Genomic DNA, 144179 nt, shown 5'->3' on the forward strand with positions numbered 1-144179 from the left:
GGAAGATTCGAGAGTTGAAAGTAATTCAATTTCAATTCTTCTAGTGAAGTTGGCAAATTCTATTTGTTAATCAACCAGAGATTGTGAATCCATTGAAAAAACCATTGCTGCATGACTGCTCATTACATCCGTGCGCATCAGAGCAAGCAGAACCCCATTCATCTGCATGTCACATGTAAATCTGTTATCGATATCCATATCATTAGTAAGTAAGTATCTCAACCACACTGTGTACAATTGCAATCAAACAACAAAATCCCAAAAATGAGCACGATTATGAAACAACATATCGCAGAAAAAAAAAATCTCGTTGTTAAGAGGTAAGAACTATACCCAAACCAGGCCCATGAAACATATCCGAATATCAATCAATCGCTGTTCAACCGAAGGAGACATGTTTGCTCCTCATTAACAATTTGCCTTCACTGTTTTCACACATACACATATCTTACCTGCACCTTATTGGAGTAAATCAATGTTGTGATAAGCTGAAAAATATTAAAACATTATAAAACGATAACTAATGATGACATTGTTTATAAAGCATTCCCTTACGTTCGATTATAAATAATAAGCTTATAACAAGTGATGATAAAACCAACATATTCAAATTATATATTTAGCGTTAAGACTACAGAAGTTGCAAAAGCCAACAGATTAAATCTATTTACTATTATTAATACAAAAAAATGTCATAGTACGAGCTGAACCAGAAGAAATGCTAGCTTGTAAGATTAAACCACAAAAATAAAACCAAATGTAGACAAACATATCTTGCCCTTCACAAAACTGACAGCATCAAAACGGTGGTCAATGTTTTTTCAGTCTGTATGTATGTGTTCGAAAGTTTATTCTCAGAAGAAAACTCAACAATGTTTCACAAAGTCTTTGCCGAAGTCAACATGGCTGGGCTGCCAACAGAACGTTTCAGATTTTTCGGTGTTAACTCTTGATGTGCAATTGCCAATCGTACAATTCTAGACATTTCAAGTAAACATATCAATATCGAAACCGTCATCTTGTGAAGCCTATAAAGAAGTATGGAACTACCAAATTTGATTGAATATCATTGTATTACATTTTTATTAAACTTTACATATTCAATTTTTCTCGAAATTAACTGAAATACGACAGAGCATACCTAAAAAGAAACAATCAAAACCCACAAAAGCAAATTCAAACTAAAAACAAATAGAATTATAAATAGCACCCGAATAGAACAAACCACCCACAGTAATAAACTAAAAATGCAAACGCGAGAATCCATTTTCAAACACTCTGAAACAAAATCACACACACACATATTGAAGCAAAGATTCCACACAGCACTGGAAAAATAAAGTTATATTTGTATTTTTGCAAAAGAAAGACAGGCAAAGATCAAGAAACGGCTAGACACATCTAGCTAAAACCATCATCACGTGTGTGATATTAAAGTTGCTTCGGTGTTGTAGTCACAATGTGTTGGCGAACAGGCAAATATAGAGCAAAAACTTACACATCCTAAAAACTATCAACCACAAACTCAAGAAAGAAAAGCAAACCCAAGAGCTGGCAGTGGTTCTCGGAATCGATCGATAATCAATCTAAAACATCTCTTAGCAACCCTGTTATAGAAGCAAGAAGAAAAAACAACCAACTAGAAGTAGACTAGAATGAACAGAGACAGAGATATATTAAAAAATGAAAATCCCGATTGCAGTGTGAGCGAAGAAACGGAAAGTCGCGCAGTGGGTATGACGATGTGTGGAAAACACACCAGATAAGCAAAAAAATAAAATTGAAGCCGGAAGGTGAAAAACAAACAGCGAGAGTGGTTTTTATTTCGTTACGCCTATCACGATCCTACCAGCGGCACGCGAGCACCGGTTGCTTCATGTCTGAGTCTGGTGTAAACGTCATGACGCAACCGAATGTGCTTGTGAAGGTAAGTGTGGTGAAATTGGTGCCATCAATGAGGCGCACGGCGCCCGAATTTATACAACTAGCATAATGGATTCACCACTTGGTCAATTCAAACAAATTAACTCCACAGCTGTTAATCAACTAAAGGTTACTTTTTTCTGGAGACAATATGATAAAATATCATGATGGCTCCCCAACATTGAAGAAAATAATCGTCTTCAAATTTCAAAAGCAATTACGAACAAGTGTCGATTACTATAGAAATTTTCTCTTCCCACAAATCTGGATCAATGAGATAGCATGATCCATAGGAAAACGGAACCACATTATGGATCAGAGCGCTGTAAAAGCAATTTATCCCAATTATAAGCCTACATTTTGGCGTTTCTTCTGGAATCGCCTTATCTTTGATTCATAACTTTCTCCACAGTTATGGATAGCACACATATATGAATCAGGAGATTATTTATCAACCGTATTCCCAGAAGCGTTGATTCATAACTGTGGGGCATTGAAAACCATACCACAGTTATGAATCAAAGATAAGACGATTCCGAAACAAACGCCAAAACGTATGCTTTCACTAGCACACCATTCGTTTTACCTCGCAGATAATATTGTTTTGATCCACAATATGAGTCGATTTGATCCATAATATGATGATCCACATCTGTGGGGTGGACATTGTTTGAAATTTCTATTGAAATCGATACTTATTGGTGAATAACTGCGAGTTTTGAGGTGTATTCTCAAAACAACTATATTCTTCAGTGCCAGGAAGGTAATTCTCCTCTGCAAAGCGTCACCATGTTTTTTAATCACATTTTGTTCTAAAAATTGACCCTTAGTTGATCCATAACCCGTAGGTTTTGATTTCGGACATGATTTAAGTAAGCAACGACATTTTCAATATAACCGAACGTTTTTTACATGGTTGATCAATGTTACCCCATATCATTATTTAAACATACTTAAATCTTTTGAAACGCAAAATACAGTATATAGCCATATACGGTGGGTACCAGTACCGTAAAACGGGGTAACTTTGATAGTTTTTTCGAAGAAAACTTGAATATTTTTGCATGCTGTTTCAAATATTTACAATTTATATTTTTAAAACAAGTACTGGCATCCTAGCTATCGATTACAGTCGATAAATTGGCAAAAGATTAATTTTGAATGGATATATAATTTTTCATATAATTGAAAGTTGGTTTTCTGTTTTGGGGTAACTTTGATAATGGAGTATGATTCGAACAAAATTGAATGAATAACGAACATTTGTAGGGCATTGCATACCTCTAGGCGTATAACGTTATATGGAAATTTCTGACTTAGATTACAAAAATGGTCCCAGTTTGTGAATATGCTTTTCGCTAAGAGATTTGAGACCGTATTCAAGTTCTATGATAACTAGGCTGTTAAAGATAAGTGGCCGACTATTCAAAACTACATCAAATAGTGATCGTAGAACAGATTGTTTGTAAGCGTTTTTAAAACGCTAAAATTGTGTAATTTTTTTAAATTCGTATAAAAAGCCTAAAATGTTCTTGATTCAAATGAAAACCGCTCTTACATGAAGTGTCATACTAATATTCTTAAGTTTTGCATTCGTTTTGCTTAACTGATTAACATAAATTATGATATTTCATTTAGTATGCGTTTTACGGTACTTGTTTTTAAAATATAATACTTGTGACATTTGAATTTTCAAATGAAAAATTTAAGAAATATCCCAAAAACTGATCAATGTTACCCCGGATTACGGTACCAAAGCAATTTGGCCAAATGTCCTTTTGACCTAATGTACTTTAGACCAAATGTAATTCGACGAAATGTCCTAGAGCCCTTTCCTACATTAAATGCACCGTGATGCCAGATTAATAAATGGCAAATCATTCGTACCGTAATTTCGGGTGAAATTGATCATTTTTCACGGTTTTTCTAGTCTGTTTTCTATAATGTTAAGAATGCCCAACTAAATGCAGGAAAACAAGTACGAAGGTGAGCCTTATCGACTCATGTACCGTAAAACGGGGTAACTTTGATAATGCGGGTAACTTTGATAGTGCGAGACCCCCAACATAGTAAACGAAATATCGAAGTTTCTGTCAATCAGTTGAGGAAAACGAATGCAAAAGTAAAGAGTATTGGTATGACACTTCATGTCAAAGCTATTTTCGTTGAAATCAAGTGCATTTGAGGATTTTTATGCAAATATTAAAAATTTGTAAGATTTTAGCATTTTTGCAACGCTTACAAACAATCTGTTCTACGACCACTATTTGATAAAGTCATAATGAGTTCGTCACTTATCCATGACAGCCTAGTTATAGTAGAACATGAATACGGTCTCAAATCTCTTAGCGAAAACCAGTTTTACAAACTGGGACCATTTTTGTAATCTAAGTCAGAAATTTCCATATAGCGTTAAGCGCCTAGTGGTATGCAATGCCCTATAAATGTTCCGTGATTCATTCAATCTTGTTCGATTTATACTCCATTATCAAAGTTACCCCAAAACAGAAAACCGACTTTCGACTATATGAAAAATTATAAATCCATTCAGAACAAATCTTTTGGCAATCTATCAAGTGCAATCGATAGCTAGGATGTCAGTACTTGTTTTAAAAATATGAAATATAATTCTTTGATACAGAATGCATAAATATTGAAGTTTTCTTCGAAAAAACTATCAAAGTTACCCCGTTTTACGGTACTGAAATTTTCTAACAAATGTAATTTTAGTGTTAACAAACACCTCTAAAAAAATCAGAGGATCTCATTTGGGGGTGAAATTGATCACTTGTCAATGCCATTATTGTTAGTTTCCAAAACAACTCTATATGATAAATTTGAGCTCCCTGAATCCGAATATGCTTGTAAAATTCTTAACAATGCAATATTTGTATAAATAACGAGTACCGTAAAACGGGGTAACTTTGATAATGCGGGTAACTTTGATAGTGCGAGACCCACAACATACTAAACGAAATAACAAAGTTTCTGTCAATCAGTTAAGCAAAACGAATACAAAACTAAAGAGTATTAGAATGACACTTCACGTCAAAGCTATTTTCGTTGGAATCAAGTACATTTGAGGCTTTATATGCAAATATTAAAAAATTATGAGACTTTAGCATTTTTTAAAAGCTCACAAACAATCTGTTCTACGATCACTATTTGATGAAGCCATATTGAGTTCGTCACTCATCCTTGACAGCCTAGGTGTAGTAGAACATGAATTCGGTCTCAAGTCTCTTAGCGAATACCACTTTTACAAACTGGAACTATTTTTGCAATCGAAGTCAGAAATTTTCATATAGCGTTAAACGCCTAGAGGTATGCAATGACCTATAAATGTTCCGTAATTCACTCAATTTTGTTCGACTATCAAAGTTACCCCAAAACAGAAAACCGACTTTCGATTATATGAAAAATTATAAATCCATTCAGGATAAATCCTTTGGCAATCTATAAACTGCAATCGATAGCTAGGATACCAGTACTTGTTTTAAAAATATAAATTATAATTCTTTGAATCGGCATGCATAAATATTCAAGTTTTCTTCGAAAAAACTATCAAAGTTACCCCGTTTTACGGTACCGTAAAACGGGGTACCGTAATTTCGGGTGAAATTGATCATTTTTCATGGTTTTTCTTGTCCGTTTTCTAAAATGTTGACAATGCCAAACAATTAAATGCAGGAAAACAAGTACGATATAGTTGATAGTTTTTTCGAAGAAAACTTGAATATTTATGCATGCTGTTTCAAAGAATTTTAATTCATATTTTTAAAACAAGTACTGGTATCATAACTAGCGATGCCAGTTGATAGATTTCCAAAAGATTTATTCTTAATGGCTTTATAATTTTTCATATGATCGAAAGTCGGTTTTCTGTTTTGGGGTAACTTTGATAATGAAGCATCACTCGAACAAAATTGAATGAATTACAGAACAATTGTAGGGCGTTGCATATCTTGAGGCGTTTAACGCTATATGGAAATTTCTGACTTAGATTACAAAAATGGTCCCAGTTTGTAAAAATAGTACCGTAAAATCGGGTGATCAGACGGGTGAAATTGATCATCGTATTACACGATTTTATTTATTCGTAATGGGACTCAAATATCAATGTAAGCTGCAGTAAATGAACGTTGCTTGTCGTAACTATTGTAATATTGTGTGTTGTGAAGTTTTTTGCGTTAAAGAATGTTTATTACTATGAAAATAACGTAAAATTTCAAAATCATGCACGGTGCAGAATTGACAAACACCTATGAACTTCTATTTATAAGCAAGGATTTGAACATGGTATAAACCTGAAAGTTTGTGAGGATGCTTGAGATATATCCCCAAACCAGATTTCATCACCAAAACTCGTACCAATTAGCTCATATGGTTGAAATAATTGAATTTCTGTTAGATATCATTGAATTCCTTAGGAAATTGCATACATTTAGGCGTTTACCGCGTAATTCTTGAAATTTAACTATTCGTTATTTATATAAATATTGAATTGTTAAGAATTTTACAAGCATATTCGGATTCAGGGAGCTCAAATTTATCATATAAAGATGTTTTGGAAACTAACAATAATGGCATTGACAAGTGATCAATTTCACCCCGAAATGAGATCCTCTGATTTTTTATTTTAGAGGTATTTGTTAACACTAAAATGACATTTGTTAGAAAATTTCGGTACATAGTTCGATGAGGCTCGCCTTCGTACTTGTTTTCCTGCATTTAGTTGTTTGGCATTGTTAACATTATAGAAAACAGACTAGATAAACCGTGAAAAATGATCAATTTCACCCGAAATTACGGTATTAGTTTTGAGACCGAATTGGAGTTCTACTATAACTAGGCTATCAAGTATAAGTGACGAATTCATTATGACTTCATCAAATAGTGATCGTAGAACAGATTGTTTGAGAGCATTTCAAAATTGCTAAAATCTTATAAATATTCCATGTTTGCATATAAACCCTCAAATGTACTTGATTCCAACGGAAATAGCTTTAACATGAAGTGTCAGACTAATACTCTTTACTTTTACATTCGTTTTGCTTGACAGATTAACAGGAACTTTGTTATTTCGTCTAGTATGTTGAGAGTCTCGCATTATCAAAGTTACCCCGTTTTACGGTAGTTAAACTTCAAGAATTACGCGGAAAACGCCTAAATGTATGCAATTTTTTAAGGAATTCAATGATATCTAACAGAATTTTAATTATTTCAACCATATTAGCTAATTGGTACGAGTTTTGGTGATGAAATCTGGTTTGGGGATATATCTCAAGCATCCTCACAAACTCTCAGGTTTATACCATATTCAAATCCTTGCTTATAAATAGAAGTTCATAGGTGTTTGTCAATGCTGCACCGTGCATGATTTTGAAATTTTACGTTATTTTCATAGTAATAAACATTCTTTAACGCAAAAAACTTCACAACACACAATTCGACAATAGTTACGACAATCAACGTTCATTTACTGCAGCTTACATTGATATTTGTGCTCCATTACGAATAAATAAAATCGTGTGATACGATGATCAATTTCACCCTTCTGATCAATTACACCCGATTTTACGGTATACAATTTTCGGTGCTTTCAATTTTTATAACTCGTTTATTAGCTACTAGGAAGTTGTGTTCTAACGAAATGTTTACTGTTTCATGCCCTAAATTATCAGATAGGGAGAGTATTTTTAGTACGTCTTTAACCTTCCAGTCGTCGCGCGGTGAGCCACCGTCAGAATCACCGTGCTGCTGTTATGAACGAAAAGCGAGATTTTTCAAGCAGTGTTGTACAAAATACAACAGCGCGACGACTGAAGTGTTAAAGTACCTTTTTATTGTACCATTTGTTAAAATAGTTCGTTTTGTTATGTGAATTTTGCGTGAAATTTTGTGCCTTTTTGAGAAATATTTCAGCAAGAAATTGCTCAAAGGGGAAAACAAAAATTTTAAGTTAGAAAACAAAATGAATAAATAGAGTTTCTAAAGTTTTTTCTTAAATTAGTCTTAATGAATGGGGCTTGGGATTCGCTTACTTGTTTCAATGCTCACAAATCGAGAGCCCATATTTTAAATGTCAATAACGGCAGCGGTTACGTCCCTACGATCATCGGGGAAGGGAAAGAATCTTAGTTAGAAACATTTGTTACTAGAGATCGAAGAATCTTCGGTCATGCCAAACAAATGTTCGTTGCTCACCCCCGCAGGAGCAAGCGACGCGAACAAAACATCAAATATTACTAACGATCCATCCATGACACTTTCCTACTTCACTACGCGAGCGATGCACGACAGGTTTGATCCTGATCCCATCACTCGCCCCCGCAGATGCAAGTAACAAAGTCAAAGGATCTAACACTACTCCGAATGAGCCCCTCGAATGCGGGCGAATGAAAAAAAAACAATCGCTGATATTTCAGTAAAATAATATAGAACAAATTATCTCGTAAAGTCAGATAAGATTCATCATCCAATGTGGTTATGATTGAAAACTCGAATGGTGCAATGATTGTTTACAAACTTTTGATTGAATAATAACTGATAGTCGCTGTAAATAAGATCGGTACATCTGGGAGAGTCAGTTTCCGGAGGCAAACAGTTGTTATAAACCTAAGTGATAGTTTGTATTGGGATCAGTTAATTCGTAGATCTTCATTCGAAAGGATCGCCTTCTAATACGTTCAGGATGAGTACAATATATTTAGTGTTGCTGTTTATTACGACAATATTTGGATATCCTGGTAAAATAATTTTCAAATGTATTGAAATATTTCTTCCATGAGGGTGGAAGTACAGTCCCCAGCTTCAAAGGATATCGTCGTCAATTATCACCGTATATATGCCTCACCTGTATTGTTCACCCACAGCTGCCGATGAAACGGAATCCTCAACCGTCAAACACTCCTTACCAAAGCCTGGAGTATGCGGAACCAATCTTGCTGATCGAATTCTTGGCGGAAACAAAACTGCCCTCAACGCCTATCCGTGGACTGCTTTGCTGGTGACCGAGCCTCGAACCGGTGGATCAGAATCCTTTGGTTGTGGTGGCTCATTGATTTCCGATTGGTTTGTTCTGACAGCTGGCCACTGTTTCCGAGAACTACCGGATTGGGCTCACGTGTAAGTTGGATTCAGATGTCAAACTTTTGCCCCACCTTACGCTAGTTAGCTTGGTAGCTTGAATTTAATTTTAAATTTTCAGCGTACGTGTTAGGTTAGGCGAATGGGATTTGGAAAGTGATCCGGATTGCAATGATGAAAACATCTGCAATGATAAGCATCTGGACGTGAATGTAGGAAGTTATGTGGTGCATGAAGATTATGATTCAAAAAATTTACATAACGATGTTGCGCTGATAAAGCTGGCAAAGGTGGTTTCTTTCACTGAGTATATTTCCCCGGTGTGTCTACCTTTGGCTGAGAATCTTCGAAATCAATCGGAACGGGGTAAAATATTCACCGTGATTGGATGGGGTACTACAGAGCGTGGACAAGAAGCCCCGGGTGTGTATGGAAGCCGGTACAAACTAGAAGTTGAAGTACCAGGCGTGGATTTGGGGACCTGCCGTGAATCGTATCCACAGCTGTTGGATTCTGAGATGTGTGCTGGAGGTGAGACAGGCAAAGATTCGTGTCAAGGCGATTCTGGCGGATGTCTGGTGGCACCGGAAACCGACGGTTATTGGTATCAGTACGGCGTTGTCAGCTGGGGCTATGGATGTGGCAGTGAAGGATTACCAGGAGTGTATGCTCGGGTGATAAGTTTTATGGACTGGATTGAAGAAAACATGAAATGATTGTTTAATAAAGTTGTAATAAATTAGTTTAATTATTCAATTATGTAATTAGTTTTATTTACCAATCAACGCCCTTAAACCAAATAATGACGAAAATTATCACAAAAAAGATTTCCGAATTACACCTTTGGTCGAGTTCTAAGACAGTTTCAGACCTGATTTTAATTCCTGGTGGATCTTAAATATCTAATTCTTTGGATAGGGTTGCCCTCTATGCATATTTTAAATTTAACAACTTTAAATCAATATCCCATACACCTAATATAGCCAGGGTAGTAGGAGTACCTGACCACTCTCATAAGTTGGCTATGTGATTGAACAATTTAGGAACCGAAGCCAAATCTCTGGCCGAAACTGTTTCGGGTGGCCTATATTGACCAACGAGATTTTCAAAGCGTAAAAGGGTTTCAATTCAGTTCCGATATAGTTCACACATAATATGGATTAAAAGCTTGCTTGAACTTTTTTTCAGTATAAATAGGGCTTCGCATAGAAATTTTAAAGACATTTTCTTTCAGGCTGACCAAAACCGATGCTTATATTCTATATTTTGAAAGAACTGCTTATGACTTCAGGAAGGCAAAATTCCAAATTAAAATGTTAGCTGCTTCATCATTTATAATTATAAGAAAGGTGAAACTCCAAATAAACGCTCTACGTTAAGGTGCAATTAACATTACTCTACCCTTTTTTATGTGTTAGTGAAATCTTGAGATAAATATATATGTATTGGTAACGTTGAAACACTTTCACACACATACAAAGTTTAGGAATAGTTTTCAATGGTATGGGAAGTATTGTAATCAATCGTGCTATAGATTTGCATTGAATTTAAACAATAAATTTTAATTTCACAGTCGTTTTTTCAGCATGCTCACATAGATATACCTTCAACCGATGTTTATGGAAAAATGAAATCACAGATAAATAGACATAACTTATTATAAATTTAAAACATAGTACCGCGAAAATTTATTCCCAATACTAGTTATGATGTTTTTCGTCATCCGTACACTTGGTTGCGGTAGTGTGGCGATACGAGCGGCACTAGTGAGCAGAGGGCCAACTATCAAATATTAGAATTGAGCGCTATTTTGCTGTACGATAAAATTAACTCGAGTGGTATGTCTGCTTGTCTGTGATTGAATATAATTAAGGTGCAAGTGGCGCTAAAGGTAGAACTGAAAATGCAGTTTTCTGCTTTTAAAACATTAAATTGATGAAAATAAGCACACATGGCCTTTTTATTTGGCAAATAAAAGAGCTCTGTGTAGCCGCGGACCCTAACCACTCGGCTAAAGAAGGCCCTCACTTTCCACAGTACTGCATATGAAACTCACAGCCACTAGAGGTCTCCTGTAATTTTCAACGAGATATTTTTCAATTATGAGATGGCCAAGGATGAGCTTCATTTAAAAATTGGTTCTTAAGTTGAGTTAGTTCTTTTTGAGGACTATTGCGATCTTTCTATACAACGGGGACTTGCTGTTTAACGACTGCGACAAAATTTGAAATTTCTCAAAGTATCTTTAAGTTAAATACCAGGTGAAATCGTTCAAAATAATACTAGGTTTTACGTGGTATATTTTTTTATCCAGCTGGAGTTTAATTTTTCTATTAATGGCAACTCCAATGTGACGGTGTTCAGATATCAAAATGATTTTGACATACGAATGCTTATAAATTGGATTTTACCCAACCTGCGAACATCCTACCATCGAGTCATCCCATATAGCGAAGCCACAACAATCGAATTCCCAATGTAACAGTTTGGACCATGTGATTCGTTATCAAAATCGATGTATTATAGTTTAATGATTCACGAGACACACACACTCTTAAAGCGACCTAGTAAATAAATTTGATTTGATCTTAAAAGTTACTGTATTTACTGTAGTATGTACACTATTTACATTTCTAAATTATTTACATTTCCATTTCTTAACATTACGCTTACATTATGGACATTATTTACACTATTCACATTAATAAAAAAATTACACTACCTGCACTACTGATGTAGATCACTAGAGATATTATTTACACTATTTACATTATCACAAATATTTACACTACTCACTACAAATCTTATTTCCATTAAATATTTTATTTACCTGCTGCTTTTATTATTGTTCTCATTTACTCTATTTGAAGCGTGTAAGTTTTTTTTCTTCTTTTTTTACTCAAGTGGCTTTTCTGCCTTTGCCAGTGCGCCATAATACATGTATTTTAGCATTTGATAAAAGTATCAGATTCAACAACTTTCCTTGACAAACACTTATCAAAAAACTCAACGATTTTTTGACGTTGGATAACGTCTTACGGCAACATACTGGGGTACAATTTCGAAAAACGAAAAATCGCTCGCGTCACGAAAAGTGGTTAGATTTTGACTGTTAATAACTTACTAACGTCCGCATAAATTTTCAAGATTCTTGCATCAATCGATTGCAAATTTTTCTACGAATCTACTCAAATAATGAAAACTATTGATTTTCATGACTAAACTATTGAAAAATTGGTAAATATCGAGGCATGTCTTATTTTTCATAGAAAAGCACATTTTTCTTGCTGTTATAAGGTTTTGACGTTTTGAAGTTTACATGTGCCGTAATTTCGGGTGAAATTGATCATTTTTCATGGTTTTGACGTTGGATAACGTCTTACGGCAACATACTGGGGTACAATTTCGAAAAACGAAAAATCGCTCGCGTCACGAAAAGTGGTTAGATTTTAACTCTTAATAACTTACTAAAGCCCGCATAGATTTTCAAGATTCTTGCACCAATCGATTGGAAATCTTTCTACGAATCTACTCGAAAAATGAAAATTATTGATTTCCATGACTAAACTATTGAAAAATTGGTAAATATTGAGGCATGTCTTATTTTCAATAGAAAAGCACATTTTTCTTGCTTTTATAAGGTTTTGACGTTTTGAAGATTACATGTACCGCAATTCGAAATTGATCATTTTTCATAATTTTTCTTGTCTGTTGCAATAATGTTGGAAATGCCAAACAACTGAATGCAGGAAAACAAGTACGACGGTCAGCCTCCTGGCTCATGTGCCAAAATTTTCTAACAAATGTGTTTTTAGTGCTAATAATCATCCCTAAATAATGTCACTTGTCAATGCGATTATTGTTATTTTTTAAAACGACTCTACATAATAAATATGAGCTCCCTGAATCCGAATATGCTTGCGAAATTCTTAACAATGCAGTTTTTAAAGAAATAATGAATAGTTAATTTCATTTTTGAAAACGCCTAAATGTAGGCAATTTTTTAAGGAAATCCCTGAAATCCAACATAAATTTAATTATTTCAACTGTATGAACTAATTGGTACGAGTTAAGAAGATGGTATTGGGATCGGGGATATATTTTAAGCATCCTTACAAACTTTACTTACTTTGAATAATGCCGTTGTTGTCATCGCTATCTATTTATAAATGCATGCTAGAGCGATCAGAGTATCAACTTGTCAAACAAAGAGCTAAAACTATTCAGCAACACCCTTGTTGATTATTTGATTTGGTAAGAAATTGTCGATCGAATCGAAATTCGCACACAGAGAAGACTGCAAAAATGCTACCGCCGCCCGACCCTAGTAAGGGGAACCTAGAACCAGTGCTTGCCATTTCTCTCCGTTAAAAACTAATCAACCAAAATTATAATTGATTAATAAATTAATTAATTAATCAATTAATAGTAATAGATGAAATGTCTCTGGTTGTAACTCTTTTACGTCGAATGCATTGTTGTGGCCCTAAAGAGGGCTGTTATGTTCGAAATTGTGCTAAACTTCAATTTAAGAGCGTTCTCCACGGATACGATGAGTCAGCTGGATTTCCTTTGGCATGATGCTGACACGCTAGGCGTGAATCGCGCACAGGTTGGTATCCTCAAACAAACCGATCAGTTAGGCCACTCGCTTCCTGCAGGATCATCACGGCCGAGCTCTGGAATCGCTGATTTGCCTCTACATTTCCCCGGATACCACAACGAAGCCGAAGAAGTTCTTAATGGTGCGGAATTTCTTCCACGGTGTGCCAGAAACCGTTATTAACAGAAAAAAATGTCCATGAATTCGGCACCTACCATTCGAAAGATATAGTATTCAAGCATCTTCTCCGTGAATTTGAAAATATTCTAACGAGGGAATCGAAAGTTATAGTGATTTGAAGGTTTTAAGCTATTTTGCATGGGATATTCACATGCTTATAAATATTCCTCAACGGTGCATCATTATTAACTTGTAAACAAGCCAAGTAACCATCAACTTTGCATTAAGCATTCAAAACATGTGATATCCAAGCATCTTCCCTGTAAATTTGAAATCATAACGTCGAGAAAATCTGAAGTTACAGTGATTTGTATATTTACCATTATTTCTATGAAGTCTAAATTAAAGCTTTTTTTATGGCTTTTTTATATTAGTGCACAGAATTTACAAATAAAACTGTCTACATGACTGACACTCGGCATTCAAAAGATGATTATTCAAGCCTCTTCGCAGCTAGTCTGAGAATACTTTATCTAGAGACAACACTACTAAAGTACTTTGAAGTTTTGGACCTATAATAAAGTAAATTTTGAGTATTGAATTACCACGTTCAATGTTTTTACCACTAGTAATTGCAACAAAATCTTATCAATTTGTTGATCAATGTGATTTCATAGCGTGATTGACCATTTATTGATGCTTCTCCGTTATTACAAGAGCAACTATACATGCACAAGGAACCAACGGATGTTACTTAGGATTAGTCGCAGCACTCTCAGTGTGTAAGTAATGGAATTCTCATTCCTTGTACTAAGCAATACCGCGTCCTGCTGCGTCCGAATACATGTCAATTGGGGTTATGGAATAAGTATTTACGTGATACTATCTTTGAGGAAGCCGTTGGAATCCTCTGCACTTCCACGAGAAGTAAATGGGAGTTTGGAAAACTGGAAGTGGTTATATTACAGATACGTCATGGTAAACAAAACGCTTAATTACAATAGTCCTAGGGATCATCACATCATTTTCACTGGTTATATCCTGTTATACCTCTCTTAAAACATAATGAAGTCATCAATATAATGAATAAAATAACATAAATAGTAATCCTTTTATATGCACAAAACATGACTGAATCAATGTATAAGCGATACCTTCGATGACGAACTATTCAAAGATTTCGCATGATGCAAATCATGTAGCATCAATCCAAAAAGTAATCTATCAGTATCTAAAGGAAAAGTCGACGCTTATAGTATCCAATAATTCTAGGAACTTAACAAAATATAAGGCTTGTTGCTTTTACATAATTGGCAAAACAAGAAACAAAGGTAATTTCTACAATAAACTCCTACTAACTATTAATTGAACAAACACATATATAAACGTATCCCCTCCGCTGTCATGAACAAGATGTGAACCATCATATTTAACTTATTCAATACACTAGCATAAAATGATCTCACTAGTTGATAATCCAACCTCGACTGAGCAACATGGTGCCACTTTCAAATTGTTCAGGTTCGCCAATATGCTTATTTGGGCCACAACGAAACACTGCCCCGCAAAACGCGCAGAAATGAAACAAAATTTACAAAAACGAACCCATTTGCTTATGATTTAACGAAACACTGCATTTCTTCACTGTAAGATATAAGTTGAATGCATATCTGTTAAGATAATATGTGTCGAAATTATTAAATGCGTGTTGCGAACACTATTTTGGACGATTGAAAAAAAATATTAATGACTCCAAAACTTCAAAGTACTCTAGTTATGTTGTTTTTTGATAAAATAATCTCAAACTAACTTCGAAGATAATTGACTACTATATTTTTTGAATGCCGATGGTCAGTCCTATAGACATTTTATTTTGCAACTTACGGACACTTTCATAACAAAGGCATATAAATCAGCCCTAATTTAAACTTCACATAAATAATCAGAAAATACAAATCACTGTAACTTCAGATTTCCTTGACGAAATGATTTCAAATTTACAGAAAAGCTGCTTCGATATCACATGTTTTGAATGCTTAATGCAAAGCTGATGATAATTTGGCTGGTTTACAAGATAATAATGATGCACCGTTGGGAAATATTTATAAACATGTGAATTTCCCTTCAAAAATAGCTCAAAACTTTCAAATCACTATAACTTTCGATTCCCTCGTTAGAATATTTTCAAATTCACGGAGAAGATGCTTGAATACTATATCTTTCGAATGGTAGGTGCCGAATTCATGGACATTTTTTTCTGTTAATAACGGTTTCTGGCACACCGTGTCTTCGAGTATCAAAAGGAGATCATGCCAATCATCGTGACTGGCAAATTTAACATCGATTTGAGCAAAGAGGAAAACATGGAGCTCACGGGCTTCATGGAGCAGTACCTCAACCTCAAACTGGCTTCGGAATCCATAAAGCAACCAATATTAGTGGATCATGCGTGGATCTAATGTTCGACCGGAATATTTGTTTGGGGAGCACAAGTTACCGCTTCTTCCATCGACCGATTCTGTCAGTGTTGAAGTGTTAACCGAACCAACCAAATAATAACTCACAATGTCCATAATAGGTCAGAATTGACATGCAACAAATAGTATGAACATTGATCGGATTCATATTAGTAGAAATCTTTCATAAGTTCGTGACGGTCGCAAGCCAGGAAATAGAAGAAGCTAACGTTATCCAACGTCAACTTGGCGGTTGTATCTGGGAAACAACCTCTTACTTTTTCTTGTCTGTTTTCAATCATGTTGAAAATGCCAAGCAACTGAATACAAGTACGACGATCAGCCTCTTTGGATCATGTGCCAAAATTTTATAACCGATGTGGTTTTAGTGCTAAAAATCATCCCTTAAATAGAAAATCGGGGAATTCCATTTCGGGGAGAAATTGATCACTTATCAATGCGATTATTGTTATTTTTTGAAACGACTCTACATAATGAATATGAGCTCCCTGAATTCGAATATGCTTGCAAAATGCTTAATAATGCAATATGTAAAGAAATAATGAATAGGGGTCATGCACAAATTACGTCACGCTCCAAGGGGGGGGGGGGAGTGTGTCGAGCCAAGCGTGACAAGCCTTACAAAATTTTCGAAGGATCCATACAAAAAGTGTGACAAAGGGGGGGGGAGGTGGTCGAAAAAGTTGATATTTAGCGTGACATAATTTGTGTACCATCCCATAGTTAATTTCAAGAATTGTGATAAAAACGCCTAGATGTAGGCAATTTTTTAAGGAAAAACCTGTTATCTAACAGAAATTTAATTATTTCATCCGTATGAGCTAATTGGTACCGTAATCCGGGGTATCATTGATCAGCGGGGTAACATTGATCGGAATGACTCATCTCGTAAAAAGTTCGTATCATCCTATATTGATGGAACATTTCCAAATCACGAATGGTGCTTCTCTTTCTTATATTCATAAGCTAATGTAAGTGGGGATTTTTGCGAAAATTCCGTTTACATTATCCGTAAATTTGTCAACTTTTCGAAACAATGATTTCAATGGGTAAGGATGACACTACCGAAGATTCATATCTCACATAAGTTCTGCAAACGATATGAGCAAGGAAAATGCAATTCTTACTAAAAATGGCATCGCTGAAAACGATTCCGTTGTCAAAACTTTCATAAATATGCTCAATTGAGCAACATTAACGAATTACTGTAAAGAATATAGAATTCCCTTTTGAAATTGCCTACCTTTAGGCGTATTCTGTGGTTCGAGTTGTTTTTAATTTTAAAATAACTCAAAAAGTAAATGACTTGTAAGCGTTTGGCTTCCATATTCGGTTGCGGGGGCCATGATTCAAGTAAATAACGATATTTTCAATATTACCGAACGTTATTTACATAGGTGATCAATGTTACCCCATATCAGCTAAATCAAAAAATCATTTAAAACATTTTTTTAAACATACTTAAATCTTTCAAAAAACAAAATGCAGTATATAGTCACGAGCTATGGGTGGCAGTACTTATTTTAAAAATATAAAACTTCCAACATTTGCATTTTCAAACAAAATATTTAAGAAATATTCAAAAAAATGATCAATGTTACCCCGGATTACGGTACCAGTTTAGAAGATGAAATCGGGCTCGGGGATATATTTTAAGCATCCTTACAAACTTTACTTACTTTGAATAATTTCGTTGTCGTCGTCGCTACCTACATGCAAATGCATGCTAGAGCGATCAGAGTATCAATATGTCAAACAAAGAGCTAAAACTAATCAACAACAGCTAACTAGAAAACTAATCAACCAAAATTATAATTGATAAATGAATAAACTAATTAATCAAATAATAGTTATAGATGAAGTGTCTCTGGTTGTAACTCTTTTACATCGAATGACCCGTTTTGTTTGAAATTGTGCTGCAATTCAATTTAATCGCGTTCTCCACGGATACGACGAGTCAGTTGGATGTCCTTCGGTAAGATGCTGACACGCTTGGCGTGGATCGCGCACAGGTTGGTAATCTTAAACAAACCGATCAGATAGGCCATTCGCTTCCTGCAGGACCATGACGGCCGAGCTCTGGAATCGCAGATTTGTCACTACATTTCCCCGGATACCACTACGAAGCAGAAAAAGTTCTTCATGGTGCGGAACTTCTTCGAGTATCAAAAGGAACTTTAACATCGATTTGAGCAAAGAGGAGAACATAGACCTCGCGGACTTCATGGAAACCTCAAACTGGATTCATAAACTACTAAAGCAACCAATCTTAGTGGATCATGCGTGGACCTAACGTTCGACCGGAATATTTGTTTGAGAAGCAAGAGTTACCACTCATGCTTATTCTTCCATCGACCGAGTCTATCGGTGTTGAAGTGTTAACCGAACCAAACTTACACCACAGATTTTCTGTGCTAACACACAATGTCCACTAGACTGGCCCACCTTAGTATGGGAGAAAAATAAAGTTGTATAATTCCACGGGGCACCCCCCAGGATTATTCTTTAGGGTTAGAGGAAGACTTCCTGAAAGTTTCAGCTCATTTGGTCGTTCCATGAGCTGGCGCAATTGAATTGAAGTTAATATGGGATTTTCAGCTCCAACATATAGGAAACAGCACATCATCTTCTGTTTGAGTCAGGAAAATTGTTGATCACGTTCAATTGAACCCAGAATGTCAAAAACACTACTTGATACTATAGCAAACAATATTGTAGAAGGTTGTATGATGATTAAAATTGATAAAGTTGGTGTTTTAACTATCTGAAGTAGATTTGCAATATTGCTTGGTATTCCTTCAACTTAGCTGGGTGGTAGCCACTAAGCGCATCATAGCCACCTATGACGCTGGGCGAGCTGCGGCACAAGATGCATGCACATGTGTGATTGTACGGGAGTGCTGATCTAAGCCTAACTTTCAACAACTGAAAGCTTAATGAAAATGAGCTTAAATCCAGATACAACCTTCGGCAACTATGTTCATTAGCGTATCAACTAGTGAATTTGTCATTCTGGGCTCAATTGAACGCGATCAACTAGTGTACGAGGCGAAACAGTGACATAGGGTCAATTTTCAATATATTTGAGACGAATATTCCATACAAACTTTGAATTGAATGCGCCAGCTGGGGGAGCAACCAAATGAGTTGAAATTTTGAGAGAGCTTTTTTCTTACCCTAAGGCACATATCTAGGGGATGCCCCGTTGAATTTAACAACTTTTTTGTTTGAGGGCCAGTCTAATGTCCACAATAGCCAATAGGTCAGAATTGACATGCAACAAATAATATGAAAATTGATTGGATTTTTATCAGTAGAAATCTTTCATAAGTTTCTGGCAGTCTCAAGCCAGGAAATCGATGAAGCTAACGTTATCCAACGTCAACTTGGCGGTTGTATCTCAGAAGCAACCTCTTACTTTTTCTCTACTTTTTCAATAAAATACGATTCGTCTTTAATAACCTCCTTCATGAAAAAGTCACGTGGATTGTTTGTGTTAACAAACACGACCAAGACTTTTTGAAATTTGCAAACATGCAATGCTGTTTGTGCCTCACATAGGGTTCTTCTATCCAGTACCACATCATTTTCTGTCATTTTGCATCCAATTGCTGCCTTAGCATTTTTGGCATGTTCCCATATCAATCCTTGCACCGCCTTCTTCTTTAGTAACAGCATTTCTCCAGTGGATTCCGAAACGGCTGTAAAATAATCATAAGTGAAAATTAACAGTATAAAAAGAGGTAACACACTGTTCAACAGGGCTTGGCAACCTCCCGCTCCGAGGGTGATACGGCCCTGGGAGCCACTCCCCCCACTCTCGGTTGATAAAGCTGCTCCACCGATGGCATCCGGCACTCTGCTCGACCTGTATTACCCGCTCCAGACCGCTAGGGGAACGGTCGGCAGGATCATCGGAGAGATGCTACTAAATCCCACGCTGCGAGAGTTAATTAGGGAGTGTCTGCAGAATCTCAGGAAGCTTGGAGAACTGAATAAGCCGCAAACTCCAAAATTACTCCTCCTTCTTGGTGACCAGAACAAAATACCGCGCCAAATCTCCCTTCTCCTCGCCGATGGACTCGTGTCAGAGTATCTGTCCTGCTTCTGCTATCCGCTGGATGATTCGTCGCTTGAAAACGGTAATCGCCCATCAACTGCTCCAAGTTCACCGACCCCACTGGATTTTCGCCGACCAGAATTAACCTGGAAAGGAAAAAGAAAACAAAAGCTGTAATTTTCCAACAAATAATACCAAACACAGTTTTCCGGGGCATTTTGCCCACTTTTCCCCTACGTGGCGGATACCTTCCGGGTGCCCGGAATAGGAACTTCAAATTTCACGAAAGAAGCCCCAAACGGGGCATTTTGGCCCTTTTTCCCCCGCGTGGCGGACCCGTCTCCAGGGTGCCAGGGTGAGGGCTAAAAACCGGCCACTGTTTCACCATCGTTGCTAACTGAAGAAGGACTTTTGTCCCTTTCTCCCCCGCGTGGCGGACCCGTTACCAGGGTGCCAGGGGTGGGAGCTCCGAACTGGACACAAACCCACTGATACAAGTACAAAAAGATCAGCGTACGACAAAGTCATCTCCCCCGCGTGGTGGACCAACCACCAGGTACCAGGGGTGGGAGCAACGATTCCCTTCCATCAGCTGAAAAATCACTATAGTCGTTTGGAATTCTATCTCCCCCGCGTGGTGGACCGAATACCAGGTACCAGGGGTGGGAGCAACAATGTCATCACGTACAAAATTAGGATCCTGCCTTTACTTTTCCCCTGCGTGGCGGACCCGTCCCCAGGGTGCCAAGGGTGGGACCCCACATAAAGCATTTTGGCCCATTCTCCCCACAAAATCCGACCCAACAACAACCGTCGCAAGTTTGGGGGAAACCCCACTCACTCACCAACACGATTCCACAAACGGGTCCCACGGGCGGAATATTAATCTGGGAACTCCCACGGCCACTATTCCTTTCCAACGACGATCCCGATTTGGAATTTTCCTCCCGCACTTTCTTTGGCATAACCTCATCGCTCTCCCCCTGTGTGGCAGACCCAATCCGGTTGCCAGGGGAGAAAAAATCGTCGCAATCACCAGCTTTCAAAAATCTCCCGGAACGACCGGCTCTCTGCATAGTGGCAGAACTGGTAAAATTCCTAAATGGCACTGGAAAACTTACCATCAAGCAAGGAAAAGCCTCTCCGCCTGCACAATTAACATTTCCTGCTGGCCACGCAGATAATCCATCGAAGAATTTTCTCCCACTGGCAGCATGAAAAAATCTGACGTCTATGGGAGGATATACGTCACCACAAACGTCAAACAGATCAAGGTGAAAGGTAGACACTAATGGTTTGACAGCTAACCCTCGCGCGGCCGATATGAAACTTTTCAAGGCATGGTAAAAACACACCACTCAGCAGCTGCGTTACCAACTAATTTTTTCAAACACGTTTAAAAGAAAACTAGCTTAACAAATGCAATGAACCCATTGGTAATATGCCGTAGAATCAAATAATTTTAGTCTAACGTAATTATGTTTTTCTCGTTATTTTAATTCTGTTTATTAACTAATAAATAAATTTTGTATGGAAGCAATGGCGCGACCCCATGGTTGGGCGCGAAAAGTGGTGCCCCTCTGGACCACTTTAATAAGGAGGAAGCCCATCTGGCCCTCCAAATTGACGAAAGTGTAGAACTAGCCCTCGTGCGTTAAAATACACTCAAATAAAGATTTAAAAAAAAAAAAAAAAAAAAAGGTAACACACTGGCTGATTCTGCTAGAGCTTTTGAATCATTACAACGTATTGCAGTGCCAGTTGGTTTTTGGTTACGTTTATTACTATGCAAAACAAATAAATTATGTCAAGTTTTCGAGCATTGGCTACATTTTACTATAATTAACTAGCTCAATTACCAATGAATTAAATATGTTATATAAGATTTTTGTGACGGTTCATTCTAAATTACAATGAATTTTCTGAAATGTTGCCAAATCCAACAGACACTGTACGATTTATTTAACACAACTATTTTTACAGTGGTTTGATTTTCTGTTCTTCTTTATCATAAATATATAGTTCTTACCATCTGGAATGCAACAGAGAAAACTGTGGCAGTTGTCAATGAAAATGCGGCTGCCGCTCATTTCGTATCCATGATCTGCTTTCAAATAATCGGTCACTGGTCCAATTATAGATCTATTTTGCTTTATATAATTCCACGTGCTTGTGGTCAATAAAATATTATCACATTTCAGGGACAATGTTTTGGGTGTCGAAAATAAAATATCTGCAACAAAAGCTGTTAGTATACGTCCTTTTGCAAACTCCTCCAATTCGGGAATTGACAGATTTTGGTTGAGTAGACATAAAGATTCGTCGGTGAGCTACGGTGAACGAAAGATGATAAAATTTAAAGAGATAGTATATAATTATGCATGGATTGATACCTGATATTTTTGCATCATGTTGATACCCATTTCTTCATATTCCAGAACTCTTTCAGCTGCTTCGATGGCTTGGGCACCATACTCTCGTTCCGTTTCATTTTGTCTACCGGACTTTCTTGTATACTCTGGACGACGTTTTGATTTAATGGTGGCTTCTCTTAGGTTTTCTTTCTCGTTTATCATGCGGTTGAGCAGTTTTCCAGGTTTGCACCCAGCAAATTGCATCAAACCATCATATTGCCATTCGTACCCATCGTTATGTTGCAAAACTGTGATCAAAACTCGTCTTTGGTAGGAGCCACGGCTCATTATGTTTAATCTTTTACCAACGTTGAACTTGCATAGTTTGCTGAACACATTTTCTGCCCTGAAACGTTGTAATATTATCAATATACATTTATAAAATTTTAGTGTTCGACATCAACGTGAAAAAATGTATCCACTTGTTTGTTTAATATAATTGTAAAACAAAATCAGAACAAAAAACTAGATCATTTTGAATTAATTGGAGTGGTTTACTTAGTTCAATATAAAAAATATTTTTCTGTGTATTTTCATAAAAACATGTTTTACTTACAAATTACTGCTTTGGCCGCCACAGAATCTACAACCTTCTGAATCTTTGAAAAAACATCGTATTTGTTAAGCATAGGGATGTAGTTTTCATCGTCTTGTGTTTGCTTAGTACAAAAATAATCACGGCATTTGTCATGGTTGCCGAAAACATGCGAGGGTACATTTCTAATATCAAATCGTAATCCCTCTACGTCTTTTCCATCAGTCTCATCTGCACAATGCTGGATTGCACAACGAATACCGAATGTGATCCTATCTATTTTTTTTGAGACAATGTCGTTCACTTCCATTTAATCTGAAAAGCAAATAAACAAGCATTGAAGCATATTATTGCTTGTCAACTTTGTGTTATATTAAAAAAAGAAGTTTTACCTCTCGGAGCTTTTTCCCGCAATTTTTTATTACATGATTGCAGCATAGTTGGTGTTGAATACTAGCCCCATACTTAATCGCATTTTTTAGTTTTGCCACTGTTGTAGAATCTCCGTCTGTGGTTATCGTCGTCAACCAAAATCCCTCGTCCATCAGCTTCTTAAAACCGTCTATCATAATATTAGACTCCATTCCACCAGATGATCCTGTGTAGTTTTTAAAGCAACGATGTTGTGGAGGTTCTTCTTTATTCAAACGTACCGCACGGCTGCAAACTGAACAACGTTTGTTTCTGCATCCAACGAATAAAATCTTTTTTGACCTCTCTCCGACAATTACACCACAGCCAGAAGCCGAGCTGAACCGTTTCCCATAACTTCTAGTACTCCAACTACCGTCTAACGCAACACTTAATTTAACCGGAGCTTGCTTGTTATTCGAAGTTGTATCAGGATTTTGCTCAGCATACGTAGCTAGTTTTTCCTCCTGGATGCATCGGTCGAGTGATTTTTTCAATGATGCCTCCAAAATGGTATCCATGCTCATTTCGTCTTTTATAAATGTTGGAAAAGGCATAAACGGAATGTTACAAAGTGTCAATAGTTCTTTCGTAGAATTGTATGTGCCACCGGAGCATAGAGTTGCCCAAACCATACTCCGTCTTAGTTGTGGTTAATCTGTTGGTTCTTCTGTTCGCACTTTGTACATGGCTTCACAAGAATCACACCTGAATATCATCACCGAAACCATCGACCTGTACTTTTCCTCCAACATGCATAAAAGCCCAGAACATGTAGAAGAATGCGAACGTTGAGCTTGCATCATACACTTGCTCACATAAGTCCAATCAACGATTCTTCTTCCGTCCACGATGTACCATTCAGAAGTTATTTCTTTGCTGTATTGATGAGTATCGATCATATTCTGTTGGCTCAGACGTGGTTTTTTTGGATTCATGTCAACTGAATCAATTACCGAGTTTACGTTGCAGGATTGATTGTTCGAATTATCTAGCTCATGTCGTGAAACAAATTCTTCAGCTACAGATTCAACCATAACCAATTCAGCATTTATCTCTGCTCCAGATGAACCATCAATATAGCCAATAGTTGATTCAAGCGTAGGCGATTCGTCGTGATTACTTGTCTGGATGTAATAATCAAATTAATTCAACGATAAAAACTCAAAACTTTTTACATACCAAACTTTGAAGAGAAGCACAACATCCTTCTGTGCAAAATGAATTATTATGCATGCCTATTGATTGGTCATAATTGTCATCGAGCCCTGAATATATTTGATTGAGTAAATAAAATTAAATTGAAAGAAAGCTTCAATGTAAAATTTGTAATACCCAACCCAAGATTTTCAAAAAGAAAACTCCAAATTTTTTGCAACGTTTCACTTAAACTTGTACAATGCAAAAAAAATGAGCTTTGAATAAGAGGCGCTCAAATAGCCATGGATCTGAATATAACGAATAGACTTATCATGATATACTTACAACAGTTTTTTGTTATTTGTTAAAATTAAACACATTGCGTTTCTATGATAATCGATTTGTATTTTCTTCTTTTTAAAAGGTTTTTGGGTGCAAAAATATTCAATACACACACTTACGTTCATCATAAAATTCCACGTGAATATTCACGTAAATTCACGTGAAATTTTATGATCGAAACTCTCTAAATTATCATGATGCAGCCTTAGTAATATGTTTAACATAGTAATTCATTGTATAGAATTATTGGTTAGAATTCTGCACAAAAATGTTGCAAATCTATTTTAAAAGAAAATTATATGATCGCTCGAAATTTGTCAAGATTTATGAACCATAATTTTTTGAAAAGAAATCGTTAGTAAGCATACTGTTTATATGGCCAGTGGTCAATTTGAAGAAAATACTCAAAATTGCTGTTAAATTTCAGTAAAATTATTACTTTTCAAGAATTTATTTTAGACATTGCTTCTTCTTTCTGGCATTACGTCCCCACTGGGACAAAGCCTGCTTCTCAGCTTAGTGTTCTTATGAGCACTTCCACAGTTATTAACTGAGAGTTTACTGTGCCAATGACCATTTTTGCATGCGTATATCGTGTGGCAGGTACGAAGATACTCTATGCCCTGGGAAGTCGAGAAAATTTCCAACCGAAAAGATCCTCGACCGGTGGGATTCGAACCCACGACCCTCAGCTTGGTCTTGCTGAACAGCTGCGCGTTTACCGCTACGGCTATCTGGGACATTGCTGGTTCATTTATTTTTGGAGGAATTTTGAACACATTTGTGCAATAATTCAAATTAAATTTTCAGTTAACCTTTTAAATGTTATTCAAAATTAAATAAAGTGAATTCCTGCGGTTTCTTTTTTGTGTTAAGACTTTTTCCTCATCTACCTGATTTCATTGTTATCTTAATCTAGTCCTTTAGTGCTGAACATATCATATAGTAAAAAGTTACAGATGAAAGTTAACCAAAACACTGTTAAGTATAGAAATTGCAAACTGTATAACACCAACTTGCATTGAGCAATAAATAAATAAAAAAATAAATGTTATTTATTAGTCATATTTTGTTGACTAAAAACGCGAGGCAACTGCAGAATATGTATTTTGAAGCTCTTGATCAACTTTTTGAATTATCAAGAATTGGTCAAAGATTATCGCCTTGAATCATACATTATTTCAATAATATTTGTCAGAGTATATATAAGCTCTGAAAATGAAAAAGTTGCTTGTAAAAAATCACTTGTTTAAAATATTCAAGTGCTATGTTTGATTTTTCTTTGAAAAATTTCTAATTTTTGGTGCTCCTTTTTCAGCCTTTTTTATGGAAAATATTTGATTTTCGAATGATGATTTTAGATTTTTTATTGTTTTTTGCGATTTTTTCTTATGATGTTATAATCTTACAACTTTTCAGCTTCTCCTTGTTTGAAAAGAATAAAATAATTTGTAAATAATTTTTAGTATCTAGTATCAATATTAAGTATATAAATTAATAAAAACATAACAACATACCTTCATCATTTTCAACTCTGGCTTCTTCCTGTCCACACTGCGTAAACACTAGTTCTTCAGCTACCTCGGTCGTTTTGTCATCATCACTACAGATATTAGAACCAGAAAATTCTATATTTCCAATCCACTGCGCGTCATCAATGTTTCCGAGTGATAAGTCCTGTAGCTCACTACACGTTGAGGCATTGAAAGTTTCCCACACATTTGTTGGATTGAAAGATATGTTCATCACTTCATATTCGCAGCACTGATCTTCGCCACTATCGGTTTCACAGTCACTTATCGCGTTCCACTCGATACCGATCTCGGTTTCGTTGGAGCATTCTGAATCTGATTCAGAATGAACAGATAAATCATCAAGGATTTCATCAAAATCCTCGCCGCTCGCTGACTCCAGATCTGAATCGCATCTGAAGGCAATTTCGCATGGAGGATGTGCATTCTTACGCTTCACTGCTTCGCGCCTAATTGCTGCCTTTTTTGCTTTTGATAAAAACGGCATTTTGCTCTATTTAAACTTATTCAACCGCGACAGCACTTCACAACACAACAGTCATGTACAAGCTGATCACATTTTCGATACACTTGTTTTCATCTGCCAGCTGATCGGCAGTGGTGCCAAAAGTCAACTGATTAAAGTGGCACTATACCTTTTTAAAAATAAACCTTCATTTTTTATCAAAAGTTAAACATTGCAATGCATGATTTGCTATTGCAAATACAATAGCTTTAAATTTTAATGAAGAATTCATGTGATATCCGCATTTATATTCAAGTTTCAGTGTGCATACCGCAAAATAATACTAGCAACCAAATGGATCAGCTGTTTCGAAACGGAAAACCACCACCGCTGCATCCATGCTACCTAAACCAGGCCGGTAGCTTTGATTGTGTTGTTTCTCTCTATCCTTCCGGATGTTGTGTATCAGCCAGAATGACATCATATCTTCCGAACCATGAGAAGAAAAGAGATAACTAATCTGGCATGGTATGCCTAAGGCTTTGAGCATTGCACTACAGGAGAGTAGTAGTGAGTAACCGGGCGGGGTGCGAATGTCGATTTGTGTTTATGATTTCGGGTTCGAAGCAGTTTTTGCGATTTTTTTGAAATCGTCGCGAGTTTTCTGGTGTTTTTGAGGAAAATAAATCGTTGCGTGAGATCTTTGTGTGGCGCAAATGACGATTAATAGAGTCAGTGAAGCAGAAATCAAGAAAAAAGAATGCTCGCTAAATTACTATTGAAGTGTTTGTGATGTGTCATAAGGAGGTGTGCGTTTGCGAAACCTAAGAAAATTTGTCAAGGCGTATGAAAATTTCCAGTTTCTACTCTTATTCTAGTGAAAATCTAACAAAATTTAAGCTGTATGGCAAGGTAAGTGACTTGTTATTTTGATGACGATGCTGAAATTTCCACTTGCAATTGAAAATCTCTTAAAAAAACCCAAATTTCCGCAGTGGTTTCTGGCCACTAATACAACCATAATCTTGATTATTTCTATGCCTCAATTTTTCAAATTTATTTCCACCTTAAAAGAAGGAAGCATCTTTGGCTTTATAGGTCGCACTTCATGACCCTACACTTCAGCACTATTAGCAACTACAATTATTAGTTCATAATTCGGCCAAAAGATGGGATACCAATGGAGAGTGACAAACGAGAAGTTTGAAATTTGTTCCCGTCTAACATTACAAAAACCACAATGATAAATTCACTAGAAATCTTGGAATAAATTTCTGAAGTTACTGCCGCTGGAATGTTTCGGAGAAGTATCTGCAAAATTTGTGGAAGAATTCTAACGAAGTATGTGACATTTCTGGGAAAGTTCTAGAAAAGCCAAACATTACATATACTTTGCAATTGAATTAAATGGAAAATATAATTTAAAGTTTTGCGAAAAAGTTACACGTCTTTTGGGTGAGAATCGAACTCACGACTCTCTGATCTCTAGTTAGGGCGCGTTACCCTTACGGCACAAGAGGACTCATGGACGCAGAACGCAGCCGTAAACCACGATTTATAATTAATTAAAAACAAGTATGTCTCGAGCAACGGACTCATGTTCCGTAACCGGTCGTTTGAGAACGTCGCGACCCATTGGAAGACCACACAATAGAAATCTACGCCGTCGGTGACGAGTGATGTGTGGTACATTCACTACCTATAAAATAATGCGCTCTCGGGTTATATAGCCATTCCATGAAAAACCGATCTAGTGAGTCACCGAATTCCGTAAAAATTTGCTATTTTGTTCCTTATCCAAAATAAGGGTACACGTGTTTTTGGGTTTTTTGATTAAAGTGACCGTTTCCGAAATAGGGTGACCAGAAAAATCACGATTTTACTTAATTTTTATTTAAAAAAAATCTTTTGAACCCTTCGACCGATTTTTAACCTTTTTGGACGAAATGAAAGCTATAGATTTTAACTTTTCAGAAAAAATATGAAACTTCACAAAAAATATATTTTTACATGAAAAAAAAAACAATAATTTCCGTTTTTTCGTGTTTTGAAGGCCTAGGGACCAAAGGGGCTATTGCTGTTCTAATTTTTTCTTGAAAGTTCAGAAAATTTTACGTTTACTGTCAAATTTTCAGCGATGTATATTTTTTAGTTTTTAAGATATATATTTTTGAAAATTAAAAATCAGTCATTTTTCATCGGCCTACACTGTACGTCTCAGCGCATTAGATTTTTTATTTTTCAAAAAATCATAACTTTCGAACAGCTAAACTTTCAATCTTTGTTTATGTAATAAAAACAAATTCACTACAACTTTTTCATAAAATATTTTTTCTATCAAATTTACAGTTTAGGAATTATATATTTTCAGATAAATTGCTCGTGAAACCTCATAGGCTACTTTCGAAAGTTATTCTTTATCAAGATGATCGAATTTTCTATGGGAAATACTTATTCTACCATACTGAAAACATGTGTAAAATTTGTTGCAAATCAGAGTTGGTCCTGTTCTGTGACTGACCGATTTGACATGGAACTCGTCAATACCAAAATTTTTATTTCACGTAAAATTTCATTCGGCCATCTTGTCTCACATTGCATGATATTTGAAAAGCCCTAAAAGTAACAATTTAAGGATTTATTAACATTTTAAATAACCCAGTGTCCATGAGAAGACGCATTGTCGGTGGATTTGATTAGCTTTGCACAAAGTTGGAGAGCAAACACAGGAACATTTGCCAACAAAAATCGCTATTTCAACTTTGTTTATGCATTTATTCTAAAGCGAAATCATTATTGGAACACTTCACTTGAGCAGTGTTGCCAGCTATTAAACAATTTGTCCTTAATTAAAAGTGGAAGAAAATTGGTAATGTTTTCTTTTCTACAAAGCATTAGATTTTGCGGTACAGATTCTGCTGTGAATTTGGGATTTGAATTTTCCTTGATTTATTTTGAAAAGTGTTGCCAGTGCTGCAGAGCAGAGTACGGAAATCCTATTGTTTTAGATGTTTTAAACAGTAAAGCTACATTGGCACACCAATATGGATATAGGAGCTCGCAATAGGCAGCGCGCGCGAACGGTATGTTTAAAATTGATCTGCCACGTTTATATCGTCAACGCAAATTATTAGATTCGGTCGGTGCAGTTAAAAAAAAAACAAAAAGTGTTTAGCGGAAAAGTCATTTTTTTCTACACGCATTCTTTTGGGCAGTGCTTCGTTAAAGCCCAAGTAGAAGGTGAAGATGCATCCTGAGGTCCGGAATTTTCAGGAGCGTGGTTCTGGAGGGCCGGACAGCGGATCGGACAGGGGGTTGGGTAACTCACTGGTGGTGATCAATCGAACAAGTATTTATCTTGAGCCGCTGTCTGGTTCTCTAGAATTGTGCTCTTGAGGGTTTGAGTTTTTCATCTTCACCAGAAAAATCTTTTTTTTTGCGTCGTCGTCGATTGTTTTTCTCGTTTTAGTTTGCACGCGTTCTGTGTATCATCGAGTTTAGGTTTTCGCGGCGCCGCCGGAGTGATATTTTGGATTCATGAAATGAGCATGCTGATTAACACTTCAGTCGTCGCGCTGTTGTATTTTATACAACACTGTTGAAAAAACCTCGCTTTTCATTCACAACATTAGCGTGGTGATTTTTACGGTAGCAAACCGCGCGACGACTGGAAGGTTGAAGTAGTTTACAGCTTCCTACAGCAATAAACTAAGGATGATCAATTTGGTGAGCCCGTTTAATGCTTTCATTTTAAGTGTACAATATATTATGAATCGTATTTTTGTAGTGAGAATGGTGAGAATGTCACTTCAAAGAATTGATTTAACAATATATGAACAGTTCATCACTGTAAGTTCCATTCCTTCTCTTCCCCGATGACGGTAAGAACGTGGCTGGCGCCGTTATTGACTTTTCAATGTTTGGAGTTCTCGAAATTGTATATTGAAGATGGAATGTTACTCCCAAGCTACATCTCTTGGTTTCTTGTGTAACTTCGGTTATTCTGGTCCATCACGGAGTAGCAACTACGAATGGTACGGTCACCACTGCTCATATTTATGCTATTGCTTATTGACACACCAATATGGATATACAGTCACCCCACAGTTATGGATAGCACACAGATATGGATCAAAGTTGGCTTTAACGGAGAATATCTCATCAAATAGAGTTGCAATTACGCAGAACACATTTTATCTGCGTGAACCATCAATCTGTACAGCATTGCAATCAATCATAACATCTTCTAGCATATTTTATTCGTCCGTGTGATTCAAAATTTTATCCGTATTCATAGAATCGTTGATTCATAACTGTGGAGCATTGAAACTCGTACCACAGTTATGAATCAACTATCATCATTATGAATCAATAACGTATACTTTCACTAACATACCGTTCGTTTACCTCACAGATAAATTGCTTTTATAGTGTTCTGATCCATAATATGAGTCGATTTGATCCATACAAAGGACCCTCCTGTTCCACTGATCCACATCCGTGGGATGGACAACGTTTGAAATTACTATCGAAATCTACAGTTTTTCGTACATAACCGTGATTTTACATGTGTATTCTCGAAAACAACTATATTCACCATTGCCAGGTGGGTAATTTTGTTTTGTACAAGGTCACCATGATTTGTAAGTATATTGTATTATAAAAAATGACCCTTAGCTGATCCATAACTGTGGGGTGACTGTAGTTTACAATTGTTGTTCTGCTTTACCATAGAGACAACTACCTTAAAATAAAAGTCTTCTTTTATTGCTTCGATCGTTGATGAGTTGATTTCACCTATTTATAAGAAAAAAAATCGCTTTCAATTAACCTTATCTAAATATATAACGCATTTATCGTGGCAATAGAAGATTGTCATTTTATTTGCACAGAAAAAAATCCGTTCTCGTATCCGTGAAGAGCAGTCGTGAACTCATCAACAAGCAAAAATACACCGTGAACTAGATCATGTTAATGTGAAATCGTTGCTTAGTTCCGAGAACGTTCATGTAAACATGATGGTTGTTCATTAGACCTATTCATTATTTCAAAAATGTCTGGAAACTCCCCAGTCAACCAATACTTTAATTTTACATGTCGAAATGAACTTCTGGTCAAAATTTCAGTCAATTTGGAGTAAATTTAGGTGTGCTTCAAATCAATTTTGTGTTTTTGGGCTATTTTCAAGCTTTAAAAAATCATAACTACTGAAAGGAACACCAAATCTAATCGGAAATACCTCTACACAGTAGTTCATCGAATTCTACAAACTTTTGTCGAACACGGTTTTATGATTGGAGCAAGTTTTAACATAGTTTGGTTGAGGTTTGTGTCTCGAGGTTTTTGAAAATCTCTATTTCCGGGGAGTGTTTTCTCTGGAAAGCATGCCTGTATGAAATCTTCAGATTTTAAATTTCCAGACATGATGACTATGCACATCTAAAAGTCAATCCCGTTCAAAGTTACCATTTATCTTACGAAAATAAATTGTAAAAAATAGATAATTATGAACCACATTTGTAAATCCGCTGTGAGTGAGCCAAAAGCACCACCGTGAGCTTCGAAGAACATAAAAAATGAACACGTTAGCACTGCCTTTTCTCAGTCGATGATGATGATTGTTTTCAAATCGTTCTAAATGGTCAGTGAAATGCGATCAAAACAATCATCAATTGAAAAAAAAGCAATGCTAACTTGTTCAATTCATTCATTCGTCGGTACATGTGTCTCGCACGATTTAACTTTCATCAGGTTGCGATGCTGTGCTCGATCTTTGGGCTTTTTTTTTTGTAATTTATTGTATCAAGCAACATGTAAGCAGTTGATGGTCAATGAATTCATAGGTTTATTATGTTTGATTCCCGTTGACTAGGGCTTGAAGAAATAATGTCAATGTGTGTTTTCTATACCATATATATTGCGAAAACTGTGATTTCTGGGTACTGTGGCGAACAAATCTGGATTAAACGATGTTAAAACCCAATTTAATCTTATTAGCGTCTTCGACAAACTTTAACAGAATAAAATTAGCTTTTAAATAGTGGTAATAGCAAGTGGTTTTGATTTTCCGCATGCCAGTTATGGTTTTTCAAACGTTGAAATAAGCCCAAAAACACATTTTTAACTAGAAGCATACCGTAATCTTTATCAAATGAGCTGAAAATTTGACCAGACGATGTTTTAGCATGAAAATTCAAAATACTACTTGACCGGAAGATTTACAGAGATTTTTTCAAATATGAACAGGTCTATTGTTCATGGTGTATTTTTGACAGTTCACGTTTTCCAGAACTCTTTTTTGAGCGTGTGACATTTGTACCAATGTTTCAACATTGGGTATTCTACATAACTCATTAGTTTATACCAGGAAGAAAGCTTCAGAATAATTTTCAAAATGTTATTTTGAATCCACTGCAGAGCTTTCTTCTTGGTATTACTACAGCTTATCCATATTGGTACAGCACACAATATGGCTGACCTGAAAATTTGTTTGAAGATCAAAAGCATGTTCTCAAGACAACGTTTCGATTTTCTGTTAATAAGTGGATACAGACATTTTATGTATTTGTTACATTTTGGCTAGAATGTCGCTTGGGTCGTTTGATTCATACAAAACATCATGATTGCAATCTCACTCGGAAAATCGAACCAACAGTTTTCCGCCTTTATCAGTCCATTTACCATATCGGATGTAGTGCTATTACAAATCGCTCCTATTCTACATATGTCGTTCCGCAGATTTATGGCCCGGGAAGCCGGAACCGGAAGGCGGACGAGAGCTGTGTGGTTATTGGAACGTGCTGGTGCGTCGATTACTACGCGTGATTGTTGTTTGTTCATTTGATTAGAATAAATTCGTTTCGATTGTGCACTTTTATTTTCCTCGTGTCAAAGATAAGCACTCGAGCAATTATTGCAACTGAACAGATCGATTTGATAACGGAACCATTGAAAGGATACGCAATTGAAGCTCCGATGGTGCGTTCAGTTATGTGCTTGATCTCGGTTCGACAGGAATCGCCCATTTCCGGAGGTGAATTCGTGAAAGGTCAGGGCTTTTGAAGTTTAAATGCGTGGAATAATGGGTAAGAAGTCCTTCGATATCAGTGTACCGCATCAGGATGAAAAATTGCCAAAAAGGTGTGCTTTAATTGGGAGATTCATGGGATGGCATTCGAGATAATATTCAAATCACATTTTTCAGTGTTTCAAAGTGGAGTTTGAAGAACAGGAAGAAACGTTGGCTTCCGATCTTATTTTGTGCTATTTGCTTTTCCCTGCTGATTGGATGGGTCATCAGGGATATCTTTAACGGCCATGCAGATGGGTTTAACGCAACTGGGTAAGATTCGAATCAGTCGCGATAAAAACTTCTAATTCAGTATGGTGCATAAGGTGGTGAATTTATGTCGGTTATCAATTATAGTGAAAATGAAACGGTTGCAGAAGCAATGGAATTCGATAATCTTGAGCAGACTAGTGGAAGAAAACCTGCGTTACCAATACCCGATGATCCTCACTGTTCGATGGAAGCAGATTGCACAATCGTATGCAAGGACATGAATGTGCTAGATTTGTCAGCGGCAGTTACTAAAACGTTGGAAGTGAGTAATTTATTGTTTTTGTATACATTATTTAAGGTCAAATTTTGCGAAGTCGAATTTTGCATTTTCAAGTTTACAGATCTAGAGAACCTGACAACCATTCGCGTTTAAAATAAATAGGTAGTTTGCATAGATTTGTAGTGATTTTATTGAGTTGTGAATTTGTCTCATATTGCTGTTCATCAACGATGATTGTATATATAAATTTTCTCTACGGAAAGTATTCCATGCATGTGAATTGATAGTCCAGAGAAACAATCCTTGCAGAATTGTTCGATAGAACTCACGAGAAATATCCCTCACGATTCTGCCATGAACTTTTATTGGGTATTCAGCCATGTGATTTTAAGAGATTCCTCAGAGAACTTCCATGGAAGGTTCTTCATAAGTTTATTCCGCAATTTTTCAGTTCATTCTCCAAGAACTTCTTCACCTGCTTTCACTGACTTGCTCTGGGGATTTCCATAGAAAATTCCTACTAATCCCGTAGTTATTATTCAACACATTTTTCTTGAATTTCGTTAGGCTGTTCGATCTCACCAGAATATTTATCAAACAATTTTCATTAGATTATTAGAAAAATCTCTTGAACGATTCACACAGAAAATGCTGTAATAATAGCTTAAAAGAACCTCCCTCAAGGGCATCTATGCACTAACTACATGAAAATCCAATTGTTAATTGAAAATATCTTCCAGTCGTTCCTCCAATAACTTGTTTAGAATTTTCTGGAATTACTGAGGAATTCTCCAATAAATAGTAATGGAAATTCTATAGATCTCATCGAAAGTTTCTCAGGAATCGATTTTTGTCGCATATTCTTCCCCGAGATCACCAAAAAAGTTTTAGATTCTTCCTAGTGTTTCTTTTCAGGTTTCCCTTTGAATTTCTTAAAAAAAATATATATATATTTAAAATCATTAACCTTCGGGCTGTCGCGCTGTTGTACTTTGTATAACAGTTATGATTTATATGCTATCTTTTAGCAACAAAGATATCTATCGACACCAAACCAAAATGTATTCCTCCAGAATCTTCTGAAGAACAATACTCAACAGATTTTATTTACAGTATGACCCTTGATAATACGGTAAAATCAACAAATGTCCATGGAAGTCGCATAATAATGAACGCACTATATATGGTTCGTGTGAACCACAGTTTAAAATCGACATATCTCAAAATAGATAATATAGAAACTTGGGGTCTTTGGCAAAATTGTTCAGGAGGTGAAGCGCTCCTCGAGAACTTACAGGCCTTGGCTTCCCACGTCGTCCAGAGTGAAAGCGACCACGGGGGGTGCCGCTTTCCGATAGTCTTGTTAGAGATCTAGCAGGAAATTGTTCTTTATAGTACTTTGCTAAATATTTCTCAACAATGGAGAGTGACAAACGAGAAGTTTGAAATTTGTTCCCGTCTAACATTACAAAAACCACAATGATAAATTCACTAGAAATCTTGGAATAAATTTCTGAAGTTACTGCCGCTGGAATGTTTCGGAGAAGTATCTGCAAAATTTGTGGAAGAATTCTAACGAAGTATGTGACATTTCTGGGAAAGTTCTAGAAAAGCCAAACATTACATATACTTTGCAATTGAATTAAATGGAAAATATAATTTAAAGTTTTGCGAAAAAGTTACACGTCTTTTGGGTGAGAATCGAACTCACGACTCTCTGATCTCTAGTTAGGGCGCGTTACCCTTACGGCACAAGAGGACTCATGGACGCAGAACGCAGCCGTAAACCACGATTTATAATTAATTAAAAACAAGTATGTCTCGAGCAACGGACTCATGTTCCGTAACCGGTCGTTTGAGAACGTCGCGACCCATTGGAAGACCACACAATAGAAATCTACGCCGTCGGTGACGAGTGATGTGTGGTACATTCACTACCTATAAAATAATGCGCTCTCGGGTTATATAGCCATTCCATGAAAAACCGATCTAGTGAGTCACCGAATTCCGTAAAAATTTGCTATTTTGTTCCTTATCCAAAATAAGGGTACACGTGTTTTTGGGTTTTTTGATTAAAGTGACCGTTTCCGAAATAGGGTGACCAGAAAAATCACGATTTTACTTAATTTTTATTTAAAAAAAATCTTTTGAACCCTTCGACCGATTTTTAACCTTTTTGGACGAAATGAAAGCTATAGATTTTAACTTTTCAGAAAAAATATGAAACTTCACAAAAAATATATTTTTACATGAAAAAAAAAAACAATAATTTCCGTTTTTTCGTGTTTTGAAGGCCTAGGGACCAAAGGGGCTATTGCTGTTCTAATTTTTTCTTGAAAGTTCAGAAAATTTTACGTTTACTGTCAAATTTTCAGCGATGTATATTTTTTAGTTTTTAAGATATATATTTTTGAAAATTAAAAATCAGTCATTTTTCATCGGCCTACACTGTACGTCTCAGCGCATTAGATTTTTTATTTTTCAAAAAATCATAACTTTCGAACAGCTAAACTTTCAATCTTTGTTTATGTAATAAAAACAAATTCACTACAACTTTTTCATAAAATATTTTTTCTATCAAATTTACAGTTTAGGAATTATATATTTTCAGATAAATTGCTCGTGAAACCTCATAGGCTACTTTCGAAAGTTATTCTTTATCAAGATGATCGAATTTTCTATGGGAAATACTTATTCTACCATACTGAAAACATGTGTAAAATTTGTTGCAAATCAGAGTTGGTCCTGTTCTGTGACTGACCGATTTGACATGGAACTCGTCAATACCAAAATTTTTATTTCACGTAAAATTTCATTCGGCCATCTTGTCTCACATTGCATGATATTTGAAAAGCCCTAAAAGTAACAATTTAAGGATTTATTAACATTTTAAATAACCCAGTGTCCATGAGAAGACGCATTGTCGGTGGATTTGATTAGCTTTGCACAAAGTTGGAGAGCAAACACAGGAACATTTGCCAACAAAAATCGCTATTTCAACTTTGTTTATGCATTTATTCTAAAGCGAAATCATTATTGGAACACTTCACTTGAGCAGTGTTGCCAGCTATTAAACAATTTGTCCTTAATTAAAAGTGGAAGAAAATTGGTAATGTTTTCTTTTCTACAAAGCATTAGATTTTGCGGTACAGATTCTGCTGTGAATTTGGGATTTGAATTTTCCTTGATTTATTTTGAAAAGTGTTGCCAGTGCTGCAGAGCAGAGTACGGAAATCCTATTGTTTTAGATGTTTTAAACAGTAAAGCTACATTGGCACACCAATATGGATATAGGAGCTCGCAATAGGCAGCGCGCGCGAACGGTATGTTTAAAATTGATCTGCCACGTTTATATCGTCAACGCAAATTATTAGATTCGGTCGGTGCAGTTAAAAAAAAAACAAAAAGTGTTTAGCGGAAAAGTCATTTTTTTCTACACGCATTCTTTTGGGCAGTGCTTCGTTAAAGCCCAAGTAGAAGGTGAAGATGCATCCTGAGGTCCGGAATTTTCAGGAGCGTGGTTCTGGAGGGCCGGACAGCGGATCGGACAGGGGGTTGGGTAACTCACTGGTGGTGATCAATCGAACAAGTATTTATCTTGAGCCGCTGTCTGGTTCTCTAGAATTGTGCTCTTGAGGGTTTGAGTTTTTCATCTTCACCAGAAAAATCTTTTTTTTTGCGTCGTCGTCGATTGTTTTTCTCGTTTTAGTTTGCACGCGTTCTGTGTATCATCGAGTTTAGGTTTTCGCGGCGCCGCCGGAGTGATATTTTGGATTCATGAAATGAGCATGCTGATTAACACTTCAGTCGTCGCGCTGTTGTATTTTATACAACACTGTTGAAAAAACCTCGCTTTTCATTCACAACATTAGCGTGGTGATTTTTACGGTAGCAAACCGCGCGACGACTGGAAGGTTGAAGTAGTTTACAGCTTCCTACAGCAATAAACTAAGGATGATCAATTTGGTGAGCCCGTTTAATGCTTTCATTTTAAGTGTACAATATATTATGAATCGTATTTTTGTAGTGAGAATGGTGAGAATGTCACTTCAAAGAATTGATTTAACAATATATGAACAGTTCATCACTGTAAGTTCCATTCCTTCTCTTCCCCGATGACGGTAAGAACGTGGCTGGCGCCGTTATTGACTTTTCAATGTTTGGAGTTCTCGAAATTGTATATTGAAGATGGAATGTTACTCCCAAGCTACATCTCTTGGTTTCTTGTGTAACTTCGGTTATTCTGGTCCATCACGGAGTAGCAACTACGAATGGTACGGTCACCACTGCTCATATTTATGCTATTGCTTATTGACACACCAATATGGATATACAGTCACCCCACAGTTATGGATAGCACACAGATATGGATCAAAGTTGGCTTTAACGGAGAATATCTCATCAAATAGAGTTGCAATTACGCAGAACACATTTTATCTGCGTGAACCATCAATCTGTACAGCATTGCAATCAATCATAACATCTTCTAGCATATTTTATTCGTCCGTGTGATTCAAAATTTTATCCGTATTCATAGAATCGTTGATTCATAACTGTGGAGCATTGAAACTCGTACCACAGTTATGAATCAACTATCATCATTATGAATCAATAACGTATACTTTCACTAACATACCGTTCGTTTACCTCACAGATAAATTGCTTTTATAGTGTTCTGATCCATAATATGAGTCGATTTGATCCATACAAAGGACCCTCCTGTTCCACTGATCCACATCCGTGGGATGGACAACGTTTGAAATTACTATCGAAATCTACAGTTTTTCGTACATAACCGTGATTTTACATGTGTATTCTCGAAAACAACTATATTCACCATTGCCAGGTGGGTAATTTTGTTTTGTACAAGGTCACCATGATTTGTAAGTATATTGTATTATAAAAAATGACCCTTAGCTGATCCATAACTGTGGGGTGACTGTAGTTTACAATTGTTGTTCTGCTTTACCATAGAGACAACTACCTTAAAATAAAAGTCTTCTTTTATTGCTTCGATCGTTGATGAGTTGATTTCACCTATTTATAAGAAAAAAAATCGCTTTCAATTAACCTTATCTAAATATATAACGCATTTATCGTGGCAATAGAAGATTGTCATTTTATTTGCACAGAAAAAAATCCGTTCTCGTATCCGTGAAGAGCAGTCGTGAACTCATCAACAAGCAAAAATACACCGTGAACTAGATCATGTTAATGTGAAATCGTTGCTTAGTTCCGAGAACGTTCATGTAAACATGATGGTTGTTCATTAGACCTATTCATTATTTCAAAAATGTCTGGAAACTCCCCAGTCAACCAATACTTTAATTTTACATGTCGAAATGAACTTCTGGTCAAAATTTCAGTCAATTTGGAGTAAATTTAGGTGTGCTTCAAATCAATTTTGTGTTTTTGGGCTATTTTCAAGCTTTAAAAAATCATAACTACTGAAAGGAACACCAAATCTAATCGGAAATACCTCTACACAGTAGTTCATCGAATTCTACAAACTTTTGTCGAACACGGTTTTATGATTGGAGCAAGTTTTAACATAGTTTGGTTGAGGTTTGTGTCTCGAGGTTTTTGAAAATCTCTATTTCCGGGGAGTGTTTTCTCTGGAAAGCATGCCTGTATGAAATCTTCAGATTTTAAATTTCCAGACATGATGACTATGCACATCTAAAAGTCAATCCCGTTCAAAGTTACCATTTATCTTACGAAAATAAATTGTAAAAAATAGATAATTATGAACCACATTTGTAAATCCGCTGTGAGTGAGCCAAAAGCACCACCGTGAGCTTCGAAGAACATAAAAAATGAACACGTTAGCACTGCCTTTTCTCAGTCGATGATGATGATTGTTTTCAAATCGTTCTAAATGGTCAGTGAAATGCGATCAAAACAATCATCAATTGAAAAAAAAGCAATGCTAACTTGTTCAATTCATTCATTCGTCGGTACATGTGTCTCGCACGATTTAACTTTCATCAGGTTGCGATGCTGTGCTCGATCTTTGGGCTTTTTTTTTTGTAATTTATTGTATCAAGCAACATGTAAGCAGTTGATGGTCAATGAATTCATAGGTTTATTATGTTTGATTCCCGTTGACTAGGGCTTGAAGAAATAATGTCAATGTGTGTTTTCTATACCATATATATTGCGAAAACTGTGATTTCTGGGTACTGTGGCGAACAAATCTGGATTAAACGATGTTAAAACCCAATTTAATCTTATTAGCGTCTTCGACAAACTTTAACAGAATAAAATTAGCTTTTAAATAGTGGTAATAGCAAGTGGTTTTGATTTTCCGCATGCCAGTTATGGTTTTTCAAACGTTGAAATAAGCCCAAAAACACATTTTTAACTAGAAGCATACCGTAATCTTTATCAAATGAGCTGAAAATTTGACCAGACGATGTTTTAGCATGAAAATTCAAAATACTACTTGACCGGAAGATTTACAGAGATTTTTTCAAATATGAACAGGTCTATTGTTCATGGTGTATTTTTGACAGTTCACGTTTTCCAGAACTCTTTTTTGAGCGTGTGACATTTGTACCAATGTTTCAACATTGGGTATTCTACATAACTCATTAGTTTATACCAGGAAGAAAGCTTCAGAATAATTTTCAAAATGTTATTTTGAATCCACTGCAGAGCTTTCTTCTTGGTATTACTACAGCTTATCCATATTGGTACAGCACACAATATGGCTGACCTGAAAATTTGTTTGAAGATCAAAAGCATGTTCTCAAGACAACGTTTCGATTTTCTGTTAATAAGTGGATACAGACATTTTATGTATTTGTTACATTTTGGCTAGAATGTCGCTTGGGTCGTTTGATTCATACAAAACATCATGATTGCAATCTCACTCGGAAAATCGAACCAACAGTTTTCCGCCTTTATCAGTCCATTTACCATATCGGATGTAGTGCTATTACAAATCGCTCCTATTCTACATATGTCGTTCCGCAGATTTATGGCCCGGGAAGCCGGAACCGGAAGGCGGACGAGAGCTGTGTGGTTATTGGAACGTGCTGGTGCGTCGATTACTACGCGTGATTGTTGTTTGTTCATTTGATTAGAATAAATTCGTTTCGATTGTGCACTTTTATTTTCCTCGTGTCAAAGATAAGCACTCGAGCAATTATTGCAACTGAACAGATCGATTTGATAACGGAACCATTGAAAGGATACGCAATTGAAGCTCCGATGGTGCGTTCAGTTATGTGCTTGATCTCGGTTCGACAGGAATCGCCCATTTCCGGAGGTGAATTCGTGAAAGGTCAGGGCTTTTGAAGTTTAAATGCGTGGAATAATGGGTAAGAAGTCCTTCGATATCAGTGTACCGCATCAGGATGAAAAATTGCCAAAAAGGTGTGCTTTAATTGGGAGATTCATGGGATGGCATTCGAGATAATATTCAAATCACATTTTTCAGTGTTTCAAAGTGGAGTTTGAAGAACAGGAAGAAACGTTGGCTTCCGATCTTATTTTGTGCTATTTGCTTTTCCCTGCTGATTGGATGGGTCATCAGGGATATCTTTAACGGCCATGCAGATGGGTTTAACGCAACTGGGTAAGATTCGAATCAGTCGCGATAAAAACTTCTAATTCAGTATGGTGCATAAGGTGGTGAATTTATGTCGGTTATCAATTATAGTGAAAATGAAACGGTTGCAGAAGCAATGGAATTCGATAATCTTGAGCAGACTAGTGGAAGAAAACCTGCGTTACCAATACCCGATGATCCTCACTGTTCGATGGAAGCAGATTGCACAATCGTATGCAAGGACATGAATGTGCTAGATTTGTCAGCGGCAGTTACTAAAACGTTGGAAGTGAGTAATTTATTGTTTTTGTATACATTATTTAAGGTCAAATTTTGCGAAGTCGAATTTTGCATTTTCAAGTTTACAGATCTAGAGAACCTGACAACCATTCGCGTTTAAAATAAATAGGTAGTTTGCATAGATTTGTAGTGATTTTATTGAGTTGTGAATTTGTCTCATATTGCTGTTCATCAACGATGATTGTATATATAAATTTTCTCTACGGAAAGTATTCCATGCATGTGAATTGATAGTCCAGAGAAACAATCCTTGCAGAATTGTTCGATAGAACTCACGAGAAATATCCCTCACGATTCTGCCATGAACTTTTATTGGGTATTCAGCCATGTGATTTTAAGAGATTCCTCAGAGAACTTCCATGGAAGGTTCTTCATAAGTTTATTCCGCAATTTTTCAGTTCATTCTCCAAGAACTTCTTCACCTGCTTTCACTGACTTGCTCTGGGGATTTCCATAGAAAATTCCTACTAATCCCGTAGTTATTATTCAACACATTTTTCTTGAATTTCGTTAGGCTGTTCGATCTCACCAGAATATTTATCAAACAATTTTCATTAGATTATTAGAAAAATCTCTTGAACGATTCACACAGAAAATGCTGTAATAATAGCTTAAAAGAACCTCCCTCAAGGGCATCTATGCACTAACTACATGAAAATCCAATTGTTAATTGAAAATATCTTCCAGTCGTTCCTCCAATAACTTGTTTAGAATTTTCTGGAATTACTGAGGAATTCTCCAATAAATAGTAATGGAAATTCTATAGATCTCATCGAAAGTTTCTCAGGAATCGATTTTTGTCGCATATTCTTCCCCGAGATCACCAAAAAAGTTTTAGATTCTTCCTAGTGTTTCTTTTCAGGTTTCCCTTTGAATTTCTTAAAAAAAATATATATATATTTAAAATCATTAACCTTCGGGCTGTCGCGCTGTTGTACTTTGTATAACAGTTATGATTTATATGCTATCTTTTAGCAACAAAGATATCTATCGACACCAAACCAAAATGTATTCCTCCAGAATCTTCTGAAGAACAATACTCAACAGATTTTATTTACAGTATGACCCTTGATAATACGGTAAAATCAACAAATGTCCATGGAAGTCGCATAATAATGAACGCACTATATATGGTTCGTGTGAACCACAGTTTAAAATCGACATATCTCAAAATAGATAATATAGAAACTTGGGGTCTTTGGCAAAATTGTTCAGGAGGTGAAGCGCTCCTCGAGAACTTACAGGCCTTGGCTTCCCACGTCGTCCAGAGTGAAAGCGACCACGGGGGGTGCCGCTTTCCGATAGTCTTGTTAGAGATCTAGCAGGAAATTGTTCTTTATAGTACTTTGCTAAATATTTCTCAACAATTTCCCTTACTGCTATGCTAGTTTCGAAAGCATATGTATTCCTTAGGTTTTCAACAAATATCATCATTTCAGATACAGATAACCCAGACAACCATAATGTACGTATAACGAAATCACCTGGAGGCTCTATATGTGCAAAATTTCACTTATAAGATGTTGCGAAACGGCTTTCTACGTACAAAAGTGGAGGCGATATGCGTGCATATATTATGTGATGATTAATAACATACAATGCGAGTGTATAAATATTCTACCGAAGGAACCTGCAATATTATGCGACTTAACTTATGATAACAAATGATGATTTGACAGCTGCTACGGATTGATCCGACTTTCTTTGTACGTGTGTACGGGACGAAACAAAATGTAGAAATGAACTCAGAAAAGAAGTGTTTTATGCGAGGAAACTCATCAATCTGACGAGTTTATCCACGGTGTTTAGCGAGTTTGATGTAATTAGTATGAATAAACGTGTTGTAACGTGAACTTTCATGCGATTTCTGGTTGTCTGGGAAGATGGCAAATAGTCAAGAGGCTTTTAAATAACACTTCTTGTTGATTTGCTTGAAGCAGAATTTCCAGAGATAACCATAGACAAAATTTTTGAAAAATTTTGCGATGTATTTTGGAAATAATTCTGGAGCACTTTTGATGAATTTTGCGAAAGGATTTTTAGTAAAAAAATTTTAAGAACAATGTTTGAAGGAATTCTGAGAGAAATTTCTAATAGAAATCTCTGCGACATAGATATACAGTAATGACCCGATTTTGTCAGCACCAGATTTTGTCAACTTCCGATTTAATCTACCCCCGATTTTAGCATTACTGGAAATATTGGGTGCATAAAGTTAATTGAGACATTGGCGACGTCTATACAATCATCTAATGACCGAAATTTTGAAATTTGAAATTTATCATAATTTTCCAAGAAACGGATCAATACTAAAGTTTGAAACATCCTCAATCATTTGTGGATAAAAAGTAGGCTTAAAAGGAATGGTTGACTTATTTAAACAATTAACGTTGAGGGGATGACAAAATCTCACAAAAATATATGACTAATTTTCGATAGATTTGTGGCCAATATCCGATACATTTCTGAAGCCACTGTTTGATACTCCTTGAGGAATTTTAGTATTATCTGTTTAATTTTTTTTTAATGTTTTTAAAATATAATGAGATTGCTTGGACAATTTAATTTTGAGCAATAAGTTCATTCATACAGAATTACTGAAGAAATTGAACCTTTAATAAAGAATTGGTTGCTGGAATTAAAAACAACTATGGTCCATTTTCTGGCATTTTTTCTGCCAACCATCTGAAGAAAACTTAGCCAAGTTGAAATTCCTTGAAAAGATCTGCTGTGAATTAAGCCTTCGCTAAAAATTCCTGCTATCTACTTTCTAAGACAACCTTTTAGTAATACAGTAGTTTCTCGATTTTATCACTTCTCGTTTTAATAACGCTTCATTATTTCACTCTCGATTTTAGCACGGTTTTCTGTTCGATTTTATCACGTCCCAATAATTATATGAAATTCATATATTTTACATTGAAAAAACAACCCCAAACAATCAACATATATTCATTTGGCCCATGCCTTACGTGCTTTTCATTTCACTAGCTTTATTTCTGCAATACAAAGTTCAAGCTTTGATGAAAATTATATGGCAGAAAGGTACATTTTCATTATATCACGCTTCGGTATATCACGCCAAAATTTGTTGGGTCCGTGATATAATCGAGAAATTACTGTATTGGAGTTTTTTTTAATTAATTTTATAAGTTATCTTAAACATTATAAAAGTAATGCATGTACTGTGTTGATTTGAATTTCCCGGACGCGTCGAATCCCGAACATTATCCGTAATTCAGACAACTGTTATGCATGAAGAATGAAGAGGACGGCTCAATTAAGGAACCTATGTGATAAAATCGAAATTTAGTTCAGCGTCTGGCAATTCGAAGCAGAAACCATAATGCAGTGCGTATGCTACGTTATCCCGAAACATTCAAAACAGCATTGTTTGCATAATTCAGAAAATATGAATGGTTGGGAATAGAATTTTCAGTATTGACGTACTTTTGTGTTTTGCGAAACAAAGATGACGAAAAACTTCACTAATACCACAACAAAAAGCTGGTTGTAGCGGTACCAAATCTAGCGACAGCCGGAAGGTGAAAGCAATCGGATTCAGATTTCTATTTATCAATAAAATTGTTATTGGATTACGTTTCCCTAATGATCACGATTTTTTTATATTGTGAATTGGAATGCTCGTTTGAATGTTAAAAAGGACGAGTTGTTTAATTTTCTAGCAGCCAAGCACATAGATATAGCAGTTATTGCTGAAGCTTATTTGAAACCTGGATCCAAACTTAAAAGAGATCCAAACTTTGATGTTTATCGTAATGATCGGCTTAATGGGGCATTTGGGGGAGTTGCAATCATCATTCATAGGCGTATAAAACATCAACTTTTTTCGTCATTTGAAACCAAAGTTTTTGAAGTTTTGGGTATTTCCGTAGATACACAGCTTGGTAAATATACTCTCATAGCTGCCTATTTGATTTTTAAATGCACTGGACAGTTTGCGGAAATTCACTCGCAACAATTCTTTTTTGTCATTGATCTTTTTTATGCAAAACATCGTTTAAAGAATAATTCGCAAAGTAATTTCAACGACAGAATTTTGTTTGATAAGTGCTTTTCAGGATATTTCTCAATCTCTGAAAGCCTTACTTGTTTTTCCTCCTCTAGAAACCCTTCTACGATTGATTTGGATTGACTGGTTACTCAAGTCAATTTTGATTCTGATCATGTCTCTGTTACATTTCAAAATGAAGCAATTGTCAATCCTATCAGCTACACTTTCTATGATTTTCGAGCCGACTGGAATACATCTTAAACATATACCGATAGTTATCTTGATGTTAACATTTCTTTACAAACAAAACTTGATATTGACAATGCTCTCGAAACTTTAACAAATCTAATTGTTGAAGCCAGGAGCATTGCAATTCCAAAATGTGAAGTAAAATTTGAATTCGTGATTATATATGATGATCTTAAACTCTTGATCCGTCTTGAAAACGTGAGGAGACGGCAATTTCAACGCAATCGCGATCCTGCTATAAAAATTACATGGCAAGATTTGCAGAAAGAAATCAAGAAACGTTTTTCACAATCAGGAAACAAAAATTTTGAAAATAAAATTTCTCAATTGGACCCTGGTTCTAAGCCATTTAGGAAATTATCTACAATTTTGAAAAAACCTCAGAAGCCAAAATCGGCATTGAAAGAGGAAAACGAATTATTACTAACTAATTGCGAAAAAGCTCAAAAACTTGCTATGCAGTTTCAAAGCGCACACAATTTTAATTTAGCACTTACTAGTCCAATAGAAAATCAAGTTACTCAGGACTTCGAAAACATTCTCAATCAAGAGAACGTTTTCGAAAATGCCTGTGAGACTGATTTGGAAGAAGTGAGAACTATTATTAAAAAATTCAAGAATATGAAAGCTCCTGGCGATGATGGAATTTTCTACATCCTCATCAAGAAACTTCCAAAAAGTAGCTTATCATTTTTAGTTGATATATTTAACAAATGTTTTCAATTAGCATATTTTCCTGACAAATGGAAAAATGCTAAGGTTGTTCCAATTTTAAAACCAGACAAAAATCCTGCAGAAGCTTCTAGCTATCGTCAAATTAGTTTGCTTTCCTCCATCAGTAAACTTTTCGAAAAGGTCATTTTGAACAGAATAATGGCCCACATCAACGAAAATTCAATTATTGTCAATGAACAGTTTGGATTCCGCCATGGACATTCGACCACTCATCAACTTTTACGTGTAACAAATTTGATCCGTTTCAACAAATCTGAAGGCTATTCTACTGGTTTTGCTCTTCTAGACATAGAAAAAGCATTCGACAGTGTTTGACATGAAGATTTGATTGTAAAATTGAAAAACTTTAATTTTCCAACATACATTGTTAGAATAATTCAAAGTTATCTGTCAAATCGTACACTTCAGGTTAATTATCAGAACTCCAGATCTGAAAGACTTCCTGTAAGAGCTGGTGTTCCCCAAGGCAGCATTTTGGGACCAATATTATACAATATTTTCACATCTGACTTACCTGAGTTACCTCAGGGATGTCAAAAATCTTTGTTTGCGGATGACACAGACCTCTCCGCCAAAGGTCGAAGCCTGCGTGTCATCTGTAGTCGATTGCAAAAAAGTTTGGATATTTTTTCTTCATACTTGCAAAAATGGAAGATTTATCCTAATTCTTCCAAAATTCAACTAATAATATTCCCACATAAACCAAAAGCTCTTTATTTGAAACCTTCAAGTAGACATGTTGTCACGATGAGAGGGGTTCCAATAAATTGGTCAGTTGAAGTTAAGTATCTAGGGCTCATGCTAGATAAGAATTTAACTTTCAAAAAAAAATGTTGTATGCTGTACCAATATGGACTAGCTGTTATAATACCAGGAAGAAAGCTCTGCAGAGAATTCAAATTAAAATTTTGAAAACGATTCTGAAGCTTCCTCCCTGGTATAGTACCAATGAGTTACATAGAATATCCAATGTTGAAACATTGGAACAAATGTCAAATAAAATAATTAATAATTTCAGGCAAAAATCGTTACAATCTTCTATTGCCACGATTAATGCGTTATATGTTTAGGTTAAGTATACCGTCGATGGGGGTGACAATGGGTCTGGGGGGTGAGATTGGGTCAAAACGGAAAAATATGATTTATGAAATATTTCAGCTAATAACGGTGATATTACTAAAATTAATAATTCATATGTTAGGGAACATATTATTACACATAATTCATCACAATATACATTTTTAGAAATAGAAGTTTTTGTTTACTATATCAATAAACTTGTATGTTGAAATTATATAAAATTTACAACATTAAATTTCTTCTGTGCAAAGTATCACGCATGTATTTTCACCTCTACCGTTATATTAGTAGAAAGTTTAAAGTCTTTTCATTACACTTCACACGTATTTTCCGGAATGTACTTGATTTTTCAACAAAAATTTTATTTTTTTCGGTACGGTGTCTAAAACATCAAAAATGGGGGTGAGATTGGGTTAAGCAAGAACGACAGTAAATGAAATTGCAAGTCCACTTTTTTGACATTTTACGGTGCCGGTAGTTCTCTTTTTCATTATAATGTGTTTATTCTTTTTAAATACAGCATCTCTGAAACATCAAACTAGTCTACTTGAGGATTCCGTACATTGAATAACAATGCAACGCATTTTGACAACTTCTCAATCCAGCAACTGTGTTTCGTGCGCAGCAACATCGTAAAACTTTATCAAATGGATTGTTTTTTTTTAATTTAATTATTTATCAGTGTTTTCATATTATAGAAACATCTCCTTGAAATGAGTTGGAACACTGAAATATCGTGATTATGACATCAACATCTGCCTGAAATGTATTGATCGTGGAATGTCGCTCCGAAATTTAACTATTTGCGAAGAACTAAAATAATCACTGTTTCAGTACACCTTTGGGGAAACTGAATAGGCTTCATGGCAATGGGGATGAGACTTTGAAGACAATTCGAGGGAAAAAAAAATAAAAAAATTATGTAAACTTGACGACGAATGTTGTGTTTACATATTTTTTCTCATAGCTCTTCAATTTTTTGGTATAATCGTTCTTTTAAGTGGGTTTATCATACTTGTGAAACATCTTAGATATCTTTTCATCTTGTTTGCATCGTATTTCATCAATATTCTTCAGCTGTGAATGGTTTTGCAACCATATTATCAAAAACAAGTTATTTCAATTACAGTGACCCAATGTCACCCCCTCTATGGGGTGAGATTGGGTCATTTTTCATTCACTTGTGGTGCCGCTGTGAATAAATATTTTTCTTTAATGTTTTGAACAGTTGTTAATGAACCATCAAAGTACATACACACCAAATTTGAAGTTTATTGGAGTTAAATTGCGATAGTTATTCAATAAATAATTCGTACACATCCCTTTTTGACCCATTGTCACCTCCAACGACGGTATTTGAAGCGTTTTTTTTTCTTTTATAAGCAGGTGAAATCAACTGAAATGAACTGCTACGGCAAATGAAATGTAATATGTTGTTAACAAAATTTTAATTAAATCTTAGATTTGTTTTACCAAATTAGGATGATAGTGCTGTCTAATAACACAGAACACCTAGATATAAGAAATGAATGTGATGTTTGGAATTATACTAATAAAAAACTAAAAAAAATGGCGTTATTTTTATTGTTTTTGTGAGGGAATGAAATTTCTGATTACTGTAGCTTATTTTGACATAACTTTGCTATCTAGGACAATTTTTGTCACATTTTACTTACTGTCCTAAATAATGTAATACAGCAAAGACGTTTGAAGGTTTTGTTCGCTCAAAGTTAGAAACAGCGTCTGATTGTCGCATACTCTGGTGATAAACTTTTCACCTTCGAAAATCACACTTTAATGTTGAAAATTTCAATTTGTTTGGTATAAGAGGATGGAGGTGTTCTCAGAGATCGTGTTTTTCATGGTCACAATAATAGTTATTAATGCAACAAGTGGCAAAATGATGTTTTTTTCAGCACGAGTTGTACATTTATCCAACGAGGCTCGCCGAGTTGGATTAATATAACGAGTGCTGAAAAAATCGAGTTTTGCAACGAGTTGCATACAACATTTTTTGCTATTTCGAAAACGCTGTTTCAGCTAGATGAGCTATAAAAGCATAGACAAACACTTCAAGAGAACTCACATGGGCATACATCCATGCGTATTATCAATTTGTTTTTTTAATCACGTAGGCTGTGATACAGTGGTACCCATGAATGTCACAAATTTTCTCGCTCCCATCGGTATCATGTAGATCTATATTCCTCATTGGAGGAAGATGAAATTTGTTTCTTCGGTTAGAGACAACTTATATCAATACTAGCTCATAAGTTTTGAGCAAAACAGAGCCGCTTATCACACTTATGTGAAGGTTCAACCACGGCTCTCCAAAATGAGCCGTTTTTTCGAAAATATGTTTTACTCGCAAATGACCCACGTATGAACCAATTCTATCATTTGATAAGGGCGAATGCTAGAGACAAGGCTTGTGAAGAATCTCATGCCATCGTTGATGTTTAGGAAGCTTTCATCACAAAGATATTAAACTCGACGACCGCATGATAAAATTTGAAGGTATGCTTCTAATTCCTCTCTAGTAAGATGAAAGTAACAGATAAAAATCATGGCCAAAGCGAAAAACTGAGTCTAAATAGATAAAACAATACAAATAACAAATAATTTTTATGTTTCGTTTACATTTCCTATATTAAAACTACCATAAAACATGATATTACGATTTTCGCATTTTTATGGGCCATACTGTAAAGACAACATGAACATACGATAAGTCGACTTTTTTAGCGTCGAACCAATCAAAGATAGTTTTTTTTTTAAATGATAAAAAATCAGGTAAAATGAAAGGTATGGGCTTTTTAATGTTAATGTACAAGAGTCTATGTCGACACTTACAGTGACGAACTGTTCATATTTTGTTAAGTAAATTTATTTAAGTAACATTCCCACCGATGTCATAATATATAGATGTTCCATAATGTTTTCATTTAAAAGCATGAAATGAGCTCACCAAATTGATCATCATCCATCCTTTATTGAGGAGCTGTAGCTACTTTAATCAGCATGCTAGTTTCGCAAAAATAAAATATCACTCCGGCGACGCGAGAACCTAAACTCGATTGCACTCAGAACGCGTGCAAACTAAAACGAGAAAAAACTCCGGCGATGCGACGATGCAAAAAACACGATTTTTCTAGTGAAGATGAAACGAAGCCAAAACCTAAACCTCCAAGACACGAATCTTGAGATCCAGACAGCCTCAAAAGCAGAAAACCTTATCGATTAGTCACCACCACCAGCGAGCGAACATTCGATCAAGCCCTTAGCCCGTTCCGCTGTCCGGCGCTCCAGACCCGTGCATTTGAGGTCCGGCCAAAATGCATTTTCACCTTCTGCTTGGGCTTTAACGAAACACTGCCACACGGGTAGAAATCAGAATCCAAAAACAAGATTATGACTCATGATATCATGATTCCAGCGTGTTTTCGTCTTATGAAAATACACCATGATTTGGACTCATGATATCATGAGTCAGATTGCCGTAACGCAATACACGCATTAGGTGTTTGTAGCTGATTGCTCGGAATCATGATTCAAATGCCAAAAATGCTGAGTCGCGCATAATAAAAAAAAAGTTCAAAATAGCATGGATTAAGATGCGAGCCAAGAACCTTCTGATTGTGAGCCACGTACTCTACCACTCAACCGCTTCGTCTTTTGAATTGAGAGTGATCGATACGAATAAGATGAAGCAAAGTGCGCCGCTTAGTGTTTTCACACTGGATGTTACGCTTATGAGGAATCATGATTATGACTCCAGGAACCATAATTTGTGATCCTGATATTATGACCTAACCAATTAATGAATTTCATGATTTGTAAATCATGTTGTGGGGATCAGATTTTTATCCGTGCAAACAGAACGCGTGCAGAATAACCGTTTCATTATCGCTAGACACGTTTTTTTCACAAACTGCACCAGCCGTTTCACTGTTTTCACAATCCGAATCTAGTAATATGCGGAGACGATAAAAACGTGACAGATAAATTTTCAACACATACGTTCGCACGCGCTGCCTACTGCGATCTGTCATAAAAATAGGTGCGCGAGAAATAGTTTAAAACTCGAATATTATTGTACAGCTACCTTAATAGTTTGAACTTTTTCAACTTACGCAATCGAAACATTTTGTTAGTTCCAAATTGAAGCTTCTCAATTTCAACGTAAACAATTCTACTTTATTTATTCAAGTTTCAACCGTAACACTCAGCACTCAGTGTAAGAAAGTTCTAACATTAAAATACGTTTCAAACCTATTTCATATTCTTTTGAATCCATTCAATGAAACTGCCCACTCTAGCGTATATACCAGGAACTCCATTAGTTCCACAGCCATAGCCCCAGCTGACCACTCCAAATTGATACCAGTATCCGTCTTTCTCGGCGGCCACCAAGCCACCACCGGAATCTCCTTGGCACGAATCTTTCCCTTCTTCACCACCAGCGCACATTTCCGAGTCGAGCACATTGGGATAATTGGCTCGACAGGTCTCCAAGTCAACACCGGGAAGATCAACCTCGAGCTTGTACCGGCTTCCATATACACCTTCAAATACGGATAATTGCTATAGCTGATGACTTCAATGAATTGAAGTTGTATGAATTACTTACCAGGTTCATCTTGACCCTTTTCCGTAGTACCCCATCCAACTGCCGTGAATGTCTTTCCGGAATCCTGACGATTACGAAACTCTTCCGCCAATGGGAGACACACTGGCGAAATATACTCTGTGAAAGTTACCGGTTTTGCCAACTTGATTAGGGCCATATCGTAATGAATGTTATCTGAATCGTAATCCTTATGTACGACATGACTTCCGACGTCAATATCAACAGCCTTATCAGCACAATTTTCTTCCTCATCACAATCTTCCTCACTCTCGATGTCCCACTCCCCTAGGCGAACTTTGGTACTGGAACATTAATTATCAATTATTTATTCGGACAACCCAAATGTCACCAATCTTACATTCGAATCCAACTGGGAACCTCTCGGAAACAGTGCGCTGCTGTCAGTACAAATCGATCCGATATCAGTGATCCTCCACAAGCATACATCACTTTTGAGCTGAATATCGGTTTTGCGATCAGTAGTGCCGCCCAGGGATAGGCATTGATAGCGGTTTTTGTTCCACCCAGTATGCGATCGGCCAGATTCACACCGCAGACTCCCGGTTCAGGAAGAGTGTAGTTCGCTTCATCTGCATTTGATCCTGACAATCCGAAAATACCTATGGAAAAATGTTATCACATTTAGGAAGTCGACTAAAAAGAAATAGTTCAATTACTACCAAAGGTGGTAAGTCCGAAGATGGGATCTGCTAACAGAATCGTAGAGATTAAAATAGCACCCAACATTTTGAAGTAACGGTCAGAACTAACGATTGTTCATGCAATTACAATATTTTATACATATTCTTATCGCCCATAGAAGGAAGAGCCTGCGGCGTTCAATAAAACAATCTAATACCTTGAGCCAAACAGTAAAGTATAATCATCATTCTGATCGTAATCTTAATGTTCCTATTTTACATTCGTTACAGGGACACTTGCGCAACACGGAACAAAACTTAAGATTTTTTTAGATTATCTGATTAAGGTTTCCAAATTACAGTTAGACTTCGTATAATTTGGGGATAATATAGGGTTCCGTTTTATTGGAATTTTGTAGCTTATGAGGTTTTGTCGAATTGGAAGTGTGATCAATTTAGTTCAATCGGATTAAGAGTAAGCTTTAGTGCTTCGTCAGACGTACCCCCAAGCAATCAAAATCCGGTGTCTACGATTAAACTTACTTTCAAGAACAAGAATAATCCAATTAGGTTTCGAGCGAAACTTCAGGCCACACAAAGTAATCAATGAAAACCTATTCAACTTAAAATAAACCCTGGCGTTTGGGATCACCAGAATCGCAAAATTTGAAGTTGTTTTTACCTTAGAGGGCACGAATGCCTCATATTTCGTTTTTGAATTGAACCATCCAGGTCTTCGTTACTCATGACGATCAACGATTTTTTAGTTGTAATTCAAAGCAGAATTCAAGCGTGAGCTAGTATAAGCGCTCAATTTCTATTCATCGATTTTCTCTTCTGTGAATAAAGGTGACAAGATGCAAATTTATCGACATGTTTCCACCTCAAGATAATTCGCGTTCTTTCGTAAAAAGGTTTTTTTTTTTTTTTTTTTATTAGTATCATTTTAAACATTGTTCTGTGTTATTAGACAACACTATCATGTTAATTTGGTAAAACAAATTTAAGATTTTATTAACATTTTGTTAACAACATATAACATTTCATATGCCGTAGCAGTTCAGATTTTTTACAGGTGAGTTGATTTCACCTGCTTATAAGAGAAAAAAAAATGCTTTTAATATACTTAACCTAACTTAACCTAAACATATAACGCATTAATCGTGGCAATAGAAGATTGTAACGATTTTTGCCTGAAATTATTTATTATTTTATTTGACATTTGTTCCAATGTTTCAACATTGGATATTCTATGTTACTCATTGGTACTATACCAGGGAGGAAGCCTCAGAATCATTTTCAACATTTTATTTTGAATTCTCTGCAGAGCTTTCTTCCTGGTATTACAACAGCTAGTCCATGTTGGTACAGCATACAACATGGCTGGCCTGAAAATTTGTTTGAATATCAAAAGCTTGTTCTTAAGACAAAGTTTTGATTTTCTATTAATAAGGGGATAAAGACATTTTACATATTTATTACATTTGGCTTGAATGCCCTCAATGTGACTTTTGAAAGTTAAATTCTTATCAAGCATGAGTCCTAGACACTCAACTTCATCTGACCAATTTATTGGAACCCCTCTCATCGTGACAACATGTCTACTTGAAGGTTTCAAATAAAGAGCTTTTGGTTTATGTGGGAATATTATTAGTTGAGTTTTGGAAGCATTTGGAGAAATCTTTTATTTTTGCAAGTATGAAGAAAAAATATCCAAACTTTTTTGCAATCGACTACAGATGACACGCAGGCTTCGACCTTTGGCGGAGAGGTCTGTGTCATCCGCAAACAAAGATTTTTGACATCCCTGAGGTAACTCAGGTAAGTCAGATGTGAAAATAATGTATAATATTGGTCCCAAAATGCTGCCTTGAGGAACACCAGCTCTCACAGGAAGTCTTTCAGATCTGGAGTTCTGATAATTAACCTGAAGTGTACGATTTGACAGATAACTTTGAATTATTCTAACAATGTATGTTGGAAAATTAAAGTTTTTTAATTTTACAATCAAACCTTCATGCCAAACACTGTCGAATGCTTTTTCTATGTCTAGAAGAGCAAGACCAGCAGAATAGCCTTCAGATTTGTTGGAATGGATCAAATTTGTTACACGTAAAAGTTGATGTGTGGTCGAATGTCCATGGCGGAATCCGAACTGTTCATTGGCAAAAATTGAATTTTCGTTGATGTGGGCCATCATTCTGTTCAAAATAACCTTTTCAAAAAGTTTACTGATGGAGGAAAGCAAATTGATTGGACGATAGCTAGAAGCTTCTGCGTGATTTTTGTCTGGTTTTAAAATTGGAACAACCTTAGCATTTTTTCGTTTGTCAGGAAAATATGCTAATTGAAAACATTAGTTAAATATATCAACTAGAAATGATAAGCCACTTTCTGGAAGTTTCTTGATGAGGATGTAGAAAATTCCATCATCGCCAGGAGCTTTCATATTTTTGAATTTTTTAATAATAGTTCTCACTTCTTCCAAATCAGTCTCCCAGGCATTTTCGAAAACGTTCTCTTGATTGAGAATATTTTCGAACTCCTGAGTAACTTCATTTTCAATTGGACTAGTAAGTTCCAAATTAAAATTGTGCGCACTTTCAAACTGCATAGCAAGTTTTTGAGCTTTTTCGCAATTAGTTAGTAATAATTTGTTTTCCTCTTTTAATGCCGGTATAGGCTTCTGAAGTTTTTTCAAGATTTTCGATAATTTCCAAAAGAGCTTAGAGCCAGGTTCCAATTGAGAAATTTTATTTTCAAAATTTTTGTTTCTTAATTGAGCAAAACGCTTTTTGATTTCTTTCTGCAAATCCTGCCATATAATTTTCATAGCAGGATCGCGATTGCGTTGAAATTGCCTTCTCCTCACGTTTTTAAGACGGATCAAGAGTTTAAGATCATCGTCTATAATCACGGATTCAAATTTTGGAATTGCAATGCTTCTGGCTTCAACAATGGAATTTGTTAAAGTTTCAAGAGCATTGTCAATATCAAGTTTAGTTTCTAAAGAAACGTTAACATCAAGATTAGAGTCAACTTACGTTTTATATATATTCCAGTCGGCTCGTAAATAATTGAAAGTGGAGCTGATAGGATTGAGAATCGCTTCTTGGGATATTTGAAATGTAACAGGGACATGGTCAGAATCAAAATCAGCATGAGTAATCAGTTGGCTACAAAGATGACTAGAGTCGGTTAAGACCAAATCAATCGTAGATGGATTTCTAGAAGAGGAAAAACATGTAGGGCTATCAGGGTATTGAATTGAGAAATATCATGAAGAGCACTCATCAAATAAAATTCTGCCGTTGGAATTACTTTGAGAAATATTCCATGACCGATGTTTGGCATTAAAGTCACCAATGACAAAAATTTTTGACTTATTGCGAGTCAATTTTCGCAAGTCAGTTTGGAGCAAATTAATTTGCTGTCCAGAGCATTGAAAAGGCAAATAGGCAGCTATGAAAGTATATTTACCAAACTGTGTTTCAACAGAATTACCTAAGGTTTCAAAAACTTTAGTTTCAAATGATGAAAACAGTTGATGTTTTATACGCCTATGAATGATGATTGCAACTCCCCCACATGCCCCATCAAGTCGATCATTACGATAAACAAAAAAGTTAGGATCTCTTTTGAGTTTAGATCCAGGTTTCAAATACGTTTCGGTAATAACTGCTATATGCACGTTATTAACCGTAAGAAAATTAAACAGCTCGTCCTCTTTACCATTCAGAGAACGAGCATTCCAATTTAAAATATTTAAATTATTATTTGGAGCCATTAGAAAAACGTAATCCAATAACAATTTGATTTGTAAATTTTACACCTACTTGGACTGCTTCAGTCATAGTGGTGGCTTTGAACATTGCATCAATCATTAGATTCAATTGTTCAGTTAGAAAATTAAAAACAGAGGCAGACATGTCATGTGATTTCCCATTAGAATTTCCGGTAGACGAAGAAGCGGAGTTACCTGTGGCGGTAGGGTTTTTCCATTTGATTTGAAACAAGTAGAATGGGTACCCATGGATCGAACAGGGGAGGAGTTCAAATTTCCTGCTACGATATCGGCAAAGGATTTACCGTGGGTAGATACATTCGAAATTGAAAGATTCGAACGGCTACCCGACGGATTAAAATTTGTTTGTGAATGAGCATGATTATGATCTTCCTGGTGGGTATGATTCCTAATCAAGCGATCGTTAACTGAAAATGAGCATTGTTCGATACTCTACCAGGCAAATTGCGGAAACGACCGATATCGTAACGGATATTATCTTTCATCTGCCTGGCACGAGTCTCAATGACCCTTTTGCGTGAAGGGCATTCCCAAAAGTTAGCTTTATGAGGGCCCTTGCAATTGGCATATTCAAACTTTCTGGTATCTTCTTTCACAGGACAGACGTCCTTAGCGTGAGAAGAACCTCCGCAAATCATGCATTTAACATCCATGCGACAATTTTTTGTACCATGACCCCACTTTTGGCACCGACGGCACTGAGTGGGGTTCTGGTAATTTCCTCCAGGTTTCTGGAAATGTTCCCATGTCACACGGACATCGAACATAAGTTTAGCTTTTTCTTAAGCTATAATATTATTTAGTTCTTTTTTGTTAAAGTGAATTAAATAATATTCTTGAGAAAGCCCTTTCCGAACAATGCCAGATTGGGTTCTCTTTTTCATAATGATTACTTGGACTGGGGAAAATCCAAGTAAATCATTTATTCCATTTTTGATCTCTTCAGGTGACTTATAGTCACTTGAGAGAACTTTCAAGACAACTTTGAACAAACGTTCAGTTTTGTCGTCATAAGTAAAAAAATTGTGCTTCTTCTCTTCAAGATGTCTGAGAAGAAGTTCACGATCTCTAAGAGTTTCCGGCAAAACGCGACAGTCTCCTTTCTTTGCGATTTGGAAGGAAACCTTGATTCCCCTAATGGAGTTCAAGATCTCCTGCCTAAATCCCCCAAATTCGGAACAACTGACCACGATAGGCGGTACTCTTTGCTTCCTCACTTGAATCAAAGAGCCTGGGCTAGAGGCTGCTTCGATTTGGTGTTCGGAAAATTTGTCTGGAGCATCGAACTAATTGCTCATTTCGATACAATTATTCATTTCACCCTTGGAAGAAAGTTCGCATTCCGGGGAAGCGTCCTTTCTTCCATGCTTGCCACGTGTAGTGACAGTTTTAAAACCCACTTTTTTGGAATTCAGAGATTCACCCTTCCTTTTGTTTGTTGTTGCAACCATGTTTAGTTTATAATCGGAAGAAGACGTGACCTTCGAGAGGTTTTTTCCCAAGACGGTGTCCAAGAAGGATTACTTTCGCCAACGGGTCCAACGAAAAATCAAAGGCACGGGTCCAAACAAGGATCGTAAAGGGATCAATAGTAGAAAAAGTAGTACTGAAAAGTACTGTTTTAGTAGCACTGAAAAGTACCGTTTTTAATTTTAGCACTGAAAAGTACTGTTTGTGTAGCACTGAAAAGTACTGATTTATTGCTTTAGGTAGTTTTTAAGAAAACTTCCAAGAGCAGAGAGAATTCGTGTACGCACAGCACGAAGGTACGATGCGCACTGCTCGTAAAAAGGTTGTTGTAAGTGAGTGTGTGGGGGGTTTAAAGAAACCCGATACAGCTCCGATTAGCTGAATGAATTTCCAAAAACTAAACAAATATCAATGAAGTTGTGTTATCTAATCATATCTTCTTATATTTGCTTACAGGGAGGGGCCGTAACATCTATGGCACCTCTGGTGCTCGCTAACTCCTACCAACCTTTCTTTAGCTATTTCTATGCTTATTGTTCACTCACATACATGCCAATGTTGCCACTTTTCTATCTGTACCGAAGGCTCAAAAATCTTTTATATCTGTACCATAGATTCTAAAAATCTGTACCACATCCAATAGAAATTGTTGAAAAAACTCTTAAAATCCTAATGAACTTGGAATTATAACATAGTTTTTATTGAAATATTAGTTCAATTATAGTTTTGTAAAAGTTAGTTCCAAATTTCACGATTTTTTGGATTTTGTGTCATAAAATTATCAATTCCAAAAATCTGTACCAATCTGTACTTTTTCGTGAAAATCTGTAATCTGTACCGTACAGAATCTGTAAAAAAACATAAAAAATCTGTACCTTTCCAGATAAATCTGTACTTGTGGCAACACTGATACATGCACATCTCTTCATCACGGTGCGAGGCCCCGTATTACTCGCAGCCTAAATACGTCTTCGCGCTGTCCTGCTGTGCTGCTCTCCATGCTGTCCCAAAGCTTCGAACCGCCGGTCGGCTTACCCTAGATCATAGAAAATGGATAAAAATGCTTCAACTAATATATTTTTAAGTGTTTTTCTCAAGAAAATCGTTAAAAACGTATAAAAACGTTTTTCGCTGTTTTCGTTGAAATTTTGTGCGATTTTCAAGATCATTTTTTAGGTCGATAAATAACCAAATTTGCAAAACTATCGCCGAGAGCCAACTTCTGCACTGTCATAGTTTGTATTACATGCAAAAAATATATTAAATTTGTCCTAAAACAGCTTATCGAAGGACCTAAACTTTAATCAACTCTGGGGACAAACTCTTATGTCGTATATGGAGAACCTTACAAATTATTCACAAAACCTTACAAATTCATCACAAATTTCATCTGGATCTTTCAGATTTTTGCAAAATGGAGCCTACAAAATCTGGAATATTCCAGACGAATCTGGAAGGTTGGCAACGCTGGTCCAAACTATTTTTTTTCAAGAGTAAAATTGTTCATTAGATTATAATTGTTTTAGATCATAGGATTTTATTCACCAAAACAGAAATGCATAGGGTGGGTGGTAGGTCATTTGGCATAAAGCTGTTTGGCATAATAGTCGTTTGGTATAATAGCCGTTTGGCATAATGATTTTGAAACCAAGCATTTCTTAAGATGACATTCGTTTTTACGTTTCTATTGTATCTTTCTGATGACATTAGGCTTGTTTTGGAGTCCATTGATACAAAATGACACTTTATAAGGCTATCCATGAGACAGCTGTGATCAGCTGTTTTTTTTGTTTACCATGAGATTTTGACGCTTCGCGGTTGGAGTACCGTTAGATTACAAAAGAAAATGTTAAGCTCTGATAACACTCGCATGTTTTGTTTACCCTTTCATTTCGGTTGCATGCACACTTTTAGCTGTCAGTCCTATCGTGGAAAGCACTCATGGATAGGCTTATTGAACAATCATATGCTCTTGAATAAACTAAAGCATATAAGGAAAGCTATTGCCAACAGTATTATTTATCCAGAAATTACCGGTCTTCCAAGTATCAATTCTTCTTTTAAGTTTCGCTATTGGAATAAATTTTTCACTGAATATTCTGATATATTTAGCACAAATTCACCCTTCTTTTAATCATTCTATGATGTTTTTCTAAATATGATGTTACCCTTAATTATAGGTATAAGAACTATTGATTCAAAATTTGAATAAATTTCATCTTCCTTTATGCATAGGCTGTTTTTTGAAGCTTTTTTTAAGATTTGTGATTCCTACTGACAAAAGGACGGCAATCGATAACATTAATCTGCTCAACTTATCAGTGAAAAGAGAATTCGTTTACTGCAGTTACTACGATGGGTTGTGCTTCGTTTCACCGAATGTCGTTTCACCGAATGCCAGTTTCCCGAATGCAAGTTCCCAGAATATCCTGTTTCCCCGCATAGCCTACTTCTCCGAAAAGTTTTTGGCACTCATAATTGTCGTAACTCTATACATTTCAGGGCGGTGAACAAACTAGCCATCTAATATACATCCTTCTTTATTTATTTGGCGGTTCTTTCGAGCTTTACCGTCCTCAGAGTTTTTGCCGACATGTGTATATCTGAGAATGACAGAATCAGGCAGATCAAGATGACTAACTGTATGTACAACTACCTTCTTTCAATTTCTTCTTTTTTCTTCTTTCTCGTTCACCATCCATCCACTGAGTTTGCCTATTTGAACTGCACCACTTTTCGGGGAACGGTTCATTCGGGGAAACTGGCTTTCGGGAAAACGACATTCGAGTAAAAGTAGCACAATCACTTCAATGATTCTGAACGCAATATTCGATGTCTTTTCGTTTTATTATGCCGTAATATTTTTTGCGTCCAATCTTCTATTGGTTTAATCATAAATTTGCCTTCTTTTAAAAATAGGCTGTTCTTAATATTTATACTGTTTTAAATTTTATTATTTAGTTAAACTAAATGTTAACCATTTTCATATTTTGCTGTTTTATAAATTCTTGCAAGACGTGCTGATAGTATGATAATTACTTTAGATCCTGCCAATATTCAACATATTTTTTTTTTGCAAACACATGATCCCCTTTCGAGTTATGCTGGAAAAAATTATTACAATCACAAATTATTCCTTCTTTCGATAATAGACGGTGTTTTTGATGTACACTTCCAAAGTTAAAGTTTACATTGAACCGTTCAAAAGTTTTGCCACAAATATTTTCTTTTAAAAATTGGTGATTCATTTTAGTTATGCTGCGAGAAGATTTTTTGCGTAGAGCCTTAAATCTTTTGAACGAAAAATAATCTCAAAATAAATACTTCCAAACTGGGACAGAGCTTGATCTGCAGAAGAATATTCTATTCTTTTATTAATAACTGCGAGTTTTCTTTGCCTATTTACTATTTTCAAATATGTATATCGGGATGTAAAGAAAATTATATTTTGAAAAGTTCTTCCGACAGACCCATCACGAGTTTTATTTAGTTATGATCTCTTATGTAACATCAATTTTGAAATTCATAGCTTGGAAATCAACAACTATGCCAAACGACCATTGTGCCTTACAGCCATTACGCCAAACGACTTTATGCCGAACGGCTTTATGCCAAATGACCTTATGCCAAACGGGGTACAATCTAGGGTCGAGAAGTATTTAGGCACTTCCATGGTCCCCTTTGACAAGGGGAGTGTTTCTCTGCCGAATCGTCTGAAACATTTCACAAAGAATCACTTTAATACGACGCATATTGTGGCCAAACATTAGTTTGTTAGCTTTAAAAAAAACCCTGCCGAAATCTGAATCACTTGCCAAGAATAGGATACAGCTCAATGAAACCGCACTTTCGGTTTTTGAGAATAAACAGTTCAATTAAAAATTGTTTTGGATCTCCACATAAATTCTATAATTTGACATAAACTAATGTTTGAGACAAGGTCTTTAAAGAATCTCACCTTATCGTAAACGTTTTGAAAGCTCTCACCACAAAAATATTGGATTAAATAACTTTAGGATAAAATCAGAAAGTATGTTTTTGAACAAAATTATTTCCATTTTGTTCCATGCAATGATAGTATGACCGAAAATTACAATTTTCACGTCTTCAAATTATAAATATCCTTACATGTTCCATTTCTCAATCGATCTCTGTATTATATGGCGTGCAAGATTATTACTCAAATAACACTCAAATCACTATGACATTTATGTCATTGGTGTTGAATTGAACTAGAAATCAAAGAAAACACAATTCGCCCCATTGGAAGTTTCATACATTCTTTACATTGTTCACAATATTACGGGTCGCCCACTATCATGGTTCAGTTCAATATGAAATACCTATGGGAATGAGTGTCTAATAATCGTGACTATGTGATCCGTAATAGTGGACACAATGTGTTACTTTTCAACGTGAACCTGATCCTTTAAGCGTAAATTAATTTGTTTGTAACTAAACAAAATAAAGGTTGCATCGCTATCAATTATTATTAAAACGGGGAAATCCCATCATTAAGTGCTACGAATCATTGGGGCCAGATAGCCGTAGCGGTAAACGCGCAGCTATTCAGCAAGACTAAGCTGAGGGTCGTGGGTTCGAATCCCACCGGTCGAGGATCTTTTCGGGTTGGAAATTTTCTCGACTTCCCAGGGCATAGAGTATCTTTGTACCTGCCACACGATATACACATGCAAAAATAGTCATTGGCACAGTAAGCTCTCAGTTAATAACTGTGGAAGTGCTCATAAGAACACTAAGCTGAGAAGCAGGCTCTGTCCCAGTGGGGATGTAACGCCAGAAAGAAGAAGAAGAAGAAGGTGCTATGAAGCTCTATAAAATATCCTGTTTCCTTGTTGGAAACTGATAATGCAGTAGAGTGTTTCATCGAACAGACTGCAGTTCATCCATACTCGAAATCATGTTACAAAGTTTGATTTTCATAACAGCGTGCATTGCCGTTGCAGTTTCAGCCCCAAGTAAGTGTTACCCTGTTGAACTGCAGCAATCAGCTTCCAACGAATTTACCTGTTGCATGCTTCAGCTTCCAATAGCACAGCATCAATTTGGGATGAATACAAACTCCCCGAACCGGGTGTGTGTGGAGTAAGCTTTACTGACCGGATCAGAGGTGGGGAAAAAACTGCACTCAATGCCTTTCCCTGGGCCGCCGTCCTTGGGGTCAAGTACAAGAATCGTGAACCTAACTTCATGTGTGGTGGATCCCTAATATCCGATAGATTCGTTTTGACTGCGGGACACTGCATGCGACGTTTTCTGTCCGGCGAAAGAGTGTGAGTCGTTCAATCTGCCAAGATGTCCAAGTAATTGATAGAAACTTGTCCATCCACAGTCTTATGGTGCGCCTCGGTGAGTGGGATATTGCAAGTGAGAACGATTGTGTGGAAGACCAGTGTTCCGATAGTCCGAGGGATTATGACGTAGACACTTTTTTGCAACATGAAGATTACACATCGGGTCCGACTCACAATGATATTGCTTTGGTAAAACTGGCAACCCGGGTCAAGTTCACCGAATTCATCAGTCCGGTTTGCCTGCCATTGACTGCTAAACTGAAAAGTAAAACGGAAGCCGGAAGAACGTTTACAATTGTAGGATGGGGAACAACCGAGACGGGTGTAGAACAGCCAGGTAAGTTATTCTCGAATCTACTTAAAAAGGATAATCGTAATTAAAAAAAAAACATAAACTAGGATACTACGCCAGTCGGTTCAAACTAAAAGTCGACATGCCCGGTCTGGACTGGAATACGTGCTACAGAAGAAACCCAAGATTGTGGAGTTCGGAACTGTGCGCTGGTAACGACACTGAGAAGCAGACTTGCGCTGGAGATTCTGGAGGAGGATTGACAATAGCCGAGAGAGATGGCTATTGGTATCAGTATGGAATAATCAGCTACGGATTCGGATGCGGAACGGTAGATTTCAAAGTATTCGTTCGAGTTGTTAGCTTTTTGCCGTGGATTAAGGAGAATATAAATCGATTGAGCGGATCGGATTGAAGATCAATTCACGTCCATTGATCAGTTTGAAATAATCGTGGATTTCCAATTATAACATTGATTTTCAATTTACGCCTTTAATAAAAAAAAGTCGCTGTGTTTTTTTATTTTAATCAAAAGTTCGTGGCCGAAGACTTAGGTATCATAAGTAAAGGAAAATAATTTGAATCTTATTGATAGTAGCTTATTGATAGAAAAGGACTTTCAAACAGGAATACACAAAAACTTGATCGATTTTTGAGTAGTTACTTTCCATGGGCGAAAAGCCACTTATTATTATTTTATTTATGTATTCGGTTTAATATTAATTAACTTGATAAAACCACGCCAACAATATTTTGACAATTTACTCGGTTTATGGACGCTTCTCTCCATCCTCAACTGCGACCCACGCTCTCCAGGTCCTGGTGCACCCAGCTGGCTGCACCCTAGGGATTCGTGGCGAGCACCACCTTCACAGGGCTGTTGTCCGGCATACTTGCAACATGCCCTGTCCAGCGTATCCTTTCAGCTTTAGCCACCTTCAGGATACTCTGGGTTCGCTGTAGAGTTGAGCGACCTCCTGGTTCATTCTTCGCCGCCACTCCTCTGGTAGCTATTCCGTTTCCCAGATTCTGACTTTCGCAAGCGCGAGTTACAGCTACGGGAAAACAATGAGCAAATAATTTTCAAAACTTTAACTTTAGTAAAACAAAGGCAGTAAACTTCGAAGTTTTTCGCAAAATTGGCACAATGAATTGAAATTTTAGCGAAGTTTAAAACTATTGATAAGACGCTAGTTACAGCTGACATTCCAATCAACCTCAGCTGAAGCTTTTGTTAGATTATTCTGTAATGTGTACATAATAATTGTTGCTTATCAGCTGTTGCCAGTGAATGATCCAGATAGAGCCAGAATTATTCTTTTGTAAGCTCAATAATAATGTAAGCATATAAGAGAAGAAGGTTGTAGGGATACCTGGGGTAAAATGCACCAGTTAAGAAAGATTTTCCGAAATGAAGACTAAACAACATGCATAAAGTGTTTTAATTAGGGTTATATATTTTTCAGGAGTACATAATAGTAGTTTACGCCACAAATTGCATAATAACGATTTTTACAGCAAGAGTAGTACATTTACGATAATTACGACGAGTGCTGTAAAAATCGAGTTCTGCAACGAGTTGCGTACAACAATTTTGAAATTTCGTAGAACACTACTTGAGGTTATCAGAAATCACATCTTGAGGCATGCACCATGATTCATTACGCAACTCAAAACAGTTGTGTAATGAAAAAGCGTTGCGTTATAGTCATAACGTAACTGCTTTCAGTTAAGTAATGACTATTACCTTTCTGCATTATTCAGTGCAGGAAAGTAGGCCATTTCATGACGGATTATCGTGATGAAAAACAGCCTATTACGATAAGAAATTGCAAAATAGTAGTTTACGGAACAAGTTACAGAATGATGATTTTTACAGCACGAGTCGTAAATTTATCCTACGAGGCTTGCCGAGCTTGATGTCAAAAACTACATATAATCCGACTAAAGTTAAGACAAACAACATTCATTTGCTCTAATAGAGCATTAATATCAAATCAACCTATGGTAATTAAAGGTTATTTGCTCAATTTTTGTCGTATTTTTTGCGAAGTTCGTTGTGTTGAAGAATGTTCTTTCCTTTGCAAATAATGTAGAATTCCAGAATCATGTTTGGTGTGATATGGATAGACATCTATAAACTTACAGTTTTAAACAAGGATTTAGACATGGTGTAAACCTGAATGTTCGGGAGGATGCTTGAAAGAAATACCTAACTAAAACAGATTTAATCATCGAAATTATGCTCATTTTGTTGGAATGATTGTATTTCAAGAGATACCGTCCACTCTCCATAACTCGATATTAAAGGGACCACTGACTCATAGAATTATCGAGTTATAGAACATATCGATACAAAAAATTCTCATATCGACATCGACTAATAGAAACATCGACTTATGGAGAGCACGATGTATAGAAATTTGTAACAGTGCCGAAAAATCCATCGAGTTATAGAGTTTATCGTGTTATAGAATATCGAGTTGTGGAGAGTCGACTGCATTTGGAAAAGAAATAAAAAATTTCACATAATTTGGCATTTTCTGCGGTATTCTTGAATTTAAATCATTTATTATTCCAATAAATATTGAATTATAAATAATTTCACAAACATATTTGGAATCAGGAAGCCAGCGGATTATTTAATACCGACATTTCCAACAGTATTGCTTACACCTTCAAAACTGTGTATATTTCTATATAAAACGATATGATGATCAATTTCGCCCCAATGTGTCATTTAAATTTTTTTTATATTAAAATTATTTTTATGATATGTCATATATTATTCCAATGAAAAGCGATTTTATAAACCGATAAAGATCAATGGAGTACTGGTTTTGCCGAAATTTATTTGACAATATTTGAATTCCAAAGGATAACACAACAGAAAATTGTGAAAAACTGATCGATTTGCCTCCGGATTACGGTATGTATAGTTGCTTTCAAAATTAACAATAATCCTTGATTTATTATTCAAGAGTTTATTTTAGGACTAAAACCACATTTGTAAGAAAATTTCGGTGAACCAATAAATCTCGCCGTTGTTCTTCTTTCCTGCGTTCAGTTATTTGGCATAAACAATATTAACAAAAATTAACATGAAAAAGGGTGATTATCAATTTCACCCGAAATAAGGGTAACAAAGTATGTTTAGGTTAATGCATCAGTGAGACAATTATTGATGTAATAATTAAATAAACAAGGAACATGTTATCCAGTAGGCATCTGTGAGGGTTTAGGGACAAAAGGCCGAAACGCAAAACGTCGAATCCGATAACGTCGAAAGGGACAAAACGTCGAAGAGACAAAACATCTGGGCTGGGGGGTGCGAACTGAAAATCAACAAGCAGCCAGGCTGCTGTCAAACTAAAATTTCCATAAAAATGATCAGAGTACGCCTAGAAATGTACATCACGACCGTACATTTCTAGGCGTACTCTGATAGACACGCTAAAAATTGTTTTACAATTTATGTAACACAAAGCCCGCCAACTGTTGAAGAATTGTTGTGCTTGGTCCAAATTATGCACAATTCTTGTACAACTGTTCAAAATATGTTTCTAACTCACATATGGGCAGAAACTTCCCGATTAAGTCTATTTATTGGGTTCATTTCCTGCATTGAACTGATGGAGCATTATTTGAAGTATTTTAAAAATGCATTTTGCATGTGGTTTCCTACGAGACAAGCAAACACCTAACGGTTAGCACTCGTGGAAAAGATTGTGTTCCTTTTGAACAACTTAATTCTTCGAGTCCGCACCCCCTGGGTCGAAAGCATTATTTTTGGAATTGGAAACAGCAAATTTTACAATTTTCATCAAAGTAAGCATGGAACAGATTTTCAGAAAAATGTCAATTTCACATCAATTTCTTACGAGACAAGAAACAGTGAGGCACTCGGAAAACAAATTCGCTGCACCTCTGGAAGATCATAACGCCAAATGAAAAAAATCTCAATAGCATTTTCGTCAACATTGAGTTGAGTTCAATTTTCAACATATCTTTCAATGCTCTTTCAGCTGTACCTAGGACAGGACGTGACAGCTCAACTAAGACTGCCCCGTTGTTTTTCAGCCAATAACCTTGACGATACAAAAGCCAGTGCTACCAGAATACTTTTTAGGAAACTCTTGTGAACAAATTCTAACATCAAGGCACATAATTTGGTTGTTTCTTGCACGCTCCATTTATTAAGTGCAATGGCGGTTGTAGGCTATTTTAAATTTCAGGTTTATTTTCAAAATCGGTGATATTTTCAGAGAAAATTGACCGCAATTCCACTATATATTTTTTTATCATTTTGGTAATGTAGGAGCATATGCGGTAGAGTTTAAATCGAACATAAAAAGAACTTAGAGCTGTACTTATGAGTTAATATTATTTGTTAAGAAAAATATGGAAGAAACAGCAATTCGAATTGCCCCATAATTAAAAGTATCCGTATATCAGTCCCACTACAGATTTTCGCATCGTTTAACACAAAAAAGAATCGTGTTTTGATCATCGCTATATTTTTATCGGAAAGATATCGTAGTGAAAAGCAAATTGTTGAGATTTGACGATCCTCTGGGATTTTTTAATATTCGTATAGAAAACCAGGTGGAAACTTTATTACTCATTAGGCATCTCAATGCCTAATTTTTACAGATGGGACTGACTTGCGACTCACGGTAGTGTACTGGTGGTGACTCTTAATTACAACACAATAGAATACAATAATCATCATTCACAAAAACCTTTTTTTTTTTTCTCTGAAAGTAAGCTTTAAACCTCAACGCAAAATCTGAACTGGATTCAGAAAATGTATAAAACTGTCCATTCACATAATAGCTTCTCGTAAACTTAACAATGGTTGAACATCTGAACGGTTCAACGAAAATTGAAAAAAAAAAATGAATTGCTATCTGGAATGTAGAGCCAAATGTTAGAAAATCAATATTGATTGTCGAAACCTAATGTGGCACAGAAAAATGGATAACTTCAGTATAATTGTAGCTCCCTTTATTCGGCAAAAAATCTCTCAGATAATAACTGTGGAAGTGCTCATAAGAACACTAAGCTGAGAAACAGTCTCTGTCCCAGTTGAAGCGGAGCACCAGATAGAAGAAGAAGAAGCTCCCTTTATCAACTTACATAATACATACTTTATACAGATCATAATAAGCAATCAACTTCTCCTCGAATTACGGTTTATCTCTATATGGATAGTTCTGGAACGAAGAAAAGAACCTGAAACATTCACCGGTGCTTGACTAAGCAGAGAGGCTGCAACAGAAAAGATATGGATTGTTTACCAACAAACATTATCATTTCCATTTCTTTGATATCTAATCTCTAAGATGTAGTCGGGCAATTCAATAAATGTTAACAAAACAATGTTTCTCAGATATTTCTTTCAATTTTTAATTGACAATTTGACAAATAATACTCTTGAATGTCACGGTATTCATATCACAAACTATCAATAATTTGAACACAATAACAATCTGATGAGTTCTGACAAGACATTGAATGCAATCAGCCGCAAAAAAGTAGATTTCCTAGTTGCATCTCACGTTTAGCTTGCACCCTTGAAAAACTAGTTTAAATAAACAGTGATTATTTCTGTCATGTAGGTTTTCCCCATCGGCTTAGATTTGATTCGATGCATTTAGTAGTGATAACGATCTTTCAGTATAAAAGAAGTAGTGTGATTTCTCTGCCATCAGTAGTGTAAGCAGATCAGTAGTTTGTGGACTCAGTATGGGATCAGTCACGTTGCTTTTGGTGCTGCTTGGAATTGCCGCTGTGCATTCTATTCCTGGTAGGTCGAAGACATAATCTTAATATGTTCTGGTTCATTGGATCTAATACCGTTTTAGCTTCTGATGGAGCGCGTTCAAGGCGTGATAGTCCTTCGTTGCCGGAGCCTGGCGTATGCGGTTTGAGTTTGGCAGATCGCATTGTAGGTGGAACTAGGACTGCCATCAATGCATATCCGTGGGCATCCTTGCTGATGGCCCAACATAAGGATGGTGGCCAAACAATTCCATTCTGTGGAGCCTCGTTGATCTCGGACCGTTTCGTCCTCTCTGCAGCTCACTGTTTCCCCGAACCGTCCGATAGTTTCATAATGTAAGATTTGACGTACCTAGGTTCACACAATTGCAAAATCATGAATGTTTTCAATTCCGCAGAGCAAAGGTTCGACTCGGTGAATGGGATATTCTGAGCAAAAAAGATTGCGAAGAAGATTACTGTTCAGATAATCCGATCGATGCAACAGTCGAGAGCTTCGAGATTCATAAGGACTACTCGGGTGAACCGGATTTCCACAATGACATTGCATTGGTCAAACTCGCGAATCCAGTCACCTTCACGGAGTTCATTTCACCGGTTTGTCTTCCGGCGGCGGAGAAATTTAGAACTAAATCTATTAGTGGACGAAAGTTTACCGCCGTTGGGTGGGGTGACATCAAGTATGATGCTAAAAACCGAGGTAAGTTTAGGAAATATGATATCCATGTAAGATATTTTAAACCGTACTATTCCAACGTAGATGTTCAAATTGGAAACCGATACAAGTTTGAGGTCAAACTTCCTGGAGTGGGCTTGGAATCGTGCCGCACATCTTATCCCAACCTGAAGGATACGGAAATGTGTGCTGGAAAGACCGGTAAGGACACTTGCCAGGGTGACTCCGGAGGTCCGCTATCGATTGCGGAGAATGACGGATACTGGTACCAGTATGGCGTGGTCAGCTATGGTTATGGATGCGGTTGGAGAGGTTATCCTGGTGTTTATACCCGAGTGACCAGTTTCATACCGTGGATTAAGGATACAATGAAAAAACTAAGCAAGACTACTGCAAAGCCAACTACCACCGAAAGCTCTTCAATTTCATCAGACTGGGAATATTTGATCCATATACTTAATAACATATATGTTGACTGAGAAAATGACTGTGCTAAGAAATAAAATATTTAGTAATATTTGACAAATGCCATAAGTTATTCAAACCATTCCCTGCCATTTCACAAATTAAATGTAAAATAGAAAAAGCTATTCAACTTTTTCAAGTAATGACACATTTTTAAGCTAATAAAATGCTGAAACATCTATTTATGTAATGCGTAATAGGTACGAAATAGTAGTTCACGCATCAAGGAGCAGAATGAAGATTTTTACAGTACATGTCGTCGAGGCTTGCCGAGTTGGATAATTACGACGAGTGCTTTAAAAAAGGAGGAATTTTGGGGTTTTATCTCTGTGGGGTTTTGATGAATATCTCGTAAGAGGTAGCACAGTATTACAGTGTATAGCCGAAATGATTGAGATAGGCAAAATTTTGTCTAAATTGAAATACTACTAACTTTATGAAAGGTAAATTAAATGAGATACATCCGGAAGCATTCAATGGTTAATTTGCTAGACCATGCATATTGGCCACCAGACCCCGGAGATGTTGCGGATTTTCCGAGGTCAGATCCAAATCATTTTTTTCTGTTGCTTTTATTTTTGTACTGTGATGTTTTATCGATGTTTATAATTTTCACACAGGCCCCAGAATTTCGGATGATAATAATTAAAAAAAAAAATATTTATATATATATATATATATATATATATATATATATATATATATATATATATATATATATATATATATATATATATATATATATATATATATATATATATATATATATATATATATATATATATATATATAGACAAAAATATACTTCATTCCAACGTGAAGCAATATCTTATAAATCAATTTGCTTTACTCTTATATTTACAAAAAAAAAACTCTCCAGCAGTTAAGTTATTTTTATTTTGCACATCAATAGTGGAAAAACCTCGCTTGAAGTAGACAGCACCAGTGTGGCGGTTTTGACTTCAGTGAATCGCGCGACAACCGAAAGGTTAAAAGTCCAGCTGTCGCTCAGTTGATTACCGCTAGAACCAGTCTGTTGTTGAGTACGATGAGCGCAATTATTATAACATCTTCGTTACAAAAAATACCATGGTATAAAAAAGCGTCAGTATCCTGGAAATCCGGATCCCAAAAATCGTATTTTCTGAAGAATGCAAAATATACTGTTTTAAACGGCTTTTCATAGAGCAACAAATTTACTGCATCATGGTTTCCCATATTTTTGAATGATACTTTGCTTGAAATAGCCCTACCAGAATTCACTGAAGAAATGCATACCGTTAAGTCACCAGTCACCGTGCGGCCTCCATTCACCGTGCACATATACAAATTCCTACAGATTATTCAGACAATTTTCACAAATTATTATTTTGTCAGCAAAATAAGATAAAACTGGTGAAATGAATTAGTTCTGGTCGTAAAGCAATTTGAAAAACCTAGTTTATGTAGCCAAATCATGTGAATTCTGTTTAATAATGGGATTTTTTAAAACTCTTAGTAGAAGCGTTTTAACGTTAGAGTATCAAATTTTCCATAATTTGAATAAGTTTTCGCTGTAGATACTTCTAGTCAGATGTATTTCATCGTATGAACCATGAGATTTTATGCAAATTAGATTTTTTAATCGTATTTCAGTCGAAACAGAAATGCACGGTGAATATGTATGGTTCCTTTTACCGTGCAGTAGTGTAAATGGCTTGAAATTATTGAATTATATTGGATTTATTGTTATGTCGTGATTTAACTACTCCATATATAGTAGACCTGTTCATATTTAAAAAAACTTTCAGGGGCCCAGATAGCCGTAGCGGTAAACGCGCAGCTTTTCAGCATGACCAAGCTGAGGGTCGTGGGTTCGAATCCCAACGGTCGAGGATCTTTTCGGATTGGAAATTTTCTCGACTTCCCAGGGCATAGAGTATCTTTGTACTTGCCACACGATATACACATGCAAAAATGGTCATTGGCATAGTAAGCTCTCAGTTAATAACTATGGAAGTGCTCATAAGAACATAAGCTGAGATGCAGGCTCTGTCCCAGTGGGGGCGTAACGCCAGAAAGAATAATATTTAAAAAAATGTCTGGAAATCTACCGGTCAAGCAGTATTCGGAATTCTCATGCTAAGAACAATGTCTGGTCAAATTTTCAGCTCATTTGATAAAGATTTCAGTATGCTTCAAGTTGAAAATGTGTTTTTGGGCTTATTTCAAGGTTTGAAAAATCATAACTAGCATGTGGAAAATCAAAACCACTTTCTATTACCACTATTTGGAAGCTAACTCTATTCTGTTAATGTTTTTCGAACACGCTAACAAGATTAAATTGAGTTTTAACATTGTTTGATCCAAATTTGTACTCCGCTGTACCCAGAAATTACAGTTTTCTCAACATACATGGTATATAAAACATGCATTGGTATTATTATTTTAGGCCCTAGTCAACGGGAATCAAACATAATTCATTTATGAATTCATTGACCATCAACAGATTACATGTTGCTAAAGGCAATAAATTACAATAAATGCCCAAAGATCGAGCACCGCATCGCAACCTGATGATAATTAAATCATGCATGACACATGTACCGGAAACGAATGAATTGAACAAGTTAGCATTGCTTTTTCTTTCCGAGTGATGATTGTTTTGATCGCATTTCACTGATCATTTAGAAAGATTTGAAAACAATCATCATCATCGACTGAGAAAAGGCAGTGCTAACGTGTTCATTTTTTGTATTCACTGAAGCTCAAGGTGGTGCTCTTGGCTCACCCACAGTTTACAAATGTGCTTCATAATTACCTATTTTTTACAATTTATTTTCGTAAGATAAATGGTAACTTTGAACGGGATTGACTTTTAGATATGCATTGTCATCATGTCTGGAAATTAAAAATCCGAAATTTTCATGCAGGCATGCTGTTCAGTGAAAACAATTCCCGAAAAAAGAGATTTTCAAGAACCTCGAGATAAAAACCTCAACCAAACTATGTTAAAACTTGCTCCAATCATAAAATTGTGTTTGGCAAAAGTTCGTAGAATTGGATAAACTACTATGTAGAAGTATTTCCAATAAATTTTGATGCTTCGTTCTGTAGTTATGATTTTTTAAAGCTTTAAAATAGCCCAAAAACACATAATTGATTTGAAGCACAACTAAATTTACTCTAAATTGAGTGAAATTTTGGCCAAAAGTTCATTTCGCAATGAAAAATCAAAGTATTGGTTGACTGGGGAGTTTCCAGACATTTTTGAAAATATAAATAGGTCTAATATATAGTATTTAAGCGTATATGAAATGGTTTGGACAATACAGTCAAAACTACTATAACGATTTTAATAAAAAAATAGAAATTTTTTGCATGTGTTTTTTCTAGAAATCTGATATAAATTATATAAGCATACTGAGTGATTTGTGAGAAAATTCTCGGTATGCTTATAAATTGCGGTATTCTTGGAGAAAAAAGTGTGAATCTCAATAAATGCTTGATGAAATTTTTAGTGCAGTTTTTTGAGAAGTTCTTACATGAATTACAAAATCCTTTAGTACAGCTTTTGATTTTTTTACATGCTGTTCATAGAAAAAAATCTTTGGAAAACACTTGGATGAATCTCGGGTGAGTTGTTCGGAAGAATACTAGGACGACATCACAGGGAAAACAATCATATAATTATTTAAAGATATCCCTGAACAAGTTGCTTGGAAAATTTTTGAGTATTTTTGCGGTAATTTTTTTTTACAAAAACAGTTGAACGTCATCCGCTTGGAACGTTATACATAGGAAAATATATTTTTTTTAAATCTTCATCCGCAGGCATCTTTGAAGAAATGTTAATATATTATTTTCTAGAGAGTTTTGAATGTATGTGGGAAGGACTACAGAGAACTTCTCCAAGAAATCGTCAAAAACATTTTCCCAATTGAATCATGTATTATTGCTTTTAAAAATCTTTTGAATTGTTAGGAGGCATTCTTAGAGTTTGGAAGAAATATTTATTTTTTCGCATGAAGTCCTGGATAATATTTGCTGCGAATTTGTCAAGCAGTTCTTGGCAAAGGTCCGAGAGAATGTCTAAAATATTTGTTGATGATGTCTGAAAAGAAACTTTAGGAAGAACCTCAACGGCAAAAAAACTAATGGTGAACTCTTTGAAGAATTTGTGGAAAGTATCCCTACTAAGTAATTTAAAAGCAAATTCAGGCGAGACTCCTAGAATTTTGGTACTAAACAAATTATTAAGGAATAACTGGATGATATTTCAATCTAAAAATTGGAATTCAGATGTCGTAAGTTTGTAAAAGGCCTTCCTGGAAAAATGTTTAAAGGATTTTCTAAAGCATTCTCTCGCGAAATTTTTCAAGACATTTTTTAATCAATTAGATATATATTTTCCGATAAAAAACTGGTAAGATCAGAAAGACTTAGAAACTGCAGATGAATTGGTGAAATTATAACTAGTTATTCCGGGAATGATTTTCTGTGGGAATCTCAAGATGAACTCAGTGATAACTGGTAAAGGATTACTTGGTAAAAATTGAAAAAGTAAAGAAATAATTGATGAAGAAAACATCGTAGGATTTCTCAGAGGAATCTCTCATAAGCATATGGTTAATATTATACCAGAAAAAAATCGTTGAAGAATTAAAAGGGATATTCCCCATTAGTTCTTTGGAAGATTTCGTGAAGGATTTCAAACTGGATTAAACAAAGAATGAATATATTTCGAAGAAAAAATATAAATTCACAAATATCGATGAATTAGAGCGATATGAGAAAAAATCACAAACAAATAAAATCAATGCAAACAACAAAGTTTGTGAAAATTATGATTATTGCGTCCGACATCACTTCTTTAAAACAAAAATTTGCAAGGCCCCCCCTAAACCCTCTCCAGAAATAACCCTAGCTATGCCAATGCTCACAATCCATATTGAAATTCTAGAATCCACACTCGAATATCAGTATCCACAGTGGAATCCAAGTATCTTAACCGGAGTTTTAGCATTTACATTGAAATCCCAGAAGTCACACTGAAATCTCAGGAACTACTCTGGAATAGCAGGTTTTACACTGGAATATTGGGATTCACACTGGATTCCAATAATTCACTCAGAATTACCAGGATCCACACGACAATCTAAGGATCTACATTGGATACCTTAGATCCCTGCTAAAATCCACTGTTATTCTGCTTTTCACATTACAATCCCGGAATCCACACCGAAATCCTACAATCCCAGGATCCACATAGGAATACCAGGATCTTCACTGGATATCCAGGCTCTACACTGAAATCCTAGGATTTACACTGAAATCCCAGAATCCATATTGAAATCCCAAAATCCACACTTAAAACCCAAAATTTACTCTGTTGTCAAAGGTTCCACACTGAAATACCAGAATTCAGGCTGGAATATCAGAATCCACACTGTAGCTCCAAGATCCGTACTGATATTCCAAAATTAACACTTTAGTCCTAAGATCCTGAGATACTAAAATACCAAAATCCAGGCAGGGATCTCAGGATCCACACTTTAATCTCAAGATCCACACGGAATTCCCAGGATCTACTTAGGGATCGCAAGATCCACACTGGAAGACTAGTCGCATAGCAGAAGACGAACAAAGTCGTTAATTTGTACAAACTGCATTACTCCCGCACTACATGATGGATGAAATCGATTCAACGATGCGTTTCCTCGCATTGAACGCTCTTGTATGAGTTCATACGTACATTCCATTTCATTCCATATAGTTATACAAAGTAAGTCGGATCAATCCGTAGCAGCTGTCGAATAAATTTTGTTATCATTAATTAAGTCGCATAAGAATACAGATTAATTCGCAAGAAAATCTACACACTCGCATTGCATGTTATGTTTCATCTTATAAAATATGCACGTATATCGCCTCCACTTGTCGTATAAGGCCTTTTCACGACATCTTATACGTGAAACTTTGCACATATAAGCATCGCATAACGCAAAAGGTGATTTGGTTATACGTACATTCTGTTTGTCTGGGTACTGGAATCTCAATACTCACACTGGAATACCAAGATCCACATTGAAATGCTGTGATTTACACTACAAATCCAGGATCTTCTCTGAATTTGTGCGACGCATACTACAATCTCAGGATTCACATTAAAATCAAAGGATTCCCACTGAACTACTAGAATTCACACTAAAATTCCAGGATCTCTACTAGAATCTTAGGATCCACATTTGAATCCCAAGTTCCACACTGAATTTTGAAGATTCACATCAAAATCCCAGGATCTTCGATGAAATCCTACGATCTACACTACTTTTTGGATGAGCTTTGACTGAGAAAAAGCTATTTTTTTATTTATTACCGATGTTTCGGTCCGTTTGGGACCTTTTTCAAGGGTTACGGTTTTCTAGTTAAAATGGCTTTGCTAAACTCTAAAATGTAAATTGCATTTTAAAGTTTAACCGTCCAGTCGTCGCGCGGTTTGCCACCGTCAGAACTACCACACTGCTGTTGTGAACGACAAGCGAGGTTTTTTCAACAGTGTTGTACAAAATACAACAGCGCGACGACAAAGCCATCTTGATTTGGAATTCTTACTGATTGAACCCTTGAAAATGGTCCTAAAAGAACCGAAACGTCAGAAATATATATATATATAAAAAAAACTAGCGTTTGTTCCCTAAAGACTGCTCAACTGACTTTGTTTCAATGATCTACACTAGAACCAAAAGATCCACACTGGAATCAAAGGATCCACACTGGAATACTAAGATTTTCACTAAAATGCAACGATCAACATTGCAATCCTAGGATCTATACTACTATATCAAAACATCCACACTGAAATATCAGGATCCACAATGGAGACCCAGGACCCACACTACGATTGTAGAATCCACACTTGAATCCCAGGATTCACAATAAAATCCCATGATCGACACTGAAATCCTACATTCCATACTACAATTTCATGATCAAAAGTGGAATCAAAGAATCCAAAATGAAATACCAGCATCCACACTAGAATCCCATGATCCATCCTGAAATCCCAGGAACCATTCTGAAATCTCTGGATTTTCACACTGGAATCCCGGAATCCTCACTGGCTTCTAGGATCCATTTTACAAAATTTGATGCCTGTCTGATTTGGAAATCACGCTTATTGTAACATGAAACGAGCGTGGTGATGCCAACAAGAGTTGCTGACAAAACAACTAAAAACAATTAAATACTTGTTTTATGACAACAGCGCAACCTAATGGAAGAAATATGAATATAAAATCCTGACATTAGAATATTAGCTTCAATAAGTCCGATTTTCAAATCTGGTTCCAATCAGATTGCCGAGAACTACCGCGGCGTTTCCATTCTGTGCTGCGTGGCTAAAGTCTTCGAAAGCTTAGTTCATAACGCGTTGTATGCAGCTGCTCAACCGTTAATTTCAGATTCGCAACACGGGTTTGTTAAAAAGCGATCAACCACTACGAATCTGATGTTGTTCACTGATTTCGTATCGACGGCCCTCGAGAACAGACAACAAGTTGATGCCATCTATTTCGACTTCTCCAAAGCTTTCGACAGAGTTCCACATGATCTCGCTGTTGCGAAGCTGAACCATCTGGGATTTCCGCGCTGGATTACTGATTGGCTCCATTCATATCTGACAAACCGTGAGGCGTTCGTCAAAGTAAACGGAGCAAAATCTCGAAATTTCGCTATTACATCTGGTGTGCCTCAAGGTAGCGTCCTCGGGCCACTGATTTTCGTGCTGTTCGTGAATGATCTCTGCTTCCGGCTTAAATCACCCAAAGTGCTGTTTGCCGACGATCTGAAAATTTACAGAACTATTTCGTCCCTTCTCGACTGCTGTGCTATTCAATCCGATATTAACGAGATTCAACTGTGGTGCGTTGAAAATGGAATGGAGCTGAACACTAAGAAGTGCAAACAAATTTCTTTCACCCGACGCCAGTCCCGAATCGACTTTGAATATTTGGTGGGCCCAGATATCTTGGAGCGCGTTGAATCCATCCGCGACCTTGGTGTCATAATCGATTATAAACTGCAATTCAACGAACATATCAGCATCGCCACTGCCAAAGGATTCGCTGCCCTCGGATTTATTCGACGTAGTACAAAACATTTTCAGGATATCTACGCTTTGAAGTCGTTGTACTGTGCTCTAGTTCGAAGCGTTCTGGAATATGCCGTCTGTGTGTGGTCTCCACATCATACTACGCAGATCATCCGAATGGAAAGAGTTCAACGTAGCTTCGTTCGGTACGCTCTTCGCCAGTTGCCTTGGGCAAATCCAACTGATCTGCCGGATTACAGAAGCCGGTGTAACCTCATCGCTTTGGAAACGCTCTCTGCCAGACGTACAAAACTACAGAGACTGCTTGTGTTCGATCTGATTGTAGGAAATGTCAATTGCCCGTCACTGTTGGAAAATGTGTCCCTGTATGCCCCGTCTCGTCAACTACGTGAACGTAACCTGCTTTTTGTTAGACGTCATAGGACTTCATACGGTTTTCATAACCCTCTGGATAAATGTTTTCGTGCGTTCAATAATGTGAGTGTTGTGTTCGACTTCAATATTTCAAAGTTTGTTTTTAAAAATAGAATAAGGAACTTAGAGTAAGATACAGTCTGGGGAATTTATTTTTAATTCAAGACGGTGATAAATAAATAAATAAATATCCTTGATCTCTTTTATAACTTTCTCTAAGATTTCGTCCATTCTTCTGAGCAATTTTCGCTGAAACCAGGCCGCCATCGTCAGCCATCGTTAGAATTCCAATTTTATTATTTTATTACACACTGATCCCTAGTATTTGCTAATACTAAAGGATGGTCGTTTCGATTTTTTCAAATTGATGAATGTATGCCAAATTGATGTATGCCAGCTAGCTAAACAGTTTGCGAAAAAGCCCATTTTTGATATTTCTTGGTATTTCTTCGCGGAATATGTCTCATATTTCGCATGCAACCCATAGCAAATTAAGTGGCATTGTAGAGGAATGATATAGCTTTCATTTGAAACTAGAAAAATTTGACGACCATCTTGAATTTAGCCGCCATCTTGAATTGAATTGAACCACACCAGAGATCACCATCAGAAAGCTTAGAAAAAAACTGAGTGAGATAGGCTACAAAAACTAGGTGAGCAATTGTATTTACCCTATGAAATCAAGTATTTTCCAAATCATGTTCTACTATTTTGACGTATATGGCGAGTGCAATCAATGCAAATATCATTTTTTGTACAACAAAAAAACAAGTTTTCAATCGTTGGTGTTTTATTTTATTTATTTTTTATATTATAGAGCATTAAAATTATAAAACTTACGTTTTCTAAGGATGCAGATAAGCTAGCATGCTGATGTTTTTTGTTGCGTGTACTTATACGCTTTTCCAAATGTCTTAAAAATCTGTGCATTGGAGATGGTACACTAATTATGTCACACTAAATTTCGATTTTTTCGGTCCCCCCTTTTCCACGTTTTTTGTATGAGTCCTTCGAAAATTCGCTTGGCTAGACCACCTCACCCTTCCTGGGAGCGTGACGTAATATGTGCATGACCCCTTGTCAGACAATTGGTTGGCTCTTTAGCAATCCAAGACAAATATTTGCCACAGTGTACTGATGGCTTTCTCGGGGATACGACGGTGATGCTTATGTTGTAGGTACTTTCAGTCTATTATGCCCAAAAACGGGTTACACCACGGTGTCTCTGGTAGAACAACATTAATATAAAAAAATCAGTATCGCTAAAACATCCACCAAATGAAAGCTTAGGCTTTTCCCTTTCAATTGAGACCTGTTTGGAAATGTTCTATCGGGGGGTCCTGAACATTTTTTTCAAAACAGTATAATGCTGTTTTTTTCAGTACTGGTTTCTAAACTATGGTTCACACAGTCATTTTCTTTCAAGCTTATCTAGGTAGCCATGAGAAAATTTACTACGAATAGTTAACCAATTAATAAAAAGGATTTACCATTATACCATTCTATTTAAACCAATCACAAACACGACATATCGATAAAGTAAATATGGTTAATACGGCCTACAAATGCGCACTATTGTACATTACTACAGCTCAAAGATGCTGTCGATCACATGCTTTGGAGTTCTCCGGAACCTTATCATGATTTCATGCAACTTGAAGATCGAAATGTACGGTTTCACTGGCTTGTTTCCCGTATTTCCTCAAACCACTTAATGTGATTTTACAAAACTCCGGGATATGATAGCGCCAATGTGGAACTTCCAGCTATTGGGTGAGCAATCCATGTTTTTGAAAAGTTCTCAACCTTTTCTGCAAAATCATCATCCAGACTCCTTTGAAAACCAACTTTTATGTACCTGTTCAAAATGATCAAGCGCCTGAAATACATTTTTTCATTGAAAATTGATAATTTACAGAACAGTACGATAAATTCCAATTGCTAGCAAACTTGGATCCCATTTTACTTCCAAAACATGCCGATTTTTCAAAAGCTTCTGACAGTTTCAGCTGGTGAATCCACATTAGGGCGATTCAAATTTTAAAAATGCTTGAAAATCCAATCTCCCATATGCTCCTTACCATCCTTACCATAAAAATAGTATTCTGTGAAATTTTCAGCTTTCTAGATGGTGATTTAAAGGTGGCTCAAAGACAATGTTGGTTTGTATGGAAATTACTATGGAGAAACTTAGAGAAATATTCCAAACAGGCTAGTACTGTAATGTAAGTAGAAACTTATCATCCCATATTGAAAACACATTATTCAAACCTTTATGAAGGATGTTGCTGAAGAAACAAACAACTTTTGAGCTAATTTTGATTGGGATTTTTGTACATGTTTGCAGGGCTATAATCCCATATTAAGCTAAATAATTGCAAACAAACTCATGAATATCTCTTCTGCTATCCGTCGGATTGAATTTCTCTCTTCAGCAAATTTCTTTATTATGGTTCAAAGAATGAGTTATTACCATTGGATAATAATTTTGTACTTACATTACAGTAACAGCGTGCTTGGAACATAACTCAAAATTTCTCCATAGTAATTTCCATATAAACCTACTTTGTCTTTGGGCCACCTTTAAATCACCATCTAGAAAGCTGAAAATTTCACAGAATACTATTTTTATGGTAAGGATGGTAAGGAGCATATGGGAGATTGGATTTTCAAGCATTTTAAAATTTGAATCGCCCTAATTCACATTTGCTGTGGCTTAGGCAACTGATGATCCTCACCTGTAATAAAAGAATCAAACAATCAAACTGCTGATACTTACCCATTCCTCGACATTATTTGGATCAATGTATTATACTTTTTTGTCAATTGGATTGACAACACCTAGTGAAATATGCAAGGAAGGTGGCAGGCAATTTCTCAATATTGCCATATTTATCTGAAATGCCAGAAGCAAGCAGCAACAGTATTTTTACGCCAGTATCCTTACAACGGCCTTGAGTCCCGATGACGTCGGAATTATGATCGATAATCGAGAGGGTAACCTTAAAGGACCCTTCTCCATCGCTTGCAGATTGAACTGCCCAGGCCAACCCCCCTGTTTGGACGTCACATAATCAACTAACCCCTGAACGTTATTACAGTATATTACAGGTTTTAATTCAATTGCTGCATTATCGTTCAAATCAAAGTGCAGATGTGATACCTTTAAAAACCCCTGAACTGATTGGTTAAGTCTGCTGATTTTGAAGGCGATGTTTGGGGCGATTGCAACATCCAAACTCCTTAGACAGCTGCTCAACTGCAACGTTCATCTGGTGCTCAAATCACATTTTTTTTTAAATCAAAAACAAGTCATCAGCGAACAAATGGTTTTTTTATGTTGCACATTGGGTGGTAAACCGTGTAGATTAGACAACCAATTAATTCAATTGGCACTTACTTTTTGCATTACTGTGTCTACCACGATTTGCCTTTAGTTTTGGTGAGATTGTTGTTCTCACATCATTACATGATTCGAATGGTAGATTTTAAATTGTATTTATATTTATACAGTATTATATTCAAAAGTTTAAATTGGTTACTGAACGAATAGAGGTGCAAGCTCGACATATTTTTGTAGGACAATAGCAGACTTTAATCCTGATGTCGTGAAAAATGTGCTGTTCAATAATATCAACCACTATTGCTGATAACGGTTGCAGACACATATTCTTTAAACACAATACGCAAATCTTCGAACGATTGTATTCGTGGCTTTTTGGTTTCATGTTGCAGGTCCTCTGACAGAGTGAAGCGTAAATATATATATATATTTATCAATAGGTGTGAAATTGGGATATATTTACTGTAATTATTAACAGGCATACCTCTAATCAGCAAACCAAAATGTTGACCCAAAACAATGAATTTATAAACTTATCACGCGACACAATCACCAATTTTTCGCTATACCATCTTAGAACGCGACAACTTAAGCAATGCACCCCCATGATCCATGAGTAAATGTTTTCTCAAACGTTTTGTTTATTACTTATTGTAAAAAGCAATATCTTATGAAAATATATTCGAATTTTAAGACGGTAGCATACAACTGAATCTAAATAAGGGTTATTTATTAAAAATCTTTAAAATCCCTAAACATTTTTTAATTTAAAATTTTAAATACTATTTACAACCATTTTAGTTTTGTATAAATAAATAAATTTTGATTAAAAATATACAATTTTACTATTTACTGAATTTATAATCAACTGAACAGCCACACTGCCAAAACAAAAACAAGCTTGTTTTATGGAAATCTGAACAAACATTTAAAAAGGACACATCGACATTGGTGAACAATGGCTTTGTAAGATGCTGTTGAGCCCAATTCAACTCGATCACGTTCACCAATACTAGTATCAGGAAGAACTAACACTAATCTTTCTGATAGTGGTGTTAGTTTTCATGGGCGAGCTAAAAAGGGATTTCCAGCCCTTTTCAAATGTTTGTCCAGAAATATTTGTCATGGCCTTCTACGGTTCGATTGAGTTTTCATCATATGGTACAAGCGATTCATTGTATCATACTATTGGTGGAAGAAGATCACCTATGGTAAGTATCTCTTACTAAAATAAAAAAAAATGTTCAGGACCCCCCGATAGAACATTTCCAAACCGGTCTCAAATGAAAGGGGAAAGCCTAAGCTTTCATTTGATGGGTGTTTCAGCGATACTGATTTTTTTATATTAATGTTTTCTACCAGAGACACCGTGACACGTTTTCATCCTACGTTTCAGACACATTTATTGTGTTTTTATCAAGGAATTTACTGTGTTGCGTTTTCTCTTTTCCGTTAACATGCACACAGATTAAAAGTGGTGCTAAACAGGCGACTATATCGAAGTGCTGTGACCCGATTGTTTTTCGGATTCTACGCCCGCGTTAAGTACCATAACAGGCGAAATTATATGTGGTGATTTATGCTGCCTATGCTGTTGGTATGTTAACGAGAAAACTATACGCGGTTAATTCCTTGAGAAAGGCACAATAAATGTGTCCGAAACGTCAGATGAAAGCGTTAGTTCCGTTTTTGAGCATAATAGACTGAAAGCCATAACCTAAAACATGTACTGATAGTGTCAGGTCAAAAGAACTGTTCAGCATTTTTTTTAGTTCAGTATACTGATACTTGGAACCTCTAATGAACATCGAATAATTCAAACCCATATATCTCAATTTTGTTACGTAACCCTCTGAGAAGAATCTCAATCTTTTGACAGATGCATTTTGAAAATATATTCTAAATAGAGATTATCGTTAACCTTATCCGTACCCAAAACATTGATTCGAAGAATTGAACCTCCTATGTTCAAGTCCCCTATTTTAGTATGCATTTTGATGAAATTGTCATTTTTTGTATTATCTTCAAGAACTAACTAGAACTCATTATTTATTTTGCTATAGATAAGGTCATAAATAAAATACTATAATAAATATCTTACTCTCTTTTCAGGACGATCCATGCTCCGACATCAAACTCATCATTCAGTCTCTTGTCATTGAAGATGGAAAACTGTACCCGCGGTGGCTGGAACTTAACGAGTCTATCCGAATTCACCAACTGGAGCTGAAGCAATCCGAAATTATCGAGATCCCATCCGGATCCTTTGACGCTCGTCATTTTTACGCTATAGCCATTCTTACTCTAGACTCACTTGAGGTCTCCGTTTTGCCGTCGAACATTTTCCTCGGGCTGCAGCTGCTACAGGAACTTAATTTGAAAAATTTACCTTTGGAACATGTCGACGAGTTTGTTCTGGCCCCAGTTAAGTTCACTCTGACCAGTCTTTTGGTGGAAAGTTGTTTGAATGGGATTAATCCTAGGGTATTCACTGGGTCAACGTCGCTAGATAATTTGGCGATCGTTTCCTTTGAGTTTAATATTCTGGACGATGTGCTGACAGACGACTCTTTTTCCATGATCCCGAGTTTGTCCAGTCTGTATTTGAGAAATTCAGGCATTAGGATTTTACGGGAAGGCATGTTTGCGGGTATCAGTAAGTCTATTCAGCAGATACATCTGATTGGCAACGAGCTGCATACAATTGAGGCGGGTGTGTTCGACAGTTTGTTGGAAAAGCAGGTGAAAATATATTTGGGCAACAACCCTTTTATGTGTGATTGTAGTTTGGCGTATCTGAAACAATTAATAATAACATATCCTAGTATGTTTGACGACGTCAAATGTGCTGAACCACCTCCGTTCTCTGGATGGTCGGTTTCTGATGCTGAATTTTGCAATGCTATTACTGATCCACCTACAACGACAACTGAAATTATAACTACATCTGAGGTAACGGATTCACCGGAGGAAACAACTGAAATTACGACTGATACTACGGAAAGTACAAAACCACAACCATCAACTAGGCCTACAGGTGAGCCAACTAAGCCAACTGGTCCACCAACAACCTCTACCACGACGGTTACATCAACGACATCAACCAGTACAACTGCTGAACCATCTTCGACATCAACGTCCCCTCTGGAAGTCACGACTTCCAGTGTTTCAACAACTCCATCTACAACTACAACTCCGGCCACTTCATCACCTGCCAATATATTCACCATGCAATGTATCCAAACTGCTGTCCCGATAGAATCTGAAGTCACCAGCTACCAAGGCTCTGAATTGACCCTTCATAAGCGCAGCAAGACCTTTACAGTACTGGAATCACAAGAGGGAGCCGTTGAGCTCATTCTGGATCAAACGTACAGCTCAGCGGTGATTCTTTGGTTTTACGACACATCTACCACCAATTCCATATTCTCTCTGCAGATTGAAGACAGTGCCAGCTGTGCTGATATCTATGGTCGAACCGTTCGAATCACAAACCTCATACCCGATAAGAACTACATCTTCTGTGTGATCTATCGTGCCGAAAACACGATTTCCCCTTTCGACTGTCTGCCACACAGACTTCTTCCGACGTACGGACAAAGGACTTGGCTTGTCGAGGATCAAAAAATTATGATCATCAGCATTTTAATTGCTTCCGTATTGGTGGCTATTATGAGTGGAATTGTGCTGACTTATTGCTTCATCAAAAGCTTCGATACCTATCAGAAATGTGAGTAAAATGATGTTTTGTAGGAAAACGTACCTAATTTTATTTTTTTTCCTAGCTTGCCGCAAGGTAACAACAGAAGTTCGTATCGATCGAAGTACTACCAACCAATGTTATATGACACCTGTAGCCGAACAACCTGCCAGGTAATGTAACAGTCGCGGAACTCCCCAAACCGTTATTATCATAAAAAAATCTCCATCAAATCTGGGCTCAACAATCGATTTTTTAGAAGCACTGCATGCTTTGGTAAAATAGAAAAAAAAAGAATCCTGTAGAGTTACGCCTTTTGGTTTAAGCCCACGAATTCTAAGGAAAAAAAACAGATTAACGGTTTTTATAAAAAAAACCTACCACAAAAATCTGGTCCAAAGTTTGTTTTTGTAAAATTCTTTACTTCTGAGAGGATTACAAAAAAATGATCGACGATTTTTTATGTTTCATCATTTGCAAGATGTAACTCTCTTGGACAGACATTTCAAATCACATAATGAACTGTCATATATGCAGTCCATATGATTAAACAGTAGTAACGTTGTACATAACAAAATTACCTCCCTAGAACTGCAGAATAAAGTTGTTAAGAATCAGTGCGCATCGTACCTTCGTGCTGTGCGTACACGAATTCTCTCTGCTCTTGGAAGTTTTCTTAAAAACTACCTAAAGCAATAAAACAGTACTTTTCAGTGCTAAAATTAAAAACGGTACTTTTCAGTGCTACTAAAACAGTACTTTTCAGTACTATTTTTTCTACTATTGATCCCTTTACGATCCTTGTTTGGACCCGTGCCTTCGATTTTTCGTTGGACCCGTTGGCGAAAGCTAGCGGTGGTAATCCTTCTTGGACACCGTCTTGGGAAAAAACCTTTCGAAGGTCACGTCTTCTTTCGTTTATTAATTAAACATGGTATCAACAACAAACAAAAGGAACAAATTCACTACTTCCTTCCAAAAAAGTGGGTTTTAAAACTGTCACTACACGTGGCAAGAATGGAAGAAAGGACGCTTCCCCGGAATGCGAACTTTCTTCCAAGGGTGAAATGAATAATTGTATCGAAATGAGCAATCAGTTCGATGCTCTAGACAAATTTTCCGAACACCAAATCGAAGCAGCCTCTAGCCCAGGCTCTTTGATTCAAGTGAGGAAGCAAAGAGTGCCACCTATCGTGGTCAGTTGTTCCGAATTTGGGGGATTTAGGCAGGAGATCTTGAACTCCATTAGGGGAATCAAGGTTTCCTTCCAAATCGCAAAGAAAGGAGACTGTCGCGTTTTGCCGGATACTCTTAAAGATCGTGAGCTTCTTCTCAAACATCTTGAAGAGAAGAAGCACAATTTTTTTACTTATGACGACAAAACTGAACGTTTGTTCAAAGTTGTCTTGAAAGGTCTCTCAAGTGACTATAAATCACCTGAAGAGATCAAAAATGGAATAAATGATTTACTTGGATTTTCCCCAGTCCAAGTAATCATTATGAAAAAGAGAACCCAATCTGGCATTGTTCGGAAAGGGCTTTCTCAAGAATATTATTTAGTTCACTTTAACAAAAAAGAACTAAATAATATTAAAGCTTTAGAAAAAGCAAAACTTATGTTCGATGTCCGTGTGACATGGGAGCATTTCCAGAAACCTGGAGGAAATTACCAGAACCCCACTCAGTGCCGTCGGTGCCAAAAGTGGGGTCATGGTACAAAAAATTGTCGCATGGATGCTAAATGCATGATTTGCGGAGGTTCTTCTCACGCCAAAGACGTCTGTCCAGTGAAGGAAGATACCACCAAATTCATATGTTGTAATTGCGGGGCTAACCATAAGTCCAATTTTTGGAATTGTCCTTCACGCAAAAAGGTCATTGAGGCTCGTGCCAGGCAGATGAAAGATAATATCCGTTACGATAACGGTCGTTTCCGGAATTTGCCTGGTAGAGTATCGAACAATGCTCATTTTTCAGTTAACGATCGCTTGATCATGAATCATACCCATCAGGAAGATCATAATCATACTCATTCACAAACTAATTTTAATCCGTCGGGTAGCCGTTCGAATCTTTCTATTTCGAATGTATCTACCCACGGTAAATCCTTTGCCGATATCGTAGCAGGAAATTCGAACTCCTCCCCTGTTCGATCCATGGGTACCCATTCTACTTGTTTCAAATCAAATGGAAAAAACCCTACCGCCACAGGTAACTCCGCTTCTTCGTCTACCGGAAATTCCAATGGGAAATCACATGACATGTCTGCCTCTGATTTTAATTTTCTAACTGAACAATTGAATCTAATGATTGATGCAATGTTCAAAGCCACCACTATGACTGAAGCAGTCCAAGTAGGTGTAAAATTTACAAATCAAATTGTTATTGGATTACGTTTTTCTAATGGCTCCAAACAATAATTTAAATATTTTAAATTGGAATGCTCGTTCTCTGAATGGTAAAGAGGACGAGCTGTTTAATTTTCTTACGGTTAATAACGTGCATATAGCAGTTATTACCGAAACGTATTTGAAACCTGGATCTAAACTCAAAAGAGATCCTAACTTTTTTGTTTATCGTAATGATCGACTTGATGGGGCATGTGGGGGAGTTGCAATCATCATTCATAGGCGTATAAAACATCAACTGTTTTCATCATTTGAAACTAAAGTTTTTGAAACTTTAGGTGTTTCTGTTGAAACACAGATTGGTAAATATACTTTCATAGCTGCCTATTTGCCTTTTCAATGCTCTGGGCAGCAAGTTAATTTGCTCCAAACTGACTTGCGTAAATTGACTCGCAATAAGTCAAATTTTTTTGTCATTGGTGACTTTAATGCCAAACATCGGTCATGGAATAATTCTCAAAGTAATTCCAACGGCAGAATTTTATTTGATGAGTGCTCTTCATGATATTTCTCAATTCAATACCCTGATAGCCCCACATGTTTTTTCTCTTCTAGAAATCCATCTACGATTGATTTGGTCTTAACCGACTCTAGTCATCTTTGTAGCCAACTGATTACTCATGCTGATTTTGATTCTGACCATGTCCCTGTTACATTTCAAATATCCCAAGAAGCGATTCTCAATCCTATCAGCTCCACTTTCAATTATTTACGAGCCGACTGGAATATATATAAAACGTATGTTGACTCCAATCTTGATGTTAACATTTCATTAGAAACTAAACTTGATATTGACAATGCTCTTGAAACTTTAACAAATTCCATTGTTGAAGCCCGGAGCATTGCAATTCCAAAATGTGAAGTTAAATTTGAATCCGTGATTATAGACGATGATCTTAAACTCTTGATCCGTCTTAAAAACGTGAGGAGAAGGCAATTTCAACGCACTCGCGATCCTGCTATGAAAATTATATGACAGGATTTGCAGAAAGAAATCAAGAAACGTTTTGCTCAATTAAGAAACAAAAATTTTGAAAATAAAATTTCTCAATTGGACCCTGGCTCTAAGTCCTTTTGGAAATTATCGAAAATCTTGAAAAAACCTCAGAAGCCAATACCGGCATTGAAAGAGGAAAACAAATTATTACTAACTAATTGCGAAAAAGCTCAAAAACTAGCTATGCAGTTTGAAAGTGCGCACAATTTTAATTTAGGACTTACTAGTCCAATTGAAAATGAAGTTACTCAGGAGTTCGAAAATATTCTCAATCAAGAGAACGTTTTCGAAAATGCCTGGGAGACTGATTTGGAAGAAGTGAGAACTATTATTAAAAAATTCAAAAATATGAAAGCTCCTGGCGATGATGGAATTTTCTACATCCTCATCAAGAAACTTCCAGAAAGTGGCTTATCATTTCTAGTTGATATATTTAACTAATGTTTTCAATTAGCATATTTTCCTGACAAACGAAAAAATGCTAAGGTTGTTCCAATTTTAAAACCAGACAAAAATCCTGCAGAAGCTTCTAGCTATCGTCCAATCAGTTTGCTTTCCTCCATCAGTAAACTTTTTGAAAAGGTTATTTTGAACAGCATGATGGCCCACATCAACGAAAATTCAATTTTTGCCAATGAACAGTTCGGATTCCGCCATGGACATTCGACCACTCATCAACTTTTACGAGTAACAAATTTGATCCGTTCCAACAAATCTGAAGGCTATTCTACTGGTCTTGCTCTTCTAGACATAGAAAAAGCATTCGACAGTGTTTGGCATGAAGGTTTGATTGTAAAATTAAAAAACTTTAATTTTCCAACATACATTGTTAGAATAATTCAAAGTTATCTGTCAAATCGTACACTTCAGGTTAATTATCAGAACTCCAGATCTGAAAGACTTCCTGTAAGAGCTGGTGTTCCTCAAGGCAGCATTTTGGGACCAATATTATACAATATTTTCACATCTGACTTACCTGAGCTACCTCAGGGATGTCAAAAATCTTTGTTTGCGGATGACACAGGCCTCTCCGCCAAAGGACGAAGCCTGCGTGTCATCTGTAGTCGATTGCAAAAAAGTTTGGATATTTATTCTTCATACTTGCAAAAATGGAAGATTTCTCCTAATGCTTCCAAAACTCAACTAATAATATTCCCACATAAACCAAAAGCTCTTTATTTGAAACCTTCAAGTAGACATGTTGTCACGATGAGAGGGGTTCCAATAAATTGGTCAGATGAAGTTAAGTATCTAGGGCTCATGCTAGATAAGAATTTAACTTTCAAAAATCATATTGAGGGCATTCAACCCAAATGTAATAAATATGTAAAATGTCTCTATCCCCTTATTAATAGAAAATCAAAACTTTGTCTTAAGAACAAGCTGTTGATATTCAAACAAATTTTCAGGCCAGCCATGTTGTATGCTGTACCAATATGGACTAGCTGTTGTAATACCAGGAAGAAAGCTCTGCAGAGAATTCAAAATAAAATTTTGAAAATGATTCTGAGGCTTCCTCCCTGGTATAGTACCAATGAGTTACATAGAATATCCAATGTTGAAACATTGGAACAAATGTCAAACACAATCATTAATAATTTCAGGCAAAAATCGTTACAATCTTCTATTGCCACGATTAATGCGTTATATGTTTAGGTTAAGTTAGGTTAAGTATATTAAAAACGTTTTTTTTTCTCTTATAAGCAGGTGAAATCAACTCACCTGTAAAAAACTGAACTGCTACGGCAAATGAAATGTTGTTAACAAAATGTTAATTAAATCTTAAATTTGTTTTACCAAATTAGGATGATAGTGTTGTCAAATAACACAGAACACCTAGATATAAGAAATGAATGTAATGTTTGAAATGATACTAATAAAAAAAAAAAAAAAAAAAGTTGTTAAGAAATTTGCCATTATAAGCGAAAATGTGTCGATTTCTTTTGATCATTTGACGTCAAACTGTCGACGATCGAAGCGCCGCCATCATTCATACGACGTTGGTAATTGGAACTAAGTTGAAGGTGATGATTTTGAAATTTGGAAGTAAACATCACCCCCAAACACTAGCGATTTTGCGGTGGGATGGGGACGTTTGATCATAAACAGGTCTTCAGAACGTTGTCCATCACCCTGATGTTGATCAGTAGAAGAGGAGGAGAGTAAGAGGATCTAATCGGTTCATATGATGGAACAGAACACGTCAAAAATGTCAATTTGTTATACGCACTTACCCTCGGAACGTTTTTTTTTGTATGCATATTCTACGAAATTTACTCTAGCCAGTTAACAGTTCTGAATCAACGCTTCTAGGAATATGGTTTATATAGGGGGACGTGGGGTAAGAATGACACTCGGAGTTATAAGCCACCTCCAATTTCACGTAATTCAAATTATGTTGTTCAAAAGACACGGATGAGTTTACCTGGAAAACATAGTAGATATGTTGGTCTTTCTAATGCATGTAATTTTGTTTGCAACATTTTGCAACTTTTCGAGATATTTCAGTGTAAAAGAGGCGAATTTTCCACAATAACATGCTTATAACTCATAGAAAAAATGAAGATAATGTCTTGGAATGTTCAGCATAGTTTTGTATTTTGAAAATATACACATAGTCCTAGAACATTGTAAGCCACGAAAATCGCTGCGATAAAAGTAAAGTGAGCATTTGTACTTTTGAAGTGGTTTTTATATGAAAATCGCTATCAATCCTTTATTTTAATGGATAGAGTAAAAGTGTCTTCGACAATTTTTCTTCATTTAACAATTCCAACAACTTTGTCGAAGACACTAATTGCTTTTAACGACAAACAGAGGAAGTAAAAATTTTATATCACTTATGAGTAAATTTATCAAAAATTTGTGAATGTCAAAAGTTGCTGCTTAACATATGCAGTAACTTTGCCGAATATAGTATGACAATTTTTTCACTCTTTGATACTGAAAAAACTGATGATCGTGTTTTTTGGGTTTTAAACCACTGAAGATTGCCTGCCCTGAGGACCACTGTTGAAGATGCATGTCTATTCTTTGTGATTTAAGGTATCACTGTTAGGTTATCAATAAAATTTGATCATATTCCTGCACACTCTAGCTCATGATCCCGACCACCTGGAAAGTTCATGTCTCCAGCAAACTTGTTCTAAAACCTTGGTGTTCATATGGTGAAAATTCTAAACCGCAATTTTGCCGCTACGTGGCGCTAATGAGCATATTGTATGATCGTATTCTAACAGGCTTTAGCTCATGATCCTGACCACCTTATTCTTCTTCTTGGCATTACTCATGAGCACTTTCACAGTTATAAACTGAGAGCTTTCTTTGCCTAAGTTGCCATTTTTGCATTCGCATATCGTGTGGCAGGTACGATGATAGTCTATGCCAGTGCTTTCCAAACTTTTTAAACTTTCGCCCCCTTGAGGCCAATATTTATCTAGAATCGCCCCCCTGATATGTGATTCAAATATTTGTCTTCGTCAAAAAATGTCTTCGACATTTATGCGTCGATATGCGACCATAAAATCATAATACAATAACTATTATGTACATATAAAAATATTTTCTTGAATATCGATAACACAGCGTAACAAAAATGACATTTTTGCGTGTCTCAAGGATCAAATTATGTGTCTCTAGTAGATTTGGGGTTGCTGAATCTGGTTCCATTCTCAGGAAAGTTCCAGCACGTCACAATTTTTAGCTACAGGTCGCCAAAGTTGTATAAAACACTGGTTTTATTAATGTTTACATGAAATTTAAAGTACAATTTATCAAACTTTTTTGGAATCTAATCCACCAAACATACAAAATAGAACTTGAACTTTCATTTCAGACATAATTTGATTGAAATTGCGCGATTAAATTTCGATTAAACCGATTTTTTCAACATGCTTTCAGTCTCCATACAAAATTCTTCGTTTCTTCTATATGGCAAAATACAACAATTCTCTAAACCATCAAAAAATAACTTTTCCGTATTGAAAGTAATACAAACTTTGATGATAAGTATTGTTATACACATAAAGTTTGAATTCTGTGCCAAATTAAGCCAATATATTACCTTATAAGCTGGCAAACTTGCATGCAAGTTGGCTGAAATAGTCATTTTTTGCATTTTCAACAGTCAATATCTCAAAAACTAGACGTGCTATGATATTTCTGAAAACGGCAATGGATTCAGCAACCCTTAATTAAGTGAATAGCGGTATTTTGGTGCTGGAGACAAAAACGTGTTTCGCAGTGTAACCCACCATTATTATTAATGATTTACTGCACTGTAATTGATAAGAGCAATCAGTTTTCGTATGGGCGAAGCTCTTAAAAATTGTATCAAATGAAATGTTTTTTCGAGAAAACACACTTCTGTTCACATGAATATTTCATGTTTGGGTGAACTGCATTTATTTTGTTTGACATTATGCGTTTTTGGAGGGTCCATAATATGATTCTTTCATAGTGATTTCAAACTGATTTACCTAATACATATGTCTAAGATTACTTCAATAATTTTCAGTAATTGTGAATAATATATACTTGACGTTTCTGGGTATGCTTTTTTATCCAACCCAAAACCCTGAAAAAATAAATAAAAATCCAGAATGGTTTTCAACTAATTTGTCAATGCAATAAATCAAAAGAGTTTTTTTCAGATTTTTTTGGACGTTCTGAAGAATCAAATTCGATGCATCTCTGATATTTCTTAAAATCAATTTTTAAATAGAATATTTTCGTCTTCAAAATCAAGTGGTTTTATCGTTGGAGTCCAATTTTTGTCTGCTAAATTTTCAAAATTTTACTTAAACCATAAGAAATGATAAGAATGAGTGCAACCGAAACTTAAAAATGGGTACTATTAGCTTCCAAACCTCAAAGTTCCCATATAAAAAATCCTTATATACAATATTGGGCATTTGCAAAAAAATATGTTTTGTACATCCAAAATATGTTAGGTGTTTTAATTTTGATTTTTTAATTGTTATCTATGACTAATCAGTCACCTGCATGCATAACACTAACATTTTGTGTTTGACAATCATCAAGAAATGTCTTTCATAACTTTAAAATTACCATAATTAGAGATATAACGATCTAAGGTAAAATAGTCCTGGAATTAGTTAAGTTTGGAATTGATTATCCTTTAGTTGTGTGTCCTCTAAAGGTTATGAGTATTTTTTTTCAAATGCTACCGTGTTAGCTTTTGCGCCCCCTTTTTGGCTTTTTCGCCCCCCAAATTCTGTTTCACAAATTTTTGCCCCCTTGAGCCTGAAAGTCGCCCACCGGGGGCGAATTTGCCCACTTTGGAAATCACTGCTCTATGCCCAGGGAAGTCAAGGAAATATCCATTACAAAAAGATCAAGGACCGACCAGGAATCGAACCAAGACACCTACAGCATGACTTTGCTTTGTAGCCGCTGACTCTAACCACCCCGACTAGCAAATCATGTCAAAACTATATCACACATTTATCATATTGAGTTATAAATATCTCCTGTTGATTTAATTTAGATATGAAGTAATATTTTTACAATGTTTCATAACAAGATTATATCAGAAGGTGTTACAATTCATTTTATAACACATCAGGTTACACAAAATTATAACAAAGCTTATTACAATTTTGTTATAACTGAAACAGAATTTTAGCTATATGCATCATTATAACAAAATTATATCATAGGTTGTTATGATAACAAGACATACAAGGGATAGGCAAAAATTTTTGCCTAAATTCGAATGCTTTAACTTTATGAAAAAATGATGAAATTCGATGCATCTGGAAGTAGTCGACGGCAAATTTGGTCTTTGCCTTTTCAGGAACTTACTTGGCCATAGATATTGGCCACCGGACACCGGAGATTTTCCGGATTTTCCAAGGTCATGTCCAAACGGCATTTTTTCTGTGGCTTCTGTGGCTTATTTTTATGCGGCGTTAAGTTGTCTAGAAGTTTACAATTTTCCTAGAAACTAGAACTAATAAGAAGTTGAATGCCGGCGGAAGTATTAAGATTCGTTGAAAACCTTCAGAAATATGACCATTTCCGTAAAACTGGTTCCAGAAAATATGGTCATTCATTTTGGTATTACCAATCATATCAATATTATTCGTAGCTATATCCAGGTGGCATCAATGTTTAAAATGAAGCTTCCAGCAGCATATTCAGAACCATTAGATGCACTGACCACACTATAGTAGGTTCCAGGTGCCCTAGGGGAACTGACCATTTAGGAATATACCTGGAACCATCTCAATATGGACATCAAACTTCAATATTTTCAAAGATGATGCTTCTGGAAGCATTTTCAGCACAACCGGCTACCATGATCACTCTGTAGTAGGTTCCCGGTGCCCCGGGGGCTGTGTTTAATTTAAAACTTGGCCGGAAACACATCAATATGGACATAAAACATCAAGACATGTTTCTGGAAGCATTCACAAAGCAACTTATTTCTATGATAACTGTATAGTAGGTTCCAGGTACTCTGGGGAAAGTGGACAACAAGGAACATGCCTGGAACCATATCTTTATGGGTATCACATTTCAAGATTTTCGTACATGATGCTCCCGGGAGCATGTGGCCAATTCAGAAGCATTACCTTCTAAAATCTTGATATTCTTCTTCTTCTTTCTGGCGTTACGTCCCCACTGGGACAGAGCCTGCTTCTCAGCTTAGTGTTCTTATGAGCACTTCCACAGTTATTAACTGAGAGCTTACTATGCCAATGACCATTTTTGCATGTGTATATCGTATGGCAGGTACGAAGATACTCTATGCCCTGGGAAGTCGAGAAAATTTCCAATCCGAAAAGATCCTCGACCGGTGGGATTTGAACCCACGACCCTCAGCTTAGTCTTGCTGAATAGCTGCGCGTTTACCGCTACGGCTATCTGGGCCCCAAAATCTTGATATATGATACCCATATTGATGTAATTCCAGACATGTTTTGAATTGGCCACATTTCTCGGGGCATCAAGAACCAACTATAGAGTGGCTATGGCCGTCGATGGTGCTGAAAATGCTTCCAGAAGCATCATCTTTGAAAATACAGTTGACCCTCCATAACTCGATATTCAAGGGACCATAGACTTATAGAATTATCGAGTTATAGAACATATCGATAACAAAAATTTTAAAATCAAAGGCTCAAATTTCTATATTTTCTACACTTTTATGATCACTTCGGCAAGTAGACAATATCATTTTGTTGATAGCCTTTTGAAAAAATATCTTTGGACTTTTTTTCAAAATACTCGAAAAATCCCTAATTTTTACTAAAAATTTATTTTCTTATTTTTATGTTTTTAAACTTTTTTACTACTTGCAAGTCCTTTATTCACTGCCAAACCATGAATGGTCCATGTCTCCTGTATACAAATGGGTTTTTAGATGGATATCGAGTTATGGAGGGAAATTTTTCTCCCACGTGGCGTCGACCAGTGGTGACATCGAGTTATAGAAACATCGACTTATGGAGAGCATGATGTATGGGAATTTGAAGGGACCGCAAAATCCATTGAGTTATAGAATATATCGAGTTATAGAACATCGAGTTGTGGAGAGTCAACTGTATTGAAGTTTGATGCCCATATTGATATGGTTCCAGATATGTTCCTAATTGGCCACTTCCCCCAGGGCACCTGGAACCTACTATAAAGTGTTCGGTACATCTTCTTCTTCTTCTTCTTCTTCTTCTTCTTCTTCTTCTTCTTCTTCTTCTTCTTCTTCTTCTTCTTCTTCTTCTTCTTCTTCTTCTTCTTCTTCTTTCTGGCATTACGTCCCCACTGGGACAGAGCCTGCTTCTCAGCTTAGTGTTCTTATGAGCACTTCCACAGTTACACAGCGTAACAAAAATGACATTTTTGCGTGTCTCAAAGATTAAATTATGTGTCTCTAGTAGTTTTGGGGTTGCTGAATCTGGTGCCATTCTCAGAAATGTTCCAGCACGTCACAATTTTTAGCTACAGGTCGCCAAAGTTGTATAAAACACTGGTTTTATTAATGTTTACATTAAATTTAAAGTACAATTTATCATACTTTTTTGTAATCTAATCCACCAAACATGCACAATAGAACTTGAATTTTCATTTCAGACATAATTTGATTGAAATTGCGCGATTAAATTTCGATGAAACCGATTTTTTCAACATGCTTTCAGTCTCCATACAAAATTTTTCGTTTCTTCTATATGGCAAAATACAACAATACTCTAAACCATCAAAAAATAACATTTCCGTATCGAAAGTAATACAAACTTTGATGGTAAGTATTGTTGTACACATAAAGTTTGAATTCTGTGGCAAATTAAGCCAATATATTACCTTACAAGCTGGCAAACTTGCATGCAAGTTGGCTGAAATAGTCATTTTTTGCATTTTCAACAGTCAATATCTCAAAAACTAGACGTGCTAGAATAGTTTTGAAAACGGCAATGGATTCAGCAACCCTTAATTAAGTGAATAGCGGTATTTTGGTGCTGGAGACAAAAACGTGTTCCGCAGTGTTATTAACTGAGAGCTTTCTATGCCAATGATCATTTTTGCATGTGTATATCGTGTGGCAAGTACGAAGATACTCTATGCCCTGGGAAGTCGAGAAAATTTCCAACCCGAACCCACGACCCTCAGCTTGGTCTTGCTGAATAGCTGCGCAGGAGAAATTTGAAAACATCAAGCCCTTCCATATGAGCTGAGAAAACGTAGAACAAGTTGAACTTCCATCACCTTTTACTTCAAATGTACCAATAGTCTCAACGGTAAGGGCCTCAAGTCCATTCCGGTGGTATGGTACATGTCTCGGTTCGTTTCCCGTTTTTGACTTGTTTTTTTTTAAACAATGTAAAACTGTTTTATTTTATTTATGTCATTCTCTAAAAATAGACTTGCACACTTAAAACCATTTACCCAGAAAATAAGTAAACTTATATAGTTTTTACCCTTAATAATTTTATCCAAAGCGGTATTTTAAATAAAATATGTTACAATTTTGGTATGCTGTAGTGCAAAATTTTAGTTATTTTAACAACATCCTGCATCTAATTCATTACAACCGGTGTTACAATAAAAGATCGTAGCTTAATAACTCATTAAGTTATAATTTTGATAGCTTCAACTAGTCGGGACTTGGCTAGGGAAGGACTCATCTTGACCACCTAGACAATTTAAATTCATGTCTTCTACAAAGTTGTTCTGAAGTTTCAAAGTATTTTGAGGCAGCACTGTTTGAAAGGTATTTTTGCCGCTACGTGGCGCTTGTATTTATGTAAATTTAGCTATTCTCTAGCAACGCCGATGATGAATGAATGAACGCACCGAAATTGTTGTTATTATAACGTTAAGTGAGACAGTCAAATTATTGCGCTTCTCATCATTATTAAATAGCTGATTATTTACACCACGAATAAGTGCTAAATATTCGAGAAAATCGTGTTTGTGTACCTCTGCACCACATCTCGCAGTTTTGTAATTCAATTTCGTAAAACTGGATGAGATATACGACCAAATACCGTTTTGATTCATATTACGGACAGCATCTTATTCCGGACACTCTACTTTGTATGGGAAACATTTTTCATGAAATGTTTCAATTTTTGCCGTTTAAAAACTCACACTTTCGAGGCTCATTTTAATCAAAATTTTCTATAGATATCTATAAAAATGTGTAATACTCGACTGCCTTAGACGCCTCTTTAGCGGTTTGCCAACTTCAAATAATGTTTTGACTTGTCTTTTTATGATTTTCATGAGCTGTCCGGAATTTGAATCAAAGTGCCCGGAATATGGAGCAAGAGTAAGGAAGCGCCCGGAAAAAAAATCATGAAAAGTTCACACATTTATATTTATTGAAAATTATTCATGCATCAGAAACAAAATCTTCACCCACCATTCGAACGTTAAGTGTTTTGAAGGCTCGATAGCGCCGAAGAATCATACAGATTAATTTTATTTATATGCTTCCTGATCCTATACTTCATTGAGGCCTCAAGTGTCTGTAATATGAATCAAAACGGTAGTACGATTCTCTGCTACACCTCAACGATCATTGCATTCACCATTCTGCTGCTGTTACTGTTCATCCCGAAATAAACGTTCTTCACCCGCCACTCGCCATCCACCACTCGACAGCCACTGGAATTCCCAGAGTTCCACACGAAGAAACTGCAAAGTCGATTAAAAAAACCTTTTCTGTTGTTTCTCCTCACATCAACATGAAACAAGTCAAACTGGCTGTTACTAGGAGTCATCACGAGACTTCTCCAATTTGAGTGGTTTTCAACTTCGTTGATGCTAAACGAAAATTTATTGGGTCCATTACACGTTGCCACGGCAGAACTGATCAAGTTTTCTCTGTAAGGAATGAATTATCTCAATTGAAAATTGAACTTTTGATTGAACTAAAACATTCCCAACATGCCATAGGCTTCTCCTATGTGTGGACTAGTACTGCTGGCGACATCCTAGTAAGATTCAACAAGTCTTCAAAACCCATCGTCATCAGAACTCGAGCAGACTTTAATAAGCTCACTTCAAATCAGCAATCTAAACAGTTGTGAAAATGTACGACATGATCATGGATAACATTTTAAAGGAAAGTAATATTTTTATCGAGCCACCAATTCAGCGACCAATTTTTGCACGTGAATCCTGCTTTTATATGCTGCAGATGAATATATGCGACATTAAAAATATAGAAAAATTTGATTCAAAAGCCATATTTATTGATAACTTGGATATCCTGATAATTTGCGAAACGTGCATCAATCAAAACAGGTCGAGTTTCAACAATATGAATTAATTCTCCTCTATACACTCTTGTCGTACTCAATCTGCTGGAGGCTTGGCTGCTTTTGTAAGGAACGGCATTGGCTACGATATCATAAGCAACTCAATTATAGACACCACATCAACCTACAGATACAAATGGACAATGTTCCATTCACGGTATATATCGTCTTCTAGATTTTGATTTTGTTCTTTTCCGAAACCTCCTGGAAGAAATCTTGGCTTCGTCGAACCTTTCCAAACCAATATTTATCTTCGGTGACATGAATGTGGCAATCAACCGCGATGGACGAGACAAGGAAGAATACATGGACCTTCAACAATCACACGACATAATAGTTACAAACAGTAACATTACACGGCCTGAGAGTGATAATATCTTGGATCATTTTATTGCACGAATTGATGATATCAGTAGAATAACTAATTAAACCATGAGCAGTGAACTTAGCGACCACAACTATGTTTCAACATCTTTGAAAACAGTTGTTGCCAGTAACTGTATGCGAACATTGACGAAGCCTATCATTAAGTATGAAGTTGTCGATAGAAAATTCAATGAGTTTCTGACGATCTACGAGTGGGCCAATACGAACCCTAATGAAAGACTGGTAAAAATTGCAGAAAAGTTTATTGAGCTGCAGAACGCGAATACAACTATCAAATCTATGAACGTTACACTGAAAAAAGAGGGATGTTCATGGTTCAATTACGACATGGAAGTCCTTTGTCATGCAAGGGATACTGCGCTGAAGAGATGGAAGAGAAACCGTACGAATGATCATCTCACCGATGTTCTGAGATTAGCCAATAAAAAGCTTGTGGTAGCAAAGCGGAAAGCCAAAAAGCATTATTATGGTCAAATTTTTAATGCTATAATGTCAACGTCTTCAGCCATTCAGCTGCATAGATTGTAACTCAACACTAGACAACGGACAAACATGCTCTAATGATACAGTCTTAAACATTTCTGACGAAAAGTTTCGATGACTTATGCAGGAGTCGAACTCACACCTAATGGTACGATGCGATTAACTGCCTGACGACCAGTGTTGATAGACTCACACCCAAATCTCAATCAATAAGCTCTCCCGTGAGAACAAACTCATTTGAGATCTGCATCACAAATCTCATGCTTGAAATGTTCATGCAAAATCATTCAATTATACTCAAACCGCAAAAAATATTCAGTCATAAAACCCGCCGCTACCGTCATAAAACCTGGCACTACTGTCAATCTTGTTCCATTACAGGTGATTTTGTTCTATTCAATATATTGTTACATATATATTTAAAATTCCGTCCATACCCCTGGAAAAATATTATACAAATACTAAACTAGTATACTTAAATTTCCTGAAATTACCTAGCACTTAACAATAATTATTCCAGGCTCCACACGAAGTTCCACACGAAGAAACTGCAAAATCGATTGAGAAAACCTTCTCTGTTGTTTCTCCTCACATCAACATGAAACAAGTCAAACTGGCTGTTACTAAGAGTCATCACGAGACTCCTCCAATTTGAGTGGTTTTCAACTTCGTTGATGCTAAACGAAAATTTGTCAAAACTAAAAAAGAATACGGCAGACTACGTGTTGGGTGTATTACACGTTGCCACGGCAGAACTGATCAAGTTTTCTCTGTAAGGAATGAATTATCTCAATTGAAAATTGAACTTTTGATTGAGCTAAAACATTCTCAACATGCCATAGGCTTCTCCTATGTGTGGGCTAGTACTGCTGGCGACATCCTAGTAAGATTCAACAAGTCTTCAAAACCCATCGTCATCATAACTCGAGCAGACTTTAATGAACTCACTTCAAATCAGCAATCTAAACAGTTGTGAAAATGTACGACATGATCATTGATAACATTTTAAAGGAAAGTAATATTTTTATCGAGCCAAATCAGCGACCAATTTTTGCACGTGAATCTTGCTTTAATATGCTGCAGATGAATATATCCGACATTAATAATATAGAAAAATTTGATTCATTAGCCATATTTATTGATAACTTGGATATCCTGATAATTTGCGAAACGTGCATCAAACAAGACAGGTCGAGTTTCTACAATATGCATTAGTTCTCCTCTATACACTCTTGTCGTACTCAATTTGCTTCAGGCTTGGCTGCTTTTGTAAGGAATGGCATTGGCTACGCTACATAAGCAACTCAATTATAGACACCACATCAACCTACAGATACAAATGGACAATATTCCATTCACGGTATATATCGTCCTCCAGATTTTGACTTTGTTCGTTTCCGAAACCTCCTGGAAGAAATCTTGGCTTCGTCGAACCTTTCCAAACCAATATTTATCTTCGGTGACATGAATGTGGCAATCAACCGCGATGGACGAGACAAGGAAGAATACATGGACCTTCTACAATCACACGACATGATAGTTACAAACACTAACATTACACGGCCTGAGAGTGATAATATCTTGGATCATTCTATTGCACGAATTGATGACATCAGTAGAATAACTAATTAAACCATGAGCAGTGAACTTAGCGACCACAACAACAACAAAACAGTTGTTGCCAGTAACCGTATGCGAACATTGACGAAGTCTATCATTAAGTATGAAGTTGTCGATAGAAAATTCAACTAGTTCCTGACGATCTACGATTGGGCCAATACGAACCCTAATGAAAGACTGGTAAAAATTGCAGAAAAGTTAAATGAGCTGCAGAACGCGAATACAACTATCAAATCTATGAACGTTAAACTGAAAAAGAGGGATGTTCATGGTTCAATTACGACATGAAAGTCCTTTGTCATGCAAGGGATACTGCGCTGAAGAGATGGAAGAGAAACCGTACGAATGATCATCTCACCGAAGTTCTGAGATTAGCCAAGCGTAGCAAAGCGGAACGCCAAAAAACATTATACACTAGACAACGGACAAACATGCTCTAATGATACAGTCTTAAACATTTCTGACGAATAGTTTCGATGACTTATGCAGGAGTCGAACTCACACCTCATGGTACGATGCGATTAACTGCCTGACGACCAGTGTTGATAGGCTCACACCCAAATCTCAATCCACGAGCTCTCCCGTGAGAGCAAACTCATTTGAGATCTGCGTCACAAATCTCATGCTTGAAATGTTCATGCAAGATCATTCAATTATACTCAAACCGCAAAAAAAAATGTTCAGTCATAAAACCCGCCGCTACCGTCATAAAACCTGGCACTACTGTCAATCTTGTTCCACTACAGGTGATTTTGTTCTATTCACTATATTGTTACATATAAATTTAAAATTCCGTCCATACCCCTGGAAAAATATTATACAAATACTAAACTAGTATACTTAAATTTCCTGAAATTACCTAGCACTTAACAATAATTATTCCAGGCTGAAATTGTATGTGGCTTATGTTGCATATTGGGTGAATAGTCAGAAAACAAATCTGATATAAGTATGATTATTACTTCTTTATGTTATGTGATTACTATTACTCACCAATGTGACAAAATAAATGGTATTTTTTTAGAATTTTCCAGAACAATCCCACAGATTTCAGGAAGTTGATCGTAAGTGTTTTGTTATTTGATAACTCTTCACGGTATTAGCTCGAAATAATCAAAAATGTCGAATGTGACAGATATGCAGTTATACGCAGCACTGTAATCCTTAGAATTTGTTATTACTTAGGTTATCAATAGACATAACTTCTACATTTTTGTTTTAACTTTGGCCAGATATGCAGTTAAGCTATGGAAATTGACAGCTGAGCACAGATTCGAGGGAGATTTTTTTTTCTGATAATATCTGTCTGGGGAGCACCGTGACACCCATTACCCACCGAATACCATCATATATTTGCATACGATTCCCTCTACAGAACCCGCCACAAGCGCAGCGTTTCCGACAGCAGTATCGAAAGTTGCCGCAGCTACGTGTCCGCCGTTGTTCCGGCGACCCAGTTTCAGTACATTTCCTGGAAGATGGATAATCGTTCCCGGCACCCGTCGGCTCCCCCTCATCCCACCCAGCAGCAACCCTCGATGGAGTTCTACCCGAAGGATCCCCCGCCACCACCGCTACCCCCGCACCCTTCCAAGCGGTTGAAAAAGCAAAAGTCGGAAATTAAAATCAATTTCCACGAAATCTACGACGAACCGAACAGCAGCAGCTTCTCGTCCAGTGTGCACAAAAATTTCCACCAAGGAAAGCATTAAGCGGTTTCGGAAGAAGTTTTCGGGGCTTGTGAAACCATTCAATTCGATGCAACGATCGACGAAGGTGGTTTGTCATTGGCTTCATTAATAATCATGAATTTTTGACCTGAAAAATAAATTTTATTTTCCTATTAATAGGTGAACTTGATTCGTGTAATCAGCAAAAGTTGAAAAATAAAAATAGTTATGTAAAATAAACTTTTATGAAGGAATTTCAAAATATATCATATTATTGTTTATTTATTTATTTAGTTTTACATCAATTAACTTGAAAAAAACCTCGCCAACAGTTTCCTTTGGAGCCCATAGTAGGCAGAACTTTTACTAATGAAGCGCCTTCGTATTTTCCGACTAACATAGATGGCAGCCTTCAGCAAGGACCCAAGGTAGACGAACTCGTCTTCCACCTCGAAAGTATCCCCGTCTATTGTGACACTGCTATCTAGGCGGGCCCTGTCGCGCTCAGTTCCGCCTACCGATGCATTCACCATCAGTCCGAATCTTGTTGCATCGCGTTTCAGATGGGTGAACAAATCTGCCACCATTTCAATTTACCTCGCAATAATGTCCATGTCGTCCACGAAGCAAACAAATTGTCCTGATCTCGTGAAAATTGTGCCTCGACTGTTAGGTCCGGCTCTTCACATGACACCTTCAAGCGCAATATTGAACAATAGGTACGAAAGTCCATCGCCCAGTCGTAGCCTTTGCCGAGACTCGAACGAACTGGAGTGTTCGCCCGAGATCTTCACGCAGTTTTGCACTCCGTCCACCGTTGCTCTAATCAATCTTGTAAGCTTCCCGGGAAAGCTGTTCTCGTCCATGATCTTCCATAGCTCTACACGGTCAATACTGTCGTATGCCGCCTTGAAATCGATGAACAAATAATGCACAGGGACCTAGGTACAAACGGTATCTCTGGAGGATTTGCCACACGGAAAAGATCTGGTCCGTTGTCGAGCAGCCGTCAATGACACCTGCTTGATAACTGCCCACGAACTCGTTTGCTATAGGAGATAGACGATAGAAGAGAATCACTTTGTAGGCGCGTTTAGGATAGTGATTGCACGATAATTTTTACACTCCAGTTTGTCGCCCTTTTGTAGATATATAACGCATATAACACCTTGCTTCCATTCCTCCAGTAAGTGTACCGGTTTTCTAGATTCTGACTATCAGCCGATGCAGACAAGCAGCCGGGCTCATCATGATGAGTTCGGCTCCGATTCCATCCTTACCTGCGGACTTGTTGTTTTTGAACAGTTGAACGGCATTCTTAACTTCTCCCATCGCGGGAGTTGGTTGGTTTCCATTGTTCGCTGTTCTTACGTAGCCATCGTCTTCGCTGTCCTGAGCTTGTGAGCCTTTGTTCTCTATGCCATTCAGGCGTTCATCGTAGTGCTGCTTCCACTTTTCAATCACCCTGCGTCCGTGCGTCAAAATGCTTATCCCGGCACATTTCAGCTCGCGTACGCATTAGCGACATTCGGTTGTTTTAGTTGCGTCGGTACCGTATATTGTCGATGACGGATTATTTTGGGCGCAGTTCCACCATCACTCGATAACTCCGGTTTGCCAACGAGAATCAAGGCAGGCTTGGAGAAAATCGTTAGTTTTTATTTGTTGTGCACTTTCGATATGATGAAATGCAAAAATATGCTTTGATTAATTATGCGCTATTATCATGTTTGAAATCCGGGCTCACAGTGACAGTTCGTGACAGCCAAATCTCGGCTCACTTTGACGTAGAGAAATTTTGTATCGGTTTCTTCCTCCCAGGTCGGGACAATTCATGTATTAACCCAATATTGGTAGCATCGTATACTGAGTGTACGCATCATAAACAAATCTCGCTAGTTATACATATAACTAGCGTAGTGCTGCTGGCGATGGCTGATGATGCTCTTGATTTCTCAAGACATTCTTGGAAGAAGCTTTTGACGATCCTTAGCAATTCCAGCCTAACTTCTGAACCACACTCTGTAGAAGCTCTGGGCGTAAACATTTCTGCAAAATATTCCTGGATGAATTCTTAGAAAATGACTAGATCATATTTTTTAAATTTCGGCTTGCAGTCACAATCAAAAGCGTTGATAATTTTAGTTCATCGCCGACGTTTCGATCCTATGGTTTGAATTTTTTACAGGGCCTGTGTTTATTGAAATATTTTAGGAAACATACAAAAATAAGTTCACAAAATACTAGTCAAGATCACTAAAATTAGATCATTGAGCCAAGCGTGACAAGTCTTACAAAATTTTCGGTGGACTCATACAAAAAGTGTGACAAAGGGGGGGAGGGGGTCGAAAAAGTTTAAATTTGGCGTGACATAATTTGTGTACCATCCCTAACAAGAGATCTGCTACCAGCCCTGTAGCAAGCTTTGGTAAGATAGGTACTTCGGGAATGACTGACTTTAAACCAGTCACTTTCTATTTGCTTTCAAGTATTCAGTATAAATTTGAAAATTTTCTGGACTTCTTTGGACGTAAAGAATTTGCTAACGTTTGTCCTACCCATGGTTTTGAATGTAGACGCGCCTTTGATATTGGTCATATCGACATACCGTTTTTCTTTGAATTGCCGGATGCTTCAAAAGCCGGACAATACGACTATTTTCACGTTTTTAATCATATAAAATTAAATGTTTCTATAATATTCATGCAAAAAAATATTCATTAAGTTTATACACAAATTTCTGCATTTCATCTATTTGTTTGTAACAATAGCCTTTTTATTCGACTGGATGACAAAACTTAATTTGGACAAATTTCACTAAAAAATAGAATTTTCAATTCGGCAGTTATTTCAAACGGGATGATATCAGGTATCCAAGATAGTTAATAGATTACCATTATTAAGCGATTTGGGACGTATTTGAAGTTTTGTCCGACCTTTGTATGGAGGCCCGCCACTGTGCGGTGCTTAAGTGTTCGGATTTCGAGTCAGAACGGTACAAGGAGAAAATTTAGAACAAAAAATCAACAGAAACAAATCGAGTTATGGAGATATCGAGATAAGGAGTATATCGAGATATGGAGAAAGGAAATGTATGCAGACTGAAGGGACCTATGAACATCGAGATGTGGAGAGTCGACTGTACTACTTAAAATCAAGATGCCTTCCAAATCCAAGATGGCCTCTAGAATTTTTCACTTAAATTACCAACGATTCTTAACTCGACTTAAAAAAAACAACAGCGATTTAAAACTTGTATCTTTGTTTTACAAAAAATGATGTTTGCATTGGTTGCACTAGTAATACAATCGTAGAACATAGTTTGTAAAGTCAGTCATTTCATAGGGTACATACCATTGCTCACAATAATTTTTGTAGCCTACCTTACTCAGTTTTTCCTCAGCTGCCTTATGGTGATCAAAGAATTCAAAAAAAACCGTTTTTCTTACAAAATTCAAAATAACGCCCAAATTGAAAATTGCAGCAATTTTTTTTAAATTCAAATTTAAGTTAGGGGAACTTACGTATTCTTGGCAGCCTAATTCGATGCCGCATTTCTTTTGTAATTTTCTCGGACATCAGCAGACAAATTCCGTGTATATCTGTTTACATTTATGCGTTGCTCAATCCTCTATCGATTCACACCGACAGATTTGTCAAAATGCTTTTGGGATCGTTTATACAACGCTGCAAATAACTCTTGTCAGTGTGACTATTGTCGGCAGCTTCATTCTCTTCGGCAGTTTTCTCATAACAACTGCTGGTGAATCTCTTCGGCAGCTCCAAATCAGTCGCATTTGGAGGCGTGTTCACTTGAATTGATGACATCTTTGGCGATATTGATTGTTTAGTCTCGGAAATCTCGTCAGCGGGAAGCGGGCAGAACAAAGAATCATCTGAGTATATTCATTGATGTGTTTTGATTGAAAATACTGTGTATTTGGGGTTTGAAATTTGGTTGCCTAAAATAGTCGAATGGTGCCGAAGCCGTAAGTCTCCCTATATTCTTCTCCTTTACAATGCCACTAAGATTGCTATACACTAAGGTTTTTTTTACACGTGTCGTGCAAACAAATTCCGGGCAAAAAAAAACGTACTAATTCCGGATTCCGTGTAAAAATAAACCGTGTTAATTCTGGAATCCGTGTAAATAAGAAAAAAAAAACGTGTTAATACCGAATTCAGTGCAAAAAAGTACCGTGTAAATTCCAAAAGTCGTGTAAAAAAGCCGTGTAAAAATAAAAAGTGCAAAAAAAAAAAAACATTTTGTATTTTTCAAGGGATATATGAGACATATCACGTAATAAAATACCCTACATTCATCAAAAAATTAAAATTATTTAAAACAAAATTGGAATTCTAATCAAGTATGCCGATGGCGGTATGATTTCAGCGAGAATTGCTCATGGTATCTAACTAACTAATCCTATACGTCGTCTGTAGTACAAGATATATTTCAGTGACATCTTTTTTTTCCATCCCATGAATTAAATCTCCACTTAAATACAGCGCAGCTACAACCTAGTACCTCAACCACACGCCCAGACAAACGAACGGTGATCTCTAACAGGGGCAAAACGATCCATTCAAATCCAATTAACCTGCCGTGTCAGAGAGAAATCACTCACAATTTTCCGACGGATCACACTTCCACACTTTTCGGCAGCACCCCCTGCCATTTTTTTTTCCTTTGCTGTCGACCAACAACGGCGTGTCGGTCGAAACAGTATACACTCGATTTCCTTCATCTCTGGGTATAGGAAACAGCTGTCGATGTGGCCAGCCATCTACCATCGCACAGTGGTTCCATTTGTTATATGAAAAGGTAAAAAAACTAATTTACACAACATCTGAAGAAATTACTAATATATGTAAGTTGCCATATCAATTATCTTTTGATCATCAAAAACACTCTCGTGGTTGTTGTCGTTAATAACACTTCAAAAATTATGATTAAGGTTTTCTTCTATTTGCATATTAAAAAAAAACAATGGTTAAATTTGGAGACTTGAATCTTGGGTTCTATTGTTCAGATTGGTCTGAAATTTTCAAAAATTAAAAAGTTTGTGTGAATTATGTAAAGGAGTGTAAAACAAGCAAAATTATTTTTCAATTTTTGACCTATGGACTGTACCACTGTGCATCGTACCCTGGCCACGTCCTCTGCCGGCTCAGTTGCTAGCTGTTTGCTCTCCTTCGCGCAGTACCAGTGGGCAAACAATCCACACAATATGTAGGCGCATTCCTGAGATGAATGTTTAATAATACGTCGGGTGTATAGTCGATTCTCAATCTTAATGGGCATCGTTTTTCGGGATAACTCGCCGGTTTTTCGCTGACTGACCGCCCTCGGCATTTTCTTGCTTGGCGGTCAATGCCTGGCGGAGGCCTCTTTAAATAAACACATTGATGCGCATTTTTCTGTTGTTTGCGGTCCATTGTGGTTGTTCCATATACTAGTTCAGCTTGTCGTTGATTGGGGTATTAAGAATGTGAATTTTTTTATATATGATATGTATGACGTATTTAGTAGACAAAACGATACAGATACTCAGACATCACAGGGCAGAACGTCCTTGATGACAGGATCCACAAATTGTACAGGTGATGCTGAAGGGATGATATCGTGCACACCGTCGTGCGGGATGACATGGGTCCATAAGGATGACTTTGGGCCAATATTTTAAAAGCAACGTATTGCCCAAATAATAAAAACAATGGGTCAAGCTTCAGAAATACGTTATAAATAGCCAATAGGTGATCATGGATTAATTTTTTGGTGTTCCTACTAATCATGAGATGCATCAAAAGAGGCGGTCAAAGCCACCTCCTAGGTCAAATATCACCCCGCACGGCGGTATCGCTTTAAGGGACGAGATGAAATGAATGGTACTTCAGATGTGTACTTTTAAAAATACAAATACGATACAAATATATTTTTTAAACTCAAAATAAAAATTTTTAAATAAATTTTGAATTTGTGACCACTTAAAAGACTAGTATAAAACAAGCACGGATTTGAATTAAAAAAGAAATTAATCAGTTATATTTCGCTAGAAAAATGGACGAAAAATAAAGTTACTCTTTGCCCTTTTTCAATTGTCAATGCTGGTTTCGTTCTACCGTTTTTTTTCTTTAATAACTGTTAGCCATCAGAGGAAAAAATACATGATTATTTATTTTCTCCTTAATTTGTTTCTACGTTTTCAATCGGCAGAGGGAGAGGACTGGTGGACATAAAAATATTTGTATGAGCATCATTGGCTTTTAAAAGAAGTATCCTCAATAATCATAAGCTGACACAGAATAATTCAACATTCATAATCAGCTCGCAAAATATCAATTTAAACCATTAACGCCAGAATTATTTCACGTTTATAGTAATCACCAGTTTCTTTCTGAAGTATCGCAATATGATTAGAGAATATGAAAACCGTCATTTAAATGGAAATCTACGGTCACATTTTTTTTTTGCAAAGTGGATCATATGCACGCAAAATATTGAAAAAAAATGAAGAGACTCGATTATTTTCGAAAATGTTTGAAGGTGGTATGGTGCATTTAAAAGTGATAATATATTGTGGCAAGCATGATGTAAATGGTAATGACATGTTATTATCAATAATCATATCAGTTTAAATAACAAAACGAGGTTCGTTTGAAAATTAAGAAAACTACACCACATAAAGATGCTTAAATATGATATGCGTACGAAACAAACACTCACACTCGTTGTCCCATATAAACATACATACATACATACATAGCCGCAGTAGTCGCATTCCACTCTTTTATTTTACTTCAGGATCGTTAGTTTCAAATAGTTTCTGGGTACATACTTCTAAAAATTATGGTAATATTTTATCAAAATAAAAACCACTGAGAGTTCAGCAGGATTCTAAAAGCATTTCCATGTTATTCCCACATGACTCTTGGAGTTTTCCCACAAAATTACAAAAGGAATTCAAAAAGGTTCCCACAGTATTCTCTCAAGATTCTCAAATAATGTCCACCAGATTACCACAGAATTTCTATCGGAATTTTATCAGAATTGTCATAAAATCCACAAAAGGTTTCCATAGAGTTTTCACAATTTCCGCAGTATTTCTACACAATTGCCATAAAATTTCTAAGGGTTTCGCACAAAGTTCTCAGAGAATTCTCACTTGCAGATGACTCTTCATGGGATTCTTATATGATTCTCAAAGTATTTCCATGGGATTCTCTAAGAAATACTAAATGTTCTCCATATAACCTTCGCGGGATTTCCCAAAATCATATGGGATCCTTTCAGAACTTCCACGGAACATTCACAAGAATTCCAACTTTTCCGTAAGATTCCCAATGATTTTTCAATCTATTTTCTCATTTTTTACGCAGTATTTTCACAAACTTGCACAGTATGTCAACACAATTCTCACAGAATTTCCTCAGTTTTGCCAAGGTTATCACAGGAATCTTAGGTTTCCCAATTGACCATTCCCACTGGAGTGCCCGCATCCTCACTGAAATACCAGAATCCAAACTGGAATTACCGAAACTACACTGGAATCCCAAAATCCACATTAGGAATCCAGAATCCACACTGGAATCCAAGGATCTATACTAGAAACTCAAAATCTCAACTGGTATCCCAATATCTACACTGAAATTCTAGGATTCACACTAGCATCCCAAAATCCACACCAGCACCCCAAAATCCACACTGGATACCCATCATTCACATGGGAATCCCAGAATGTATACTGGATTCCCAGAATTTATTCAGAAATTCGAAAATCCCCAATGGAATTCAAAGATCAAACCGGAATCCCAGAATCCACACTGGAAAATCAGAGTTCAAACAGTAATCACAACGTATCTACAATGGAATCCCTGGATCCACTCTGAAGTACCAGAATTCACACTGGAAATACAGGATCTATACTGAAATCCCAGCATCCACACTAAAATACCAAAATTCACACTAGAATCTCAGGATTAACACTAAAATTCCAGTATCCACATTGGAAAAACAGCATCCGCACTAGAATCCCAGAGTCCACACTGGAGCCAAGTATTCATACTGGAGTTAAAAGTTCTACAATGGAGTTCCAGGATCCACAATGGATTTTCAGGATCCACTCTAAAATTCCAGTATTTACAGTATAGGACATATAAAATGCACCAATGCCGTTTTCTCATACAAAATGGTCAACTTCAGAGAGCAATATCTCCGCCGTTTTTCAACCGATTCTTTAATGTTTTTCTGTAACGAACTATAAATTACTTCAAGTTTTGATAGCTATTTAAAAAGTTGTGTAAAAACAATTGGTTCAAAAGTTACAGATATGTTGAATTTTGACTTAAAAAATGCACCAAGACAAGAAGTGATGTATCAGACAAACTATGCGTCGTATCCTTTCAGTGGCTACAACTCATTTGATCCTTGTCACTCAATGAATAAATGCACTGCTACATCAGTTTTTGTCTTGGTGCATTTTTTTATGTCAAAATTCAACCTATCCGTAACTTTTGAACCAATGCTATTCACACAAATTTTTCAGTAGTTTCAAAAAATTGAAGTAATTTGTAGTTAGTTACAGAAAAAATGAAAAGAATCGGTTGAGAAACGGCGGAGATATAGCTCTTTGAAGATGGCCATTTTGTATGGGAAAACGGCTATGGTGCATTTTATATGTCCGATACTGTACACTGGAAACCCAAGACCCAAACTGGAAACCCAGGATCCATATTGGATACCAAAGATCCACACTGGAAACTCAAAATCTTCATTGATATTCTTCTTCTTATACACTGATAGGCAAAATAAAGTGCCCACCTTACCAGTTTTCGAATTTCTCTCATTGATTTGGTTCAAATTAAAGTTAACACACCTAAATCTTTTGTGATATTTTATTTTTGATGTTCTTTTAAAGTTGCACTAACGAAATTTTGATAAAAAAATGAATTTTACTCAAAGAAAAAGAAAATCAATTTGTATTAAAAAAAAAGTAGTGACAAAAAAAAGTGCCCTCGTCCTTCTTGGCCCCAGAAAAGATGATTTAAGAAAAATAAAAAGCAATTTAATAGTTAATGTGTCCTCCTTTGGCCTTAAGGACTTGCTGGAGGCGCTTCGGCATGCTTTTCACTAGGTTTTGTAGGTGTTGTGGATCTAGTTCTTCCCAGGCGCGCTCCAAGGCTTCAAAATAATTATTTTTGTTGGTAACACCAGTTTTTTCAACCCTGGCATCGAGAGTCGCCCACAAATTCTTGATGGGGTTGAGGTCTGGGCTTTGTGGAGGCCATTCCAGCGGTTTAATGCGACAAGACCGGAAGAAAGACTTGGTCTTCTTGGCAGTATGCTTCGGGTCGTTGTTCTAGAGAAATATGAAATTCTCTTCAAGGCCCGTCTGGATCAGCGAAACCTCCAGATTTTCCCGCAAGATGTTAATGTAGGAATCTGCCGTCATTATTCCGTCGATTTTCACGAGGCTTCCTACTCCACTCCTTGAAAAACACCCCCAGACCATCACATTTCCTCCTCCATGCTTCACCGTTCCTTGGATGTGGCGCTCTGCACCACACACGAGCCCGCCGCTTTCGGTTAGACAGCTCGAGCTTCAGGATCGCCACATCCAAGGAACGGTGACGCATGGAGGTGTGATGAGATGAAATGTCCCTTTTCTTTAAGTAAAATTCATTTTTTTTATCAAAATTTCGTTAGTGCAACTTTAAAAGAACATCAAAAATAAAATACAGTCGGGTCTCCTATTAAACGCATTCCTATAACGTGCACTCCTATTACGCTCACTCCTATAAGACACACCAGAACGTTATAAGAGACCCAGGGCTTATGGGATTTCATCACTTTGGGGGTGTCGTTGAATATCTCGAATGCCAAAAGAGATAGCACAGTCTGTCTTCGGCGAAGTTTCAGTGCTACGTACGATCTACCTTTAGGAGTTGAGGATCATCCTTTTAGTTGAGAACTTGGCCGGTAGGGGCGCTTTTTCTGATATGCACTATATGAACCATGAGGGATAAGAATGCAAAATATTGTATCATATGATATCTCTAGATCCTGATGTTTTGGAAGGTTGATGTCTTCGGAAGAGTTGTTCAGTAGCTCAAGGGCTGACACGCGGTGGTCATTCTGATACGGAATTACGCCACCAGGCGGCGCTAGTGAGCAAAGAATTTTTTTTTGCGCATAGTTGAGTAGCCTGACCACTTAGAAAGATGGCGTCTTGGGCAAAGTTGCTTAGTATCACAAGGACTAACATTATTTGAGCCGAAAGTTTCGAAATTTTGCCACTAGGCGGCGCTAGTGAGCAATGATTTTTTGTTTTGCGCATAACTGAGTAGCCTGACCACTTAGAAAGATGGCGTCTTCGGCAAAGTTGCTCATTAACACAGGGACTAACATTATTTGAGCCCAAAGTTTCGAAATTTTGCCACTAGGCGGCGCTAGTGAGCAATTTTTTTTTGTTTTGCGCATAGCTGAGTAGCCTGACCACTCAGAAAGATGGCGCCTTCGGCAAAGTTGCTCATTATCACAGGGACTAACATTATTTGTGCCCAAAGTTTCGAAATTTTGCCACTAGGCGGCGCTAGTGAGCAAAGAATTTTTGTTTTGCATATAGCTGAGTAGCCTGAAACAAAAATTATTTGCTCACTAGCGCCGCCTAGTGGAAAAATTTCGAAACTTTCGGCTCAAATAATGTTAGCCCTTGTGATACAGAGCAACTTTGCCGAAGACGCCATCTCTCTAAGTGGTCAGGCTACTGAGCTATCCGCGAATCAAAAATTCTTTGCTCACTATCGCCGCCTAGTGGCAAAATTTCGAAATTTTCGGCTCAAATAATGTTAGCCCTTGTGATACTGAGCAACTTTGCCGAAGACACCATCTTTCTAAGTGATCAGGCTACTGAGCTATCCGCGAAACAAAAATCATTTGCTCACTATCGCCGCCTAGTGGCAAAACTTCGAAACTTTCGGCTCAAATAATGTTAGCCCTTGTGATACAGAGCAACTTTGCCGAAGACACCATCTTTCTAAGTGATCAGGCTACTGAGCTATCCGCGAAACAAAAATTCTTTGCTCACTATCGCCGCCTAGTGGCAAAACTTCGAAACTTTCGGCTCAAATAATGTTAGCCCTTGTGATACTGAGCAACTTTGCCGAAGACGCCATCTCTCTAAGTGGTCAGGCTACTGAGCAATCCGCAAAACAAAAATTATTTGCTCACTATCGCCGCCTAGTGGCAAAACTTCGAAACTTTCGGCTCAAATAATGTTAGCCCTTGTGATACTGAGCAACTTTGCCGAAGACGCCATCTCTCTAAGTGGTCAGGCTACTGAGCTATCCGCGAAACAAAAATTATTTGCTCACTATCGCCGCCAAGTGGCAAAACTTCGAAACTTTCGGCTCAAATAATGTTAGCCCTTGTGATACAGAGCAGCTTTGCCGAAGACGCCATCTCTCTAAGTGGTCAGGCTACTGAGCAATCCGCAAAACAAAAATTATTTGCTCACTATCGCCGCCTAGTGGCAAAACTTCGAAACTTTCGGCTCAAATAATGTTAGCCCTTGTGATACAGAGCAACTTTGCCGAAGACACCATCTTTCTAAGTGATCAGGCTACTGAGCTATCCGCGAAAAAAAAATTCTTTGCTCACTATCACCGCCTAGTGGCAAAACTTCGAAACTTTCGGCTCAAATAATGTTAGTTCTTGTGATACTGAGCAACTTTGCCGAAGACGCCATCTCTCTAAGTGGCCAGGCTACTGAGCTATCCGCGAATCAAAAATTCTTTGCTCACAAGTGCCGCCTAGTGGCAAAATTTCGAAATTTTCGGCTCAAATAATGTTAGCCCTTGTGATACAGAGCAACTTTGCCGAAGACGCCATCTCTCTAAGGGCCGATTTCTTCACCTTCGCTTAAGCCGTAAACCACGTTTACCCATACGATTAAACCAGGTTTAAGGCCTAAGCGGTGGTGAAGAAACCGCTTATAAGTGGTCAGGCTACTGAGCTATCCGCAAAACAAAAATTATTTGCTGACTGGCGCAGCATAGTGTCAAAATTTCGAAATTTTCGGCTCAAATAATGTTAGCGCTGGTGATACAGAGCAACTTTGCCGAAGACGCCATCTTTCTAAGTGATCAGGCTACTGAGCTATGCGCAAAACAAAAATTCCATGTCCACTAGCGCCGCCTGGTGGCATAATCCCGTATCAGAATGACCACCGCATGTCAGCCCTTGAGCTACTGAACAACTCTTCCGAAGACACCAACCTTCCAAAACATCAGGATCTAGAGATATCATATGATACAAAATTTTGCATTCCTATCCCTCATGGTTCATATAGTGCAAATCAGAAAAAGCGCCCCTACCGGCCAAGTTCTCAACTAAAAGGATGATCCTCAACTCCTAAAGGTAGATCGTACGTAGCAGTGAAACTTCACCGAAGACAGTACTGTGCTATCTCTTTTGGCATACGAGATATTCAACGACACCCCCAAAGTGATGAAATCCCATAAGCCCTGGGTCTCCTATAACGTAGATTCCTATTACGCCCCCCAACCATGTGTCTAATAGGAGACCTGACTGTATCAAAAAAGATTTAGGTGTGTTAACTTTAATTTGAACCAAATCAATGAGAGAAATTCGAAAACTGGTAAGGTGGGCACTTTATTTTGCATAATAGTGTACCTATGTTCCGATTCCAGGATTTACACTGAAATCGCAATATCCACACTGTAATTTCAAGATCCACACTGGAATCCCAAGGTTCATACTGGAGTCTCAGGATTCACAATGGAATCCCAAGATGCGCAATTAATTGGAATCCCAGTATTCATACTGCAATCCCAAAACCTACACTGGAAACCCAGGACCGTTCTTGGAATTCAAGGAACCACACTGGAGTCCTGAGATTCAATTAATAATCCCACGATCTACGCTACAATCCTAAAATCCACACTGGTACACTAGATTCCATACTGTAATACCTTGATCCACACTGGAATCCTAGAATCCAAAAAAGAAACCCAACATTCACAATGGAGTCCTATGATCCACATTGGCTTTCTTGGATCCTTATTGAAATTCTATGATCCTGATTGGAATCCACTCTAGCATACCTGGATTCACACTAAAATTCTAGGATTCATACTGAAGTACTAGAATCCACACAGGAATTCCAGGTTCCACACTAGAATCCCAGCATCCACACTGGAATCCTAACATCTACAATGTACAAACTTAAATTATTTTACGGATTCCTGTGAAATCTCAACAGCTAAACAGTTCGGTGAAATAAATTAACGGAATACGATAAATTTTAACAGTATTCGGTAAAACATCACCGTAATCCGTTAAATTTCGACGAAATACGGTGTTTTATTTCACCGAACTGTTCAGCTGTTGAGATTACGGTGAAATTCACCGTAGTGTGTTTAGTGTGTAACCTCAGCATATATGCTGAAATTCAATCTGATCCATACTGCAATACCAGGATGCATACCCGGATCCACACTGGAATCCCAGAATGCACACTTGAATATCAGTTTTCACATTGAAATATAAGGATCTACACTAGAATACCACGATTAACACTGTTACCCTACGATCCAAATCACAGTTCCAGGATCCACTCTTAAATTCGACAATCCCTGAATTCACACTGGAATAAATAGACTCTTACTGAAATACTGGAATCCACACTGGAGTTCTGGGATCCACACTAGTATTCCAAGGTCCACATTGAAATCCTGCGATCCACACTAGAATCCAGATCTTCACTGAAATTCTACAATCTATATTACAATACCAGGATCCACACTGGAGTTCCAAGATCCACACTAGAATCCAACGATCCACATTGGAATCCTAAATTTCACACTGAAATTCTGTGATCAACACTTCGAAACCAGGATCTACACTGAACCCCTACGATCTATACTACAATTCCAACATCCACACGAGAATCTAAGGATTAACACTGAAATACCAGAATTCACACTACAATCCTAGGATTCACACTGGACTCGAAGGATCCACCCTGAAATACCAGGATCCACATTGGAAACCCACGATCCACACTGAAATACCAGCATGCACACTGGAATCCCAGGATCCATTCGGAAATCTTAGAATTCACATTGGCTCCCAGAGTCCATTCTATAGTCGTTCAGGAATCTCTGATTTGGAAATCACGCTTATTGTAACATTAGACGAGCCGACAAGACTTACTGAAAAAGAAGCTCAAAAAATTGACCTAGTGGAAGAAATTTGAATTAAAAAAACCTTTCACTAGACTGCCCTTGAGCTCTTTCACAACTTTGCTGAAGACAACATACTACAATTTTGTCTAAAAAATAATTATATTAATAAAAGTGACTGACCTCAAAATCGACCACAGGGCGCCCATTAACTTGTTATTTCATAACATGTAGTTTCTTATTTTTGTCATTTGAATAAGGTATTAAATAGCCCTATTTAGGTGAAATGAAAAAATAATATCTGTTTGGGGATTGGTAACTTGATGCACCGTCCGAATAAACGTCTCATGCACGAAATAGTGGGGGTGGCAATATTCTTTCGTGAACTATTTCAACTTTACCCCAGCGTTAAATCTGGCGAACTACACGGCCACAACATAGAGATTTTCTATTGTTCGACACACAAGGCACAAAGTCCACGTACTTTTGGCAACTAAACACTTTATTTGGATTTAAAACACTACATGCACTTAACTTTTATTTACTTCCTTAATCTAAAATCATCTTAATAACTATTGAACACATCAAAACAAATAGACGATCTTCCTATGAAAGGAGCAAGGAATCAGACGCGCGTGAGCGTGCAGTCACGCTGCTCGTTTAGTTGTTCAGGTCACACTGATCTTTCCACCCAACCTTGGTCTGTAGAGACACGTCTCCTCTTCGACGTCGAGGTTGATGGAATTGGTGTAGTGGTAGCCGTCGGCTCGGAGAATGAGTGACCGATAGAGACTATCCCGATAGCGTGGTGGTTTTCTGTTGCGATTGGTACCGAACATCCTGCCCCTGGCAGAAATAACCATTTCTGAAGTTCTGGACTGATGATGTATTTAAGGCTCGATGATAGCAGACATGAAAAGATTAGATCCGGTAGGACTTTCTAAAGGATGTTAAAGGATTGGACAGGTCCTCACCTGGACCCTCCGGATTGAGGGCCTTGCATTACATATGCATTATTCAGTTACTCCTTCCGGTTGAAGTCTCCAAGCTTGAAGTTGTAACGACTTGTAGTCCGTATTGTCACTTGCGTTGAACTCCGTTGAATTCCATTGCAACCGTTGAGCTCATGTTAGAACATGGAAAATTAATAGACCCAGTAGCGGGCTTCTAAAAGTAGAGTGTATTGGAAAGGTCCTTACCTGGACCCTTCAAACAAAGGGCCTTGTATAACTGTCATTCCCAACGTAAAGATGATATGCCTAATGGTCTTCTTGGTTGATACTTGGCTTGGTTGATCCTTTTGGAAACCCCTAGCCCTTCAGTGGCTCTGATCGGCCAATGTAGCTGATTCGTTGTTGCTTTCAGATGGGATGGGTAGAATGCAAATCTTGCTTGTAGGTCGAGTGAGTAATCCTGTTGCAGTCTGTAAGGTAACAACTCGTACCACGCCGTCCTTCCCTGGATGAAGTTCGTGGATACGAGCAGTGGGCCAGCGCATTGGTGGCTGGTTTTCATCAACGATGACGACGAGCTGATTAACTTGTAGTTGAACTGATTCTTTCAGCCACTTGCTTCGAGGTTGTAGAGATTGCAGATACTCTACATGCCAGCGCTTCCAAACATCTTGTAGCATTTTCTGCAGTTGCTGCCAGAGGTGAAGGCGGTTGGATGGAATCGACTCATAGTCGACATCTGGGACGGATTGAAGCGAGGTTCCGATTAGGAAGTGGCCCGGAGTGAGAGCCTGAAGGTCCGATGGATCATCGGAGATCTTCGTTAATGGGCGTGAGTTTAAACAGGATTCGATTTGGACGAGGAATGTTTCCATTTCATCAAATGGTAGTTTTTTATCTCCGAGAACTCGAACAAAGTGTTTTTGTGCCGAGTTGATTGCCGCTTCCCACAATCCGCCAAAATGGGATCCACGGGGTGGGTTAAAGTGCCAGCGAATTCCGTTGGTGGAGCATTCACTGGCGAACGAATGCCTGAACGATTCTGCGCGCAATAATCGACGAAGCTCGTTGGCTGCTCCAACGAAGTTCTTGCCATTATCGGAAAAAACATCAGTGCATAAACCTCGGCGAGACACGAAGCGACGAAAGGCTTGTAGAAATTTATTTGTGCTCAGATCTGTGACGAGCTCTAAATGAACAGCCTTTGTGCTGAAGCACACAAAAACAGCGACGTAAGCCTTTGGAGGTGAATCCCTACGGTGGCGAGGTTTGAGGTAAACTGGTCCCCAGAAGTCAATTCCAACGACGGAGAACGGGCGTGATGCGGTAACTCTTTGTTTCGGCAATTCAGCCATAAACTGCTCGATTGCCTTCGGTTTTGCACGAAAGCATTTTACACAACTATGAACAACACGGCGTGTGTCGTTTCTGCCTCCCAAAATCCAAAACCGTAGGCGAAGAGTATTCAAAAGCAGTTGTGTTGCTGCGTGAAAGAGACGTTCGTGGTAACAGCGAATGAGAAGCGTAGAAAACGGATGCGATCCTGGAAGTAGGATTTGGTGGCAAGAGTCGTAGGAATTGATAGAGCGGCTGATTCGTCCACCAATACGAAGAATTCCATCAAAGCCTAGGATCGGGTTGAACCATCGGAGACGAGATTTGGACGAAACTATCTGCTTTGCTTGAATAGCCTTTATTTCTGCTGAAAACGCATCCATCTGAATCAGGCGTATTAATGCTAGTTCCGCTTCTCGCAGTTCTGTTGTCGACAACGGCGCAGAGATAGTTCGCTCTGGACTTGGCCGCCGTAAGTTGGTAAAATACCGCCGCCAGTAAGCAGTCATGCGAAGCATTTGTTGGTAACTGGAGAACCTGTTGATGTAGTCCTCGGCGAAGGTTGAAACAGAAGACGTAACTACATGCGCTGACTTTCTTGCTTCTTTAACTGCCTCTCGATCAACCGATTCGTTGACTGGGATTATCCAGACTCCGCTATCACATTGTAACCAAGGAGGTCCGTGCCACCATTTTTCACATCGAATTAGGTCCGCTGCTGGAAGTCCTCGTGAGATGACGTCAGCTGGATTCTCTCGACCAGCTACATGGTTCCATTCGCAATTCTGAGTTTTGTGCTGAATCTTTGATACTCGATTTCCGACGAAAGTTGACCATGTTGAAGGTGTAGCCTTGAGCCAGCTCAAAACTGTGGTTGAATCCACCCAAAAGTACGCCTTCGATGTGATGCGCAGGGCTGAAGAAACCTTCTCATATAATTCAGCAGACAACAAGGCACCGCAAAGCTCTAGTCGTGGGATGCTTTGCTGCTTAAGTGGAGCTACTTTGGAGCGAGATGTTAGCAGTGAAACCTTGACGTCACCGGAGGAGTTAGAGGATCGAATGTAAACACACGAACCATACGCAGATATTGACGCATCGGAGAAAAAATGTAGTTCTACAGAAGTTGCGTTGGGAAGAACAACGAATCGATCAATTCGCAGTACGTTGAGGCGAGGGAGTTCCGTGTGGTAATTGATCCATTGTATTTTCATGTCATCTGGCAATTCGTTGTCCCAGTCGTATTGATTGCCATTCTCATCTCGCAGACCCCATAATTTCTGCATGAAGATTTTCGCGCTGACGACCACGGGACCCACCAAACCGAGTGGGTCAAACAATTTGGCGATACATGACAGAGTATAGCGTTTCGTAATACGTACGGTTGGGTCTATTGTTGCTTCAGGCACGACATATTTGAGTTGGTCAGAGTTGGGCTCCCAATGCAAACCCAAGGTTTTAATGGACTGGTCCTTATCCAAGTCCACTGACGATTGCATGGCACGATTATCATTTGCCACTCCCTCGAGTGCATCTGGAACGTTGCTGGCCCATTTGCGTAACTGCATTCCAGCACTGTTGAACATTGCATCCATCTGCCTCCGTAGCTCGACTGCGTCGGTGACTGATGTTGCTCCGGAAAAGAAATCATCCACATAAAAATCTTCGCATGTTGCCTTTGCTGCCAGCGGGTAGTTTTCTTTCTCGTCGTCTGCAAGCTTTTGTAAAATTCTGGTAGCCAAGTATGGAGCAGAAGCAGTTCCGTAAGTTACAGTCTGCAATTTGTAGATCTGAACTGGCTCAGAAGGTGAATTACGCCAGAAGATCAAATGAAATCGGCAATCTTCGGGAAAAAGATAAATTTGCCGATACATTTTGGCTACGTCGGCGATTAACATGATTGGATGCAAGCGAGCTCTCATGGTAATTGACCGCAAATCCTCTTGTATGACCGGCCCAACATGCATGACATCGTTCAAGGAAACTCCTGTGTTGCTTTTACATGAAGCATCAAACACAACGCGGACTTTTGTTGTACTGCTATCTTCGCGGATGACGGGATGATGCGGAAGGAAATATGCAGACCCGAATGCCAATTCTGATTCGTCGATGCGCCTCATGTGTCCCAGTTTTTCATAGTCATCCATGAATTTCCGATATTCAGCTGCCAAATCGGAATCTCGCCCTAGTCGACCTTCTATCAGTTGAAATCGATGAAGCGCTGTTCGTCGATTTGTACCCAGTTTGTCTATCGCGTCGTCTTTGAAGGGAATGTGCACCATATACCGGCCATCTTCGTTGCGAACTGTAGTTTCGGTGAAGAGTTTCTCGCATAAGGCTTCCGCCGGTGAATAAGCTATTGCTGTATCGTCCTCAATGGCCCAAAAGCGCTCCATATTCCGATGAATGTCAGCTGTTGTGGCAACATTGCATATGATGGAAGAGTTCGATTGTCCTTCAAGAGTCCTTCCACTTATTACCCAACCAAATACAGAATTTATCAGGGATGGCAGACTTTCGCCCAAAGGAATCCGACCCGCTACGCTGAAGAGATCGAAGAAAACTTCGGCTCCTAATACCAAATCGATTGCTCCAGATTGATAGAAGGATGGGTCTGCCAGTTGAATCCCCGTTGGCAATGTCCAATTCGACGTATCGACAGATATCGACGGAAGATCTACTGTAACTCGGGGCAAAACGAATGCCTCGATGGTGGTGGAGTAATTTGTGATCCTCGACTTCACTGTGGTTTGAAATTTGCAACGAACTTCGGTAGAAGCTTGGCCGATCCCAGCAATCGGTAGGTTTACACGGTTTCGTCGAACCCTCATCATTTGTGCGACTCGTTCCGTCACAAAACAGCATTCGCTGCCCGAATCTAGGAGGGCACGAACTGTGTGTTCGCAATTGCGATCGTCAATCAGGATTACGATCGCAGTCGCCAAAAGTACCTTCGTCCTGGATCCGTCTGAAGAAATACAGCTCGATATTCCCGTGTGTGCTGCTGGCGTTGATGACATCGGTCCGCTGGAAGTACTAGGAACACTGGGTTCACTAGAAGTAACTGGTTGATTAACCGTAGCTGGTTGACTAGTAGTGGCCTGACTAGTGAAGGGGGTTTTGGACACGAAGCATAGCTGCGTATGGTGGCGACCTCTGCATTTGCGACAGTTGCTTTCAGATGAGCAGTCCTTCGCCATATGACCACGGCGTAAACAATTTCGACAGAGTTTATTTCGTCGCACTATTCCTTCCTTCTCGTTGGTTTTTAATTGCGCAAACGATTCGCACTGATACAGAAAGTGCTGGCCTGAGCAAACCGGACACTGGCGAAATCCTTGCTGTACCACTCCATGATATCCAGCTCTCGGTGGATTCGGCTTCCTGCTCATCGCTGGTAAGTCTGAGGGCTTGTTGGCTACCGTTTCTAGCACATTGACTCGGCGCTGCAGGAAATCTATCAACTGCTGAAACTTCGTGGTGTCATTTGTTTCCGCATATTCCTCCCAGTCACGCCTCGTCACTGAATCTAAACGGCTGCTCAACAGATGAATTAGCAACGCATCCCAATGCTCCGTCCTTTCGCCCAACTTCTTGAGGATTCTAACATTGGTTTGAAATTTGTCGATCAACGTGTGCAATTCCGATGCAGTTTCCTTTTTCATGCTGGGAAACTCGAATAACGACTGAACATAGGTTCTCTTTAGTCGACGAGGGTTCTGGTAATGGCTAATCAGTAAATTCCATGCAACTGAATACTGGTCGTTGCTGATTGGAATGGTCTGAATTAGCTTCAGCGCTTCGCCAGCCAAGGAAGATCTTAAATAATAAAATTTTTGTATTGTGGACAAACTCGTTGATGAATGTACGAGTGACATGAATAAATCATGAAAATTCAACCAGCTCTCGTAGTCCCCACTAAATACTGGAAGCTTGATGTCTGGCAATTTTATGTGGGCTTGGCCTGAATTGTCACCAGCAGTGGCAGCAGCATTTTGGGCCGTGGTGGGATAATTAGATTGATGCAACTGAAGTAGTGTACCCTTTACACGGTAGTATGCCCGCTCGAACTCCGTTCGCTCCTTGAGATATGCTTCCAGTACTTCATTATCCTCCTCCAACGTCTCTAATTCTGTCTGGACTGTGTTGAACTCCTTCCACAGGTCAATCAAATTCTCCAACCGCACAGCAACTTCACATTTGTCGGTTTCAGCCTGGTAGCTCGCAACGAATGTCCGAATCGCAGCGACGGACGTGATGATACTGCGTTTACGGTTTTTTAAACCTCGCAGCTTTCTCTCAACAGCAGACATGGTGATTGAGAACGATGAGGTCTAAAACAACAGACCGCGTAGACCGCGCAACGTTTGATAAATATGTTGGAACCGTAATTACCTGATTACAGGCAGTTTGTTGCCTTGTAATAATAATCCAAATCGGCTCCTCTCTTGGGTTGTGTTTAACAAGCTGAGTTGATGGATGTCGATGGCGCAAGCTAGCAAGGTAGTAGTGTATCATTAGGTCATCGACCGGCTGAAAGGGCATTGACCGACCCTGGGATCCCGAGTCGTCGATTTAGCGAAGCTCCAAATTGTTGTGACCTCCTACCGGCCGTCTAAATTCGGTATGTGCGTATTGCAGCACGACTCGTCCAATAAACATGCACAAAAAAGAACAGATCTGGTAGAACCATTCAAACGGTTATAAGCAATTGAAACCGCACTCACCTTAGTGAGGCATTGTGAATGCCTTGTATGGTTTCTAATTGGAATACAACAGCAGCTTGATATCGATGGTGATTCCCGCCATGAAATTCTTCCGCAATAGCTTGTAGATTGGAATGGCGCGTAGTTCGATGGCGATATTACTGGCTTGGGTGGAATTCACTCGACACCCATCCGGCTCGAAGGACCATGTTTGGGGATTGGTAACTTGATGCACCGTCCGAATAAACGTCTCATGCACGAAATAGTGGGGGTGGCAATATTCTTTCGTGAACTATTTCAACTTTACCCCAGCGTTAAATCTGGCGAACTACACGGCCACAACATAGAGATTTTCTATTGTTCGACACACAAGGCACAAAGTCCACGTACTTTTGGCAACTAAACACTTTATTTGGATTTAAAACACTACATGCACTTAACTTTTATTTACTTCCTTAATCTAAAATCATCTTAATAACTATTGAACACATCAAAACAAATAGACGATCTTCCTATGAAAGGAGCAAGGAATCAGACGCGCGTGAGCGTGCAGTCATGCTGCTCGTTTAGTTGTTCAGGTCACACTGATCTTTCCACCCAACCTTGGTCTGTAGAGACACGTCTCCTCTTCGACGTCGAGGTTGATGGAATTGGTGTAGTGGTAGCCGTCGGCTCGGAGAATGAGTGACCGATAGAGACTATCCCGATAGCGTGGTGGTTTTCTGTTGCGATTGGTACCGAACAATATCTCATGCCTATTCTACAAACATCACACTGGTAATTGTATTAGCACGGTGCTCCTCTGACCGTAATTATCAGTAAAACATCTCCATGAAATCTGTGCTCACCAGTCGTTTTCTATAGCTAAGCTGCATGTCTGGGCAAAATTTAAAAAAAAATCGTAGGGCCCGTTCAAATGTTTTCCATCAAAGTCTTTCACAATTGACTGATTTTTTATAGGCTCAAGTGATATAAGGCATTGTGGAGCCAATTTCATCATGTGGCCAAATTTGTTTTTATACAACAATATTCTGGATAGTTTGGTGGATGATGAATGAACTCATGATTTAGATTATACCGGGATTTGCTTAGCGGCTTTCAGTCTCAACGGCAATCAGAACTCGCCCAGGGCGTAGAAGAAATATTTTAGTTCTGATTGCCGTTGAGACTGAAAGCCGCTAAGAAATCTCCGGTTCATGTTATAACAATCGAAAGCATCCAACCAGATTCAGATAATTTAATATGCAATCCGAAACGAACACCTTCTTTGCAGGGTTGCTATTCTTCTCGAGCTTAGTACACTAAGGTTGCTCATTTTTATATAAGACTAGTGGTCCTGGCAAACGTCGTCTTGCCATCCAGTAAGGTTGTTGAAAATGGCATGCAATATCCCATATAAAATGACGTATTAGTTTTCCCCCGTTTTTTCGACTATTCCGGAGACTTTCCTATTATTTTTTCACGCACAAACACATCGCAACACTTAACGAATGTAATGAGGAGCCTTCTTTAGCCGTGTGGTAAGAGTCCACGGCTACAAAGCAAAGCCATGCTGAATTAGCCGGAGTTCGATTCCCGATCGATCCAGGATCTTTCGTAATAAAAATGTCCTTCCCTGTACATGGAGTATCATAGTACCTGCCACACGATATACAAATGCGAAACAGGCAACTTTGGCAAAGAAAGCTCTCAGCTAATAACTGTGGAACTGCTCATTGAACGCTAAGCTGAGAAGCAAGCTTTATCCCAGTGAGGATGTCAATGCCAAGATGAAGAAGGGTTCTATTCCATTTGGCCGAATGTCATTAGGCCGATTGCCGTTAAACCGAAAGGGTTGTTGGGTCGAAAATGGACGATAGTTCTAATGAACCATAAGGTCGAATGGATTACTAACAGGGATAGGTCAGGATAATTCGCATTATCTAGAAGCCGTCGAATGAATTTTCATATCGAACGGATTGTCAATTGGTAGATCAGGGTAATTTGCATTGTATAGAAGCCCACAATATCTACTGTGATAGAACAGAAAAAACACTGATGAATGTGATAGCCATTTGAGAAGTAGTAAATGTTATTTCGGTCTAATGTCTCGGCCGAACGACCCTTTCGGTCTAACGTCATTCGACCTAATGGCGGCATTCGGCCTAACGCACGCCCTGCACCGGCCCCAAACGAAGGTAATAATAAAAGAATTGTGTGAATACATTAACCTGTTTATACGCAATTTCGTGACATACAGAAAGCATTTCATTTTTATTTTCTATATAATAAATAAAATTGCGAAAGTTGGAAGCTAGACCTCCAAATTTGTTCATTTTAACCCCCAGAAGCTACTGCGAGAGTTTGAGCGAAATCTGTTTGATTGCAGACTTTTCAATATATATTGTAGATTCTTCAAAACTAACATTGAAAGATATTCATAGAGAACAGCACTATCTATTGTCGAAAATGCTTCAGAAAACCTTTATTTGGACAGTTTTCCAGCAAATTTCAAAATCATGTCCCCCTTAGGGTTCACAAATTCTGTTCAAACTTTCACAGTTATTTCTTGGGGTCCAAATGAGCAAACTTGTGGAGTGTTACTTAAGGTTTTTGTAATCTGGTCGTTATGAGCCACCCTTAAAGTACATGTTTCATGACCGTAGAGGACTTCTGGTTTTATTGGCATTTGCAAGTTCTTTTGGAGCAACTAGACTTGCACAGATGACATCAGCTGTCAGCAAGGATCTAAGGTTGGCGAACTCGCCGACCACCTGAAACGTCTCCCCGTCTATTGTCGCACTGTAACACGCGGCTCCATCTATTTGTACTTTTTCTTTGAAGAATTCAACAACAGTCCGTTTTTTGCTGCCTCGCTTTTCAGGCGGGTGTACAGGTCTGCCAACTTTTCAAATTTTCGGCCAATAATGTTCCTTCCATCCGTGAAGCAAACAAATTGACTGAATCTGTTGAAAATCGTACCTCGGCTTTTAAGCCAGGTCCTTAGCATAACACCTTCAAGCTCAATAAAAATATTGAACAACTGGAATGAAAATCCATCACCTTTCCATAGTCCCTGGCGGGATTCAAACGAACTGAATGTTCTTCTAAAATCTTCTCACAATCAGCACACCTCCAATCGTCGCTCGTATCAGTCTTGTGAGCTTCCTGAAATATCAGTTTTCGTTCTTGATATTGCATAGTTCCAATCGGCTGAATCCATTCTTTATCTTTCTGGCGTAACATTCCATCTGAGACAGATCTTGCTTTTGCTATAATCTATTATACAGCCAACTCTCCCTTACTCGATTTTGAAGGGACCATCGAGTTAGGGAGGTATCGAGTTACAGAACACAATATCAGTGCAATTGCTATCCAAGAGACCATCGAGTTAGCCATGAAAATCAACTATTACTATGGTTCTCTAACTCGATATCGAGATACCGAATATCGAGTAAGAGAGAGTTAACTGTAAGTATAGTGATATAAACTATAAACTAATATTTATATTTATAAACTAATATAGAGTTTAAAAAATTAAATGAAACATATTCACGCATATTTCGTTCTCTTGTTTACGTCGGTTGAATGTCCACAAAGATATTTTTACCTACAAACAACTGTCGGTTCCACGCTCAAAAATAAACACCTTCAAATTAGCCTACCGGATTGTCAAACCGATGAGGACGCGACGGTTGCCACGCGAGTCGCTGATTGGCCAAGTCGTCTGAAACAGACAAGAGATATCTCCGATGTCCACCTTGTAGAATTTTTGAGCCCCGTCGTGTGTCTGTCAACAGCATCGATACGTTATTGTAGCTTTGTCCTCGGTACGCTGAAGAAAACCAGCAAAATAAAAAAGTCACGTTTCTGATCAAGCATTTTTAAGAATGTGTACCTAAAGGAGTGACGTGGTATTCGTTTTTGTTATAAACTATGTATAGCTTATTTCTGATGTGCTGATTCAGTACAAAAATAGCACAGCATTGAAAAATATTATATTCATTCTTGCGATGATGATTTCCCCCGCAATTTGATGAACATCCACTTGTGGATTCTTGACCATTGAGTCGTAACAGGTATGTGTGCCAGAATGCTGTAATGGACAAACAAATGAAACGATTAAATATCACAAAGTGGAATTGTGTATGGCACTATCCTGAAAAACTAAAAATAAAACAACTCGGCAAAAAATCGGTAGACAGTCATGGTTTAATTGATAAATAGTCTACCTAACGTAACGAAATTCAAGAAGAGGACACATAAGTATCTGAAAAAAACTTGAATAAATTATTTAAACACCCAGGAAAAAAAAATGTAACTGAAGAAAATCAATCCAACACAAGCGATGTTAAGATGGCAATTTAACCCTTTCATGTAATACACTGCAGATTTATTTTAATGGTCCTTTATCTGAGTCCGATCTATTTTTTTTTTGTTCCAACATGGTAAAAAAAATCAAGATTTTTTTGGATGTTTAAGAAATTTCTAAATTTTTTTGGATTTACTTTTTTAATCTTGCAATGATATTGAACTCAATGATTTATCGGAGATTCCCAAAAGTATTTGCCACATTTGCACTTGAACATTTTTTCAATGATTTATCTTCAGTTTTTTGTTCCAAAGTAATGTCTATAAGAACATATCTATGAAGGAAAGGAAAGAATCTCTGCACAAGCGCATCCACTTCAAGGATCTATGCAAGAAAAAAGATTCACTCTTACCAGAAATTTCTGCAAGAATTTCTTCAAAATATTTCCCAAATATTAATCCGAAATCATTCTGTGAATTTTCTCACAATTTCTACAGAAAAACTCATCCAGAATTTAAAGAGCCTTTAGCGATAAATGTTGTAATATTCTTAATTAAATGATATGCAGAAATTATTTCTGATGTTTGGATTTTCATTAATATTTTTTCTAAAATATTATTTGATAGTAACTGAACTTCGGGTCAAAACTCTCTCCTATAAATTGAGCCATATTTTCCTTGAATGAAGCGCATTCCAAATCAAGCTAAAAAGTGAACAAGATTTACGTCTGGCGAAAACAACTGTCCAAGGATCCAAACAAGATGATGACGGCAATGGTCATTCAATCCATCTTGCACATTCGATCCGAATATTTTGAGTAAATTTGTAAGCAATTATACATTTCCATCGGTACACATTCAGACGCTACTCTTCAATGTGTGTGCGCAAGATGAGCGTATCGTAATTGGAGCGTATTTAGAGTAAGAATACGCGAGAATCGCCTACATTGGATGTTTGTTGTGATTGAAGATTTATTACATCGTTCAGGCAGATCACCCGCTGCTCGGTACATTGGCGCACTTTTCCCATTATTTGGTTTGCTCGGGTTTCCAATTGATGTTAAACATGCTTGCAAATATAGCTTGTTGGAAATCAGCAGGAAAATCTGCCTGTAACCGAGTTGCGAAGCGGTCATGGCAGATGAGAAAAAGAATACGCTGGGCTTGATGTAGTAATGACGTGAAAGTGGAAATAAGCGAGATGCTGAATGAGTAGTAGGGTAATTCAAGAAATCGTGTGGTTACTCAAAGCCAACTTTGATAGCACAACATTCCGCAAAAGTTCTGATTATGATAAAATTGTTTAAAATTACAGAACCTATGATTTTCTGAATTTGAGTAAGGGTCGAATGATAGCCGAATGAAAATTATATAACCACCCTAATGCATACATATACTCTGCCCACAGCACGTTGACTCTTGTAACCAGTCACATACTGCCATATTCTAAGGAGTTACCGTTTCAAGATGCATCGCTGTCGTTGTCAGCTAATAGAATCACGATGTAGGTTGATATAGAGGTGAACCTACATAGGAGATATATCGCTAGCTGCCGAGTGGGTGAGGCGAAGCGCGAAAAGAGAATCCGTGAAAACTCCAACCAAGCCCTTGGCCTCCTATCTCAATCTTGTGGTGCGGTGTAAATATGCACTACTAGCGGTGGATTGTTATTGCGATGGTTTTAGAATAAATATCATTGCTAATTTTCAATAAAAAAAAATCGGTTAGTTGACAAAACGTTGAAAGGACAAAATGTTGAATGGACAAAACTTCGTTTTCTGCATTTCTATATTTATATATCTATATCTATATCTATATCTTTCGTTGTAATATCAATGGCAAGTACTCGACCGTAGATACAGAACGAAATATAATGAATTGCAAAATGAGTTCGACTCGTGCAGAGCTCCCACACAAACGGCTCCTCTCCAGTGTGAGACATGGGTCATCTAAATATGACATTGTAAGTCAAATGGCAATGACCCATAATAGTGGGTGACCCGTTCTAGTGTGACCACTGTACGTTAAATACGGTACAATCATTTTGATAATCCTTCTTTCGCCGATAATATGCAAGTCATGATATTTTAAGGTCACACTCTTCGATTCTATTACCGCTTGGCGCTTGGTAGGAAAATTTCTTTCCTTTGTTTTGCTATCCATCGAGACGTGCTGCGCGGACGATGCCGGTTGTCTGCTGCTCCGAGTCAGAGGTCTCCATGCGGTAGATCTTCCTCTATCAGCACACGTCAGACTCATTCTTGCGGGGAAAATTATCATCAGCTTGAAGAAAATAAGATAATTGTGTGTGTGACTGCATGCGACTGTCGGTGTACGCTAGCGAGTCTGCGTAAGAACGTAGGGCAAAGTGTTTTAAAATACACTCATATGGTAAAATGGCCAAATTTACTTTCTAATGAAATTAATAATATCTACAGTATTTATGCAGCAAGAGATCCATTGATAGGATAATATCATTCCTATTGCCCCTTGATGGAAAATTATTACAGAAATTGATAGCTCTTGGTAACATCGTATCAAATATAGATCACTACTATTCAAATATTGCTCTAATTTATCATTTTTGCTCTGTATTTGTCGTTTTGACGAAGTCAATAAATAAAGTAAATGATCAGCGTTTCCGTCAGCTATCTTGAGCTTTCTGCAAATTCGGTCCAAGATGATGAAAAAGATAGATATGGATGATTTGATTTTTCTTATATGTTATACCGATTTGTTTCCAGAACCATTCGATGGATTTTTTGTACCCTTTTAGAATTTCTCATTGTTTACCATTCAAATTATATTAAAACCCTCTATAAATCAGCATAAAATCAAAAAGCCCCCTTTCAATTATGGCCCACTCTTTTCCATTATGACCCCTCTTCTTAATCCTCTTTTTGAAGTCCAGGAGAAGTTAATTGATTTCCGAGGGGGTTTAGGAGGGACGAAGAATAGATCAAAGTAATCCAAACTACTATACGAAAGCAGTGTTGCTATGAAATAGTTGAATGATCATCTCAGGATGAGTAGATGAAAAAAACTGAATTTAGTACTATACCATTTAATTCCACTAGAGTTTGTATCCTTTGACAGATACGCGTATTTCGACCTCAACTGTAAGGCCGTCTTCAGTGTCGTGTACTAGAGTCGAGTCTTGTACACGACACTGAAGACGGCCTTACAGTTGAGGTCGAAATACGCGTATCTGTCAAAGGATACAAACTCTAGTGGAGTTAAATGGTATAGTACTAAATTCGGTTTTTTCATCTACTTATAGGTATTCTACTAAACAGCTCGAAGATTTATTATCACGAAACCAATTGCCTGTCAAAAAGACCACTTCTCATTGGTCGTTTTGGCAAATGCCTACTGAGGGATTCCACGGAGGCATGCAAGTCGATTCTGATCGACCATTTCAAAAATATCTGCAACTTTGCACAGTTTTTCAGTTCCATCTAAATCGTCATTTTCCGATATCAAATCTTCAAGTTGAGTCACGACTAACTTTTCAAAAGGGTGTATGTTAAAATGGTTCAAAAATATTCAAAAAGCTGCACAGCAAAAACGGTTCGTTCGATTGTTAAACAACTAAAGAAACAAAGTTAGACAACTAAATAAAGATTCCAAAAAAAAATACACACAGTAAAAAAAATTTTTTTTTTTGCATTAAAAAACATCATTTTTGTCACAAAAACTCAAATATCTCAAAACCCTATCGGAATACCAACGTTATTTTTTGAGGGAAAACGGTCCATTATATTAGCTATCTACCATAAAAATTTGGTGATGGTAAGCCAATAAACAAAAAAGTTATGACATTTCAAATATTTCACAAATTTGACACTTAGTGAAATTTTTTTTTCATTGTTAATTTTTTTTAGGACCGCAGTTTGTTGCTAATTTTTTTGTTAAGGGTACCACATGAGGTTAACAAGTTGTTTTCATGATATTTTATTTAATTATTCATAACTATTATAGCATCTATTAGAAAGTTAGACGCGATCCAGTGTTGTGATCTAAAGTCTTGATAGTGTCATATTTTTTATTGTACGTAACTGAAGAAAAATTCTCTCAATAGTGTTGAAACCTTTTGATAAAAGAAACCTATAAGAAATCTAATATTAAAGACAAAAGCTACAAAAAAAGTTTTCTATACAGGTATACGACTAGTTTACCTGCAAAAAGTTTACCTCGTAGAGAACAAGGCGGGTCTATACCCAGGTGATCTAGTATACGTAAAGCAGGTCGGTTTTCTCGGCGCTGGTTTTCTCCACAAAGTTAAAATCTGATTACACCTGGGTATAGACCCGCCTTGGTAGAGAATAGACTTTGTTAATCATATTTGGGAGAAAGCGAGTAACTTCAACAACATCAAAAACATGATAGGTACATACCATGAACATACTCACGAAAAAGCTAAAAATATACTACCACAATGGTTATAAAAGATTTAACCCTCTAATACCCAACCCCGCCTTTAGACGGGGTACACTTTGGAATTTTGTGTATTTTTTCGTAGCTCGAAAATCAAAATGATTTTATTTTTGGCTTATACCTTGACTCATAACACGCATATAAGAAAAGTTTTTTATAACTTTTGAAACTTTTTTGTATTTATAGAAATTGTTTGAAAAATTGCATTCTTATATAACCTACAAATGCCTGGGCTTCATTTAACGTGTAATATAAAAAATCGTACCTTTTATATTTTTCTACGATTAACCTATAACAAAAGAAGAGCCTGGAGGTATTGAAATCATTTCAAACCTGTTTTTACGTTAGTTACACGGAAAATAAAATACGCTCTGAAAAAAAAATAAAAAATTAATATTTTAAAAATACCGTAACAATTTAAATTTTTATTATTGCTAAAAATCAACAACTAGAAAAGGCTTCAAGAAAAAATTAAAAAAGCTAGGGATGTTCAAAAATAAAAATTATAAAAATCAAAAACCAAAATTTTCAAATTTGCGAATAAAAATAAATAAATGCCCAAATCGTGTTAAGAACGATTTTAGATAACGAAAACTAATATTTAAATTGAAAATAAAAATTTGGGTATTAGAGGGTTAATTGTAAAATTTTTCTTCAGTCAAGCAAACGACACCAAACTAGTCAGTAAAAACTTAAAAGTGATTTTGTTTATTAAAATCTAACGAGCAACATGAGTAGTCGCTTTCTTAACTGTTGCAGGCCGTTTGCAGAAAAAAAGTGTTCGAAAGAGCTACGAAATCTCACCGAAAGCACCATAGATAAACTGAAAGCGGCTGGTTATGCTCCAATGTCTACATTGAATACAAATTTACGCATTTGTACGTCCTGCCGTTTAAACGTTGACAAACGGGCAATCTGTACATCATCGGTGGATCAGGTTGCAGGAAGTTCGAAAACAACAACAACTGAGGAATTACTAGATGCACCGACAACAACTGAGGAGTTACCAGAAGTACCAAGTGCAGATAGTCTTGCCACGGTACCATCAGCGACATCTGTTTCAACAAATCAATCAGAAGATGAGTGCATCCAGAAGGTCAACATCGAACGCTTCAACGAAGGGATAGCTGGAATAAAAGTGACTCCGATTAAATGGACGAAGATGGGTTACGTCAATTATCCCGAGAAAAAATACCGTGAAATCAACGAAGCTGTACAAAGAAACCTCTTCAAATTAGGACTTGAGGATGTGGAAAATACAGACTACGATGAGGTAATTATGAATATGAAGGAAAGGTTCTCGAATCTAGCCACGACAAGGAAAGAAAAATTATTGATTTTGTCGATGCTGCCAAGCTCGTGGTCTATTCAAGACGCCATTGATGAGTTCAAAACCAATAGAAATACAGCAAAAGAGGCAAAACAATTCAAAAATAACTGTCTTGCAACCAAAAATGCTTGGTCGAGTACTTCATTAACAGATGAGACAAAAGAAAAAATAATTCAATATGTTGAAGACGATGAAGTAAGTAGAGCTATGCCTGGCCAAAAAGATTATGTATCTGTAAAAAAAGATGGAAAGCGTCAAGCAATCCAAAAACGATTAATGATGACTACTTTGAAAGAAGCGTATACACGCTTCAAGGAAATTAACGAAAATATTAAGGTAGGTTTTTCCTCATTTGCAAGCCTTCGTCCAAGGCAATGCAAGCTTCTATCCAATTCAGGAACACATAATGTTTGTGTGTGCACAACACACGAAAATATTAACCTAATCTTACATAGTTTGAAAAGAATCAATTTATCAAAGGATATTAAAATGTTAACTGGTAGTCTTTTGTGTGAAAATACAACATCAAATTGCTATCTACGATCTTGTTCGGATTGTCCAGATTCTTCATCATTGGAAAATACTTTATTCGCTGAGTTTGAAGAAAGTTATATTGATCAGTTATCATTTGAGCAATGGGTGACCACGGATAGGTGTGACCTAGAAACTATTATAAAACCTGTAGATGAGTTTGTGTCATTTTTTTGCTTGAAATTAGAAAGTTTAATTCCTCACGACTTTATTAAAACAGAGCAATCCCGCTTTTTAAAAAATACGAAAAATACATTACAAGATGGTGAATTTTTAGTCATTTGTGATTTTTCTGAAAACTATAGCTTTGTATTGCAAGATGAAGTGCAGTCCCATCACTGGAAAGTACAACAAGCTACAATTCATCCATTCGTTATTTATTTCAATGGAAGTACGCAAATTGAACATTTTAGTTTTATTGGTTGGTTGGTTTGACTTTATTAACGAGATTTTTAGCCCTGGGCTAGTTCATCTCGGGACCAACGGCTTTACTTCCCTTCCGAAGGAAGTCGTCACTATAACTTTTTACGTCATAAGTGACTATGTCGGGGATGGGATTCGATCCCAGGTCCTCGGCGTGAGAGGCGAGTGTTCTAACCACTACACCAGGTCCGTCCCCCCATTTTAGTTTTATTGTAATTTCCGAAGATTTAAGACACGACTCAGTATCTGTAAATTTGTTCATTGCCAAAATGATTAACTTTTTACGCGTTGATAAGGATAAAGAAATCAGAAAGATATATTTCATGTCTGATGGAGCAGCATCGCAGTACAAAAACCGTAAGAATTTTTCGAGCCTATGTCAATTTAAATCAAAGTACGGAATTGATGCAGAATGGCATTTCTTTGCTACGTCACATGGCAAAGGTCCTTGTGATGCTATTGGAGGAACCATAAAGCGCATGGCCACAAGAGCAAGTTTAGCCAAAGAACGTGAGCATCCAATTAAAACTGCAAAAGAACTATTTGATTGGGCGAATCGCAGAAAAGAAGAAGATTTAACAAAATTATCATTTTGTTTTACTACTACTGAAGAGTAAGAATTAACGGCATCAGAGCTCAGCGAGCAATATAATAACGCGAAAACGATCCAAGGAACCCAAAAATTTCACTGTTTCATTCCATTGTCAGAAAATAAAATTAAAGCAAAATTATACTCGAACTGTACTGATAATGATGCAAAAGTGTTCGATATTGTAAAAAAATTGAGTAACAATAAATAAATAAATAAGTATTAATAAAATGTTTTCATGATCTCATAACGCATACCCAAATCCAAAACTTTTAAAGTTTATATATAACATTTAGAAACTCATCGATCATACTCTAAAAAAATATCCTGGTAAAAAAAAATTATTTTCGTGTAATCTGTTAATTCATTTTAATTTATACATATACATATAATATTTATACATATACATAATATTTATACATATAATATACATAATACTAATGAATACATGAAAACGACTTGTTTAATTCACGCAAGGCCCTTAACAATAAAATCAGCAACAAACTGCGGTTCCCGTAATAATTTACACCGAAAAAAAAAATTTTTTTTTTCTACTAAATGTGAAAATTGTGACATGTTTGAAATGTCATAACTTTTTTGTTTATTGGTTTACCATCACCAAATTAGATAGCTAATATAATGGACCGTTTTCCCTCAAAAATTACGTTGGTATTCCGATAGGGTTTTGAGATATTTGAGTTTTTGTGTCAAAAATTGTGTTTTTTAATGCAAAAAAAAATTTTTTTTTACTGTGTGTATTTTTTTTGGAATCTTTATTTAGTTGTCTAACTTTGTTTCTTTAGTTGTCTAACAATCGAACGAACCGTTTTTGCTGTGCAGCTTTTTGAATATTTTTGAACCATTTTCACATACACCCTTTTGAAAAGTTAGTCGTGACTCAACTTGAAGATTTGATATCGGAATATGACGATTTAGATGGAACTGGAAAACTGTGCAAAGTTTCAGCTCAATAGAAAAAAATGAATTAAAAAAATTACCAAATTTTGGTGCTGTTGCTTGGAATCACTCTACTTCAACATCGTTGAGTTATATTGCAACAGGGCATTTTGTTGCTAGCTCAGCCGTATTGCAAGTTCATTACTTTGAATTTTAGTCAAAAATTTGGAATAGTTCCATGAATTTTTTGTTTCAAATCTATTTTTATTTGATGTTTAGTGTACCGCATGTGCTCCTACAATGCTAAATAAATAAAAATACTCAATTTAGAGCAAAATAATGGAAATTGTATAAGTTTTCTCAAAATATTTCAAATGTTTTGAATATAAACTCGATTTTCAAAATAGCTAGCTTCCTGTATTGTACTAAAAGAATGAAGCTTGCAAGAAACAACCAAATTATGAGCCTTCATGTTTGAATTTGTTCACAAGATTTGCTTAAAAATTTGCTTTAATTTGCAGCCGTATGAGTAGCACAGATAGCACCAAAGTAGTCTTGTGCGTTTGACAGAACAGCAATGCTGTCACAATGTTAAATCCCATATACTGTAGCGCCGTTATTTTGATGCGGTGAGTGCCGAATAAATCACCTTCAATGATCCATTGAAAAACTTGTGCTGATCAAAACTGGACCTGTCAACATTAAATAGACCAGTAAAAGTAAACCAAACCGCACGCGCATGCCCCGGTTGTTGTATTTTTTTCCATCCATTTCGATAGTGAGTGAGCAGAATTCTAAAGCTAAAATCCCGAAGGAACTCCCATCAATTTCAAAGTAATTTCTAGAGGAACACCAAAAGAATTCACGGCGGAGCGCAGAAGGAATTCCCGGCAGAACTTCTAAGGAATTATCGGTGGAGCTCTAGAGACTTTTCCGGAAGAACTGCTGAAAAATCCCCAGTGGAGCTCCAGAGAAACTTTGGAGGAATCGCTAGAGTAACTCCAAAGGAATGTATAGAGAAAATCCTGTAAGGAGTGTGGAGGAATACCTGGAGTAACTCTGGAATATTTCCCGGAGGAACTCTTTAGGAATTTTAAGAGAAACTCCAGGAGAATTGCTGGAGGAACCCCGGAAGAATTTATGGAGAAACTCCGAAGGAATTCGTAAAGTAACTCTAAAGGAATTAATGGAGGAACCATGAAAAAATCGGAGGGATTTGCCGGTGGGGCTTCCTGAAAAACAAAATCCTAGAGAAACTCCACAGGAATCGGTAGAGGAACTGTAAGAACTCCAAGGTAATTGCTTAAGGGATTCCGGTGAAATTTCTGGAAAAAACTATGGAGGAAAACAGAAGGATTTTCCGGGAGAGCTTCAACGGAACTACCGTGAATTTATGGAAAAACTTTGAAGCGATTCCCAGCGGAACTTTGAACGAAAAATTGCTAGAGGAACTCTGTAGTGATACAAGGAGGAACTCTGGAGAATTTCAAGGAGAAACTTTTGAGAAATTCTCGGAGGAACTTTGGAGGAATTCTCGGAAAAAAAATCTAGAGACATTCCTGGAGTAACTCTAGAAGAATTTCTAGTTGAATTCCGGAGGGTTTCCGAGAAACTACTGAAAAAACTCTAAATAATTCCTGGAGAAACTCCGAACATTGGCGGAAATCGGAAGGAATTCTCGATGGAACTCCAAAAGAGAAATTCTGAAAGAACTGCTGGAGCGACTCCGATGAAATCCCATGAGGAACTCTTAAAAATTTCTTGGAGGATCTCCAAGGAAGACTTTCTGGAAAAATACCGAGAGATTTGCTTGAGGAACTGCGGAATTTTTCTAGAGAAACTTTGAAGAAATTCCTGAATGGACTATGGAGGAAATCCTGGAGGAACTCTGGAGAAACTTCTGGAGGATCTCCAAAGAAATTCTTGGAAGAACTACGAGAAATTTCTGGAGGAACACCAAAAGAATTCCTGGTGGATCTATAAAGGAATTTCCAGCAAAAGTTTTGAAAGAATTCTTGGAGAAATTTCTAGGTAAACTATAAAGGAATTACTGGAGAAACTCCGAAAGAATCCCTGGTGAAATTCTGAAACAATTTTCGGAGATTTTTGGAAGCAAATCCCGGAGGAACTCTGAAGAGGAGGGCTTCTCGGAGTTACTCTGAAGGAATTCACGGCGGAGCTCTGGAGGATTTCCATGAGGAAGTCTGAAGAAATGCCCGAAGCAACTCCGAAGGAATTCCTGAAGGAATTCCTGGAGCAACTCTTAAATAATTCCTGAAGGTAGGAACTCCGAATAAATTGCTGGAGGAACTCCGGAGAAATGATCTGCTGAGGAATTCATGAGGGAAATCCGGAAACAATCCTGGAGTAATTTATGAAAGGAGCTATGAAGGAAATCCAACGGAATTCTCTGTGGAGCTCTTAAGTAACTCCGGACGTTAGCTGGTTAAATCCTGAATAATTATTTCAAGAACTCTGGAAGAATTTCTGGAGCAACTCTGGAAGAATTACCGGTGATGTTACGGAGGAATTCTCGGAGCAGCTCAGAAGGAATTCCTGGAGGAACTCTGGACAAGTTCCTAGAGAATCTACAAAGGGAATTCTGTAGGAACTACGGAACGATTCCTGGAAGAACTCCGGATACGTTTCTGAAGTAACTCCGGATGTATATTCTGGAGGAAGCGTTTCTTAAGGAACTCCGGGGTAATTGCTTGAAAAACTTCTGAGAAATTCCTGGAGAACTAAGGAGGAAATTCTAATGAATACCCGATGAACTTTTCAGGAATTACTGGATGAAATCCAGAGGAATCGCCAGAGGAATTCCAAATGATTTTCGAAAAGAATCTTGGAAGAATTTCCGATAAAAATCCGGAGAAAGTTCCGAGGAATTACAGGTAGAAATCCAAAGGAATAGCCGGAGGAAATCCAGAAAAATTTCTGGAAGAACTTAAAAAAATTCTGGAGCAACTCCGGAAGAATTTCACGAGCAACTCGGTAGGAATTTCCGGAGGAATTTTAGAGGAATTCCCGGAAAAACGCTTCAGACATGATGAACTCTGGAGGAATTTTCATAGGGAATATAGAGAATTTTTTGAAGCAGCTCCAGAATAATTCCTGGTGGAACTCCGGAGCAGTTCCGAGGAATCACTTGAGGAACTCTGGACAAGTCTCGCAGAAATTCCGGAAAAAAACAGAAGGAACTATGGAGGAAATTCCTGGTCGAGCTCCGGAAGAACTCCTGGAGAAATTCTTGGAAAATAGACGGAATTGATCCGGAGGCATTTCTGGAGAAATTCCTGAAGGAAATCCTCGGCCCCGGAGGAATTGCTTGAGAAAACCTAAAGAGGAGATCTTGAGAGAAATCCCCGGAATAATTGCTGGAGAAAATTCTCGGCAATTCCTGGGGGAAAACCCCGGATAAATTCCTGAAGCGTATCCTCGGAGGAATCCTATGAAGAAATTCCGGAGCAATTTATAAAGAAAGTCTCCGGAAAACTTCTTGGGGAAATCCCCGGTGTGATTCCACAAGCTAATCGCCAGAGGAGATTTTGCAGGAAATCCTCGGAGGGATTGCAATTACGAATCCCCTGGGGAATTCATGGAGAAAAACTCTGAATGAGTTCCTGCAGGAAATAACCGTAGAAATTGCTCGGTAGAAATTCCTGTGGGCAATCTCCTGGTGCAAATCCCCAGAGAAATTCCTGGTGGAAATCTTCGGATGAATTCTCTGATAAAATCCCCTTAGGAACTTCTTAATAATTCCCCCAGAGGAATTCATGCTATTGGAAATTCTTTGAGAAATTCCTGGAAAAGATCTCCGGAGGAATCCTTTGAAAAATTTCTGCAGGAATTCCTGGAGGAAATTTCCGTAGGAATTCCTGGGAGAAAGCCCTCGAGGAGTTCTTGGAAAAATCTACAGATAAATTTCTGGGGAAAATCCTCGAAGGAATTCGTAGATGAAATCCCCGAAGGAATTTCTGAACGAAATCTCCAGAAGAATACTTTGAGCAAATCGTTGAAAATTCTGAAGGAAATCCTTGGATGAATTTTGTGGAGGAAAATCCCTGGAGCAAATCTCCGTAAGAATTTCTGGAGCCAATCTCCAGCGCAAATATTTGGGAAGAAATCCTGAAGAAATTCCCCGGTAGAGTTCTTGAGGCATATTACTGGAAAAATACTCAAAATTTCCGTAAAAGTCCACGGTGGAAGTCCTGGAGAAATTATCGAAGGAATTCCTAGAGGAAATCCTCTGAGAAATTCCTGGTTTAAATCCCAAGAAAAAAATCAATCATGGAGGTAATCTCTGGGTGAATTCCCCGAAAAAAAAATCGAAAGAATTTCTTGTGAAAATCTCCGGAGAAATTTCCTTATGAAATTCTGGACGAAATCCCAAGAATAATTCCTATACGAAATCTTTGTAGGAAGTGCTGTTGTAAATCCTCTGAAAAATTCCAGGAAAAAAATAACCGGAGGAGCTTTTGGGGGAAATCTTTGGTACAAATCCTCAGCGAAATTCCTGGATAAGATCCCCGGATAAATTAAACTCATAGTCAGCATGGTTTTTTAAGGGACGCTCAACATGCACAAACTTGCTGGAGTTCATTCATTATTCTTTGACAGCCATGGATAATGGTAATCACGCTGAAGCTCTCTATACAAATTTCAGTAAAGCTTTCGGTCGCATTGACATACCAATGTTGCTTTTTAAGTTTGAAAAAATAGGATTTCAACCGGACCTTCTAAAATGGGTAGAATCTTATCTTACTAATCGTCAACAAATAGTTAGATACAAAAAAGTAAAATCTATACCAATTAAAGTTACATCGGGAGTTCCTCAAGGGTCTCATTTAGGGCCATTATTCTTTATTTTATACGTTAACGACATTTCCTTCATTCTAAAAAAAGTGAAAGCTCTCATAT

The 144179-nt window shown here is 37.2% G+C and overlaps 5 protein-coding genes and 1 long non-coding RNA gene across 6 annotated transcripts; 5 read left to right on the forward strand and 1 right to left on the reverse strand.

Moving 5' to 3' along the window:
- The first annotated feature begins 8515 nt into the window (after positions 1 to 8515).
- Positions 8516 to 9771, forward strand: LOC5568136 (serine protease easter). Its single transcript, XM_001652029.2, has 3 exons — positions 8516 to 8672; positions 8799 to 9051; positions 9134 to 9771. The coding sequence occupies exons 1-3, from the start codon at positions 8618 to 8620 to the stop codon at positions 9726 to 9728; spliced, it is 903 nt and encodes a 300-aa protein (XP_001652079.1). The 5' UTR covers positions 8516 to 8617; the 3' UTR covers positions 9729 to 9771.
- A 23936-nt stretch (positions 9772 to 33707) lies between these two features.
- On the forward strand, positions 33708 to 34728 carry LOC110675329. The gene is made up of 3 exons (XR_002499376.1): positions 33708 to 34231; positions 34296 to 34433; positions 34518 to 34728. It is a non-coding gene; the product is annotated as an uncharacterized LOC110675329 (long non-coding RNA).
- Positions 34729 to 41505: 6777 nt separating this feature from the next.
- LOC5568134 lies at positions 41506 to 105799 on the forward strand. The gene is made up of 6 exons (XM_001652024.2): positions 41506 to 42033; positions 42098 to 42235; positions 42320 to 42497; positions 85627 to 87244; positions 87300 to 87387; positions 105269 to 105799. Exons 1-6 carry the CDS (start codon positions 41963 to 41965, stop codon positions 105603 to 105605), a joined length of 2430 nt encoding a protein of 809 aa, XP_001652074.2. The 5' UTR covers positions 41506 to 41962; the 3' UTR covers positions 105606 to 105799.
- On the reverse strand, positions 52759 to 54007 carry LOC5568137 (serine protease easter). The gene is made up of 4 exons (XM_001652028.2): positions 53898 to 54007; positions 53576 to 53837; positions 53218 to 53519; positions 52759 to 53152 (listed from the first exon to the last, which is right to left on the reverse strand). The coding sequence occupies exons 1-4, from the start codon at positions 53962 to 53964 to the stop codon at positions 52860 to 52862; spliced, it is 924 nt and encodes a 307-aa protein (XP_001652078.2). The 5' UTR covers positions 53965 to 54007; the 3' UTR covers positions 52759 to 52859.
- Positions 63994 to 65385, forward strand: LOC5568135 (serine protease easter). Its single transcript, XM_001652027.2, has 4 exons — positions 63994 to 64112; positions 64178 to 64427; positions 64487 to 64785; positions 64848 to 65385. The coding sequence occupies exons 1-4, from the start codon at positions 64055 to 64057 to the stop codon at positions 65153 to 65155; spliced, it is 915 nt and encodes a 304-aa protein (XP_001652077.1). The 5' UTR covers positions 63994 to 64054; the 3' UTR covers positions 65156 to 65385.
- Positions 70416 to 71726, forward strand: LOC5568133 (venom protease). The gene is made up of 4 exons (XM_001652025.2): positions 70416 to 70549; positions 70608 to 70860; positions 70923 to 71224; positions 71285 to 71726. Exons 1-4 carry the CDS (start codon positions 70489 to 70491, stop codon positions 71677 to 71679), a joined length of 1011 nt encoding a protein of 336 aa, XP_001652075.2. The 5' UTR covers positions 70416 to 70488; the 3' UTR covers positions 71680 to 71726.
- Positions 105800 to 144179: the final 38380 nt, after the last annotated feature.

Source organism: Aedes aegypti, chromosome 2 (assembly GCF_002204515.2).
Source record: "Aedes aegypti strain LVP_AGWG chromosome 2, AaegL5.0 Primary Assembly, whole genome shotgun sequence".
Taxonomy (NCBI): Eukaryota; Metazoa; Arthropoda; class Insecta; order Diptera; family Culicidae; genus Aedes; species Aedes aegypti.

Coding starts and splice junctions, on each gene's coding strand:
- LOC5568136 (XM_001652029.2), top strand. CDS start 8,618: ATGAGTACAATATATTTAGTGTTGCTGTTTATTACGACAATATTTGGA. Junction 8,673..8,798: donor GACAATATTTGGATATCCTG/GTAAAATAATTT, acceptor GTTCACCCACAG/CTGCCGATGAAACGGAATCC. Junction 9,052..9,133: donor CTACCGGATTGGGCTCACGT/GTAAGTTGGATT, acceptor TTAAATTTTCAG/CGTACGTGTTAGGTTAGGCG.
- LOC5568137 (XM_001652028.2), bottom strand. CDS start 53,964: ATGTTGGGTGCTATTTTAATCTCTACGATTCTGTTAGCAGATCCCATC. Junction 53,838..53,897: donor CTTCGGACTTACCACCTTTG/GTAGTAATTGAA, acceptor ATTTTTCCATAG/GTATTTTCGGATTGTCAGGA. Junction 53,520..53,575: donor GTTCCCAGTTGGATTCGAAT/GTAAGATTGGTG, acceptor TTAATGTTCCAG/TACCAAAGTTCGCCTAGGGG.
- LOC5568133 (XM_001652025.2), top strand. CDS start 70,489: ATGGGATCAGTCACGTTGCTTTTGGTGCTGCTTGGAATTGCCGCTGTG. Junction 70,550..70,607: donor CGCTGTGCATTCTATTCCTG/GTAGGTCGAAGA, acceptor ATACCGTTTTAG/CTTCTGATGGAGCGCGTTCA. Junction 71,225..71,284: donor GTATGATGCTAAAAACCGAG/GTAAGTTTAGGA, acceptor ATTCCAACGTAG/ATGTTCAAATTGGAAACCGA.
- LOC5568135 (XM_001652027.2), top strand. CDS start 64,055: ATGTTACAAAGTTTGATTTTCATAACAGCGTGCATTGCCGTTGCAGTT. Junction 64,113..64,177: donor CGTTGCAGTTTCAGCCCCAA/GTAAGTGTTACC, acceptor TGCATGCTTCAG/CTTCCAATAGCACAGCATCA. Junction 64,428..64,486: donor TTTCTGTCCGGCGAAAGAGT/GTGAGTCGTTCA, acceptor GTCCATCCACAG/TCTTATGGTGCGCCTCGGTG.
- LOC5568134 (XM_001652024.2), top strand. CDS start 41,963: ATGCGTGGAATAATGGGTAAGAAGTCCTTCGATATCAGTGTACCGCAT. Junction 42,498..85,626: donor CAGTTACTAAAACGTTGGAA/GTGAGTAATTTA, acceptor CTCTCTTTTCAG/GACGATCCATGCTCCGACAT. Junction 87,388..105,268: donor GTAGCCGAACAACCTGCCAG/GTAATGTAACAG, acceptor TTCCCTCTACAG/AACCCGCCACAAGCGCAGCG.